At 40.3% G+C, this 100,932-nt stretch overlaps 2 protein-coding genes across 5 annotated transcripts; both read right to left on the reverse strand.

Moving 5' to 3' along the window:
* Positions 1–25,138: 25,138 nt before the first annotated feature.
* On the reverse strand, positions 25,139–72,618 carry ZC3H13 (zinc finger CCCH-type containing 13). 4 transcript variants are annotated; one of them, XM_061353066.1, is made up of 20 exons: positions 72,383–72,618; positions 66,334–66,456; positions 65,785–65,894; positions 60,333–60,444; positions 53,648–53,756; positions 51,367–51,506; positions 50,724–50,881; positions 49,664–49,861; positions 47,035–47,208; positions 44,239–44,549; positions 42,744–43,208; positions 41,285–41,467; positions 37,833–38,376; positions 36,666–36,769; positions 35,244–36,257; positions 33,890–34,405; positions 30,563–30,718; positions 29,482–29,682; positions 26,240–26,403; positions 25,139–25,636 (listed from the first exon to the last, which is right to left on the reverse strand). In XM_061353066.1, exons 2-20 carry the CDS (start codon positions 66,448–66,450, stop codon positions 25,466–25,468), a joined length of 4,947 nt encoding a protein of 1,648 aa, XP_061209050.1. In that variant the 5' UTR covers positions 66,451–66,456; positions 72,383–72,618; the 3' UTR covers positions 25,139–25,465. The 4 variants fall into 4 exon arrangements, with proteins under 4 accessions (XP_061209050.1, XP_061209053.1, XP_061209049.1 ...); XM_061353069.1 differs by having other exon boundaries at positions 25,139–25,632; positions 26,236–26,403; positions 30,569–30,718; positions 66,334–66,459; XM_061353065.1 differs by having other exon boundaries at positions 66,334–66,459.
* A 1,399-nt stretch (positions 72,619–74,017) lies between these two features.
* Positions 74,018–91,124, reverse strand: CPB2 (carboxypeptidase B2). The gene is made up of 11 exons (XM_061353072.1): positions 90,924–91,124; positions 86,886–86,961; positions 84,095–84,219; positions 83,901–84,009; positions 83,283–83,384; positions 82,623–82,727; positions 80,030–80,146; positions 78,939–79,029; positions 75,227–75,429; positions 74,343–74,427; positions 74,018–74,226 (listed from the first exon to the last, which is right to left on the reverse strand). Exons 1-11 carry the CDS (start codon positions 90,998–91,000, stop codon positions 74,042–74,044), a joined length of 1,275 nt encoding a protein of 424 aa, XP_061209056.1. The 5' UTR covers positions 91,001–91,124; the 3' UTR covers positions 74,018–74,041.
* Positions 91,125–100,932: the final 9,808 nt, after the last annotated feature.

Below are 100,932 nucleotides of genomic sequence, written 5' to 3' on the forward strand. Positions count from 1 at the left end.
TCACTGGGACATCAGGCAGTTTTCTGCATCCTCTGAGTGAAGCTTCATCTGCTCTCCTGGATCTCACAGCAGGTTTTGAGGAGATGTATTTTCACTATTAATTCTCATTTTCCTCTGTTGCAATCCAGAGCTTTTAAGCAAGAAGGAGACCAGTGGCACTACCTAGTAAGTTCTTCCAACATTTATTTGTCTTCACCACTAGCATTTTTCATCATACTTCCAGTCTGAATTATTTGTCTGCATAAGCTTCTGTCTGCAGAAAGTCATTGAGCTTCCCCTTGCTGAGATGGGGCAGCCTCTGGCACCGCAGACCTTCTCCATGCGAAGACACAGTTTTTGCCTGAAACCTCCTTCAGCAAACTCAACAGTTTCATTTGCAGAGCACTTTTATTGCTCAAGATGTCACTTTTACAGCTCCTCTACTAATTTTCTCTTCCTCTTCCTCATCTCTTCTTCAGCCTGATCTGCTCCTGACTGCTGAGGAGTGCAGAAGCAAAATCACCCATTTGGGTCACAGCATCATGATGCACTGGTTACAGCATTACACGTTCACTCCTTGGGGTCCCATTCACCCACTTCCTCTTCACTTACAGGACAGATTTAACACCACTTCAGCACAGACACATGGAAGCCAGAACTGCCTGCTGGCAGAAAGGAGAACCTGAAACCTCCCTGGAAAATGCATGGAGGTGCTCCCTCCCCTTGTCTTCTGTGGCGTCTACACAGATGAGAGGCGAGAATACCAGCAAGCCTTTTTAGTCCTTTTAAAAAATGATCTACTTTTTCATGAGCAAAGTGTTGTCAAAAGCTGTTGGCTTTACTGAAGTGCTTTATTTGTTTGTGGAAAAGTATTTTGCTAAATAGGTCTTAAAAAATCATTTTGACTCTATGCAGCACTATAAGCAACAGCTGCACTGGGATTGTATGGGTGCTTCAAGAGGAAACTGATGAACCTAACTTTCTTTAAAGGACAGCTTTTATTGGGCAAACCCCATCAAAATCAGTTTTTAAAGCAGTTAAATAACATGACAATTAAGATGTCAGTGATAAACGGCAATTGCTCCTCATCCTGTCAGTGGTACACAGTGATAGGACAAGGAGCAATGGCCATAAACTAAACCACAGGAAGTTTCACCTCAACCTGAGGAAGATCTTCTTTACATTGAGGGTGGCAGAGCACTGGAACAGAGTGCCCAGGGGGGTTGTAGGGTCTCCCCCTCTGGAGACATGTAAAACCTGCTTGTGTGACCTACTCTAGGTGGCCCTGTCTTGGCAGGGGTGTTAGATGAGATGATATCGAGATCCCTTACAACTGTAATGATTCTGTGATTCTGCAATAAATGCCACAGATAACCTTATAAAACTGGGGAGAAAACAGAATTTGCTGAACTGGAACCAACTGCATAATTCTGAGGTTCTTCCCGACATTTCCTCTGCTCTGTCTTCCTGCTCCCTCTCGCCTTCAGCTGTGCATGGCCATTGCCCTCAGGGCTACTTTGCAATGCTGCACAGCCAACACCATCACCAGAATAACAGGGAATGCACGCACCATTGTTCGCATGCTTGGGCCACGTCTCCCCCATCTGTCACAGAGCAAAAGTAATTTCTGTACCCCCTGACCTGCAGAGCATCGTCAATGCACAGCTGCTGAGCTGGGCTCTTCCTGCTAATCTCTTTCAGCAGAAGCTTACATTTCCCTCTAGTATTAAAGGACACTAATATGGCAAAAACATTTTTCTTTTATTCCTTTCAAAGCCGTCCTTCCTGCATTATTATCAGCAGCACATGAGTTTTCCAGTCGCTGGGTCAAGAGGGGAATTCTTCATTTCTCCTTTGGGGATATCTGCTGCCTAGGGAAAAAGGTTGTTTCCTCCTTAATTTTGTCCCCTCACACTGCTGCATTTGGCGTGCTCTCTGTTCCTCTGCTCGCTTATTAACAGGAGAGTTTATGGCAATATTGTGCCGCTTCTCTCTGCAAATGTTATACCTGAGAGAGCATCTCCTTTAACTCTCACCAGCAACCCAGCAGCTCAATAGACACACTTTACATTTTCATGCCATTATTACATAAAGTAACTGCCATCATTTCCTACTCATTGTGGCTGCCTGGTGCCCACATTACCATAAGGTCGTATTGCTTTCAATTGCCAGCCTAACACAGTGCCCAGAGGAGAGTCCTGCTGCCCCGGGCCATACCAGTGCAAGGGTGGATGGACTGTAGCCACCTCAGTTGCATTGAGTTGGACAGAATAAGCTCCATGAGCCATAAGGGATGGATGAAGGAGGCTCCTTTTCCTGCCAACAGCTTGGGCAGCAGCTTACTCAGAGGCAGCCTCTAATTCTGAGCAGGTTTAAGGGCTAGAGAGTTTCTCATTTGCCAGGGAGACCGCCTGAGGGGCTGTCTGTGGTCATGCTCTGTGGGCTGGCATGTCACTCCCAGAGTTGCACTCAGCTGGGGGAAGCAGCAGTCAGCAATGCAGACTGATGGCAGCACCACTGTTACCCTTTAATCTCCTTAGTGTCCTCTCCAGCGCTGGTTTGTAACGAGGATGGTGGGAGCCTGCTCAGGACCCTGCCAGAGAAAGGACGGGCTTCTTCTTCGATCCGTATGCTTTAAAACAGACACAGAGACACATGCATGGAGACATGAAAGCACAGGCAGGTAGCAGGAACGAGACAGACTTGCTGTGCCCACGTCTAAGTTTGAGCAGCTTCTGGGTGTGCAGATGAGCCCTGCTCAACAAGGTTGTGCTGCTCCTGACTCCCCTGTGGAGGAAGATGTCCTGCGCAGTGAAGAGGTGTAGGGCTGTACCAAAATGACCCAGTTAGACAGACTGAAGTTCCTGCTGTTCTGGGTCACAAGAATGATAAATAATTCAGGCTTGCTTCACAGCTTTGGATCCTATGTCCGCATTTTCCTGGTTTTGGACTTTTCTGTCTTCAAATCCTGAGGCAGATTTAGGAGGCTTCCAGCCATTGGAGGTCACACACATCTTTCTCTAGTGAATGCCTATGCCTGAGTTAGCCAGCTATGCCTCCCGAGACAGTGGGGAGGAGCAGGTCTGGGGCATCTCAGCTTAAAGAAGATATGTAAAATGAATTAGATGATGCACCACGTAAAGTACCGAATCACCTCCACTGATTGTACACGTGTGATTCTCACAGATGTAGCACCACACTCCTACGTAACCAGGTGAGATGAACCCTAAGCTCAGCAAGCTGGGTATTGACATGCAAGCAATGACTCCAGTACATGGCATCCCGCAACCCCACAGAAGCCCCTGTACATCCCACCTGCACAGGGGGTGTCATGGCAGGAGCTGCTTCAGTGAGGACCTGCTTGTCACTGGCAACACCTGGCCAGCACTAAAGGAAGGCCAGTTGTTGCCATGACCTGTGAGGAAGTAGTCTCTGCAAAGGGTTGTGCCTGCTGTAGAGGTATGTGCTCAGTGCATGCTTCCCTCCCTGTCTGAGGCATCCCCCTGGCCTGGCCAAAGTAAAGGCTTACAGCCCAGGTTACCCCAAATTAGTCTGGGTACACACCAGTGCAAAAGCATCTGTGTCCCCTCCAATCCCCACCCTGCTTTAGGCAGTGGAGCTCCCCATTGGTAGCCATACTCAGGACATGGGCTGGGGATGGTTGGATATGCGCCACCTAAGTCCAAATTTCAGACCCATTTCCTAAATTTCTAAACCCTTTCCACAAGAGTCTCTAGGACAGAGCCCAGCAGTAGCCTCCCATGCAGTGCTGGTGAGCACCAGGGGCCACCACCGCTCTCTGAAGGTCTCACCAGCTCCTGCCATGGAGAGGTTTGCAGGTCCAGCTGGTGACCACTAGCCAGGTGGGACAAGAAGCTTTTCCAAATCCATGTTTAGTCATTTGAAAAACATGCCTCCCAGTGCCAGTGTCACTGAGGTATTGCTGTGAAGCTCTATTAGCTAATGGCACAGGGATTCAGGGAGCAACATGGATGGGAGGCAGTACTCAGTGCCAAGTGCTGTTAAAATGATTACTGTGTCCCAGTGTATCACCAGAGGCATCCATCCCTCATAAGCTTCACCTGGTAACAGCTTGCCTGGACATTATCTTTTCATATCTGTACATGCACCAAAAGCATCCTGGCAGCCCGTGGCGTTTTTCCAGCCCAGAGATAACTAAGGTTGAGCCCATCTAGATCAGAGATGGTGCGGGAATTTGTCTGCCCAGAAAGCGTGCACATAAGCAGATGCTAAACAAGAAGGGCCTCACCTAATGCACCAAATCTTCTTCCCATGTTCACACACGGCACATCTATGACACTAGTGGCATTTATAAACAGGTATCTGATAGCAGAATTTTGCTCTTAGACCATTACTTCACCTTCAGGATCTTCTTGGGAGTCTAAACCAGAGATTGTCATCCCTGAAATGAATGTTTGAGCTGTCCTTCAGCTTAACAGGCCCTTGCAATTATGCTGATGTCAGCAGAGGTGAAGCAGACCAATGCCTGTCATCGCCAACTGGCCAATGCATTAAAAGCCATGCAGCTCCCTCCAGGCTATGTCCTGCAGTGACCATTTCTTTCTCAGCATCTGGTCTCACATTCTGTGAGCTAGAGACAGTCTGTGATGTCCAGGACCTGCATCACGTCTGTCTTGCCTTGATTAATGAGGCAAATACCAAGGTGAGATATACTGGGGGAGGTTGCCAAAGTATGACCTCTTTTCATCTATTCTTGCATCACAGGTGGAAAAGTGATGCTCTGCCATGCTTCAGATGTGTTTGGAGTCATGGACAAGGCAGAAGATGTTGGTAGAGCAGTGGAGAGGGACAGGGGGAGAGGGCAGGAGGTGAGAGTTAGGTGGCCAGAACATGTGCCTATAAACAGCCCACCATTCTTGTGTGGCAGGAGCTACATCTGGAGTTATTAACCTCAGTTAAAAACGCTTAATTCACTGTTTTCCTCAGAGCTCCCTTCACGCTGGTGGACATGTCTCCCCACTGGGTCCCTCTGGGCAGGTGGTTTCTCACCAGTATAGGTTTTCAGCAGCACTCGAAATACATTTAAAATATGTAGCACTGGAAATGGCAACAGCCAAATAAATACTTGCAGCTACATTGCACTCTTGGTTTCCCTGGGGAGCACACTTTCAATACCGGCAGTGTTGCCTCTGTTTCGGGGCACAGCCACAGGACAGACCTTATTGCTTTTCTTCCTGCCTTTGTAAATTTAACTAAATTAATTTGATTTATATAGCAAATAAACAGGCGCTTCTGTCCCCTGCTCTCAGACACAATTGTCAAATGGCCTGTTTCTGCAGCCACCTCTCCACCAGTAATAACAATGCCTTGTAGTCGAAAATAATCATTTAAAGGGGCAATTGCCTAATGTCTTAATTCCGGGTCTGTTTTCCAGTGAATAACTAATGTTTTTCATAATGAGATCGGTTACCATTTCTGGGGATACAGCCACCTTCTTCCTGGAATGCTTTTCATGCCAGAGGACAGGCGTTGAAGCTGAGAGCAATTTTGTCAGCAAAAATCCCAGCTGACACTACATGTTTCTGACTGTGATACAGCTGATTCCCAAGAGGTGAGTAGAGCCTGACCTCAGCATCGCCAGCAGAGATCAAGACTGCAAGCTCCCAGCCTGGGATTTAGCTCTGCTACCTTACACCAAAAGGAAAACTCCAGAGCTGCCCTCCAGGAAGGTTTTTCCAGCAAAGCGACTATTTTGAGTTAAAAGTCTCTATGTGAAAACATTCCTCTGCTGGCAGTAATAGCTGTGGGAGAGTTCCCAGTGCGATTTGTGTGTAATAGCACTGGGACTAAAACTGCATGCGTTGCTAATCATGGAACATCAAAGAGTCAGGCAGTAATTCGAGGCTTGATTTCTTTTTCCGGGGGCTCAGTGGTTCAATTTCTATTTGGTATTTCCTACCAAAAAAAGAATCTGCACCTTCAATAAAGCTGAGCATCCAGATAACACAAAGCCTAAAAGCACGTTATCAAGAACATCCTGACTGTATCTTGACCCATTATTAGAAAACTAACAGCTTCTGTGGTTCTTTTGCCAGCGAATAGCTAGCGGCCAGTAAACCTCTCCTCCCCAAGCCCTTCTACCACTGCCACTGAGCTCTTGCCCTCAATCAGGGAAAGCTCAACTGAGCAGATGAGCCTTGACCTGCAGCCTCGAGGCCATAGTGCTCTGGCTAAGGGGGTCTCAAGAGGCTTCCTTCCAGAGCATACAGTGGTTTCCATCTTAAACGGCAATTTATAAAACTGTGATGCAGGAACACTGAAAACCCAACTTGTTTGAAAGCAATCCCTGCCACACAGTGTGACAATGGCTCACAATGGAGTTTGCCTTCTTTTTTTAAATGTAAAGACATCAAATGATCAGCTGAGTCTGCCGGTGTTATTTCACCTCTCTGTATGAAGCAAGCCCATCAGAGACACTTTTCTTAATTACTCAGCAATCCCACTGAGATTCATTTATCTCCAGGGTTAAAATATGCCAGACATTTAAAGAGCAAACCAAATGAGTGTATTAAAAGTTTGCCAGAAGGACTGTCAGCATTTTAGGTGTGTAAACATCCCTGTTTGAATGATTCGGAAAGGTAGCAGTGATATATTCCATTTAATTCTTTCAATAGCTTTATAAATGTGCTCTCTACAATCTACAAGCAGTGTACATCTTGATTATATATGACATGTTTGTTTTTAACTAAAAGCAAATCAATAAAGAGACTCCACTTTTTATTTAATGTTGCTATTGGACGGCTGCTTGCAATGAAAACCCCCACAAATATTAGTTGAATCATAAAAATCCAAACAGGCTACTTAACAGAGCATAAAAAATAGATGCTAAGCCTTTGTTTTGGAATTAGATTATAAACCATGCCCCTGCATCTGAAAGGCAAAGCAGAGAACTGGAGGATAGGGTATAAAGCAGCACCTTCACCCTTTCACTTGCTTTGATTCAAAGCTCAGGAGGAGCCATCCTGCCTCCGAGAACACCTACGGCCTGCTCTGGTCCCACAGCCTGTCACAAGAAAGGAGGAGCTGTGACAAACTGCACTTCCAAACTTCAGATCAGGATGCTTTCTTCAATTTTTGATGGTATATAACTCATTCAGCCCCTGATCCAGTGTGCATCCCAGGGGCTGTCACCTCATCTGCATTGCTGCTATGCCATCATGATGTTCTGGCGCATGAGAGAAACAAAGTCATGGTGGAGGACCTGACCCCTCTGGTGCTAGTGTTAGCTCATGGGTGATATTCACTTTCCCTCCAGCAAATGAAAAAAGCACATTTTGGTTTCTTCGAAACACCACTGGAGGAGACTTGGCAACCCCATGTCTCCTGAATCTTAGACCACTGGCTGCATCTGTATGGGGCTGGAGCTCTTTGGTAGGAAGAGTTTGGGGAGGGCAGCAGTCAGAACATGAGACATGTCCCTATAGCAAGACTGCGCACAGAGAACACCTGGGTGCTGCAGGGTGAGGTTGGGGGGGGCACCTGTGGCACCCCCATCTCAACTGTAGGAGCACTCAGTCCACATGGATGTCCTCAAACCCCCTGGGGAGGCCAGCTTTTCCAGCCTATTTGTGTTCCTGATGTGGTTTTTGCTCTTGCAGCCTTGTTTCCTCCTGCTGCCAGCCTTAGAGTGGTGATTTCTTGCCTTCTGTGACACGTCTGCAAGTGACCACATCCATGGACAAGATGGACCTCAAAAGTCATGGCATGGAGAGTGGTGGAGGAGGAGAGCAGCACCCAACAGAATTCCCGTGTAGTTATCACCAATATTCCTGGTTTTCATGAGAAAGATGAGCAAAGAGAAGGATTTAAATGGCTTTTGCTTCTTGTATGTCTGATTTTTCCCCATTTGCAGACCCCTTCTATTAATTTCTCCTGGAGAAGAGAAAGCCCTTCTAGATAGTTTTCCAAGGCTTTGTAATTAATGTAAGCAGCACCCTGAGGGGTGTTTGATTTGTGTTAGAGTGTCAGTCTCATTTATGGTTAATTTGGGAAGGATCCACTCCACTTTGCTTTGCTGGACCATAGCAGGAGATCTGTTTATGAGATGCACTTTATTACCAGCAGAGGTACCCTCAGGGCACTACATCAATTTACAAGTACTTAGTCGCTGCTCTCTCTTAACCCTCTGACCGCCAGCCTATTTGCATTTTGTAAGTTAAATAAACAGTATTCGGTGGCTCACTAATAGCAATTTCTTTAGCTCGTGGATCCGAACTAACAAGATAAGAGTAAGGCAGAAACCCATATCCTAGTAATTCTGCCACTGCACTATGATATTTCAGCTGAGGATCCCTGGGATCTTTATGTGACAGAAAGGGCATGGGGGTACATCAATAGTAAACATGATAGCCTCCCTCTGTAGGTGCGCAGGGGGGTTGAGTGACCCATCGCTGGCTGCACAAGAAGTCTGGGCAGAGCCTGGAATCGAGGTTGGAAGAAACACCATGAGCCGAGAATTTCAGAGCTCTGCTCCTCTTTCTGGATCCAACCTTCTCCACTTCCAAGAGTCAGAAGTAAATGTGGAATCATTCAGGTGATTTCATCCCAACACCAGAGCACCACAAAATCCCATTGATCTCTGGGACATTTAGGCAATTCTGTGAGGCTTCTGAGGCAGGCTGAACTGGGAAGCATTGACCCTTTGACCACAGTGGCAGAGAGGGAGAAGGGAGCAAAATAAACAGAAATTCAACAGTGTAAGAAAGGAGCTCAGGCTCAGGTGTGACTTGATCTGCTACAGTGAAGAAGAAAATTATCTTTCATGTTTTCCAGTGAAAAACAGCTTTCCCACTCAATAAGCATTTCCAAGAACATGCATCTTTCAATGATTTTTCATGACCTGAAAAGTTTTCATTGCCCAGAAACACCCAAATGTTTCCATTTTTCAAACCCTGGGCTTCTCATAGACAACCTTGAATATACTTCAGGACAGATAACAGAAGTCCCTAATTCCATGGAGGAAAAAAATCCCCATTAGGACTGGCTGCAGTCTAGAAAAAAAACCTGCAGATAGGATCAAGGAACAATTTCCCACCCTATTTGCCTACTTCACTGGCAAGGAAAGCTTTTGCCTTCATTAGGGCTGCAGAGCAGTCTTGCTTCTGCAGCCTCATGAGAGTAATGGTTACAGCATGTTGCATGGGGCAGAGACAATGACATGGTTTCCTCCGTCAAGGTCAGTCTTCTTCTAAACTCTTTAACAGAAGAGAGGGGCAGTAAAACAGGGATCTGTAAAAAACAGTAACAGAGAGAGCCTATTAAAAGGGTTTAAATGGACAGCTTAGATCAGACGGAGGAGTACATGCGGTTAACACAAAGCATTTTGAAGCCAATAGTAAATGACAAGTATGTTCCTTTGCGCCTTATTATTAAATTGTGTTGGATTAATCTGGCATTAAGTGGTATTTCTGTCTCTCTCCTCTGTCACAAAGATGCATCATTGCTGTGAAGCACTGGCCCTGATACATTTCACATGAGCTTCACAACCAGCAGTGTGTGGTCAGCCTGTTTGCAGAGGTTAGAAACAGGTTCCTCTTCCTTAACACTCTCATCAACTGGTTTTCTAGATATTACACGGGAAAAAGAAGTTTACAAAACCAGCACATTGACTGCTCAGATTCAGCTCGTCTGGTTCTGTTCTACCTAATCAGAATCTGGCTATCTTGGAGAAATATTCTCCTAGTGAAAATTGCAGTATACTGTCACGAGACGAAATTGTGATGTTCCACCTTGGAGAAGACAGTAATGAAGAGGTGACCCTCCAAGGACACATTTTCTCAGGTGCTCTGGGATGTCTTGGGAAATAAGTAGTGATGGGCCTCAGCTATGCAAAGAAACAAAATGATCATTTAAGAGAATCCACTTTTATCACAGCCACACTGGAGAGTAGAAAGCCCTAAGAGACGTTTTGCTCCTGTGGAAGTGGCTCTAGCCTGTAAATGAAAAGTCAGGAGTTCTGTGCCAGATTTTCCACTGATCTCTGAGGTCATTTGGTCAATTTTACAGTTATTCTATTCTGGAACTCAAAGTGAACTGAAAAAAAAGGGAAAGTTTTTTGCTATTCTGGTATAATCCTAGTGACACATGTGGGAAAGCAGATTCAGACTGCAGAAAGCATTTGGCATTGATTGAATATATAGATTGGTGATATCTCAACTTCTGTTTTAATCTTTCCATTACCTATGATATTTTTTACAGGGAATGCCCTATTACTTAGAAAACAGTATCTATCAGCCTTCAAATAGATGAGAAGCTGCAACATCTAACTGGACAGTAAATTACTGATGCTTTCGCAGCCAGAACCTCTCCCTGGTCTGATGGAAAGATTAACCATCTAGCACCTCTTCAATCCAAGCACCATTTTCCAAATGAATGAGAATTTGGCGGAATTTGTCACCACGTTTTCAATAGTGGGACAAGCTGCTCCACGTTTGCCATGAGGGATAGTTGCTTCATGTCAAAGGAGGGTTCAGCTTTAGCAGTTGGGAATCACAGAATCACAGACTGATTTTGGTTGGGAGCAACCTCAAAGATAACCTAGTTCCATATCCCCCTGCACAGGACAGAGCCACCTTCCTCTAGCCCAGGGTGCTTCAAGCCCCATCCAGCCTGGCCTTGAACACTGCCAGCGATGGGACAGCCACAGCTTCTCTGAGAACTTCTATATGAGGACAGTATCTGTCAGAGAAGCAAGTTGCAGGGACACATGCATCAGTGGGCCACCCCATCTACCAGTGCCGATGGCCCCTGTCCTGCTGATGGCCACTCCTTAGCTGCCAGATGGGAGTTTTGGTCACTGGGGTAGCTCTGGTGATCTGTCCCCACCTCCCTCTCCTGAAGCAAATGGGCAATTTCACTTAAGTACCAAAATCGGATTCCAGCCGAGGTGTCTAGGTGAGGAAGGCAATCGCTTTAATCCATTAAGCTACTTTAGCTCCCCGTCTTTATCTGAAGCTCACAGACAGAAAGTGCCACTGGGAACTTGATGGACTTAACTACTTAGTGCAATCAGCATTCCCGGATGCAAATCAGGGTTTCTTGGTTACCTTGCTTAAAAGGGAAACAGCCAAAAAGAAAAGGTTCTATTACAACCTTGAATGCACCACCTTGGAACCAAATCCTCATCAGTCAATCTGTGCCAGCCAAAAAAGCACCTCACAAGAAGATGGGGACAGGAGTGGGGGGTTGGTTTGATCTGAAAATGGCTGAAAGCCTGTCTGTTTTTAAAAGTCAAGCAAATCCAACACAACCACTAAAAGCATGCAGCCAGTTAAATCAGTCGGGCTGCCAGCAGACACTGCTGTGACACGTTGATTTTCCTTTCTCTCCCTGTTATTTGGTAAACCACAGAGATTTCCCACACCCCCGTGCTGAATCCAGCTGTCACAGATCCACAATGTAAGGTGTGCACGGACATCACAGCATTTGGATGACTGCGAATGGTGAGATGCATAATAAAAGTCACTTTTGGCAGCAGGCTCTTAAAGCCTCCCCCTGGCTATTACTGTGCTTAGATTTTGACAAGGAGGAACTCTTTTGACAAGGGGAAATGGTAAAACCCACCTCCAGCTCTGCCTGCAGGTGGGCAGCAGATGCAAGTCTCGGATGACCCCCCTCCAACCTGTGTCCTTGTACTGCCTTAGCTCCAAATTTCCACATGAAAGTCATGGAGAGACTAGGGAGAATTTGGGAAAGGATGCAGAGCTGGCTGCAGTCACAGGGGCAGTCCACCAGGCTCTCAGGTGAAACAGCAGCAGGACCCTGTCCCCAGGGCTGAGCCTTAGGATGCCTCATCCCAACCCCAGGCCCCTTCTCAAAGGCATCTTGAAACCTTGACCAGGTGTCCCAAAGCCCCCATGTCCCACCCTCAACACACCAAACAGCATGACACAAAACCTACGATGCTTCATTACCCTTCACGAGGTTATTAAAGGCAATGTAGTGGGGGCCTCTGGGAAGTGAAGGCTACTTCAGTGTCAGTAAATCAGGGAAGGGTGTAACAGCTGACCAACATGCCCTCTTGGAAGGCTTTGAAAGTTAAAGCAAAGACACCAGGAAGATTTTGTTTTATTTGCCTTTATATTCCTTTCTGGCATTTCCTTCTGTAAGAAGTCCCCTCTATGTTTTGCTCGTGCTGGTTTGCCCCATTCATTCCCTGGATCAGGAGGTGACTGATCTTTGGTAGCTTCATCCATGCCTTTGTTTTACTGGGGAACAGTGTTCTGCCTCTATGTCCACTGAGTCCATCTCAGAACAGTGGCCACTATCTAGAGTTTCCTTTCATCCACCCCTCCTGACTTCTTTTTCCTTAAACACTCAGTCCTGCCTGTTTGTTTGTTTTTCTTACAGTGTTCTTCCCTCTCATTCTTATTGCCCTGCAAGTTGCTAATTTCTGGATTTTCTGGCTTTCCTGCCAACCTAGGGTCAGGGCTTTCTTCTTTCACTGGGCAACAGTCACCAGCCTAGGATTTAGCAGGGTACAGAAGAGACAGACCAGCAGTGGATCTCAGGGAGAGATCACAGCCACTTGTGACCTGTGTCCTCATTTATACAAGCCCTGGGTCCAGCTCCAAGACTGGAGACAGCACAGTTTTCCCTGTGTTTCTTTCATCACCATGAAGAAGGTTTCCAACAGTTTGCTGAGCCCATGGATGTTACAACTGTCCGCCCAAAACTGAGACATACTGTGATTTAGAGAGTTTTTGTTCCACAGCCAGCCTCTGTTTCCCAGAGCCGGTGCACTGCTGGCTGATGGTTAATGGCAATGGCCACGTGGATGAGAACCGGAAGAAAATTAAAGGCCCCCTTGAAAACAGGGGAAACAGATGTTTGGAAGGCTCACACTCCTCATCATTAACTTCAGAATGTAAATGCCTGCTAATTACTCACTTTATTGCCCAGCCTCATGCTCAATGTCAGAGAGAACAATCCTGCAGGGATACTCCATACATCAGCTCCGAAGGTCGTGGCAGTGGTGGAATGTACCTAAACAGGAGACGGGAAATGGTGTGAGTGCTGCTGTTGCAGCCAGTGGGCTGTGGCTGGGAACAAAAGGGTCTCCTGAGCGACTGTGAGAAAATGAAGTATCAGGATTCAACAGCAGAGGAGAAGGGGGAGCCCTGTCATGGACAAATGGGACTACTGGAGTTGAAGATTATCCTTAGCTGGATTCCTGACCAGTTTGGGTGTTCAGCTTTCTTTCAGTAAAAAGCCATGACATTTTTTTGGTTGGGAAGAACCTTCTGAAAGGCAATTCCCCAAATCCAGCATGAGCTTGTTGAGAGCTGGGTCTGTGCTGGAAAGCAAATTATTTTTCTCTGTGTAGAAGGGAGATTTTCACAACCTGATGAACAGAGATTTAACAGTATCTGTTCTGTCAGTTTCTTGCTCTCTCACTTCTTTTTTCAGACATTTATTCATACTCTTCCACTTCAGTTTTTGATTTCAACTTTCCTTCCCCCTCTTCCCAAGCACAGTCACTGTTCAGTGCCAGCTGACAGTGCTCAGAACCACAGATGTGGTGGTGAGCTGGAAGAGACAAGGTTTTGCAGTCTCTGATCTTGTCACTTAGACCTCCTCACTGAAGCTCACTCTACCTTGGGATCTAACTCCTTCTGTACAGAAAGGATCCACAAGAAGAACATATGTAAGGAGATATTACTGATGGCAACGCAGGAACAAGTTATTGGTATTGCACCTAGGAGGTTCCTGCACTTACTGAAGCAGCTCAGCTGGTCTCCACTGAAGCAAGAGGGACCTGGCCTTGATTGTGAAAGAAGGTTTAAAGTAAAGCAAGAGCCTAGAAGACACAGGATGTGCAATGGGTCCTCCAACTCACTCTGTGGAGGAGTGGTTTACTGGCCCTTGAGGCACAGCAGGGAGCACTGCTGATAATATTAAAGCTGGATTTACAATGCAAGGACTTAACTAGTATTTCCATGCAAATGGATTTCTGTGAATGCATGTATGGAAAAAACAGCAGTATGTATCAGTGGAACAGAATCAAAGCAGGCAGGTGCATCCAGCGTGAACAATTTGCTTAGTTGAGACATCAGTGGAAACTCCCCTCAAGTTCTCTTTATGTCTAGAATTTTGCTTAATAAGCACAGAAAACATGCATATTTATTTGAACCTTTAACTGTGCATATGAAGTACAGGTCAAATATATACTTGAAGACAGCATGACCACAGCAGTATACCTTGGGGATCTGAGTAATAAAAAGGCACCTAAAAGTTTTCCACTTAGCAGACCTCTGCATATCCTCATGGACACTTGTCTGTACTTGAACTGTGACATTTTAATAACTATGAAGCAACTGGAAATAATAATTGAGAAGATAGCTGACTAGAGCAATATTAATTATCTGTAACAAATACAACAAGCCAATATGCTGTTGTACACTTAAGATTAGCTTTGGCTAGTACATTAGAAGGTCAGCATGAAATGAGGGGGGGGGAAACAACATCTCTGATTTGTAGACATATGCTGTAGACTGTCAGGAATGAGGTATTCCAGCCCTCATCCCGATGTTTAAAAAGCACAGGGGTATGTTATTCTAATCAATCATTTCCTATTCACGAACTTCAACTCATACTCACCAAACACAAATCATGTGCATATGTAAAAAGACTGGTTTTGATTAGCAGCTAAGATCCGTTCTTGAGAAAACCACAGGCAAAGATGAACTCTGCAGCTGTGCCTACAACCAGGATAACATCTTGGCTGGGAACAAACCTCCATTATCCTTGAGGAATACAAAATGCACAGTAATCAGGCAAGGGAGATGTCCAAAGTACAGTTAATTTTGGTGAGGCGTATTGATCATTTTGCAGTAGTAATGAAGTGAGACAATATTTAGAGGTCTCCAAGGCTATGCTAATCAAGAAGGTTTTGCCTTGGTGCTTCAATGCGATGCATTAGAGACAACATGGACAACATAGAGAAACCAGTCAACAGGCTGTTAAGTGATGATCTGTGCTGTGACCACATCCCCTAAGTGCAAGTTCCTCATCAATATTCAAGTATGCAAGGCAAAAGACCATAAAATAAACCCATAAGATGTCAAAGGTCAGGCACAGAGGAGACATGCGAACAAGGACTTCACCTCATCTCAACACACCCAAGCTTTTGATGAGACAGGGGGTGTGCAAGATATTAAGCCTGAAGCCGTCAAGAATTCAGACAAGATAAAACCCTAACATCAAAAATATGGGTATGCATGAATGCATCCTGTCATATTGCTACTTTCATGCTATAAAGGCTTTGCCTAGTCTTTTTCATGCAAAAGAAATATAATCACACATTGAGTATAATATTCAGATCATGGGATGCAAACATACACAGACTCAACACCTCCGAGTGGGGTGTAAGGACAGAAGTGTGTCTCATGAGAGACAGGACCTGGCATGGAAGCAACTGTAGTGACTGACCAATATCCCTTCTGAGTTACTACCACCAGACATTCAAGGGTGAATAACTCCTTTCCAACCTTTCTTTTTACGGAATCTTTCTCTTCTCCCATAACATGTATGTTGAAAGGGAGTTGAAGTATGGGCACCTTGCTTCATGGCTGAGACCTGACTGCTCACTACTAAAGATGCCGTGAAGCACGATGGCAACCTGGTCACTGCCTTTTACTGTTGCATCAAAACGTATCAAGCAGAAGGTTTATTCAACTCATTAATATGACGAGATTTTTGATCTTCTTTGTCTCTAGGATGAGCAGATGACATTAGTTTGCTTCAGATTCTGCCTTCCAGATCAGGGTAACTTGCTTACTACAGATAAGTGTGACACATTCAATTTATGCCGTAATTGAAAAGTGGTAAAAAACACTGAATTTAAATGCTGAATGATACAGCTTTCTTACCAGAAGAGGAAAGAGCACAGTAATATATACATACACGTATACTCACTCAATACCCACACAGACGCTGAACCTTATGATGTTCTTAATGACAATGTTTGGATTTGTTATTTTTAATGCCCCAAATATCTTCTTTGTTGAATGGCTAACTTTAATGTCATATTGGTCTCAGAGTTCCCCCTGAGGGAACTTGCAATCTGTTTTAACAACCCAATTCAACAGAGAGGCCCATTTAACACTCTTATTAGCTCAGCACAAAGATTAATTAAGCAATAATCTCTTCCAAACAGCTCCTCATCAGTGGTTAATAACATGTTTGTTAGTTAACTTCCCAAGGCTAGATCTGTGATGGGGAATGTTCTAGTGAGCTGGTTAACTGTTTTAGCAATTGTTAAAGTTTTTATTGCCGATATAAATTGTACTTCACGATTTGTAACAGGAGCAGTGTTCATAAAGAGTTATCCACAAAGAAGCAGATTTAACCACGTAGATAGAAAGCCAGTCATTTAACCAGCAGGGGTCCAAGACTCAATTAGAAGGAAGGCTGAGCTGAAGATAACTGTATTTCTACAATGGTCTTCGTGATGTCCCTTACAACGTATTTTTAAATGCCCTTAAGACTTCTGTTGGCTTTCTGAATATTTTTTATTTACAACTGTTTCCTATTGCCATCTAACAATCCCTTTGTGATTCCTTTTCCAGCAAGCCTGCATGGAGCTGCCAGCCTGCAAACAGCAGCACATGCCAGCAGGTGAAAGACAGAGTGGGCGTGAGCCAACAACTAAGAAATAATAGGAATTAGATCATATGTTGCTCTGCCCACCACTAATCCAGGTCAAAAAGCTGCATAACATTTTCTTTTTGTACGACTGGGAAGAAACATTCCCAGCTCATAATCAGTAGGGTGTGGTGAATCACAAAGCTACCTAAGTCTTGCAGGAAGGAGGGGAAAAAACCCAACAACACAATTTAGTTTAGGGTTGCATTAAGGTCTCCTCCATTCCTTTACAGGATAGTGTCATTATTCATCAGATGAAAGTGGGTTATGATGTCTCCAGATGAAATAGAAGCACAGAACTGTTTGGGTTGGAAGGGACTTCCAAAGATCATTCAGTCCAACTCCCCTGCCATGAGCAGGGACATCTTCAACTAGATCAGGTTGCCCAGAACCACATCCAGCCTGGCCTTGAATGTCTCCAGGAATGGTGCACCCACCACCTCTCTGGGCAACCTGTGCCAGTGTTTTATCACCCTCACCGTAAAGAACTTCTTCCTCGCATCCAGCCTGAATCTCCCTTCTTTTAGTTTAAAACCATTACCCCTCAATCCAGGCCCTGCTAAAAAATCTTTCCCCATCTTTCCCATAGGCCCTTTTTAAGAACTGAAAGGCTGCATAAGGTCCTGTGGTCAGACCAGACAAATTGTCCCCTGGAAACTGTAGCAAAAACATATATATGTATTTATTTAACAACCAGGGACAAAAGCCAAGGAAACTCCTGCTCTTTACCTAATATTCCTTTTTTGATACACAAATCAATACAGCAATGATTAGGTACTTTACAGCAACACAAAATATTAAAAAAAACCCACCAAACTCACCACCTGATAAATCCTCCTCTGCTTTTCTTCACTGAAGAGCTGAAAAACAATTTCTACGGTTCAGAAGCAAGCAGGGAAGGAAAACATCTTTCCAGAGATTTGATTTATCACTTCGGTAGTATATAAATTTAATCATGTAATTCTCTTCACAGTTCACATTGGTTTATACAGGTGAAAATTAGAGTTGAATCTCCCCTACGCAAACACGATCTTTCCTTTCCACCCAGACGTGCATGGCTGAGTTGAGGCTGGAACTGATATATGCCTGTTGCCAGGAAAAAAAGTTTAGCTCTGAAATTCTCCATCCAGTTGCCTTATTTATTAACTACCCAGTATATTTTATTACAGGCTTCAGCAATTTAATGCAAAATCAGGCTGTTTTATGCTCCTATGATATTTGAGCAGTATTAAATTGCTTTTCCTAAAATGTTGCTGAAGTGGGACCTTAATTTGAGCATTCCCTTATGAATGAATCTTGTGGTTACTCAGCACCCCTGTGATGACATCTCCATGTAGATGGTGATGCCACTGGTCTGGTGCTCCAGGAAAAGGCTCCTGTGCCCATTCAATGAACAGAACCTGGTTTTCACAGGTTTTAACCCTTTAAAAGTGCTGTTTATCCAACTGGGGTTTTTAAACTTCAGATCTGAAAAGATTCCAGGCTTTCACCTGGGCCAGTGATTTACACTAAGCTGTCATCAGAAAGCACTCCCCATTTTTTATGTATAGTTATGAATGTGGCATTAACTAGATCAAACAACAAGATAGAATCATGCATCACACACCACACATGCTTTAGTGCCTGCTGATGAATAGGCAAGGCCATCTTCATAATTTGTGCACCAAGAAAGAAAGAAAAAAAAAAGTGGGTTAGATTATAGCAATAAAAATGGAAATGAAAGGGATGAATACAGCAAATAGATTATGCTATCATTCCAGAGCAGACAGCAGAGAAGTCACAGTTGCCTATTTATGTTTTGACAGTACATGCATCAGATGAGATTTGCAAAGAGGGGGTACCAGTGCTTAGGGGAAGTGCAGAACAGAATATTTGCTGCTAAGTGTGAATTTAACAGTGCATTTATTATTTGGGCAACTTGCCAGCCCAAAGGCAAGTTATCCAAAGCTTATCCAAAAGGATAAGCTGGCAAGAAAATCTTTTGCATAAAGAAAAAAAACCAAACCCAAACAACCAAACAACTCAGATTGTGCAGGAAAAATGTCAATTTATCTGCCAGTAAATCTTCCACTTACAGTGGTCCTATCCAGACACCTCAAAAGAAAACTCAGAAGCCATCAAACAGGTTCTCCTAGTTCAACCAGAGTTAAGACATACGCTGACATAGTCTTCCTGGGAGGTCTCACAGTCTCCAAGAGGTGTGCAGTTTAAGCCCATGCATATGACATCCTGAAAGACTCAAACATGCCCAGGATGGTTCCCAAGCAGAGGAACATGACTGTCTTGAGTCCGAACAGCTGTGTGACTGAACCTGGCCTGTCCCAAACTGAATTGTTGCTCATGCAAATGCCTGTGTGATTTGGCAGCTGGATCGGGGGCTTTTCCCAGTAGGCAGCCATCGTATTTCAGGAGCTGGGACAGCTTCCTCATGCAGAAACAAACTGCTGGGTACCAGGAGCTCACAATGCCTGAGAGCCTTCCCCATTGTATGTAAATTCATACTAGCTCTTACAGACGCAGCCTTGGCTTACCTCCCAGGAACATATATATATACTTGCAGCACTCTCAGTCCTTTTGGAAATCATGCTAAATTTCAGCTTCTGCAATGTCCTGCAGCTTGAACTCTCAGCCTAACTGTGAGGAGAAATAAAAATTTCAGTTTCATTATTCAATTTTGCCACTCTTTCATTTTACTGAATTACAAACTCCGTCATAAGCAGCAGGAAAAAAGTATCTTTCATCTTCCTTCTGGGCCACAGTTTCATATATTTTAATCATACCTATTATTACTCCTGTTTCATATATTTTAATCATACCTACTATTACTCCTTTCCTTTCTAAGGACATGGTCCCAAGAAGTTTAATAACTCTGATACAGTACCTTCCGTGCCTTCTGTGAGTTCTCACCTATTTTGCAATAACCTTTCTTGTATTAGGATCCTACTTGCATTAGTTTCTACCTTTGCATACATCATCTTTTCTGTATATTCTATTTTTGGCTTGACACATAGCTATACATGAGATTGAAGTTTGCCATGAACTACAGTTTCCCTTCTGGCACAGATACTACTTACTTAATTGCACCTTGGTGTTTGCAGGATGTTTCTCTTACACCACACATTCTCACGCCTCTCTCCAGCTGCAATTGCTGTTGCACAGGGTTTTTCGCCCTTCTTCAATACATTATCCCAGAGGTACTATTGCTGATGGGCTCAGCCTTGGCAAGTGGTACATCCCTCTTGGAGCCGGCTGGTATTGCCACTGTCAGATATGGGGGAAGCTTCTAGCAGATTCTCACAGAAGCCACCTCTCCAGCTCCTCACTACCAAAACCTTACCCCTTACCATGCAAACCCAATACAGTCAATTTGGACGTCTTGATGCTGACTGGCAGGGCTTTAAATGAGCTAAATGAATGGGCCACATGGTAGCAAATGCATCTCCTTGAGTGTTTCTCCTGTTTTAACTGTGATTTGCAAATTTTCTCATCTTCCTTCTCAGTCAGCTGCTTCCCAAATCACAAATGTACAGGGAGGTCACCCAGTCTGAGCTGTTTGTGATGAGACGTGATCATTTAATCCTCTGCTTTACCTTCTGTTACCCAGTTAATTTTTAATTCATGTCATTTCCTTATCCTTCACTTGCTACAGCTTAATTTTTTCTAGTAACCTTGTGTGAGATGATTCAAAATCCCCTGAAACCCCTTGCTAACACATTTTCTGTGAGCATGCAAGACACAGGCACAGTAATGATGTCTGAGATAGAGACAGCTGAAGGTTACATCCTGACACAAAGCACCTTTGCAACTCAAAGCGAAGGTAAACCTTGTGTGCACCTGTTCAGGTCCTCAGGTGGCTTTCAGTATCCATCTTCATGGTCATATTGGCAGCTTAGGCTCACTTGTTCTTTTGCTGACCTTCAGTTTTTCCTCCCCATTCCTCACTTCCCCAGTTTTTCAGGAGACAGTATTTATACTTCACTCTTCTCCTCACTTTCACAGAGCTTCCTATGCCTGCAGGTTGAATTCAATTTCTGCAAGCATAGGGGAGCAGACCAGAGAAAACTAGGTTAAGAATGTGCAGGTACTACAGCAAGTAGTAAAACCACTCCTCTCCCTGGTGGAAACATGTCTGGAGCCATGTTAGGGCTACACTGCCTGTTTCTAGAGCTGTTTCACTGTGTCTTCAGAATTCCTAGATCCGTTTCCATCACCCTAATGAGCAAGCTCCTGGCTCACAAAATCACAGAATGGTTTGGGTTGGAAGGGACATTAAGATCATCTAATTCCAACCCCCCTGCCACGGGCTGGGGCACCTTCCACCAGACCAGGTTGCTCAAGGCCCCATCCAACCTGGCCTTGAACACTGACAGGGATGAAGTGTGAGGACACATGCCCAGGCTGACAATTACAACCTGTGCTACTTAATTCTCTCCCGTTTCTACTACACCCTTCCTGAAGAGTCCTTCTGCACTGTGCTCTAAGCACTTCTCATACGCATATGTTCAAACAAATTTAGTCATGAAGTAGACGAGAAAAAGCATTGCCACCCTCCACAACTCTCTGAATTTTCTTAAAATCCCCATCCAATACCTGTCACTTCAATCATCCCTCCTTTTAGGAACTGCATGTTTGCAACCAACACAACCCCTTGAACATGAGAACATACACTTAAATCTGGCAGCATATTACTTTGTCCCACAGGAGTTCATTCCAGCACGTCTTTTGAAACTTCTGTCTTTAAAGATGATACCTGGCCTTCATTACCAGGGGAAAAAGCAAGTCTGTGGTAGGTGCATCCCTGGCAGTGAAAGCTGATACAAAAAAATCAAACATTCCCAGAATAGACTTATCTTCCTGCTTTCATCTATTGATCCCTACTGACAGGGCAGAGGCAATGATACTGGCTGTTCATTATAAAAACATTGTCTTCTTCAAAAAAACTTGTTATTTGGGTTTTGAATGCTATTGTAGCCCCTGCCTCTCCCACATGTTTGGACTCCTTTATTGATTTTGATGGGATAAATTTCAAAAGTCTTAGGATGTCAGTTTGGTTTAGGAAATCCCTTGCATCTTTATGCTTGGTCACACTCCTTTACTTCCATGTTTAGGCCTTCATTTAGAGTTGTTTATCAGCAACACTACATCTGTCGTTCTTAAGCAGTTTCCTGAAACTGCATCCAAAACCTCTTGGCCACCCACATAGCCCAGGAAACCTTACCTATTATACAATGTGTGTACCAAGAACAAGCATTTAGTACAATCTCCTTAGGCTTCCCCTTAGCATGATGGTGAAGTCCTGTACAGTAGAAACAACTTTTTGTACAAAGATTCTTTCAAAAGCACTAACTTCCAGTGTTAGTGCTAAACAAAGAAGGCTCCTGAACTCTTTAAGCTGGTAGCAACTGCTGGAATTGAACATGCATCCTGTTCCCTGCCATGTACAGGCAGAGCAGCTCCAGCCAGTCTGCTCTCTGCAGAAGGGCATTCCTACAGCAGAAACAGGAAAACACAACTGCATCAAGGCAATTCAAACAGCCTTAATTTAGTACAATTGTCTAAACCCTGTCTTACGAGTATGCTGTACAGATGGCCTGCTGTCAAAAATCAGTATCTCATTCCACTAGCTGGAGCAGCAATAGCCTTGAAGTATTATTTGTGATAATGAACACGACAATATCCCAAGATACAGGTCATAGTCCCATTTGTGTCAAGGATGCAAAAATCTGCTCCGTCTGTGAATCTGTTATGACTGCAAGAGCTGGGCATGGCGTTTCACCCGGGCGAAGGCCTGCCTCATCTTACCAGCACACGTGGCAGCTGCTTCTTCTGCAGCAATACGTTCTGGCCTGCACCTCAGGGAAGCTTAGAACTAATTTATCATCTAACTAGGCACAGCGTGAGCTTAGCAGCAGAAATGGCTGACATCTCTACTTTGGTACAGGGACTGCTTTCAAGTTGCTACCACAGCTTAAAAAGCAGAAACAGAGCAGGGATAGATGCTTCTCCGCATTTTCAGACTTGGAGCTAGAGCGCACAAGGGCATGTGAGGGACACATTCAGCTCTGTCTGCACACCCCTGCCTGAATCATTACAGGCTCTTATGTGCCATGCTGAAGCCTTGCAAAATGAGAACTAAAATTCTTTCAACTACTCTTTTCAACACAAAATCAAGCTAGGAGAGAAATGGAGAGAAAGGAAGAGAAGGAAGAGGCTAACAGGGCAGGCAGACCCTATCTGAAAAGTGATGACCAACACAGGAAAAGGGATGGAAGGTCCTACAGCAAGTTCTCTGATTCAGACAAGTTTCACATCTTTTTTCTGAAACTGCAGTAAGAGCAAATCTCATTCTTACTGTAAAATTACGTGATGACAGTATTGTAACTTACATTCCCTGCAAACTAAACACTGCTTTTTGTTAGAGACCAAAATGCTCATACACAGGAATTTCACACTTGCTGGGCTCTACCTGTGCAGTAATCCCTGCCAGCTGAGAGGTGAATTGCTTGGAAAAAAATCTTAAGCGCTTCCACAGGAACAGGCGTGTTTTCTACCAGTGCTGCAATGTACTTCTGCAAACTGAATCAAAACAAAGATGCGTAAGAGGCAATTTCAGCATCTTTTTTGTTTAATTCCAACAAATCATGGTACAGGTCAGCACTGGCTTTTACCTTCAGTGGGATGCTATCACTTCACAAGATACTCACAGTAGCACAACAAGCCTGCTTTATTTTGTATTTTCTGGAGTGGTGTGAAATATTCTTCTGCGAACTAAGTGCATATATACACCTTGACGGTTTTACAGGAAGAGTGTTTAAGGCAAGCACAGTGTAATTAAACGGCGCACAGTGAATCTATGTTGTATACTGCAGTCTTTGACAGGCTGTTTCCAGCTATCAAACATTTTTATGTCTTTTAGAGAAAGAGATTAAAATGGGCTTTAACATAATTGGAAGCAATGATCTAATACTTTCAGCTTAAAGGCAGCGTTACTGTAGCTGTAAAATAGGTAAGTGCATTTAAAGGCTGCATAGGACAGGTTTGTTAACTTTTACTCAGGTTAAAGTACTATCTTGTTTAAGACTATTTTTTTTATAAGCATATATAAAATCACCAATGACATTAAAAATAATATTAAGCCCTTTAAAATGTTCAGTAAGTGAAAAACTTAAATTTTGCCTGAATAACGTAATTTGATAAGAATGAAACAAATGGTAGAAATTTTTCATGCCATCTATATCTGATACATGCACATATAGGGCAGGGACACTTCCAAAAATATAAATGAAACCCGCACAAATTTTCCTTAACAGCACTTTTAAAAACATATTATAAGAACATTTTACTGACAGTTATGTAACTAGGTGCTACAGGAAAGAATTATAGTAAAAATGTTTGTATTTGAACTGATATTCGTATTTAGGCCTTTGCTTGAAGGCCAACACAACTGTCAGTAATCACAAGAGATATGAGACAAGCCTGCTGTTAAACTGCACCGTCAACTTCCCACCTCAGTGTGCTGGCTTCAAGCAGAGAAAAAGGGTAAGAAACTAACATAAACCAACTGCTAAAAAATTTAGTGGTTCGTAACCCAATTTCAACCTGAATGAGAACAATAAAAACAAGCTGCTTTGCAGCAGGCTGGTATCAAGATTAAATGAGTGTTTCTTTCCCACCCTCTATGACCAGAATTCAAAGCAACAGTTTTAAACCCAGGAAAAGTAGAGGGGTGTTTACAGAGACTTAGTCTGAAGTTTCAGAAGACTCAGTTTCACGTGGAGGCCTTCACAGAATATGTAAATATGTAATATATTTATGTTGCTTATTTACATACTAATATATGGATTATAACTGATTGGTATAATCCAACAATTGCACAGAACATATTAACTTCTCAGACTGAAAACAATTCTTACAAAAATGAGCCCAGGCTTGATAAACTTCTAATCAGGACCCTGAAATCTCTAACACTCAGCAAACCATCCTTGCTCACTGCCTTTATTACTAACATCCAAAACCTCCTGAAACTCATCAAACACGAAATACCCGCAAGTTGCTGCATGGGTTCGATCTGCCAGATACTTAATAGTATGTAAATGAGATGCACTAGCCTTTCTTTGTAAGCAGCAGGCATTTCCAAAATGCTGTTAATCTCGTAAGTACATTTAAAGGCACCTAAAACTGGTCATAAATCACTTCCTGGAAGTTTTTCTAATTCCCTTCATCAACAAGAAGGGGAGTCTTAAGTGACTAGACAAGACTTTTGTGTCCAGAAATTAGCAGAAATTAAACTAAAGATGGAAAAGAGCCAGAGTTTTATCAAGGTTCAGATCCACACCACAGGCTGCTGTGATAAGAAATGGATTTGGAAAGTGGAAGTAGACTCTGAGGAAGCAAGCTATTTAAGAAATTTTGTATGTGCATTGAGGAACCAGGATGGTCGTGGAAAAGCCCATTCATAATGAAGAAAGAGATATGCAAACAGTTTTCTTCAGTTTAATATTAGGCGGTGTTATAAACTGCTAAAACCAGACAGCTTCACATTATTATACTTCATGCACCACAAAACAGATTTATATTACAGCATAAGATTCAATATTATAAAATTTGCAGAGAACTTCACACAGAAGTTGTTTATTTTTTACCCCTTTTATTCACATCCAAACCCAATGATTCTTATCTGTGTACATACAGAGTATTTTCTTCCATCTTCTATATCTGCTTTCGAACCAACTGGTTCTAAACATCAGTACCAACACTGGTAGTGGGAAATCAACTAGAAAGTGCCACCATGGTCATTTGCTCAAGACACGCACACTTCTTGCTGGATAGCTGGTTGTGGAATTTTACTATCCTCTGTCTTTTCCTGCCCAGGAACTTGGCACACAGTCTTCCGTTTGAACAACCGTAGACTCAACCGTAACAAGTCACTGTCCATTGCTGCAGAATTTGTGTAAGTTTGTTTCGTTGCTCCCTGTTGAAATTAAAAATGAAAAATAAAAAAGGAAAGAACTGAAAACAATGGCTTTTAACATGCAAGCTGAGACATTAACCTCAAGTGCTCTCAATAATTAGAGGTTTAATTATACATATTCACTAGAAAAGACAGAATTAATGTTTTTTGTATTTAGCATGCAAGATCATAAAATCTACCATAGTGCAAAAATGGCTTAAGGATTTTTTTCTTTCAATTTTGACTTGGAAGAGCAGAATCCTTAATTCTCATAAAAATACATGGAATCTCAAGCAGAATTACTCAACAATTGTCTATGAAATTGTATTTTAGTATATTATTTTTAGAATGTACTCTCTAAATATAGAAAACGTATCTTCAGAATTGAAACCCCCAAATAAGAAACAGCACCCACGTCTAGTGTCAATCTTAAATTAAATTCTCATCTTAAGTAAAAAATAAACACCCTACAACCTCTTTAAATAAAAGTCTGTTTTCCGTTATTTAAAGGACCAGGCTTACTGCAGAACAACAAATACAAAAATTATGTTCCTAGAGAAATGCTTTGCATAATGGAATCTGTGTTTCCATGTTCTGATCAAGCACTGGAAATGAAGCACTTGCCTTTTCATTCTTCATTAGCTGCTTACGAATTGCAGAATCCCTTCGGAAGCACAGTGCTTTACAGCAGGGGCCCAGATTACTGAGAAGACCAGCTCTCTCTTCTTTCCGTAGAAGTGCAGCCATGTTCAAAGCCCCCAGTTCATGTTCAAAAAGGTTTTCTGCATCTAGAAAGAATTGATATTTGCAGAGATCAACATATATACAGTATCTCTGAATACCAATATCCAGTAATATGAAACTTCTTAAAGTTTTACTATTTGTACTTCTGCCTTCTAAACCATATCAAGGTTCGAGGAATAAAGGATAATGAAGTTTATTAAGTTTATTAAGTTCTAAACTTAAAAAAAAAAACAAAAACAACAAAAAAACTTCACTATGAAGTTTATTAAGTTTTAAACCTGAGTAAATCCTCAACCATTTAAAGGGAAGGACAGGTATGTTTGTATGCAGCATCAAGCATGGGAAATAAATGTTGAGAGGCCTAAAAATCTAGTGACAGCTCTGGGACAGAAGAGGGGATACCATTTACAGTCAGATATGTGTGACAAAAGGAGTTTACTACTAGCATTAATCAGAAAGTGGTCTAAGCTTCCATTCTCTGCAAGACATCAGATAACCACACTAGTGTCCACACAGGCCTTTTGTATGGCTACCCAGAAGTGAAATACTCCTATGTAGAATAATTCTTTTATAGATGCTGAATGAACCTGGAGAACAAGTCAAGAGATGCCAATGAGCTACCCCCTCCTACTGGCTCATCTAAAGCATTTGTTAACAATACTCAGTGCCAGGACTAGTCCTTTAATACATTTATCAGAAGAAGCAGCGTGCAGCTAGAAGACTTTAATTACTTTAACAAAAGATCCTGAGGTGAGTCTTGTTCTGCAACCGCTCTGTTTCTATGAAATGCAGACAAAGACAAAAAAGGGTGCACATGGCTGGGCTGCAGCTTACTGATTTATAACCCTTTCACAATAAATAAGAGGATTATAATACAATTGAAAAAAAAACCCAACCCTTAAAAATGGTAGTGTATGCAGCTGAGTCCAACACAGCCACCACTATATAGTAAAACATTGGGTGTTTATCAGAGAATCTAATACCTTACTAGAGTCAGCATCAAAACCGGGCAACATAAAGCAGCTAACAGCTAAAATTGTTTGGCAGTATGCACACAGAACAGAACAAAGATGCATTTTTAAACCACCTGGAGAATCTGGATGAAGCTGAGCAAGACTAGATTTTAGACAAGGTGAAAAGAAACAAGAAAGTTACAGGAAATCAAGGGCAGGTTAAAGAGAATTGCACTGAAGTCATCCAGACAACCTCAATGGACAATCAACATCACAAATACGTGGCAAGAAACAAAAAGGCCACTTCAGAGGTAACACTGACAGCTTGCAGAGTGCATAGTGCCAGATGCTGAGCATATCTGGAAAGTAAGCATGTCCATAACCTTAGAGGAAACAACTGCATATAACAGATGATATCAGCTACAAATCTCAATTCCATCGCATACTACAGATTTTTGTTTCCAAAGAATAATAATTAAAAAGCTATCATTTCCCTTTTTCTTCATTTCAGTCTATTACCAGAAACTTTGTATCCACGATAAGAACAATGAAGGGACCACCAAACTCAAGAATGAAACAGGGAAACAAATTATACCACCAATCCAAAATGAAAACACTGTATTTCCACTGTAACATGCACTAAATGTCTAGCTCAAATTCATTCACTTTTCAGGGCACCATATTTGTGCCTTTGTTTAGAATATACATGCTGTGGCTGTGTAATCACTCTAGAAGGAAACCTTGAACCAGCAGATTTCACAGGAAATGCCTGCACTTGAGAGCCTACTGGCAGTTTCCACACATAGCAACTTTGATGTGTGAGAGACTGCACACACCAAAGGGAAACCATTGGAGGCACTTCAATCCCCCTTTCTCCCCAAAGCAAAGTCCAGCTGAATCTGAGTCCATTTAAGAGAGCTCAGGAGGCAGTGCTGGAAAGCCTTCTATTATCACTATTCTTAAGCATAATAGCAGGGATTTTTATTTTTTTTTTTTAACTAGAAGAAAACTAATACTGCATAAAAAGAACTGCAAATATTTCAGTGGGACATTTACAGTACTTACTAATACCAAGTATGCACCTCAAACTATGCTATCTATGATGCACTGAAAATGTCTGTAGCAACAGCCCAGGACTACTAGTTAACACAATTTAAATGCTCAAGCAAGCAGTGACATTCATGGAAATTACAGGGCTGGGAGAAGCCAGGGTTGGGTTGCTTTTTTTTTTTCCTCTCTGCTTATCTGAGACTGTGAGGTGAATGAGACAACTGCATGAAGAATAATGTGGCAAAGAATTAAAAAGTACTGTTCCAAATTAAGAACTAGAATTTATACAGTTGAAAAAAAAATAATCAGAAATATGTGCTCTTCCATAAGAACAGGGGCTCTACAAATCATTTATGAAGTCATAATTTTATCATATTTTAAATCCTGGAATAATTTGCAGAGAAATCTTACTGAAAGCAAAGTTTTTACAATCCTATAGAAAGAATTCTACCATGCAAGTTGTTGCAGAAAGCCTAGCTGGTTCCTGGGATGGCAAAAGAGAAAAATCAGTATTCTCTCTCCTGCTTACACTACAGAATTGCAGTAAACAGCACTGGTAAGTTCATGCCCGCCCCATCTATAACACATGTCTTGCACCATACACTTTGCCCACATGCCAGACCTGTGCATTACTGAATTTCCCACTTCTAGAAGAAATATAATATACAAATTTCACTTAGCTCCCTCATCCTGACCCAAAAACTCCTATCTGTGTATTCTGGAGAGGATCCTCAGAAGGAAAATTAGAGGACATGCAAAGGACCTTCAGCGAAAACAGGAAATCTTGCTCTTTCTTCCAAGATAACTGGTAATTTACTGCATTTAGCTCTCAAAAAAAATGCTGACACTCTATGCTTGGAAAGCATGAATGGTCTCACAAAACTAATATTCCACTAAGACGAAAAATTGTTTAGGCTGCTATTCAAGATCTCGTCACCATTGCTGAAACTAAAACACCAATTTGATGGATATGCAGCGGTATTATGTTACTGTAATTTTCACACAATACTCATTATATGCTTTCTATGGTCTTGAAACCTAAAATAATGAATTCATGCATTCTTCAGAAAGATTTTCACAAAGTACAAAAGGCAGTTTAACCCCTACAGAAACAATTACCTTTAGGCTTTTCTAATGCTCTCTGGCAAGTTTCTTTAATTTTGGTGAAGAGTTCTGGTCCTGCCAGACGTTTGGAAATGCCAACTCTCAACATAACAGCACCTGGTGTGAATTTTAAGAGTGCAGCTCCAGGCTCACGTGGTTCTTTCAGCTGCTTTGGCATAAGGCTGGACCAATCTACATCTATAACATCCACAGGATCTGCAAAAACATAAGAGTTATCACACCATCATCCCTTACCAAAGCTGATTAATTTCACATGTGTTGCATAGCCCCCTCTCCTAAAAGCAAAGCATTGTTCTGCAGCTCTCAAAGTCAGATCCTTGGACACTTCAGGTACACGTGTCAAAATTCACTTAGGTAAAAAAAGGAGCATACAAATATAAAGCTTCTTGGATTAAAAAAAAATCCCATCCCTAATATTCTGCTTTATTTTTATTGAAAATCCTTTGTGGAAGGCTGCTCAGACCCTGCTTTGCCAGGAGATCTGAACACTTCACCTACCCGTTCACAGAAGTCACAGTAAAACTAAACATGCTATGACAGATCCAAATTAAATGCTTCAAAAGCTAATGTTTCAACTCTGGATGATGGATATTTTTTCCAAAGGAAAGTTATACTATTTATTTAATAGCCATATGACTGCTTTTCTAGTATGTTCATCATAAAAAATATAAACACCAATGATACAGCCCAGATGACCCAACTGAACTCAAGACAAGTATAAAACTATGTGCTTCCCAGTGCATTTGGGAAGCATTCAAGCACAGATAAAATCTGTTCATAAAAATATCAGTTCCTAATAATGGTCAAAACAAATGGGATAAATGGAAACATCTTTATAAAACCAAAAAGCTTACCCTTCTCACTGTATAAAACAAGCTAAATATTACTTCACAATACAGCTCCAGTACTTAATCTCTCTGCTTTGCAGGCTTACCTGCCTATTACAGAACAAAGAAATGCTGAAGAGCATACAAACTGCATTCCTAATTTAGAAATACTGTCAATATCACAACTGCATTATATGCAAATGTATCTAATACTTATATTTAAATAATAAAAAGGGGTTTTGCTATACTTTTACCAGGCATCTTCTCATCTTCCTGTTGATCTTCCCGCTTTTCAGCATCACCTGCCAGAATTTCATCCAGTTCATCATCACTGATGGGCTCGTATTCTCCAGCACCAGACCCCAGTGACTGTACATCATCAATCTTTGCTTCATCTTCTCCTCCTGCAGACAGATAGATACTGTTGCTTTAAAGCAATCGTTCTTGTTTTCTAAACATGTTTTAAGCAGCCTGAAAACAAAGAGGTTCAGCAAACTAAACTGCCAGCTATTGGGAACAAGTATATTCAGCACAGAAAGAGGTATTAACTTATGGAAACAAGTTATTTACCCCATACATAATGCGGCAGTTTGCATTTTATATATTGCAGTAATTTATTTTTTGTGTGTGCAGTATTAGTCAAACTGCACAGAGAAGGACATTCAGAAGAAGCATATGTTGGTTATCTGATATCTAATCTGTAGTTAATAATACACATCTAAGTTAACACCACAAAGTCTTTCGGATACTTCTGCACACGAATCCAAACTCAGGATTCAGTCCAAAGGCTCTAAAAAAGAAAGTAACAAACCCCCAAAATAAAAAGGTGCAAGATATCCTGAATGAAGCAATTATTTACACTTTCAGATTCTCTGTGGAAGTCGCAAGAAGAATTTTTAGAAAGCCATGTCAAACTTCTTCGTTGTTGTCACATTCCTGACATTCACATACTATATGCATATACAAGTACCTGTTCTGTACAGGTAAAAACATTCCTTAAAGCCTGTAAACACAAGACACTCAAAGTTACACAGGTTATGAAAGGAACACCTGAAGCTATTCTCTCACCTCCAAGACAGAAAAGTCTGATTCAAGCATTCAGAAACCCTACTGCCCTAAACTCAGGCTTTCTTAGGGTTCTCCACCACAGTACTTGATACGATTTGGCTATACGAGCTAGCTAGACAGACCTTACAGGGTTCCTCCCCTGTGGATGACTATTCTAGCATCTTCCAGCTCCCTCAGCCAGAAGGGAAACTGCCTCTGCTTTAACTTGCCCCTTATTCTTTTTGTTGTTGCTTGCTTTTGTAAAAGCTACAAAAGAAGAATCGAAAACCACCTCAACTCACCTAAAAATCAGCATGAAAAAAACAAGTAAAAGACATGCTAGCAGAGCTTAAATTAACTACTCAGACCACCTGGCAGCACTTTGGAGGAAGCACAGAGCATCATGGGCATTATTTAAGCCCACTGCTACAGCAAACACATTAAGGTTTAAGACATTAAAATAATTTGGTAATTACATCCTCACACATTCTGTCAGACAATAACTATAGTAATTTGTTCAAGTAAATGCCAGACACCTCCTTAACATCATCAGCTTTGTAAATTATGTTTCATTTTCTAAAATGTTTTTCCACTTTAAAAGGAAATTAAGGTGATCTGTACTGGATTTCATTTTGTGTCTTACGATTTTGAATGTTCACTGTCTATGATCCATCTTCTGTCTCCTCACTGATCTACCAGATATACTAGCTCAACATAAACATGTGTTTGGACAGCACAGATGAACCATTAAAGAATTACCCTATGAAGCAATTAAAAGAATAATCCATAGCTCTTAATACATGATCTAAAAAAAAGATTATTTTTCTCATTTTTGAATTTCAAATCAAAGTTTGCTAAATCCCACATTGTAATTCTAGTACTATATCTTTACTGCTCTTTTCCAGAAATATACTTCAATATTAATTCTGCATTAAAACCATGACACTGGTCAGCTAAAAGCAGCAGTATAAGCAGGAGTAATAAGTAGTGAAAGACAATAAAGTACATTAAATGGTAGAAAGTTACAAGCATGCTATACACTATGCCTTGTTGATAAAGTGGAATGCCATCTAGTATTTATATTATAAAGACATTTTTCTAAAAAAAGTAAATCCTAAATATACCATAACTTCCTACACATGATAATTTTCAGTGAATTTACAAGACAACCTCTGAAAAACACACCAAAGGATACACATTAAAACATAAGAAGTCTGCTGAAAGGCTGGACCTAAGAACACAATTTCCATGGCCTATTAGTTACAGGAACCACATGATATACCCAGCAACAGCCTTTCACCAACTCTTCTGAAGTTACCACATTGTACTCTCAGATTTATTGTATTATTCCTTCCTCTAGCTTAAAAACCACTGAAATCTCTCCACTGCTGTTAAGACAGAGCAGACTTTCCCATGCTCAAATACTATCTTTGATAAGTGCTTCCTCTCCACAGTCTCCTTAAACAGGATCTTCTCCACTGTACCAGTCACCCCTAATGACCACTTAGTAATCAGGTAGGAGATATAGGAAGTAATAAATATTCCTCATCATTCTCTCCAGACAACATTTAACTGCCCAAATTAACAATGAACACTACAGATAATTCTTATTAAGAATGCAAATATGATGAGACGATGTCCTGTTATCTTGTGTCAAATTACAAAGGCTTAATTAATTTGTTTCTCTTTCTAAGACTATGGACTTCAGGTCTTACCATCCCAAACATCCAAAAAATCCAAATTTGACAATGCTTTTTTTTCCCCTCTCAACAGACTTTGGAGAAGAAAACTCCTGCAATCACCAAAAATCCTCAATTTACTGAACGTAACAGTAATGGACACCAGTTACCCTGGATTTAGACTCTTTCTTTATGTTAATACAGATTGCAGATGCCAAGCTGTCTAATCCATGCAGAAAACTCTTAAGAGTTTCTCACTGTTTGCCCCTTAATTTAATTATTAATTCCAAGTATGCTTTCCTCAGTATCATTAGGGCCAGCAAACTGAAGCCGCATTTAATACCGTTACCTCAGGAAAGCCATTTTTGGACTGTTGTACGAAGCCATACATATGTTTCACCTACTAATCAGACAGTCATTTGTATGATAATTGGACTCTGCAGAAAAAAACCCTAAAGAACAGTTCCAAGTCAACACTAATTATTTTTCACTCATTACCTGTCACTTTCACACTAAGAAATGCATCTTACAATAATATAACAAGGCAATCAAATGTTGGTGTTACCCTTCAAAAACTGCCTACTTCAAAAACTGCCTATTGCGAAACATTACACCTTGATGAAATAACACCTCAGACCATTTATGTTTCTTTGCCTCAAGACTTCTTTAGAAATTAACAAATATACACAACTAACACTAAAAAAGATGCTCATCAGGTTTCTCTCTTATTCTGCCTGCTTCCACAAACCTTTCAACAAACCTTAATCTACTACAGGTCAATTCAGCACTGTGTTAAAAAGGCAAGAATAAAATATTTGTCATTCCAGGCAATTTCACAGAATATCTCACCTTCTAAACTCTCCACCTTTTCAGCCTCATTTCCATCTTCAAAACCTGGTAAAGGTCCTAAATCTTTGTCTGTTCTTTCCTTCTCTGAAGCCACTGAATCCCGACAAACACCATCAAATTCCTTTTCGTGATCTCTGTCCAGTTTCATTTCACTGTGTTTTGTTGATTCTTTTTGAGAGGAAATGTCAAGAGTTCTGTCTCTCTCTCTTTCAGCAGCATCAGGCAGCTGTCTGTCTCTCTCTCTGTCCAGCTCCCGTCGCTTCTCTCTCTCCCTTTCCCTCTCCCGTTCTCGGAGCCTCTCTCGTTCCCTGCTCCTTGGCCAGTCTTTGTCAACATCTCGGTCCCAGTCTCTCTGTCTTCCCTCTCTCCTCTCTCTCTCTCGTTCTCGATCATGTTCATGTCGATCTCGGTCCTGAAGCCTTTCCCTGCTATCAAACGACCCAGATCTGGAATGGACTTGACGATCCGATTCAGGAGAACTTCTTCTTGAACTGTGGCTTCTCGAATCTTGACGATCTGAAAAAAATATTTTAAACACATATGGTAACTGCAGCACATAAACATAATACCATTTTACTATACCAAAGCATTTTAAAGATTCAGGTATGAAAATGTACTTCTCAAAAGCATTATCTTAAAATAAATAATGCTTTCAGGTTGCCTATAGCTTTAACCTTACTTAGAAATATAAGAAATTTACCCCACTCATGCAAAAGATTTTTAGTGGCTACTTTCCACTGTAACAGAAGCCAAACCAAAGGTACATGATTTTAACTCATAAACAGATGCAAAGAAAAATGCTAAATTTTCAAAATGTATCTTCTAAAAGCTAGAAATAATTTGGCTAGCAAATGATAAATTCAGAAAAAATCATTTCAGGCATGTAACCATGAGGAGAACAGAGAGCCAAAGTGCTTTAGGAGGAAGGTATCTACCTCATTTTGCATAGATTTCAAAATTTCCATATCAAAATGTTAATGGTGAGTTTAAGAACATTTAGATGATAGAACTATCTCAGTGTTCTGTTAGCACAAGCATTTTCTCCTTCTACAAGGTTGGGGTTTTTTGTCCTATAAATTACTTTACTCCCCAGACAGCATGAACTGAATCTGACTGTTCTTGTGTAAACAAAGTGATAATCCTGCCTGCTAAGGATCAGCTTTTCAAATATGGTTAACACTTGCAGAAATCTTAATTCACTCTAGATTTACAATGAATTGCAGAGAGCATCCCCCCTCCCCCTTCACACTAACTAGAAATGGAAAGAGCATACAGCCACGAATGAATTGGGATTTTCGGTTTTGGACTTCTACATAAAACGGTAAGTCAGTCTCACTGAAATGTATCGTGGTACCTGAAGATGTGCTGCGACTAGGTTCCCCTCGTTTCAACTGATCAATTCTTGATTTCCGCTCCCCAGTGATTTCTAAGCTTTTCTTTTCCCTGTCCCTGTCCCTGTCTCTAGAGCTACTGTGCAGGATCCTCTTCCGTCCAGTCTGGTCATCTCCACTGCGATGAGCTGACTCATTGGAAGGAGATCTAAGTCTGCTTGAGGCATGGCTCCGATTGCTACCAAGGCTGCTGCTACGTTTCTGATCCACAGGTTTACGGTGTGGTCCATCCTCTATAGTAACATGAGGGGCTTCCACCTTTTCTCCTCTCGTCCTGTGACTTTTTCTATGGGAATCGTCAGTGCTTCTTTCTGGAACAACAATGTCACCACGTTCAGGAACATCTTCATCTGACCAGTCACTGAATGTTGTATCTTCTCTTTTTGGGGGGACTTCTGCCACAGCTTTCTCAGGTGGTGCTTCAACCAACTCTTCTTTTGTTACAGGGGGGGTTCGTGGGCCTTTCTTCTTTTTATGATGTGGAACAATCTCTTCATCAGAAACTTCAGAATCACCCTTTGATCTCTTCCGCTTTTTTTCTACATTTTTCTTCTTTTGACCTTTCTTGGGTGAAAAGACTTGGCTTTCCTCAGTTGTTGACTCATTAGCGTACCGTTCCACCCCACTGTCATCATCTTTCTTCTTCTTTGTGGCCTTTTTCTGTACCTTAGACTTCTTCTTGCTGTCATCATGCATTCTATCAGAAGCATCTCTTTCTTCAGAAGGACGGTGTCCAAGACTTTCCTGAACCCTGGACCGGGAGCCTTCTGAAATGTCTGGCTGCTCTCTTTGCTTATCTGTTGAAGACACCCTCTCTTTAAATTCTGGTTCTTCATAACGCCGGGAACTTTCCTTTCTGTCTGATTTTCGCTCTTCTTCTTTCCACCGACTCTGACGCTCTTCTGAAATATGAGAGGGACTCAGTGATCGGGAATCCTGGGGCCGCACAACCTGGCTCAGAAGTCTGTGCTTTTCATCTACAAAATGGGAAAAAGGATGCACTATATTGTTTAGGAAGGAGAACATGTGAACATTTAGTATCTTGTACATGAAAAAAAGTGTAAATTAAAACATACAATCCATTATTTCAGTTACATTTCTAAAGTTTCTCAACTGCTGCACTAGCAACAGGCTTCTTTCCATTTTGGTAAACATGCATCTTAAACAAATGATGTGGAAGTCACTATCACCTGGCAGATATAACACATAGTGACAAAATTAAGATGAGACAAATGTACAGATTAAGAAAAATAGTCATAAAAGTATGGGGAGGAGGACACTTACAAAAGCTTTCCCCATGCTTTGTCTATTTAAGATTTCAAGTTATTTCCCGTAAGCAGAGAGTAAACTGGATCCAGTTGCAGAGGCAGCCTGCTCCTACTTACTTTTATCATCTCCACTGTTGTAATTATCACTATCAGGAGAGTGCTCACGGCGACGTTTAGGTGACTGACGAGGACTTGGACTGCTTTCATTTCTGTGACGCTTCCTGCAGAAGAAACATGTACAGTCAAAATACTTCAGAATTCTTTAAAGAAAACATTCATTCACTGAGTAATCAATACAGTCCCTGAAGTCTAAGCAACTCATACAGAAGTCAACACAGCTAAGGATGCCAGGAGTCCTGTAGTTTTTTAAGTTATTCCAAAACTGCAAGCATGATCAGTTTTCTGACCATACTGTAAGACACCTTAAAGTAAACAAACACTTCAGACAACTATCTTTTACCCAAAGTTATCAAAGATTATTCAGCTAATTTTTCATTGTGGCAATGACCCTTGCAGTGCATTGACTCCAGCTGGCAGCTAAACCCCCACTTAGATGCTTGCTGGGGACTGGGGGAGCCCATGCTGATTTATAGGAATCCACAATTCCCTCACACAAAAGCTACTCGTAACTTCCGAGGAAAGCAACCATTCAGGGCAACACTGCTTTGACCAGTATTGACAAAGCAGTAAGATTTTTACTGTATTAAATGAAAAGGAAAAAAGGAAGAAAAAAAAAGTGCATCAGTGCTATGCACTTAAAAGAGGCACCACACATTCACTCAGGATATTGTTCATGCCTTCACTGGTAGCCTTCTGGGATTGAAAATTTAGTAGTGCAAAGGGTAATGCATGCTCCACAGAAATTTAACAAATAAAGTCATGAACCCTAACCTTGTTAGCTGCTATCTGACTTTCCAGGCTTCAAAAGGTACCACAGACTGCTATTACGTTTCCAAGAATGCCTGCATTTATTAAAGGAAAGGCCATGCAAGTACACTTAGAAAGGAAAATGACATTGTCTGACTCAATTGCTAGCTCCTGAGTAGTTTCACAACTCTGCACTAACAAAGCATTGGATTAATTTCATCACCATAGTACTGACTTTGGGGTCACCAGCGTGCGTCACACAGATGCAGGGTAGAAATGGTGCCAGACCAGGCCTCTGCATAAGCAGGCTATCTTCTCCCTTATGTACTTACTTGCTTACTAACATACTGAAATCAGCAGTAAAAGACTGCCTTTTTTTTAAATTCTGAGATGGAAGTGACATTCAGATCTACTCACTTGGATTTTCTCTCCTCATGGACATCTCTTGAGCTTCTTTCTTCTCGGATATCTTCTCTCTTATCCCTGCGGTCTTCCCTTCCTTTTTCTTTGTCATCCCAGTCTCTCTGGCGGTCTCTTTCTTTATCCCTGTCTCGACCTCTGTCCCTTTCTCGTTCTCGCTCACGATCTCTTTCTCGCTCCCGCTCCCTTTCTCGTTCCTCCCTCTCTCGCTCTCGTTCCTTCTCCCTCTCCCGCTCTCGTTCCCTTTCCCTGTCATGGTCCCTGTCTCGGTCCCGATCACGGTCCCTGTCTTTGTCCCGTTCTCTTTCCCTCTCCCGTTCCCGAGCACGATCTCGCTCCAACTCTCTTTCCTTCTCCCTTTCTCTTTCCCGATCTCTTTCCCTTTCCCTCTCCCGATCCCGCTCCCTTTCTCGCTCCCTCTCCCGGGCCCTTTCCTCTCTCCTGTCATCAGACCGATCTCCCCTTCGCTCTTCTCTTCTATCATCCCGCTCAAGGTCATCACTTCGTCCTTGATGCCGTACTGGTGAGCTTGCTCTCTGATCTGTGAAGAGAAGCGGGTTTGATTATCAAGTGATAACAGGACATAAACTGCTTCCACTACAGTAATAAAATCCCAACAGCTTTTATTTTGACAATTTAGATACTGGTTTGCCTTAAATGAAAAGTAACTCCCTGCAGAAACATGGAAATTCTTCTTGGGAGGGAAGAAGACAAAAAACAGTACTAATTTTGAAAGGGTTTTTTTTCAATATTTAAAAGGCTTTTCAATATTTAAAAGACATTCCTTATTTTAGCCAAAAAATACTACAAAATTTTTATTTTCTACTAGATTTTTCTGAATGGCTTCAAGAGGTAAGTATAGACCTCATAGCCTAGCTACTACTATTACATTGCTCAATGAATCAAAATCTGGTATAAGATCTTAAAAAGCTCTGAATGACATAGATATGCAATGCTAAGACTTCTATATGAAAATTTTACTTCCTAAGCCTGTTAAGAGCCACAGGCTTTACAAGAATTCACACTGTTTATAATACACAGTAAGTTACTGCCAACTAAGAAGTTCTGGCCTGTCTCATCACAGAAAAGATCTCTCCCCAGAAATACACAACCAAACTCACAGGAAAGGGAGAGGCGCGGATGAGGTAGGGGAAGCAGAACTGCTAGAAATTTTCATATGTGTTCACTACAGAGTCTTAAAGTTTTAGAAGCTTGATCAGTAGATTAGAGTCAGGGATAAAACTAAACTTACATAGAAAATAACTGATTGAGAAGGAGAGAAACCTGATTTATTTACTTTCCACACACTTCACTGCATTTTGTTAATTATATTTCAGATTTTTTACATATATTTCTATAAATTTTGACCACTTCATAACAATTCCTATTCTGCTGTAAATAGTATTTGAACGACAACATATCAATAAAACTATTTTTCCACAATATATATTAAAAGCATTATAAAAAAGAGCAAAAAATAATATGAATAGAAGTTGGTATTTTTCGGTCCATTACTCTGAGGCCAAGAGTGCACTTTTCTGTAAATTGAGACAACATCCACCAGGGGTAAGCAAGCAGAATTTGAACAAGACCAAATCAATAATATGTGCGTTTTCATCGGTTTAATCAATTTTCATTTCTGAGCAAATTAACAATGACTTACTGCTCTCCTGTTACCAGATAAAATTAAAAGCACACTTGAGTGACATTTCTGCCATTGATTTAACACTTATTTTTGTAACAGGTAAATCATCAATCCATGGAATTGGTTCCGTGAACACGTTTCACATTCTTTCAATGGTGCCTGTAATATTATGATTTACTGTGCATACTAAGTGTTAGATTTTATCCAAAAGTTCTGTAACTCCTATCTATTATGTCAGTTTTGGTGACAAAGCATCCACATGAAAGTCTTACATGAATCAAGACACTGGAAGTGTATTACACAATTAAATGGAGATATTGAGCACTTCTTACATGACTTCATTTTTTTTAAGTGCTGCTCCAGTGGTTGTTTGGAACATCCAACTTATTTGCTCTAGTTGAATAAAGGCAGCTCAAACGTGCAAGCTTGCATTTTAAAATCTTACTAAAACGACTCCTTACATATTACAGAATCAAATAGCAACCAAAATCTATCTCAATTCTTCTCTGAATGACAAACATTAAGACTGTGGTCTAATTATGGAAACTGTGTCGTGAATTATAACTCTGAGGAGAATTTACTACCACAAAAAATGATATAATTTTTCAAGGAAGAAAACAACAAATTTTATCTCCATTCAGCTTTTTACATTTTTCTCCTAAAAGGGAAATAGAACCCATTCAAAGCAACTTTCCTTCTATAAATTTATTTTACTCTATTTTCTTTGAAGGTATTTTTTTCTGTTGACTGGGGTTTTAATTCTGAATAATTTATGAACTCATAATGATATGAAGAGCATAAATTACATTATAATATATCTAGGATTTTCTGGGGTGGGAAGGTGAACAGATGAAAGCTACTCTGCAAAAGCCAACCCCTGGGACACATTCTGACCGCAGGATTTTTTTAGTTAACAAGAAAAAGGAAGCCTGGAGATTAGGTCTGTTGAAATCCTGCCTTGAAGACAAGAAAGAATCTAAAGCAGAACCTTCCACAAGAACAAGCAACAACAGATACATTTCAATAGGCCAAAAAGCACTCCTTGCTGTTACAAAACACCCGTTTGTAAAAATTAAGTTAAGCAACAGCTAGAACATATCTATCACTTCCAAATCAAAACTCAAGACAGAAAAAAACACTGTGTTTTCACACTTATTCTTAACGGCTCCTCTTTTCAGTTCCATACTACCTTCATTTCCCTGACTCACAGTATCACAGTATCACAGTATGTTAGAGATTGGAAGGGACCTCAAAAGATCATCTAGTCCAATCCCCCTGCCAGAGCAGGAACACCTAGATAAGGTTACAATACTCGTCCTGTTCTCTTAATTGGTGAGTAAAAGCTGGTATTAAGTTCCTTAAAGACACATTACTCTTTCAGGTGCAGAAGTAATTAAATGCAATTATGACTCTAAGCTTATATGTGTATGCATATGAAGTGGAGGTGGAGGCAAAGAAGAGGAAAAGATATTTCACACTGAAATTGTACAATGAAATCTCTTGAAGAAGTTTTGTTTGTTTAAAGACTATCTGGATGAAAAAAACCAGAAGGTGCCAACATCCAGCTATAGGCAGGGAGAAAAGCCATAGCATTCACACATACACTGCCAACGAGTGATCTTACTACATAAGTTAGTTTATGTCAAGGACAAGACCAGTGTCAGTGTGCAGTGTCAAGTGAGTTATTTATGAATTAATGGTGTGGGGGCAGAACAAGGAAGAAAAAGGAGGGAGCCAGAAACACACACATTCATACATATACATTTGATCACACATGTAAGTGTAGAAATGCACATGGAAATACCTCTTTCTCTATTGTCACGCCTGTCCCGTTCACCATGTCTTCTTTCAAAAGAGGAATCCCTTGCTTGTTCTCGACTGTCATAGCGATCCCGGTCAGGGTAGCTACTTCTTGAGTCCCAGCTGTCATGGTAGGTTCCACTACTGCTGTGACCATCAGCCTGGGATCCTCTAGTTCCACGACTTCCTAATAGATGTAGCAATAGAAGAGATCAGTTTCCAAATGTAAGAAAAAACACTGATATTTATACCAATTAAAGTAGTAACTTTTAATAAACTTGAATTAATTGTTCATGAAATAGAAATTGTAGTGCCAAACTCTATTTAACCAACAACTCCAATTTTACATGTTTTAATTGTAAAGTTATTATTTTCAAACTCCAAAAATCAAGATTTTTTTAAATCACCATGCCCTGGTCATAGCATAGTTCTCCTGGCTAGAAACAGAACAGTCTAAAAGCCAGGTCACATTTGTTCTGAGTAGCATGTAAGCTTTTGCACTGTGCAGCAGGAACAAGCAGGAAAAGTAGAGGCAATTTCTCTTGTAAAAATTATATGTCATTTCCCTGCCACAATAAGCCTGAGAAAGCCAAAATATATTTCCTATATAGTTAAAAGTGAAGCTGTTACATGAAGTGCATCAGCCTTTCAAAAATATTGCCACAGGCTAAAATCCCTTTTTTTTGTTTTTTAATTTTGGTCAATCAAGAAGGGATGGGATGGCAGGGCAGGCAAAGCTGTGAAAGGTGGTTTTCAAGTACCTATGACACGCAGTTGATTTTCAGAGAACACCAAAAACCTGCTGCCCAGTACTCCGAAACATACTGCCCCCTACAAACCTTCAACTACACACAGAATCATAGAATGGTTTGGGTTGGAAGTGACCTTAAAGAACATCTGCTTCCAACACCCCTGCCATTGGAAGGCACACTTTCCACTTGACCAGGTTGCTCAAAACTCCATCCAAGCTGGCCTTGAATACTGCCAGGAATGGGGCAGCCACAGCTTTTCTGGGCAGCCTGTGTCAGTGCCTCACCACCCTTGCAATGTAGAATTTCTTGCTTATAACTAATCTAAATCCACCCTCTTTCAGTTTAAAGCCATTCCCCATTGTCATATCCCTACATGTTCTTGTAAAAAGTCTCTCTCCAGCTTTCTTGTAGCTGCCCCTTACTTGTATTTGTAGCCCATGGAAAAACCTAGGGCTGCAGAAACATTACAGTGGTGTAAAGGTTAGGATTTGTATTAAAACTGAATAGCGGAATACCAATGTTATGCTTCTTTAAAGAATGGAGAACAAGTAAGGCCTATAAATTTAAGCGACTGTTCTAATTTAACATAGCTTTAAAAGCATGAGCTATTTGGCAGCACCTCCTTATCAAATATCAAACAAGGTAGTATGAATGTCAATATTCAATCTCCCACTATAGGGATACTTATTAGTTTTTTAAATAATGCAATACCCTTGTCAGATAATTCAGGACCTCTGCCTCGACTTCTGCCAGTTCTATCACTTCTGCTCTCATTTCTGGAGTCACTTCTGGAGTCATTCCTTGTTTCCGCCCGAGAGCTCTCCTCTCTGCCATGTGATCTTCCATAGCTGCGCAAGTCCTCCTGATACTGGTCATCCTTTTTATGGGCATCACGACTCTCTCTGTCTCTGTAGTCATGGGAATCCCGTGTGGAGCGTGAGTCTCTCTGATCACGACTATCTTTAGTATCTCTGCTATAATCCCTTGTATCTCTGGAGTCTCGAGTATCTCTGGATTCCCTTGTCTCCCTCCGATCTCTGTTGTCTCTTGTCTCCCTTCGATCTCTTCCATCACGGGACTCTCTGTCATCTCTGTGATCCCTGGAGGTACTCTGCTCCTGGTCATAATCACGATCATCTCTTGACTCTCTTTCTTTTTCCCTTTTTCCTCTAGTTTCTGTAAAATGTTTTAAAAAAAAAACAACCACACAGTTATACACCTAATCAATGCAAGCAAAAGTTTAGCACACAAAACCCACTAAAATAATACTGTCAAAATATACTTCTGACATACAGCAACTCAAATTATTATGTAAGTAGGAGAAGATCATGTTAGGTATTTACCTGTACATTCAGTAAGCTCTAAAGATCTTTCTGTGAATTTGAATCTGTACTTTACAAATATTTACCTATTCAAAAGACAGTAAGTATAATAAAAATAAACTTCAAATGTACTACAGCAAATGCACTTCAATACCTTTAAGGTAGGATCATTTTCTTCCTCCAATCATGGATTCATTTTTAATCCATACACATATATTTTCAGGAAATTTAAGCTATGTTTAGACTACTTGCTTTTAAGGCCTCAGTGCCCTGCCAAAGCCTTTTTCTTTTTTAATTATATATTTATAATGTTACTGTTACAGGATTACAACCAGTCCAACAAAAAGCTGACATATGTACTCTTTGAAAGCTGTCTCTTGAGTGAAACAGCATGTTTGCTCATCACAAATTACTCGACCAGCTTAACAGATTTCCAGAGGGAATGACTGTTTCTTTGCACACACCTCACTTAATGTCAATTAAAAGGACAACAGAGCAATCAGTGAGGACTGGATTAGCATTCGGGAACCTCACAGAAAAGAGTAGTATTCACTCGCAAGTATCCTGCTGTCATTCAGCTGATCCACTAGTACATACCTGATACAAAGAGAAACTCACTTACCTACTGACACCACCATATCACTACACAAGAAACACCTAGGCAAACGCCTACAGGATCTTTACAATCAGCTCAGCCTATATAAGCAGTCCTTTGAAGAACACAGCCCCTGAAGACAGCACCATGAGCACAGGAACTATAACACAGCCCATATTTTCTTCACCCCCTAGCCACAGGGACAGATACCACAGCTTGAAAATCAAGTTTCAAAATCCAATTTGCAAAGAAATAAAAATTATTCTGAAGTATTATTTTCTATTCATACCATCCCGCCTTTCGTGGCGCCTGTCATGAGACTGTGAAGTCCGATCACGATCATGTCTTCCCTTTTCTCTTCCAGGAGATCGATGTCTTGATGGACTTCGCTTCCTCTGAGGAGAAGAGGAAGAGTGTGCGGGATATGGGGAAGATGACCGCCTTGCAGGTGGGGAAGCTGTCCTTTGATAGGATGGAGAAGGAGTTCTTTTGCGGTGTGGGGAAGGAGAATGTCTTTGAACAGAGGAGCCTGACTGCGATGAAGAGGAGTGATGTCTGGAGGATATGGGAGAATGATGCTGACCTGATGGGGAAGCAGACCTGCAAATAAAAGAGTTAGAATAGGCACACATGTAATAACCTGATTTAAAAGGTTCTTACTATGCCTTACAAAAAAAGTGATTAAACCAATTTGTGCATTCTCTACTCTTTGTCTGCTGAAAGTGCTCTTTCTATAAAACACCAACTAGTTTTCCCTCAAGGGCACCAAGAATACCCTTTCAAAGTACGGTTTCTTTAAACGGCAATAGTTTATTTATCCAAGAACAAGCTGTTCAATCAAAACTATATTACACAACTACCTCCTGGGGAAAGGGAGAGAGGGGTCAGAAAAGAAAGTTATTTTCTCCCCCACCCCCAAACCAAGAACAATTGTTTTTTTCAATATAAAATGCTTTCTGAAATTCATGGTAAAATTAGGCAGTTAACATTTTACACAGTGTTACCTAAGGGGAATTTTTTTTCTTTTGTTTCCAACAGCATTCAATTCTTTATAAAAGAATCAGTGTCACCTTCTTGTGCATTTTTAGCTTCTTTCTTTTCTTATAAGCATTGATCTTCAAACAATTTAGGCCTTGATCCAGAAAACCCACACACGTCTACTTAAAGGCTTTAGCAAACATGAATATTTACACAAACAAGCAAAATTCATAGCTAATAGGATAAGAAAATGCAGATAAAGTGTCTCTCACTTTCAAAATCCCATCACTCAACTAAAGATCATTTAGACAACAGTAAACAAATTTCCTCACAATACATTATCCCATAGTCTAACATGGCCACACATTTCAAACCCTTGAGCTCAGCAGTAAGGGTATTTTTCCCTTATCAGCATCAAAGTGATTTGCAAGTATGTTTTTACATGAAATATGTATTACCCTTAACTCACGACTCCCTTCTACTTCACAAAATTCCAGAGATTCCAATGAGAAAAGCAGGAGTCAGAAAAAACACACATGGACAATCCATATTCAAAAATCCCACTTAAGTGGTTTAGTTCCCACTTCTGAATTTCCATACATAGTGTCAGTGACTTCAAGTAAACATCCATACAGATGAAGCTCTCAGTTTTGGGTGATTCACAAATGAGGGACTACTTTATCAACGGCAGTAGTACCTCTGCAATCTTCTGCAATATCCCAGCCTTTAAAAGGACAGTTTGTATGTGACACTGTCACATACAGATGAAACAGACGGCCTGGAATTTGTAGGAAAATTTCCAAAGCACTCGAAGTAAAATTCTGCCAAGGTCAGAAATGGCTGACAGAATACAATATAATTCCGTGACTTACCATCTCTAAATTAAGACTACATTTACTTTTCTCCATGAAACCATTATCATGGAACATGGGGTCACCAAAATTGGCTTGCATGGGAGGCTATCAATGGTTTGGAGACAAAACATTTAAAATATCCTTCCATGTTTCTAGAAGAAGGCCCATTTATCTTCCCTGCTTAATGTTCCTTTCCACACACTTGATACGTCTGCACAGAAGCCCCAGGCAGGTGCTAGTGAGCAAAATACAGACTAGATTAGAAAAAAAAAACCCAAAACCAAAAACATGGAGAAAAGGATGCTGCAAAAGTATTTTTCAGTCTCCTTACTACTGCTGGCTGCAGGCGGAACAGGCTGCTTTACTCCCTTCCCTATACACAACCTAATTTAAAGAAAATATCCATCAGTAACATGTAGATTAAAACAATACAACATTGTTCAGCTGAACTGAGTCACCACAGCAGCAAAAGAGCTTGCTTACAACTCTTAGAATTTCTGAATGGATGGGTTTATTTTGCTTGTTTTATCAGCATGCAGATATATATGACATCTGGTATCTTCCTCCCACCCTTCAACAGAAATGCTGAAAATAAGGATGCTTCCCTCTCCATTATACAAACATAGGACTGCAGTAGTATTTAGCACTGCCATTCTAAACCTGAGCTTACAGACTCCTTCAGATCAAAATAAGTCTCCTCCTTCCTTTTTAATGGGTGGTAAAAGATTTTTTTCCAAGGCCCCTAGAACTGGCAGGATGATCATTTCCCTGAAGCTTCCTGCAAGAAGGTCTCTGAAATTGTACTGTACCGTTTAGCCAACTGTGTCTGCTTTTCAGAAAAGATGTGTAGAGCCAGGATCTGTGCATCACCCTACCCATTTTGGAGCAGAGAAACTCTGTTCCTTCCTTATCTCCAAGATGGAAGACTTCTCACATTTTCTACTTTTTAAGAAGGGGGAAGGTGAGAAATAAAAAGTTCACAGGCTACGTCTCATATCAGACTTTTGAAGTTCCACCTGAAGCCAAAACGTATGAGAGGGAGTAATAAATGGAAGCCTGCACCATGACTTGTATTCTTGACCAACACAGGTATTCTCAGTGTAGTAACTCGGCAAAAAAAAAAAACACCCAAAATTCTCAGAGTTCAGGTGTTTGAGGCACACACATATTCACAACAGACACACAAACAACAGAGGAAGCTTCTAAACCACAACTATTCATGGAAAAAAAAAAACGTGCAATTGACCTCCCACCTGCGAGACGGTGAGAAGTTATGCTTGTGAGTGGCTGACTTGGCTGGAGCTCGGGAGGTTTGTCTTCGCCTTGAAGCAGGTGGGGAATACTCCCTGGAAGGGGAAGAATTACTGCCAGAATGATCTGCAGGACTAGGAGAACGCTTCTGTCTATGGGAGCTTTCAGACGCATCCCTGGGAAACATAAACAGCAGCTTGTTTAACAGGTATAATATGGCATTACTACAACTCCACTGTACTTACAAGATCAAGAACAATCTTATAGAAACATATATTCCACCCATAATTTTACATATCAGATTACCTTAATCTAGCAAAACTCAAGAATGCAAGACATGCACTGAATTTCTTGCTAATTACTAAACTTAGAATACAAAACTAGAATATGGTAAATCCAAAATTATATTCTCATAATTATACCCAGTATTTCATGTGTCCATGAAACAGAATTCCTATCCATGTAGAATTATCTTGCTACTCTACCAAAAAAATTTGTGTAATATCATAACTTTATTTAGGAAGCCTCAAGCTCACAGACATTTTCAAACACTAATCACAGTTGCAAATGAATCAAAAGCATCTGTCAGAACCCTCAACTATTTCACTTACTGTACATGATGAAGACTTGATGAATCTTTCCTAATTTTGATTATTTTGACAAAAAAATAAAAGACAAAAAACCAGCACTGAAATAAAAAGCTGCAGTCACCACAGCAATACCTGATTATAGCACAATAATTAGCCAACTACTCTCTTGATCCTTCCAGCACTATCAAGAATATTCTTTTCTACTGCTTATGAACTTCCAGTAATGGGAGTGTGCAAGCATGAGGGAAATAATATAGTCTAAACTAAATGTGATATAATTTATTTAATCAATTAAAAATACACATCTACTGATCTTCCACTCCTTTGTTATGCCACATACAAAGTAAACATGAACATGTACCCCATTTTCATCAAGGGAATACACGACTTAAAAATGCAGATTTTGTATTTTTCAACTTAAATGGACACATATGCTTCAGAAAATAAGTCATATTAGTCCACCATTATATATATATATAAAATCATAGAATAGTTAGGGTTGGAAAGGACCTTAAGATCATCAAGTTCTAACCCCCCTGCCATGGGCAGGGACACCTCACTCTAAACCATATCACCCAAGGCCTCGTCCAACCTGGCCCTGAACACTGCCAGGGATGAAGCATTCACAACCTCCTTGGGCAACCTATTCCAGTGCCTCACCACCCTAACAGGAAAGAATTTCCTCCTTATATCCAATCTAAACTTCCCCTGTTTAAGTTTTAACCCATTACCCCTTGTCCTATCACTACAGTCCCTAATGAGGAGTCCATCCCCAGCACCCCTATAGGCCCCCTTCAGATACTGGAAGGCTGCTATGAGGTCTCCACATAGCCTTCTCCAGGCTGAACAGCCCCAACTTTTTCAGCCTATCTTCATATGGGAGGTGCTCCAGTCCCCTGATCATTCTTGTGGCCCTCCTCTGGACTTGATCCAACAGATCCATGTCCTTTTTATGTTGAGGACACCAGAACTGCACACAATACTCCAAGTGAGGTCTCAGGAGAGCAGAACAAAGGGGCAGGATCACCTCCTTCGACCTGCTGGTCATGCTCCTTTTGATGCAGCTGAGGATATGGTTGGCTTTCTGGGCTGCGAGCACACACTGAAATCGGCTCATGTTCATTTTCTCATTGACCAGCACCCCCAAGTCCTTCTCCACAGGGCTGCTCTGAATCTCTTCTCTGCCCAGCCTGTAGCTGTGCCTGGGATTGCTCCGACCCAGGTGTAGGACCTTGCACTTGGCATCGTTAAACTTCATGAGGTTGTCATCAGCCCACCTCACAAGCATGTCAAGGTCCCTCTGGATTGCATTCCTTCCCTCTAGCGTTATCAACCAAACCACACAGCTTGGTGTCATCGGCAAACTTGCTGAGGGCGCACTCAATCCCACTGTCCATGTCCGCGATGAAGATGTTAAACAAGACTGATCCCAACACCGATCCCTGAGGGACACCACTCCTTACTGGTCTCCAGCCGGACATTGAGCCATTGACCACAACTCTTTGTGTGCAGCCATCCAGCCAGGTCTTTATCCACCGAGTGGTCCATTCATCAAATTGATGTCTCTCCAACACATATGTATATATGTGCAAAAGCAAAGTAATTCTAAAATCACAGTAGTCTTTGACTTCAGGAACACTTTTAACCTACTGAATATTAGGCAGAGCTTAAAACCTCCAGTGCCAAATTCGAAAGATAACAGTCCTTTAAGATTTCAGAAGAACAGGCAAGAGGACAAGTCAATATTCTGATGAAGATTTTGGCAAATTAACTGCTCCACTGGTGAAAGTCCAATTCCTTAGAAGTAATGGATCTTTCAAACGGGTATTTTACAAACTTACTACGTTATATAATTAAAACCTACCAATCTGTTAATTAGTCCATCGATACATCTATATAGCATACTTAAAATACTTAATGAGTACGAAAAACGTTGTTGGCAAAGCAAGTATAAATCCCTTAATATTTAGTGTTCTATGAATGATAACTTTAAAAGCAAGGTTATATTAATGTTAAAAGCTAATAATGCAACATAACTTACCTCTGCTTCTCTTTTTTCTCCTTATGCCTTTCAAAGTCACGGCCTCTTTCTTTCACCTCCCTTGTCTTTTCTTCTGAACGCTCTTTTGTTTTATGTTTTTCTTTGTGTTTCTTCCCCAGGGGAGTTTCCTCTTGTACTGGAGGAGGAGGACTAGGGGTACGGGGGCCTTTCTTTTTATTCTGGTTACTTTTAGAACTCCTATAGATAGATTAACAGGGGGAAGAAAAATGAAGGACTGCCAACTACTTCAAACAGTGATGTCTCAGATGCTGGCAGGAAAGTTATAATGTAAAGGGCCCTGAAGCTTTTAGGATGGGATTCACCACTCCATTAGCAAAGCAGTGCTCAATAACTCTACTTGACTGAAGGGTGAATGTGGATGGTAAAAATTCACATTGAGCTCTTCCATTTATAACCTTTATTTCTGAAGCCAGTGAACAAAAATGGGAATTGCTCCTGTTCAGATAGAACTAGTTTTCAAAGTTAAAATGCCCTTGCATGAACTGCACACATCAAAGAACGAGAATTCAATGAAGCACCTTGTCTGTTTAGACTCCCATGTCTGCAATGCAAAACCCCAATCACATACACAAAATGACCTATCCACTCATGTCTTGAATTTAACGTTAACTACCTGACATAGGATAAAGAATATTTTTGACTATGCATCCCATGATAGGAAATGGTATATATATTTTTTTTTCATATAAGCTACCACTGACATAAACCCTATGAACTAGATACCACTGCATAGTGAATGTCAGCAGCATACTACCCCATGGCTGTACATTCTCAAAGCAGAAACAACATTGTTTTGTCCCTGTTTTAAAGGGGATTTTTGCTTCGCACAATTTAGACAATTTAAATTAGGGGGATTAAATTAGACAATTTAAAAAAGGGACAATTCACAGCGCACAATTTAGACAACTTCCCCTGAAATTACAGAATCAAAAGTCCTGAAAGCAAGGATAATGAAACCCCATATTATTTATGAAAAACCCAGTAATAAAAATCAGTGTGGTTCTCTCACTTTTCTTGCAAGATACATTTACATACTGACCTCTGCTGATCCAGGAGTGGGGAAGATACAGTAGATGTTTTCTTCTCTTTCTTACTAGCTGAAGATGATTTGGGACTGGATCTTCGTTTTGGAGATTTGCTAGACTTTCTTGGTGACGGCGATGGTGATAATTTAGATCTAACCACCTCTGGAGAAATCTTGAGGAAAAGAATATATTAACTGATACTGATGCTCAAGAGCTTGACTGTATGGGTCAAATACGTAAATTCAGTAATCTACCTCAAATAAACTAACTGTATCGTTTTCAGAGAACATTATAAAAGGAAGATGACAGGAAACGGATGGGGGCAGATAAGATAATGCACTCTGTAATGTATCACAAAAACTATAACTCAAAGTTTAAAATCAATACGTGCCCAGTGAGCATTCAAGTTCGTCCTACTCATTTAATAGCAGACTTCATGAAGCAGAACACTTGGCTATGGCGATGGATGACTGACCAGATTCTCACAACTAACATCCAAGTCCCATACTAAGATACACATGCACCAGTTATTTACTACTATGTAATACAATAGTGCATTTGTAGCCCAGGAAGCTTAAGTCTTCCAGGAAACAATTAGAAGGCTATGAAGTGGCTCCTGAATTTTTATTTTTAATTTCACACTGACATAATACAAACCTCTTTTTTAATGACTATATCCTCGCGTTTCTCCATATTTTCCTGCTCCAATTTCATGAGTTCTCTCTGAATCTTTTGGCGCTTCATTTCCAAAGACAGCTCATGATCATAATCATAATTAACATCTCCATTATCAGAGTCTTTATTATAAAAAAAAGTAAAGAGATTAGTAAGCAATTACATATGAAATAACAATATTTAGCATACTGGATGCAACACATAAATATTTCAGTGACTTTTAAGCACTGCATGAATGGATCAATGAAGCTAAGCCAAATCTCTTTAATTATGTGTGTGTAAACTTGGAAAAAGCTCCAGTTAGTTCCACAGAAACTGCAGTTAAGTTTTTAAACAACTTTAACAAAAACACCTTAGCTTCTTTCAGAGACTTGCATCAATTAAGCTTAGTTAGCAAGGAAAACTCACTAAACCATTTATTTATATTTAAATAACAAAAAGGAGTACATCTTCATGAAATCCAAAAATATGTAGAGCACTACTTAACTGGGAAATCTCATATGAAACAGATCTAAGTACTGAAGCATGATACTAGAGGGCTTTGTGTAATAGAGTAACTCGCAAATCAATTGATACACTTAATTATATCTACAAATTGAATTTAAAATAAAAGGTCTGTATAACCTCTCTCACTGGATTAATGCACAAGGGTTTATTTCTGTTTTAAAACATTATTACTGTTTGATTTTCGTATCAGAAAAGGTGCTATTTCTCTCACTTTTTCATTAAGTCATGGCTAGTTAATATCATATGTTTCAAGCTTTGCAAATGAAATCTTACTGAAAATTAAAGCAATTTACTCACTCTGTTTGCATTTCTTATTAAGGCCATTTAAGTTTAATGTTCAAAAAGCACTTTAGGAAAATAACTGTCAGAGAAAAGATTACTTCATTAAGAAGTTATTAGCTTTCACTCCCCCTCCTACACACAGGAACTATAAAAAAGGTTCTGCAATAACTGAACTCAGTCTACAAATGCCTTTTATGTGCCAAGAATGCATGGGAACAGCTTATAGAGAGGTACAGCTCCTAACAGCATAGGTTCTTTCCCAATTCATCTACCTGCTTATACAGCACTCAGTAGAACTTAACAGACAGCAATTCTACTACAGTTATATAGCTACAATCAACATTATTTTGAATAAAACATAGTTTTCAAGATGAAAGCCTCAATGTGTAGAACTTCAGATATTCATACTATGTATTTATATAAGACTTGAGGGCTCTATGTTCCAAACTTTTTTAACTTAAGATTCTACATGTCATAGGCTGCTGTTTCTTGATTCATGCTGAAAAGAAAATTTAGAAAGGAGTGAAAATGTATCACAGCTTCCATTCAGGCACTGTGACATGCAAAACAGTATTTGCAACACTTACCTTACATGCTAAAGTCACCTATTTAATGAAATTTACAGAGGAACTTCATCCCCAAAACAACTTGTAGTATACTTTATTGCAAATACCTTCACTATATCCAAATTCACTTAGAATGGATCAGGATTCTCATCTTCTATTGCAATATTGTAACTACTTCTGAAGCACTGACACAAAACTACACAAACACTACAGTTCATTATAATCAGTCATAATTTCACTGTCAGGTGAGCTTGGTCTCTAACAAAAGTGAAACTCAGGAGAAAACATTCTTTTCCTCAAGCGGACAAGCATTATAAACAAGGACAACAAAATCAGCTTTTAATCACTAAACAAAAAGAAAAAGTCCACAAAACCAAAAATGAGTACAGAAGGTAATGCAAGACTCCTACCATTCCTGTTTTCAGAGTGCTGCCTTCAGCTGCTGAGCTGTTGTTATACTCATCCAATAAAGCCCTTCTAATGAGACAGTCTATACCACTACAAATTATGCAACAAAACACTGCTGACTTTTTAATTCAAATGAGTTACTCTCTCTCCTCAGACTGCTCAATTCTGAAATTACTTTGGATGTAACTTGGATTCAACTAGTGATCTAAATGTGAAAGATTCCGTTATGGAGTAGCCTAAGGCCAAGTTTCTTGGTGTCTTGAGGAGCCTTAAAAGGGAAAAAATGCATGCGTTTTTAAAATAAGTTGGTTTTAGCACTGTAGCAGTCCAACTACAAAGCACACTGCTTCTTTGCTCACCTCCAGAACTAAAAATTAATGGCTACTGCATAAAAGTATTCTGTTTAGAGACCAAATCTTCAAACATTCTACTTTACATACAGCCCAGTAATCTTGTAATTCATTGAGCTGTAGAGGGACCATTCGTTTCATTACACTTACCTTCTCTATTTGTTTCCCAATCCCCATTTTCCTCTTCACTTTCTGGTGTTCTCTCCTTTGTAATTTTGATATCCTCTTTTTCCCTGTGTCTTCCTCTTGAAGACTCTTTCTATAGGGGGAAAAATGCTGCATTAGAGTAAACATTTTTATTTTAGAAGACTGAAGAAGGCACATTTTACATGGCATTTTGGCAGCTTCTTTTTGTATAGTTCAAAAAGTATTTCTCCCTTTAGCCTGCTGAACAAATACCTTCTTAAGTAAGCAGAGATTCCACAGGCAACATGATCAAACGCAATTTCAAATAATCAGTATGCAAACAGCAGATGGGGAAACGAGAAGAAAGGTTTCATAAAGTAAGAAGGTTTAGGGGCAGGGCAAGAAACAAGCATGTATCAGAGAACAGTTTAAAACAGGAAGTGAAAGAACAGATCAGGTTCTTGAGCTGATATCTTAACAAACATTGGAAGAGTATAATTTTACCAGCTTAAGTGAGAGTTCTCAGCTGTAAATAAGAATACTTATAGCAAGGCAGGTAAGCCTCAGAAGCTGAATGATTTAACTCTCCACAGGATAAAGAATTTGGGGAAATAATAAATAATAAAAAAAAACTTGGCTGGCAGAAGGAAGGGGCGGGGGCGAGGAAAGGCTAAAGCAACACACTGGGATCAAGTTTGGTTGATACTTTTATATTTGAACCTTCACTGGCCCTGAGCTATCACACAAGTCTAACTATTGCAGCAGCACCATTGTGCATGTGGCAGATGGTCCTGTGGACTCCTAAGGAAGCCAAAGACTGTTCTTACAGGAAAGACATTTCATACGGTAACTGAACCCGTGTTGTTTTTTCTCCCCAGCTAAATTCCAGTAGTAATTGATACATAGTTAGATCACTGCCGCTGCTGAAGTGACATTCCTTAAATAATCTACCTAAGATCAAGTGGAGCACAGGACAAAGTTCTTTCACTATTAGAAAAAAAAAAAAAAAGAAAAAAGAAAAGAACATTCAAGCTTAGAAGTATCTCAGGTTAATTTACTAAGTAGGAAACCAGAAAGAGCAAATAATGAAAGTCTGTTCCATATCCCTTTTGTTCTCACCTCCCATAGTGCCTTCTTTTGCCTTTTGGGGATTCTTCAGTGTTGATATGTAGAAACCTTTGCTTTTATACCAAGAGAAGGAGATACCTGAGAATTTCACTAGCTATTTCTTACTGGGACTTTGATTTTTACTTAATTTCAATCCTTAACATCACCTTAGAAATACAGTAAGGAAGTAACCTAAGCTTGTGAATAGTCACTCCCAAGTAAGTAAAATTCAACTATTCCTTTTTACTCCCTAAATGTTAAAATCTTATCCCTAGCTTAATGATATGATGACAGAACAAGTACTGTATTTATTTTACCTAGTGAACTAAACCAGATACTTCAGCACAGTTACTCTCAAGCCCCTCATCTTGATGCATTCAGTGTACCATATTCAAAGGCTCAGACAGGCTCAAAAGCGAACAGTCGCTATGGAACACAAAGCAGTTTCACAGTAAAAAATTAATTTGTGTCATATTTAATTTAAAGCAGCTTGTAGAATAAGGAAAAAAAAGGTGGGGGGAGGGGACAGACAGCTTTCCCCATTTCATGACAGGATCTCTAAAATGATGCACAAGATGGTAACCTATCAAGTCGTGTTGGCTACTGACATCACCTAAGCCATCACCACAAGATGTACTAAAGACATTTCAGTCTAAGTCCAAGAACTGTACTATACAAAGCAAGTTACATTAAAAGAAAATTCCTCTAGTGACATTTGAAAATCCTAACTTCATCAACAAGCCTGCCCTGCAACCACTCTTTAGTTTCCTAGAATAACTTAATATTTCTAGACTGTCCTCCTTGAAAGACTACATCTGTTGTATTAAACTGTGTACTTCCACTGTATACTCCAACTCCTACAATATAAGCAAACAATAAACAATTTCTGAAATACAAACACTAGTTTCTATTAGTCCAACACTACTTCTTACTAGCAAACTGAAATACACATTTTATACTATGCAATACTACACAACCTGTGTAGTATTGCTTACATCTTGCCTACATCTCCAAGCTCACAACCAAACATAAGCATCTACAAACAACCTATATTTTCTCCTTTTAGTGGAGTGGTTCAGTAGTGGCACAATTATACTTCTACAGAAGAACTGAGAGCAAAAACATCTATGAAAGGAATTTTATTGAATTATTGAATATAGGGGAGGGGAATGGACAATTTTTATGCAAGCATGCTATTTTACAAATCTGGACAACTTGATCTGAGCCCATTAATACACTACATGACTTCAGTTTATTTGCCAGGAGAAAGATTCTGGTAACACTGCATCTTGAAAAACAAATCTCAGTTTAGAAATTGAGTATTTATTTCTGTGGTCACAAATAAAGAATTTAAATTATGATGATTAGAAGACATATTTGAATTTTCTCACTGCAAAAATCTTCAAGGTATTCCTTCCATTGTGCTTGTTCCACTTACAACACATTTAATTCCCTCATATTATGGGAAATATTTCCTTCACATAGACCTGCTTGTAATTCATAGATATTTTTTTTTGTCTCTTCCTTAATAAGCCAGGAATAAAGTAAGTCAAGCTCCAAAGGCCAGCAGAATGTCTTTGACTTGTACTTGAAGACGCTGTATCAAATTTAACCACACTTGTGAACTATTTTTCTGCAGACTCTGAAAAAATCCCATTTACTAGGCAAGAAATAATAAACTTTCACGATAATATATTTATTTAAAAAATAAAAAATAAAGAAATTGTGGATTGTCCTAAGAGTAAACAAGTTAGTAGACCTTATCTTGCTGTTCTCAGGTATGTGCTCACAGTTAAACTATTTACATGTGTTAGATGATTACAGTTTAATTATCGGTTAATTTGTCATTCAGAAGAAATGCTACTTAGGAAAAAAACCAAAACAAAAAACCCACAACATTATGTCTGAATTCTGTGAGATTTTATTTAACTTAACATCTACTTAAGTTGAAGTTCCACACCCCGTTAAGATATTACCAGCACCCTACAGCACAAGACTTGATGCCTACTTGAATGAATTTCCCACCACAGCCAGAGGAGTCTGGCCAAGCACAAAAGGACTCATTCAGTTGGCAAAACATACTTCTAGCCAAGCAGTATTATTTTACCAACACCAGCAGAGAGAGTATTTATAAGACTCTTACAACCTACAATTCTTACAAGGCAGAAACTTCAGTTTCAGCCTTATCAGCACATGCACACAAAGCAGAAATATAAACTAATTCAAAAGCACAGATTCCTTTAAATCTAAAATATGCTATCAAGTATTACAGATAGAATCTTTTAGGCAAGCACAGTACTATTTTGCTCTAGGTATAATACCTTTATAGCGTAAATTACTACCACACTACACAAATGTACAAGAAATCCTGAATCTGAAGTTTCCCTGAAATTAAAGGTACTGTTTCCATTTCAGAGATGGAAGACAATGCTGACTTCCATTTCTAGTAGACATATTCAAACGCCATACTGATAAAGAGCTGAGATACAAAACAGGTAATATACAATCCTTACAAAAAACCTTTCCTAAATGTACATTAAGTTCTTCCAACTATTTCTCCCAAATCACACACACCTCCCAGGTAACACTTTAGCTAATACTTCATATACTCCAATGTAGCCGTCTTCATAATGCAGAGAAAATTTCAACATAAAAATTTCCAACTAAATACAGTAGCAGCACGAACCTACTCTATTTGTATCATATTTGATACACTACAGACAGTGCTGAAATAATTCTGAGCACAAATCTGAGAAATAAAGAAACAACTGAGTTCAATGTAGTTGTCCACGTAACGCAGCATATTGTCTCTGAAAATAACAGTAGAAGACATGAAGATTTAAGGAAAATATTCTATAAGCTGTCCTTACAGGAAGTTTCATCCTAAATACACATAGATTGCACTAGTTATCTTACGTCTCCAAAGCACAAGAAATGTCTTCTAAGATGATTTTATACTAGTTACATTGTCTCAACTTTTTGTGGAATCTATTCGGTTTTTTAATGTATCTTCTGGCAATCAGGTAAAATTGTCATATAAAACATAAACAGCATTTCCCCTCATCATTTAAAATTTGCCACTCTTTCTACTTGGATAAAGTATGAACATGACGCATCTAATTTACATTATCTCAACCATACATTACATACATTCGCCACATGCTCTTTTTTTCTCTCCAGTCTCTCACTTCGTTGCCCACTTCAATAATACTTTGTATCTTCTTGCATGCAGGTGATCATAACCAAACAGCATTTCAAATAAAACTGGACCATGAATTTCTACAACATAATATTGATCATTTTCTATTCCATTTTTATATATGAGTGTTTGCTTCTGCAACTGTGACTGTACTTTGAACAGATAGTTTTATTGAGCTGTCCACAATAACTTCTTTTTCTACGGGATGGCTTCAGTTACTTTTCAAATATTCATTCATGATTCTTTGTTTTAAATACATTCTTAATTTTGCATTACCTTGCACTTGCCAACACCAAGTTTCACCTGCCATTGTACTGACAAAAACTATCTTTCCCCAACCTCTGTGGCGTTCCTCAGACTTTAGTAATCTTGTTTTCATATCAACTGTTTTCATATCTTCTGTAAAGTTTGACATTAGGGATATCCAACATTTTTTTCACATTCTTAAAAAGTTATAGCTCTTTAGATGAAGCACCATAACATCCTCTGTAACTTTATCATTTGAAATTAATCTAAAATTTTCCCCTTAGCTAGCTTCTAAACCTGACAATATTATACTTGCTATTCTTCGACTACCTCATATGCCTCAAAAGACTTGTTTCAAAGGAAGCTATTAAGGTTTCACCTGTATCAAACAGCTCTTTCTTAACCCCTACGCTCTGTTAAAGTTTCGTGCTAGTAGGCTGGTGAAGCACAAATTCTGCCTGCAGGAACAGTGCTGCTCTTTCAAAAAAAAAAAAAAAAATACAATTAGGAAACTTTTTATGGAACAAGCTACTTTTCATTATTTCAAAACAAAGTTAAGATTTCTTATCCAGCTCCTCTGTTATCCCAAAAGCTTTAGTAAGAGATGGAAACATCAGATATTAGATCTCCATCATAGTGGTAGCTCTAATGATGGAGCAAGATTTTTGTTAGCAGTTCAGTCAGTTCAGTCTTCTGTTCTTTTAGATATCCTGGTTCTTTGCAATGCAACTCTTGATGACTGTCCCCCTTCATCTATTGTTCCAGAAAATTTTCTTTGGATATCCCACATTTCAAAGTTGCCTCCATGTAAATAGCATAAAAGCTTAGTGGTTTCCTCAGCCTTCTGTTTTATGAGATTGAAGCAGAGTAAATTTTTTTCCTCTGCAGTGTGCTTACCCTGTAAATAATTCTTGGGTACTTCAACAGACCCACTAATTCTATGATCCTTTTTGATTCCTGCTTCAAGTTCATCTTTATTTGGGTTTTAGTTGTTTAAAAGTATTTTATTATTACATTAATAGAACACTATAAAAGCATTAATTCTTACCAAAAGTAAGAATTACATCAAAATCAGAGTTGTACAGTTGTCAGTTGGACAGAAGAAGTTATGATAAATTTTTAATAACGGTTGGACAAAAACACTTCTCCCACCAACCATGTACTCAATAACTGAACAGTTTATTCAAACTATTAGAAAAATAAAAGAAACACATTCAAGAGTAAGAAGATCAAAAGTTTACATAAATTAACAGCAACTGAAAACATGATTGAAAGGTAAGCCATTCTCTTAATTTAATGATAGCAGCTGCTGTTGATTTCTTTACACCTGACATAAAAATTCATTTTATACAGCAAGTAGGAACAGACCAAGAGGAAATAAAAACAGAATGCTGTTAATACCTGCAGAAGCAAACCTGAGTTTTCACAGATAAAAATTTTTAGTTGTTATTCATATGAAAATGGTCTTAAAAAACATGATGCAGGAATACACTGGTGCTATTGTTACACGGGTTCAGGGTCACACTACCAACTCTGCCTCTATTCATTTGTAACATCAGGAACAGATAATACGATTTAAAAATAAGTAAGTTCTGATATTTCAGGGGTATAGGGCTGCAGAAAGATAAGAAAATGAGAATGATAATGGATGAATGTTTTGCAAAATCCAAAAACTGAGCAGTTGGGATGGCTGATCAGTCTGTGAGGAGGAAGGTGAAATGAACCAGCACAACACTAACTGTGTGGTCTCATCAAAAGCGAATTTGGAAAAACTGGAATCAGAATGCATGTGAACAATGGATATGAGTAACTGCTGGGGGGAAAAACAGTGGATGATTGGAACAACAGTTAATACACTTTCCTGGTAATAACCAGAGTCTGCAACGTTATTAAATAATAAATATCAGTATCCATAATGTATTTTAGTCTGTGGGGTTTGTAAAAGTCTTTGGGCACCACAAGACCAGAAAGTGCTACAAAATTGCAATATAATACAGTTGTTAAGACACTTCATAATAAAATATGCCACATGTTATGTACAAAATGATCAGTTCATTAAAACATTTTAAATATTACAAGTCACCACGATCAGGCTTCTAGGACACATTGCCCAATTGCTACTGAGGGATTCTGGAGTTCTGCAAACTCCATTCTTACCCTAACAGGAGAGGACGATTCCTCTGTACTTCGCTTCTGTGGCTCTGCTTCAACATCTTGACGTTTGTTCTTCATCCTTTCCCGAAGATCTCCAGTGGGTCTTTCCGGTGACCTGTTTAATACAGAAAGGTAATATAACCAGTTCTGTGGGACTGTTTCTAAACAAATACAAGCTATTGGGTTTTTTTATTTAGCATATACATAAAGAAGCTAAACCTCCCACCCATAAGTGAAACAGATGAATGAAAAAAAAAAAAATACTTTGTACTAATGGGCTTAAGCATTCTAAAAAAACAACTCTTTCAGAACATCAAGGAAGACTTGATCCTAAGAAGAAAAATTACATGTACAAGTATATGACATGACTTGGTTCCTACTCTAGATCAGCTTCAGGTGATCTTATCCAGAATAAATCTTTTTCTGACCATCACTGTGTTCCACAATCACTCTTATCAAGTCTTTCAAGATAATTTTAGCCTTCTCCATATTCTAAGCTGCACCATTTTAATATATATATTTTATATATATGTGTATATATATATAAAAACACAATTAATGCAGAGTCAAATTACTTTAGACTAGCAACGATATTCACACACAAGCACAACTCTGAATACAGATGAAGCCTGCAAGTGGATATAACATGACCTAAGTGCCATTCTCCCACAGCCTTAGCAAGACTGCCACAAAAAAAACCCTCTTGCAAGACCATGCACCAGAAATTCGCTCCTGGAGGTCTCCTCTATTTTACATTTTGCAGTAATGTAATAACTTTGTTACTTCATTATAAAATATTGGATGAACCCTAGCAGTCATGTAACATTAACATGTATTTTCTGTAAAAAGGTATTACAGGAAGGGAACATCCTATCCTATCACATCTATGTAATTTTGTCACCTTAGTATGTATTCACAAGTTCTTTATCCTTTATGAGTTTAAAGATAACAACATTTGCATTCAAACAAGTTCTTAAGCAAAGGGGATGGATGTAAGAGCTGCTTCATATGATCTCTCAGTTCAAGAAAACAAATTTTCTCTTCATATAAAACTGGACTGATACTGAGTTTTTTATTTCCATGATGGCTGTCAGCTGTTAACTACAGATTCTTCCACGAAATAAGATGTATGAATGTGCTGGATCTGTACCTATCAGCTTACACTAAAGAATCATAAAGAGATAATTGATACTGCCTTAGTTGATTAGAAGTTATGTGTACTATTTGAATAAGAAAGTCTGCACTTGTTTTTCAGACTGAATTAGGGTTTCCATTTAGAAAGCGTCATTTCTCCCACTCTGCCTCTGTCACATAAGTACGTCATAAACTGTCCTTCACAGTTTATGCATACAAAAATCTAAATTAATGATTTCATTTTCAACCTGTGCATATCTGAAAAACAGTAATCGGTTTCCACTTCGTCTTTTGCAATGTTGTCAATATTTAATTCTTTAAATTGTGCCATAAGGCTAAGTGTTTCAGGATCCAAGAAGAAAAAGACCAGTGACTGCTCTCATTTTAAATACATTTAATTCTTCATGAAGTTTTAAATACAGGTCAATCTAGACTGGACGAAAGGTACAAAACGGTAGCATGCTGCTTCTTTCAGCACTAAGGATCAAATAATATCCAGCATACAAATATAAGCAAGTTATCTTCTTTGTTTAAAGCATTTGACTTTAGAAAAGGTATTAAAATAGCAAAGGTATTAAGCTTTTTTTTCTTCACCTCACCCATCTTAGAAAAATAATTCCTTTGCATTATGGAAACACTCTGAAGCATTCCAACCATCAGCTACCTCAACAAATAAACTGTTTCAAACATTATACAGGCAATACATGCCTTAATTTTTATTAATACTTAGCTATGGCAGAAAGGATTTGAGTTTGTGAAAGTGAACATTAATCTTAAAGGCAAAAAAATATAAGCTACTGTAACATTGTTCCTCAACAGGAGCAATTTCAGGTATATAAAACAGTAGCTAAAGGAGAAAGCAACAGAACTTCCACTGAATGCAGCTCATGTACTTGGTTTTTAATACCTTTTTTAAAAAAAAAAGAAAGAAAAAGGTATATACCAGAGTGAAAAAACACTGAAACCATTTCACCCTTAATTAATATCCTTTTTAGTATGTCAGGGAAGAAAAAACATATTATTCAAACCTACTTAAAGATTACAAAAGTTACCAAGAAATCACAGAAATTTAAAAAAGCTACAGCTTCAGGCTTGGGTTTGTTAGTGGGGTTTTAGTGTGGTTTTTTTTTAATTTATTTTTGGGTGGTTTTTTTTTGTTTGTTTTGTTTTTGGTTTTATGTTATGTTTTGTTTGTTTGTTTCTTTTCTTTTCTTCTTCAGCTTTAGGAGAACACTGGGACAAAGCGTCATGGTAACCATCCTAGCAGTTCTTCCCCAAAATCATCATAATCCCCAAAAAAAGTCTAATAAAGTAAGACTGAAAATTTGTCAAATTTTAAGAAACAATTATTCAGAAAAATGAACAGTTTTCAGATACGTTAACTTAATGCATAGAAAAACAAGCTGGTCTGATTTTTCTTTCAGGTATACAACTTTAATTTCGCTTTTCTACCTAACCTTCCACTTGCTCCCCCTCCAAAAAGGATCTTTGATTATTACAGGTAATGCACGCTGCTGAATTCCAACAGGTAACTACAGTTTTACCTCTACAGTTAAATGTGTGGCTGGACTGCAACTGGTAGAACCTTTCACACAAAAGGCTCCAAAGCATTATCCCTGTACACTGAAAGCAGAAAACTACTCAACAAAAAAATGACTTTATATTTTGTGATGGGCTTAGGTAGGGCCTAAAATGCAGAATTGCATCATTTCAAAATTTAAGCAGTGACATTAAGCAATTTTAAACCGCATTACTTGTGCAACAGTTCAGTTCTGCATATTCAGCAGCTTGGTTAGGAAATACACATTTGTAACAGTCCCTCCATTTGCCTCTTAACAGTGTCAGGAGTAACTACCCAGAAGCAGGCACACATTACAACATACTTTTCGAGCATACCTGTGTATGTTTGTGTGCACACGTGCAGGCATTAGCAAATGACAATTATTAGTGTGTAATGTACATATTATAACTACTCATGAAATATTGTCCCATTTTTTTCAGTTTCCCATACAACAGTATTTGAACCTCACGAAATCTGTAAGGTCTTACCCAGTATCACTACTGGTTTGGTTTTAAAAATGGTTTAATGATCCAGAATGAACATGATCACAGGCTAAGAAAGAGACATTACAATGGCATAGATACATATGTATATGGTATAAGGGAACCAGCAGGAAGCTGCCAAGCAGCTACTCAACAATTTACAAGTGGAGCAAAAGAGGAAAATTCCTTGTGGGATAGCAGGTTTACACACAGCTCTTTTCTTGTTAGCTTCTCCATACTTTGGATGCCTGGAAGACTGACAGGTCTATTAACAAATTCTTAATGCCAGGGAAGGTTTGCATGCTCAAACATGCTAGGTTCCCTTTTTCACAACAGCAAGATTAAAATTCATGCTGTGAGAAGCAGCATTAATGAAGAAACGGAGTTAAACTAAACTTAAAGAGTCTTCTTCACACTTTAGAGTCAAATTTTCCTACTGCCTGGTGAGACTGAGTTTTGGGAGGCGTTATTGTCAGATAAAAACCATTAACAGCGAGATTTATTTCAGATAGGTATGAAACTGAAAGGGCAAGACAGAAAGGCAGCAAGACTTGCTTTGTCCTACCAAACTGCTTGCAAAACAGACAAAAGCCTTCATCAGCAGCTCTGGCTGAATCACCATTATGTTGTTCCAGATACCAGAACAAGAATACTGCTTGAACTGAACTGCTGTGGAAGCAGCATGAGCTTGGCTTCCAAGAAGCCAATAAAACTGCATTCAAAATTCTGGATAACATTTGTAAAAATCTCTGTAATGTTAGACAGCATGAAATCGTCATCATTTTATCATGTACATAAATCAGTTTTTTCTGTGACTGGCCATGAGGTATTACCAGAAACTTCTGAAGATAAGCATGCTTTTTTTGTTTCTCTGTTATGGTGTGTATGTATGTGTATGTGGAAGGCAGGTAGAGGCTTCCTCACCCTTTTTAAGAACACTTAAATGTTAAATGTGTCAAGCAGATAAATAGCAAGATTTGTCCTTTGACTTTTTCATATAGTCCCAGTAAAAAAGTTAGCAATAAAAAGAAGTAAACTGATTTTATTCTTAAATGTCAGTAGTGACAGTGAAGCAGAAACACAGCTTTAATCATTAAAAGAAATGTCACTTTTCTTCAAATGACCAAGCAGAACTACGCACTGAGTGTTCCAAACACTGAAAGCAAGGAGAAAGTGACATTCTAAAAGTTTTAACATTTAATTTCTACCAGTAAATCACTCATTTTTCCCATTTGGAACATTCAGTACAGAACAGAGTAAAATTTTTTACACACTGAAAGAAACATTAAACTCAGTGATGTATTTTGTATCCCAGCTGCTACCACCTTAGAAACAATGGAAGATCAAACAAGTCAAGTCAAGATCATCCTGAGTATGCCACAAGTCTAGGAAAAAGAGACAGAAACAGAACCCTAACCTCATGCCAACCTTCCTGTTGTGGCTTTACACTTTGCTACTTTGGTGTGCCCATCTGTAATCTAGAGGCAACACTGACACTACTGTAGCATTATGAAGGGCAGTTGTTTCTAAAATGTGAAGCCTTCATACAAAGACGTACTATGGTGAAACTGTATTTTTTGTTCTTCATAGCAAGAATATTACAAAGTTACTGCCACGTTTTGTTTCAGTTAAGTAAGGTGTTACGTCACAAAAAGGACAGTTGAGACACCCAGTACTTTTAAATTACAGTAACAAATGAAGAGGCAAAGTAAAAATACTCTCATTTGAAAAATGGAGTTACTTTTTGTATCACCTCCTATGATGCAGGATATCTGTTCTGTATCTGACAGATAAAGTCATAGAACTACATCTTGAAGAGAATTGTTTTCTCACAACAGGAGAGAAAGGATAGACACCTTATTCATCAAACAATATAGCAAAGGTAAAAGGGCTGCAAGTATGCGAACGCTGCAGAAATTAGCTGCAAGACAGCATTTTAGTAAAGGACAGAAAGGCATATCAGAAGCTGCGGTGACACTATAGAAAAAAGTGTTAAACTTAAACTTCCCATTTCAAGTAACGTAAGACATTAATCTGCATTCAGTGGATTCTGTTCATTTTTTAAAGCTACATACACACACATCCTGAGAAACCCACTGCAAGTTGCCTAAATTGTCTTGAGCAGCTTCACAATGCAACTGGTTATTGATAAAACATACTGTTAGGCACACAACAGCATTTCACTTAAAAATACAAAGCAAAACAAAACAAAAGACATAGTTGCAAAAGCTATTTTTCCTACAGCATGTGAAGAATTCAAAGTGAGTTCTTGATTTACCTTCTATAACTGCTGCTATAGCCTTTACCTCGTGGTGAAGGGCCATGTACGAATCTACATGTGTTCCCATAGAGGCAGTTGCCAGTCTTCAGCCAGTTACGGCACTGTGTCTAAGAGACAGACATCACTGGGTGAATTTCACACTCATTTCTGGAAATACCATTGGTGTGAGTGTGGCAGAACAAACAAATGACTCCACATTAACTCCCATTTATCTGCAATTTCTGTCCACCAGTAATATAATTTAAAAAAAAAGACAAAACCCAACAATAAGCATCAGGTCTGGCAGAGAAAAATTTAGGTTGGTGTAAAATCCATTAATATGTACAGTATACTGATCCTCTCCAGAAGCTGGGACAACACACGTTATCTGAATATTCTAGTTATTAGTATGTTGAACATCCATGCGTTAAGGAGTTCTTTTCACCTTTACTAATATCAGTGACATCTGAGTATTTGGTACTTGTGAGCTACACTTTCCCACCACCTAAATCCTGGAAAAGAAGATGCTGGGGTGGAGAGGAGAAGAAGAACACTTTTACAACTCACCTCTGCAGTACTTCCAGTGCTGGGTCCAAGCCTTTCAAACACACTGGGTCTTCGGGAAGTGCTATCGGATATGGTCTTGGTATTTTCCACTGTGACCTTCCTTCTAATTTTTGACATTTTGTACTACTTCAACCAAAAAAAAAAAGCAAAACTGTAAAATCCTTCAGTTTGAGGCTATGGACACTGAACTCACATTAATAAAATAGTATGATACACGTTGCAAGAGTTGCTGCAGAGATGATGAAGAAAGAATAAAAGTCATAAATGGTGAAATGTATTTAATAACAAGGAATGCCTCTGATTTGAACAAGTCAGCTAAGCACCAGTAATGATAGTTCTTCATTTTATTTTATGACCTGTTTTGGACTCTTCAGCTTCCCTTTGGGAAAGATCATATGATATGTTATTCATTTTGGTACCAAACACCACATAGAACAGATGTTTTCCTTCAACATGTATTTTATGTGCAGGAGCTGAAGTGACTCAAGGTAAAAAGAACCTTTAATATTACTTCACCAACTTCTCGGAAACAGGTTCTAAGAAACTAAGTAATGGCTCCCATTTTCAGAAGCAGATACCCAGAAAATGAGAGCTCTATCCACCCCCCTCATTTTGATGTGTGAAATACCAACTTGATATCATACTGCACATCACCTTGATACCATCCAGTCTGTATTTGTTACTGACTTGTATCCTACAACTATTTGCAATCACCTGAGTTTACAAAAAAAAAGACAAAACAAAAACCAAAAACAAAAGAAACAAAAAGTTGAACCAAAAAAACCTCACCCACAAAAAACACCAACCTCAAAAGCAAACAAAACAAAAAACAAACAAAAAACCCAAACAAACCCCCCCACAAAACAGCGATATGCTTAAGAAGTAACTCCTTGCTTTAAAAAAAAAATAAAATTTGAAAGCAAATACAGCATAAGTTTGATAAATAAATCACAATTTCTCCTACCTGAGTTACTGAATACAGAAAAAAAAAACCTTTAAAAAAAAAAAAATGAGAAGATACATATTTCGAGACAGATTGTACAAAAAAGGGCAAACTGGAGTCCAAAAACCATTGTCCATTGTTTAAATTCTACTTGATCTACACTGAAATTATTTCAGTCTGGGAAAATCTGCCAGTTTCTGGATGACTTACATACAGCTCAAAAAAATCACCTCTTTGTCACAGTGCCATCACTCTAGAACTCATTACTCAGAACATTAGGCAAACTCTAACCACCTACCCTTCTGCTATCTCTTCTGCCCCTATCCATATGTCACGAAAAGCTCATCTATACAGTCAGAATAATACAAATTTAAGCTAACAGTCCTTCAGACTGGATTACTGCAAATTTTCACTGATCTGATCAGAAGTATATTCCCGTAGCATCCAGATTGTAAGGTTCCATTCCACAGAAAGAAAAAAAAAAAAAAAGAAGTATAAATGTGGACAAATGTACACAAAAAAAAAGTAACACTGCTGTACATATTTTACACTTGCTATCTGGATAATACTTGTTTTTTCTTGCTTTTCTTTTGATGGAACTTCATTATCTGAATCCTATGGTTACTTCAATGACAAGGCTTCCCTACAAGACTATCATTTGTGCACTTCCTACAAAGAAAATTGTGCTGAAGCTCTTTCTAGGCACTATAGCTCCTTTACAAGCAACAGAAGAAAGCAAGCTTAAACTATGTACTTGAGAGAGATTTCTCAGCTCAGTTCTAATGACTACTTCTCCAACTCTTCGATTATCTGAAGAATTTGATCTCTATCGTAAGTAAGTTTCAGATAACCAAGACATTAACCAAGATGCTCAGACATGGTAGAAGTTAGCCATGTATTGTATACCAGACATTAAAAACAATGCTTAACAATTAGTGGAAGCAGACAGTGAAACAGTAGAATTTGCCAGTAGTTGAAAATTACTTAGGTTAGTAAAAACTGTGGAGAACAGAGATTTCCAGAAAGATCTACCTGAGTTAGAAAATTGAGTTATACAACAGCAGATGAAATGCAAATAAATAAAATGTAATGCACACAAGGAGAAATGGTTTTATCTAAATACTTGATGAGTTTGAATTAGTCCAGTCTTCTGAGAAAAATAATTAGGAGTCATTGTGGACAGCTCAATGTGCAGCAGTAGTTACAAAGTCTGACAGAATAAACCATTAAAGGTAGAAAGCAAAACAATACCACATCTCACCCAGCTGAGCACCCTTCCATTTCAGGATTGTTTCCAACTGCATGTCAGCAAAACCCCCACTGAATTTGTAAGGTTTCATGCAGCTACACACTTTAACAGAGGATAAAAAAATTGACTCACATATGCAAAAGCATTTTTAATAAGACGATCATATATGAAATACTGATTTTGGTTTAAATATTTGCACTAAAAAGAGCTATATCTGAAATAAAAAGGGTTAGCAGAACGGCACTGGCAATGGCATAGGGAGAAGGTTCAACACATGAAGGACAGATAAAATGAGTGCATCTAATACGCAAGTACAGTACACACTAACATGATAGTAGTACATAATACATAAAATTTACCTTTATTTTGCCTCCTAATTTCAATGTTCTTCTATTTTCAAGGAAACAGAGGCAAAACACCTTATTTTAAATTTTACTTTTTATCCAGCAAATATTACTTTCTTTGAATTAACTTCTATGGGAAGTTAAGATGGTGACTAAGCTTAAGAGGCTAGTTCTAGACATGCAGAGGAAGAAGGGGGAAACAACATCATAACTGAACAGGTAACTTCATTCCAACTACCTGACTTTTCGGCCAATAATTTCCTATAAGGAAATTAAGAGAATGCCAACCAACCCTGATTTTTCTATGGTTTGTAAAAAAACCCTATGTTAAATAAATAAATAAATAAAGGTAAGAGTAACAAACATAAAAATGTACCATTTTAGGTAGCATTCTGTCAATTCTATCACAAGGGTTCTTCTGGTTGCTCCTGCAACCAAAAATGTACGAGATTTCACTTTAAGTGAATATAACTGTTATACAGGCTGAAGGTTTACAGCCCAGACATGTTATTCACAGGCAAACTGAGGAATTTTCACTATGTCAAGCATTACATTTGAGAGACTGTATCTGGAAATGTAGCCAGTTCCATTCTCATTCTTCAAAAGCCCAAGCAAGTTGGAAAAATAAAGACACTATTTAAACAATATTGCAGCTGAAAACCTCAAATGCCTAACAGTAAGTTTTATGTTACTGACAAGTTTCCTTTCTTATAAACAAGTACTATAAGTGGAAAACCAAAACTGTTTCATTTCCAGATTTTTCAGACTGCATGTTAATGGATAATCAAGAACAATTGAAATGGAACATCCCACAAAATTCCGATAACTTGCTCAATTCTCCCTCATTTTCATCTTACATTGCTTTACCCTTGAAGATCACCATTCTGCAATAAATCCCACACTAATGGCCAGTTCAACGATTTTCCTTTCCACCAAATGCCTGTGTCTCTGAACTAACATCTCCTTATCAAACAATGACATGGATTAGAAAACACTGATTATCAGTGTGGGCTGAGCCCTGAGCATTCATATTTCAACATTTCAGCTAACTACTTCCATAATTATTATTTTTTTTAAGTTCCCAAGTAGAAAATTATGTACTTCTATATTTCAAGTACATGATACTGTATTGCTCTATCTACCTAGGGGCACTGAAGCATCTGCAACTTCTGAAACAGCTTACTACTGCTAAGCAAAATTAACCTTATACTCCTAAAATAAATTCTATAGCTAAGGTTTTGACTGTAAAGTATCACTTTCCAATACATAAATAAGATCCAAAGGAATTGTTAGTAATAATTTAGGAATATTTTAACACTACAATAACCTACAGACGAATCTATGTTATTCTCTAAATGGAATAACTTTTCCTGGGTGAGAGACTAAGTGTTAATGACATTAAATATACTACCATTTGAAATAAAATGTATCTCAGAGTGTTACCTCATGAGTAAATCTAAAACGTAAGACAGACTTGAGAGAAGTGAGTATACCTAGTATACTCCAAGTAACTGAAACCAATGAAGCATGACGAATAACACAACATTCAATGAAATTCTGTATTTTTATTATCAGTACTCTTCCATTATGGGGTCAAGCATGCTTAGCATTTTTCTTTCAAAAGAAGTATGATATTACATAAGCCACGATCAATAGGAGCACACCTGAAACACCTGCTTTTCTACTAGAAAAACCTAATCCAGTCATTTGCAAAAAACAATCCTGCTTCTACAGGACATCCACAAACTGAGATGTAACAGAACAACAGCAAAGTTCAGAAAAAAATATAATGAAATATCATTTGTTCAAGAAAGTCCAAGACGTCCCTAGTAGGCATGTCAATCAATGTCTGTGCATGCATACATGCACATCACACACAGGTTAAACATTAAGAAAATCCTATCTGTGAACTGACAAATAATATGCCATTTAAAGTAACAAACAAACTTGTAGTTTTAAAATCCTACACGAGTTCAGGCACAAACTGATTGTAACACCCTATGATAAATTAATACCTGTTGACAACTAAGTAACACCTTAGGAAGAGGAATATGCCAGTGCTTCCCTCCACTTTTCCACATGAAAAGCTTTTACCTGAAAAGGTTTTGTTTCTGATTACAGTGTTAATGTTTCCATATGACGCTACTAACAAAATAGATACTGGAAGGAGCTCCAAGGGTTTACTACCTAAAAATAATGCTAAAAATAGTAAAATGCATTGTTACCCATCTTTCAGAAAACTAGCCAAATACTGGCTGCACATTTATATGATGTCAGTCTAACACTTTTAACTCCCACAAAGAAGCCTGTTTGACAAAACCCTAGAAATTATTCCAAGTTTATTTTAACAACTCTGTGCTGTCAACCCGTCACCATATTAAGTTGACCCTACCTCTCATTTAACATACGGTGTTCCTTCACTAGTAGTGATAAGCAACTGCTAGTTATGTTTTCACAAGTATAAAATCACAGTTGGCTTTCTACATGTAAATAAATTAATTAAAAAATCAGGCCCTAGCATCACAAAAGAAAGTATCCAGTATTCCATATCTTGTCTAACAAAATTCTCAAAGAAGATGATCCACCAGACTAAGGGACAGTCTATGCAGACTTGTGCAGACAGACCCCAGTTCACTATGCCTTCATGCCAAGTTTGTTAGACAATTTGTAAATTGGAGCACCACATTAGCACGTTGTCACACCATACCAAGCATGCTGAGGAGTGGAATGGATTATTTTGGGCACAGCCACATACAACCACACTTCCACAGTTTCCAGATACAGTTAGTTTATGGGCCCAGTCTGACCACTCCAGTTTGCACAGAGGCACCTTAAGTGTTTCACCACCACAGCAAGATCCCTTAAGGCTCTGATCCCTATCCCACTATCTGTCAAAACCTGTTCTTCAAACAGCCTGGCAGAAGGCTGACAAGAAACCAAAGGTGGAGGGAGAATCCAGCAGAGGAAGTCAAAGGTGAGGACCTAAGCAGACCATACGCAACGCTATCCCAACATGCCTGTCATACAAGTTCTGGAAGGAATGGAAGCTAGCTGAGACAACTGTCTAAAGAAATGGTGATGACTGAATTGGCACCAGCGAAATTAGTAGATCCTCTAAGCGCAGGAAGCAGAAACTGGTTTACTGCCAGAAAGTGGGAGAAGAGCCCCACTGAAGGGAAAAAAAAAACAAACAATCAACAGGGAAGATCCAAGTACGCGGGAGGCGGGCACCAGCATGGTCACCGACGGATGGCACCTCACCATGCGCAAACGGCTGGCCGACCGCATCGCTAGGCCCGCCCAACCGTGCTCTCTCCTCGGGGACGCCCCCGCCGAGCACCGGGCTGGGCGGGCGACACCGCGGCCCTTCCCCGCAGCTCCGGCACCGAGCCCGTCGTGGGGCGCGGGGAAAGGGATGCAGGACCCGGCCTGGCCCACCCTCTCCCGCCTCTCCTTCCCTCACGGCCCTTCCCTCTCCCTCCCTCCACGTCCCAGTGGCTACCCCGCACTCACCTGCTCCTTCCGCTGCCGCGCCGCTCCCCGCCGCCTCCTCCGCCGCCGCCCGGGGCGGAGAGGATGGGAGGGGGCGAGGGGGGAGTCCGTCCTCCCGGGCCTGAGCGCGGAGCGACACGGAGAGGAAGACGAGGAGCGCCGCCCGCTCCCACAGCCCGGCGCCACCCGCCCAGCCCCCGCGCGCCGCGGACGATGGGTAACCGCCGCCACCACCACCGCTCCCGCCGCGCGCGGCCTTCCCGGCGGCCCTCGCGCCGCCCGCCGCGCCGCTCTGCCACTGGTGATGACGTCAAGGAAGAGAGGGCAGCAGAGAGAGGACTGGGCGGAAGCGGTAGTGCCGCCATGTTGGAGGAGGGCGGGGGAGGCGGTCCGATTAGTTTGCGGGAGGAACTTGCCTGCCGTGCGCGCTTGGTCCCGCCGGGAGTCGCCGAGCGCCGGGGGGCTGCGGGCTGTCCGGCAGGCCAGGAGGGCGGCGTTCCACGGCAGCGCTGGTTGTTCCTTGCGCACTCCTTGGACTCGCCAGTCTGGTTTCTCGGCCTGTGCCGATCAGGACTATGGGGCTGATAAACACTGTGGCTGAGGTGCAAACAGAATGGTTTGGGGTGGAAAAGATCTTTAAGACCATGTAGTTCCAACCCACTGCTGTGGGCAAGGACAGCTTTCACTAGACCAGGTTGCACCAAGCCCTGTCCATCCTGGAGTTGAACACTGTTAGGGATGGGGCATCCACAGCTTCTCTGGTAAACCTGTGCCAGTGCTTCACCAACCTCACAGGGAAGAATTTCTTTCTGATACCTAGTCTAAATTTACCCCTTTTCTGTTCAAAACCGTGCCTCCTGTCCTGCCACTAGAGGCCATGGTCTAAAGTCTTGAAGCCTATGTTGTTCTGTGCTAATCCTTGGCCACAGGATAAACATAGCAGCTGACCGTAGTGGAGGAGCCTTTGAGCAGCTCCCACTGGATTTGGTCACTGGTGTGACCTTGCCTTTCTCTAAAAGATGCAGCGGGAAGTCCTCATGTGCGCACCTTTCATTTGACAATGAAAATGATGGATAGGTTGTTTGGCTTTTTTTTTTTTGTGTGTGTGAGGAAATCCTGTAACAGCTTGAATGACCAAAATGCATGAATCTTTTCTGGGTCTGCCCAGAATGACACATGTCAATCAGAGGCCTGTTTAATGATGCATCACCTGGAGCTCCCACCATCTAGAGTGACATAAGATTATCCTATTTTCCCCTTACAGTGTTCAGTATGTATTTGTGTAGTGCACTGAACTACTGTTATAGGTCTGTAAGTATGGCAGAAAAAATGTCATGTGCCTATGGTGAGGCACTGGAATAGGTTGTCCAGGGAGGTTGTGAATGCTTCATCCCTGGCAGTGTTCAAGGCCAGGCTGGATGAGGCCTTGGGTGATATGGTTTAGAGCAAGGTGTCCCTGCCCATGGCAGGGGGGTTGGAGCTTAATGATCTTGAGGTCCTTTCCAACCCTAACTATTTTATGATTCTATGATTCTATTCTAAAATGAAATACAGGGAGTGCAGTCATTCTTTTTTCTTTTGCCCATGTATAAATAATTTTAATGAAGCAGCAAGGGTTTGTTTTTTTTTTATTATTGGTTGAACTGAGAAAGGTCATGCTGGAATAAATTATATTCAACATCACAAATTTTGAAGAACATGTTGAGCTATCTCTTTGACAGCAGAAAGTGCTTCCAAGCAAGTCGGTTTAATTTCTTGAGGAGGAAGCAAAAATCCATAAGTTCCCGTGTCCCGAAGCTCAATGGTAAAAGAATATTTAATGCCAAGATCATAAGCCCAGTCATCTGACCCTCCAGGAGCTAAATCTATATAAAAAGGGAAAACAGGTAAGTTACCTAGAACCAGAACTTTAGTTTTCTGCTCAAAAGCTGTCTTCTAATGCTAGCAAGGATGTGCTTTATTGCAGTAAAGTCATACTTACAAATTGTTTGTGCACCCGCACCAGGTCTGTAAATTTTCTTTGTTGTTCTCCTTATAGCTTTAGCTGCTTTCTTTGCCACACTGTCCTGAAATTAAACAAAACATTCTTAGCTTTAGCCCATTGTGATAATAGTAAATATATATGCAGTTAGGATTTACTTACACTGTGTTCTGTGTTAATGCACATTAGTTAAATGTTCTTATTAAAGGCTCTAGAAAACCCACAGAATGTGGTTAAAATTTTCAGCATATGCCCATGCCACAGTTTGCATTTCTGCTGTAGCTAGGTAAAAAAATACATATGGGACCTTATCATCACTTCAGGCAGCAAACTGTTGTCAGACCACTTTTTCTCTCTTGTCTCAATTTTTTCCTTTTTCACCACAGTGTTTTAAGTCATTATTGATTTATGTAGTATTGACATAGATTTTCATTGAGGGAATTCTACTATTAAACCTTAAAAGTAGCAAATGTCCACAAGACTACCTCATTGCTTAGGTGTATGGAGGGCATTTTTTCATTTACACACACAAGTACTTTTAGGATGTATGTAAACTGTGCAATGTAATCAGAAATTAGCAAAATGTCTTTTCAAGGTGCCCAATAAAACAAGACACTGCTCTTTAGCTTCAGTCTATCAGGGATTGTTATGTTATCAATCTGTAATAAGTATTTTTATTTTTCTGTAGTCTTCAGAAGCAGCTTGATAACTTGCACACTGCTAGATCAGCCCAGATTTCTTTTAAGTTCTTAGGAACGTCAAGAGAAATCTAATTTGCTAATTCCTGATCTTTAGAGCACTGTGTGTTCCTCATTAGAAGCCTAATGAAGCAAGGGAGAAATTTCTGAAATAAATGTGAAATTTCAGAAGCTGGAAAGACTTACCAGTTCATCATGGTCTTTGCTTTTTTCCATAGTATAAGAGTATGGAAACAATACCAACTGGGAGTAAGAGTGCATGGTTATGTAGGCTTTAATGATGTCTTTGTGATCTCTGATAAACCGAGCCACTGCTTTCACTTCAGGCTCAGACTCAGGGTAGGGTCCACAGTATATCTCATGACATTCATAGGGAGATGCTCCTTCTCCTATAACAAAGAAGTGCACAGCGTTACTCCTCCTCTTCTGCAGTTCTGTTTAACAAAAGAGCAGAGTATGATGCTAATACAGAGGAAATGGACATGGCCATGCTGTGGAAAGAACTCTCATGCTTCTAGAAATCAGTGTGAACCTACTGGGATCTCTCACCTGCTATACACTTAAAAAAAAATAAAATGGAGAAGGTAAAGAGAAAAGAATGATTCAAAGACCGGATAAAATGTCTTAGACGAGGGGATGAATATACTCAATTTAAATTCACCTAGAACAAAATTGTGAGATCCCTTCTCAAAATCTGTAAGTCGTACAGGAAAATGACAGTTCTAAGTGATTATTTCATCTCGGGGGGGGGAGGGGGGGGGGGGAACCTGCAACTTGAAAGTAGGAGAAACACAAATCGAAGTGAAGGTTGTTAAGAATGAGAAAAACAACACACTGGAACAAGTTACCAGGAAGACGACTAGGATTCACCATTTTTGCTCTCTTCAGAATAAGACCAAATAACTTTCTGGAAGCAGCCAGGATCTTTTATGTTAAATGTCAGGTCTCCATGTTTTAATCAATTTTGTAAATTTTCCCCTTTGCTACTATCTCTAGTTTAAATGGACATTTTATGTTTCAATCTTATGCAGGAATAAAGCTCACTGAGTACTTTAACACCCACAAGACTTTCTTCATCCTTGGGCACTGGTATGTTTTAACAGATGCCCATCTTCCAGAAATCAATAATGCCAGTTACATCTGCAGAGTTGCAGCCCTGAGGAAGAAACACCAGCTATTATCTTAAGATACAGGAGAGAAAGAAACATCTTTTGGTGCCAGTGATATCTAAGGACGATCTATACCATGCCACAAAGTAGCAGGGAGCATACCTGGATCCCAAAAACACTTTAAAACTGTGATTGAAATATATATATATATATATATCAATATTATATATCTCAGTATATAAAACATATTTAATATTTATGTTTTAATTAAAAGTTCCAAGGCTCCGTAAAGGTTTATTTGCATGAAATGTAGTTGCAATAGACAAAAAGTTTAGGTGATGTGGTCGTGCGTGGTTGTTGATGTTATGAATAAACCTGTGTTTTCATGCATTGAACTGTTCCACAGATGCTGCAAGCTCCTTTATAATATCAATAGCTAAAAATAAATGCCCCTTGAAGAAGCAGAAATAATACAGTGAAGAGAGAAGGCTGTATGGGAGAAGTGGCGACAGAGAGGCTCTGGGAGGTGCAGGCTTAGAGGTCAGAAACAAGGGTACTGGAGTAGAGAGGGCTGTGGTACATTTATGTTCTGGGATATAAGTATAAACCTTAATGTTTCTGAATCAAGGGGGATTTTACAGACAGTCCATGAAAATTCATGCACATGAAAATACAAACAGTTCGTGGCGTTTGAGCAAAGTCGTGCTAAAGAGGCAAAATGAGAATGTTAAATTTTACACTGTTTTGTTTTGCAAAGAAGGGAGAACTTTCCAAGGAAAAAGGCAATGAAGAATCTGTTGGCTGGCAATCTTAGATAAATATTCTGTCTGCTTACCTAAATTCTTGATCAGATTGAGAGCAGCCAGAAAGAAACAATATGGAAAATATGGAGAACAATTTAAATGCAGGTTCCAGTCAAAATTAGTTCCACAGAGCAAATTCCAAGTTAGTGCATTGCTTTTTGTGGAATAATTTTGCTTCATACTGGTATAAAAGAAAAACATACAGTATCAGTGCGTTTAGTGTATTTTGCTCTTCATAAAAACCATGAGGGATTTGTTCATAAACTTCATAAAGTTGTTATCTAAGCAGCTGGAGAGGAAAAACAGCTTTAAATGCATACAGCTGAAATCCAGGATTTTGCGGTGCCACAAAAGTATTCACAAGCAAATCTGAAGCCAGTGGAAGTCTGAACATTTGGCACCCCTGACAAGAACTCTTCTCTGCTTAGAAAAGTTAACTTCCAGGTTCCCATGAATTTGTGGCCTTTTCCCATGAACACAATTGTGTTATTGTATTCAGTTGACGCAGCAACTAATAACTGCATCAGTATTATAAAGTGGTAAAACTCCAGTTTGGTTCTTCTGAGAATCCTGTTGAACAGCAATAATGGAGATTTTTGCAGTTAATATGTTCTGGGTTAAATCTGCTCAGCTGTTGCTACCAGACAGTAGTATATCTGAATCAGTATAAATAATATTTTTATGCTAACTAAGAAAAACAGGGGTTTGTTTTTCAGCATTTTACTTACTATATTTACATGTATATATACATAAATATAACTAAAAGAAGTAGAAACTTAGGGACAACCTTACAATCATCTGTTTAAGTTATTACAGGCATCTGACTTAGTCTTTGGATTCACCTTTTTTTTTTTCCCTCCAATGACCCTACAAAGTGCTGAGGCTTTTCTATGTTTCCAAACATATCTAAAAGAGAGGAGTGTAGCATGGCTGAAAACAGTATGAATGCTTCCCTGATTACTTAAGTAAGATGTTCTGGTTTTGCCCTATAAGAAGGTGTATATTTTGTCCAAAGATTTAGAGAGGAAATACTTTCTAATCTACCTGCTTTCTTCGGCTCTGTGAAATGGAAACATCTCTCTACTTCAGAAGTTGTTCGCCAGAAGTGCTTGACAAGTTCAGTGCGCTACACTGTATAACCTTGAAACTAGTATCTGTATCACATAGGTTTTTGCTGTTACTCCTTCAGACTTCTCCAAACTCTGTTTTTATGGCACATTTATACTGAATATCACTTTCAGACCTTTGTTTGTGGTCTCCATCTTCATAATTTTGTGCCTGAAAAAAATGTGTGGTTTTCCCCATATAATAGCCATGGATGGTAAATAAACATCTTTATACCTAGTTTAATAATGGACTAAAATGACCAAAAGTCATACAGGACATTACTGTCAGTAGTGTGTGTAGCCAGATCTGACCCGTAGGTTAACATTTTAAGGCAGCTATTCTGCATTAAAAACCTGTCAAGCACTAAACTGCCTGTAGGTAAATAAACGTGATACAGCCTCGACAACAACAAACACTGGGAGCCAAAATATCCTGGTCAGCTAGGTATTACTGAAGGATGACTGGGGTGATCAGTTAACACAGCACGGAGGAGCATCTATTCAACTGGATGGTGTAACAGCTCTTGATTGACATGGCAAGTTGAGATGGTTCTCTTCCCTCTTTCGTCCCTCCCATTAATAGCCTACACCACATATGACATCGTGTGATGTAAGGGGCAGGATCCAGGGTCCTGGTCCCCCTCTCTCTTGTCATGGTGCTGGGAAGAGGTTAACCCCCAGAGGGGCATCTGAGGAGGAAAAATCCTGAATCCCAACAAAAAGTGTCTGAAGTTGAAGTATTCACTTGTTCATAACAGATAATCAGCTGCATTTGTCTTTATATTAACTCTGTGAAATAGAATTATTTTTTTTCCAAAATAATGAATTTTAAAGTCTGAAAGTGAGGCAGGGGTACAATAGGAAGGAAGTTACATCATACCACACCAGTGCGCATCAAAATTCCTGTTCATGTCAGTACCAATGCACTTGCTGTTACCATGCAATGAGCGGCTCTTTCTCCACAGCCGATTCTGTGGAAACAGACACACAAGCCATGTTCAGGGAAAAAGCTGAGAGAAGCAATGCACCATCTCATTGGTTAATTAAATGTGACTTCCCACTTGTGCCTCTACAGGTCATGTGTCAAGGAAGATGCAAAAGACCAAGGCAGATTATAAAACCACAGTCTGCTTGCTGGCAAGGCTGGATGATAAAAGACAATACTGGGTACGATACGAAGTGGTCACATCTGGTCTGATTTCAGTGGATTTGGACTGTGGAAGGAGAGGAGGAGACATACAGTTTGGCCAGAAATACGAGTTTAGAACTCCCAAATCCAACCTTTTTGTAGGCATTGCTGACAGCACGTGGAAAGTTGGAAATTTAGTGTGCAGCTGTTGAGATATATATATGTAGTTATCCAAATGTGAGACAGGCTGGGTTAAGACTGGATGAGTAAAAGAGTGGAGGAGGATTGTTGTGGTTTCTTTTTAATGTGAGTGAATGGTCTAAAAATCAAAGAACCATATCAACAGCTTGGAATTTGCAACCAATACACAAAATCTTGGACAAAAGATACATGCTGTACCTTTATGTATATGAAGCAAAAAGTACACAGAAAATGGGGCTACCTTGTAGGAGGAAGCAGCGAGTTATTGGCTGTTCTTTGTGTGATGCAGCATGCTGTCCAGCTTGTGCTGGATTGTGCCAGTAGCTGTAACCTTGCTGCTGAGGTCTGACACAGGCATTCCCTGACCTCTATACGTATTAAAATCCCAAGGTGAGATTCTGTCATTTACAAATGCATTTCTGGCATTTTGGAAGACACCAAGGTGCTGTGGGTCAGATGCCAATTTGTTGCATAATTTGTTCATTTTGACATACGGCAAAGATGCAGAAATTCCAAGCACAGATTAAGAGTTTGGGGGATGCAGTTCCAGGATGGAAATGATGCCCTAAGCATGCTCACTGATGGTTCACATAAATAGCACATCAGTGCATTGCATAGGCTGCCAGAAAAGCTCTACGTACAGAAGGATGGCTCCATGTGTACTCGTAGCCATCTACATTGATCACAGGCATGATGTAGAAGTCAAAGTGCTCCAGAAGTGCTGTCATGGTCTGATCTCTCTCACGCACATGGATTGCCTATAAAGCACAGGAGAAACTTATTAAAAGCATTTGTAACAGTGGTTTTCTTACCTTCCTAGAAAGGCACCTGATGGCCTATGTAAAATAACCGTGCAATTATCAGACCAGTCTATCTCCTGGTAGAGATGCATCACATCACAGAAAGTGCTAAACAGCAAAGTAGCTCTCTGGTTAGAAATGCCAGGGAGAGGGTAAGAATTGAACTGATACAGTCAATCAGATATGCTGCAGTCCAATGTTAATTGGTGGTCATGAGATAGAGTTGAATCCTGTTAAGAGGAAAGTTTGGGGTTCTGCTAGTCATATAAAACATAGGAACCCTCCCTCCCACTGAAAATACCACAAAAGTAGTGGTATATAAAATAAATCAGGCCATAAAATAAAGCAGGCCCCAAAATAACAAGTAATGTTTCAAATGGCTGCTGTATATAACATTATTTCCTCTTTCTTATCTAACTGGTTGTTGGTCCATGACACAGGGATAAATTTTAGCCTAGATAAATGGGTTTTTTTACTTTTAAAATAGATTAAGTCTTCAATCATATAATATTTTTATTGTTATTATGTATGCCTTACTTAAACCACTTTATTTTTAAGACCTTCCTCATTTTACTGAGGAAATGGGCTTTCTCTGACTAAATGGGAAGTGTCAATCTTTCTACAAAATTAAATGATAGAGAGTGAACCCATTATAAAGAATGCGTAGGATTTACTAGAGAGAGCTAGTGATTTTAATGTGTGTGCGCAGATGTGGATTAATGTCAGATTTTGAAATGTTACTTTTATGAAGTGATATAAAAATAAAATTTGAATTTAAAACACATAAATGAGATCAAAAGTATTGTGAACCCAAATGTTCAGCTTGTTACTTCTGAAAAATGCTGCAGGGACATGTCACTGGCAAAGTGACAGCACAGCTGGTAATTATTTGGAGCAGCATGAAAAGGGCAAATGCATTTCTCTCCAAGGGAACCTTAGGGGTTGGGATTATAGGTGGGTCACAAGATACAGTCTGCTGTATCTACTCCTAACTCTTGCAATATCCTTTCAAATATTATAGTCACTGAGATTTTATTGCTATGACTGAGGACAGAAATAAACACGTGATTATTGTTATTATTATTATCCTTATTTAGTTCCATCATGAACTGTAATTCATGTTTGAAGGACTCATCTATGTTGTTTCTCTGGCTACAGTACTGGTGATTGTGAAGTCTGAATCTCATCTAGTGTATTTTTACAGTGAACTTTGCTTTTGTGGAGAACAGTGAATAATACCTCAGGATATTAACTGAGCAAGCTGGGCAACCTTGTCTGGGCCAGAAAGGCATCAGGAGCTTTTTTCTGGTACATACTGGGAATTGGGCCAGCAGCTTAACAGAGTTGAGCAGAGATGCCTTAAATTCCAAAAGACCAAGGCAACATATGTTAAGGTACAGGTGAAAACCATGGATGTTGAATCTTTTTATGTACCTTTGTTCACTATTCTGAGCAGTGTAGGTATCAAAAATATTAAAGATCAGATGTGACCATCGGTCTGCAACTGCACATCAAGGCTGGTTTTGGGCTAAGGGCATACTACAGCCTCATCCCATCAGTGATTTACTAGTTCCCATGAGCTGGTACTATGCGTGTGGCTGGCAGATGTGGATTGTGTTCTGGAGGTCTGAAATGAGGTTGTCTCTAGGAGGGATGGTACCTTCAGAAGAAGGTGGCTTGTATGGCCTCGTTTTCTGAATGAGGCAGACCAGAAAAAAGCAGGAGCACCAATAAATAATGCAGAGACACGAGGCAGAGGAGCAGTAGGAGCAGGCACAGCAGCAGGTGACACATCACAGCAAGTAATAAATAGAGATTGCTAGCGCTCATGCTGGTGTAGGGCTATGCCATGTCTGGAGCAAGAGGTATGTATTGCTTTAGGAAGGCATGTAGGGACAAGCCAGGGGTTGTATGACAGCTTGAGTTCACTCTGGGTCTCCTCTGATCTACTCCAGGCAGTGCCAGCTGACAGTAGTATGGGCATGAGCCACCATGTGCTGCATGATTCAGAGACAAGATCATTCCTTGGATCCATGTGGTGATATGGGCACAGCCCTAGTAGATTACCAGATACTTGCTTTTCCTGACATGCCCTCTCCATCCATGCCTGTTCATAACTGTAAACATCTATGTTGAATTTGCTGCACATTTGAAGAAACTTTGAAGTTTCTTTCATATACTTGAGAATACATCTGAACTCTTTGCATTTGATCCATATGACTTTCTGTCTGTCGCACACATCCCCCCTTCCATCTACTCACACACATATATGTGCACACACACTCACTGCTACATACGTAGCTTAGACACAAAACTCATATGATGGTGTTGTGGATTAAGACTTTATGGAGCTTAGAGTGCAATTGGGTAAAGAATCAAGATTTTTTGCTTTGCTTTGAAAATGATTATGAATCAGATGTGTTTAGCTACTCACATGGCCTATGAACCACAGGCAAAAAGCAGGAGAAATCCATTCCCTAGCATGGATACCACAGTCAATCCATATGACACTTTTGGGTTTGTCCTGCCTTTTAGAAAGCTGACAAAAGAGAACTTGTATTAAAATGGCACCGTTGCAAAGTGAACCACCTGAAAGCAGAAGTGAAAAAGGTAACCAATATGGAAGAAGAAATATTTGTCTTGTAAGGAGAGCTTAGTCTGATACTGAGCCAGGATTCTGATGTCAGTTATATTCACATGCAGTCAGAGAGCCATGTTCAGACTGCTTGCAGCAAGCTCCTAACATAGCATTAAGACTACAGCAAGACCTGAGGTCAAGTGAGTAAGTCACCAACTAAGTAGGGCAACAGACTAGATTGGATTCATAGTTAACAGGGGAGGGTATCCACCACACCAGTATTTCATGCATTTGGATGATGGACTAGATGTGATAACTTTCATGTGACCCAACAAGGAGCCTAATGTGGTCAAATGCTTTTGCAAATGCAGTACACATTATTGCAAGAATTTAGGAAAATTCTAACCCCCACCAAAATATGCATATAAGTATAGATTTAAGAAAGTGTTCTAGCCAAACCTCATCACTTGCTGACATTAATACTTGGACAGGTTTTGCAGTAAGTCACAGCTGTACCTTCAGAACATAAAGCGGTCGTTTTTCATATGATGATCCAATATATATTTTCTGGAGGAGGTCAGAATGGACTTTCACTACTTCTTCCATCCAGTAATATATCTGCAAGGATGAAGTTAGCAAATTGATCTTCTCCCAGTTGTTCTCCTTCATCCCTGAACGTGGTCTAGATTTAGATTAATTCTTCTTTCCCAAATCCTGCCTCTTTAGCTGATGAGAAAGAAAAACTAGCAATTCAGCCCACTTACCACTTGTCTCTCTGTAATTTCTCATGAAACCCCCGCTAAGATACAGTCACAACAGTGTCCAAATGTAGCCCTGAAATTCCTCTTTACTTCTACTCAGTTAAATCACTTTTAAAATATTTGTATGTTGTTTTATGGCTTCATTTTCCTTCTGTATTAACTGTATGTGAATAGCAGTTTCAGGCAAAAATGAGAGATTTTGTCTGGGGCTTCTTTCTTTATGAGGGCATTACAGTAAATACATCTCTCAGTGCCTGAGCAATACAATGGTAATCATTTACCTGATGATGATTTCTTCCCTTACCTCCATTCTCAAACACGAGACAAATTTCAGCCCTTGAATCTACAGAGGATTACAACAAAAATGTCTTACTTCTTTCATCGAGTGGTAGTTTTCATAATATGATGAAGATATGCGTGGGTTGACTGTGTCATTGATTATCTGTTTTTCAATAAGTCCTTGAACATCTCCCAGTAAGACTCTGAAAAAGAGCACAATGTCCTGTGAAATAAATGGCAAACAACTTTACAGAAACATTCAAGACAACAAATAAAAAAAATACATACTTGTGTTGGATGGTCAATTGCCTTAACTGAGCTTTTATGCTATTTATGCTGGATGCCCTGACATAGAAATGGACTTCTCTGTCCTTCTTGATGTTTTCAACCACAACAGGTTGCCAGAGAATGACCTGCAAAGTTTCCAAAAGCATTTTAATCTTTTTTTTAATTTAGGAAAGAAAAAAATATTCTTACTGACATTTAAGAAGTATTTCAAAAATAATCAAAGCATATGTTTTCAGTTTAAGAGACCACTAGTAACAAGCAGTTTAATGTTCCCTGTGTTGTGTTTCTGCATTCTGCTACGGCTGGAAATAAAACGTGTGTATTTAAGACATGTTTATAATGACTTCTGCACGTAAATTCATAAATCAGGAAAAAAGACAGGAACATAACCTTTTCTGAGATAGTATTTCTGGTATAATAGATATGCTTAGCTGGTTATTATGTTACATGCTTTAAAGTCTGCTGAGAGTTATTTTCCCTGAGGGTATTTGGAGAATTAATGAAGATCAGGCTAGTCTTTGTAGTTATTGTATTCGCTGATGACTTTGATCAGGGAGGAAATAAATGCCAGAAGGGGTTTGAATATAAGTCAAGTTGAAGCAACAATACAGAGATTAGAAATGGGAGCAAAATAAGAAAATGAGATTCTTCTTGGTAAAATTAAATCTTTTATAATAATAAAATCAGAAGCCAACATATTCAATATAAGACTGAAACTTTAAAACCAATAATACCAAAAGATCTAGGGGTGACAGTAAGCAGAAATTTAGTTATGAATTTACAATGTGAAAAAGAACATAATCCTTGGATGCATTTTTGAAAACATACCACATGGAGTTGCCAGACAAAAGGGTTTAATTTTTTTCCTTTCTGGTGTGGTTGCATTATTATATTCAACTTAAGCACCATGTTTCCAGGCATGTAGCAGTTGTCAGTTGTTTACCTCACTCATATCTCAGAGAGAATGTGTCTGCAAAATCTTACAGAAAACTCATCCATGCTTTTAATCAACACTTTGGAACAGTAAGTGGGAAAACATTTGGCCCCTGGATGTATTACTGTAATGTGCTGTACAAATGGTTGAGCTAGTCTCCGTATAATCACCTCACATGTTATTGGCAGGGTAGTAACAGCATCACGTGGCTCAGCATTGTCTGGAAAACCCATCTAAAATGCAAGATGGATGCTTAGCTGCCCAGCACTGATTTTCCTGTTTCCCTTGCTAGGCTGCTGTCTCCACTGGCATGCACCAGTTCAGGGTGAGTTTCTCTTAGGTGAAGACATTCTTTGAATGGAGAGTGAGGAAAACTGAGGAACTCCGGATTGACACAGCTGAGGTGGCAGAGGAGCAATGAATGGGGGTAAATGGGAAACTCTGATAATGCATATGTTTATTGGTCTCTTCACCTATTATTGCAATGGTCAATACTGCACATGGCAGCAAGAAAAGACTCTTGTAGGTGTTATTGCCTCTGGGTCTTCTGATGGAGGTTACGTGCGATGTGCTACAAGAACAAACCATTTCCTTTGCTTTAGTTTTTGCTGCCAACTGCAGGGGTAGCACCTATAATTAGCCTGATAATTCTTCTTGTAAAATGCTAATTTCATAAGCTTCCTCTTTGCTAGATTGCTAGATTGGAACCATTAAAATTTGTTAGGAGGTACTATTTATGACTTCCCTTTCCCTTTCCTTCTCCCATTCCCTTTCTCTTCTTATAACTTGCTCAATTTGTAGCCATGGAGAAAAAGAGGTCAGTTTACAACCCTTGAAAAATGTTTGGCTTGCGTATTCACACAAGTGACTTGATAGAAATCAGCACATGCTCTCTCTGCACTGAATGTAGTGCAGTTGTTCTTAATGACTTCTTGGGGCTCCTGCATACAAAGAAGTGAAGAATGATGATGAGGAGGAAGAAATGGAGGAGGGAAGATTTATTTGGTACAGGAAAGGAGATGGATGTGTGAATTGACTTGTGGAGGTGCAGAAGAGGAAGGAAGGTTATCAAGGTTTGTGAGAACTAAAGGGAAGGATCAAAAGATGCTAATAGGGACAGCAGAAGACTGGTAGGATTTTGGGGTGGACATAAAACAAATAGTAGCCAAGAAAGACAGAGAAAGACTGGGCATAAGCACCACTGAAAGCTCTCATCCATCTGTAACACATTCTCAATCATACTGTAAATTATGTTGGTTGATGGAACATTTACACCTTTGTTACAGAGTGTTGGCTTCAAACTGGGAGGGTGCAGTTGGGCAAATGCTTTTGAAGAGGAAGAGAGGGCTCATTTTAATTAAATACTCTAGTCTTTAATGAAAGGTTAAAATGCTTTTTGAGTTTTGGTTATTTTCTTTTAAAAAACTATTTTAAGATTTTTTATCTTTTAAATGCTGCTTTAAGAAAACTACCATAAAAATCCAGTACTGATCTTCAAAGCTGTGCAAGTCATATAGGTCAAGATTGCATTGGTCTAAAATGCTGAGGTTCCCTAGCAAGCATGTTTCTATTTACTGTGTGTTGGTGATTTGCCAGTTTTTCAGTGTCTTACTACACAAAATCAATTGCAGAAATCTGAGCTCTAATATAATGCATTACTTCAACTTTATCAAGGAAGGATCTCCTCATGTAAATCAGAAGATAGTGGAGAAATGAAAATCAGGCATTTGTTGAGTTGCTGTATTGGAGCAAGTGAATAAAGTGGGCTAAATCTTCCTCTGGTAAGAAAGGCAGTATTAGTTCATCTGGGGGAAAGAACCTGGCTTAGAGACAAAAAAGGCAGAGGGATCTGTTTACCTCAGTGGTGTTCAATAAATCCTGAAGTGCTTCAACCTGTTTGTCTGTTTGTGGAAGAGCCCACAAAACTTCATCTCTGAAAAAGAAGGGTATTTAAGTAAAGCACAGGTACTCATAACTCCAGGTCATGTGAAAGTAGAGAAGCAGGCTTGGCCTTTCTCATCTTCCATGGCTTGGCTGCCATGAACTCAAAGATTCAATAATGAAGATGCTGAGCTCCATTCCAGCCTTTGCTTCTGCCAGACAGTAAAATCTGTGAAGGAAGTGGTGCAGGGCTTTGGTAGCCAATATTTACTGATGGACTATGAGAACCATCCTGGGGACCTGGTACCAGCCCAACAGCAACCAGCTCCAGCTGCACCTGTGTGCAGCAGCACTGGTGGAAAACCAGCCTAGACCAGGAAGACAGCTCTCCTGTTGTCCCCTGAGTTCTGTGGTCTCAGCCACTGTTCAGCAGAGACATGAACCCTCTGATCCTGGAAAAAGCCCTCCCAGGTGGGCGAAAGCAAAACATGATGTTTTATAGATGAGCAGAAGCTACCACCATCATCATTTCTACTAAAGTCCAGCTGTCCCAGTCTCCTAATTGCTGTCCCTCTGCCAGGTACTGTTTCAGTTGGTCTCTACTGCTGTCCTCCCCCTCTTTGCCTGGTAACTTATATTCCCCTTCTACTTGAAACCCATGGTCTGGATATGCAGTACATGAGATGGTGCTACCCAGCTACTCCATGCCTCACCCCACTATTGGTGATAGAAGTGAAATTCACTTTCTGGAAAGAAAACCCACTATTTTTGCATTGTAAATCCAGTCCTGATTTCCAGTTCCCTGCAAGCTCTGTAGTTCAAAATTGCACTGGATAGGTAATTAAAATAATTTGTCTGTGTAGAAGGAGCAGACTCAGGGGAATGTCAAACACTTATTTCCATTGTCTGGGCTGGGCTGGCTCCCAGCCTTCTAATCATGTGGAGTTGGCAGCAGTGTATAAACCTGACACTGTGGAAGCCCCTGCCAGCCGTGTCTGCAAAGACTGTTCTGAAAAGAAAACCGGCAGAGCTATCAGAACTAGTGTTTTCAAGCTGCATAACACGATTGTCACAACTCAGTGTTGTGATTGATTTCAAGTAGAGATGTGACAGCATCTGGCAACCAGGTAATTTATCTTTTCTACTTTTAGCCAGGCTCAAAGCAATCACTGTTGTTTCTCATGTAGAACCAGCAATATGCCAGCCCTATTTTTGCCTCCACCATCATTTGACAGAGCATCAAAAAGTAATCAGGGATAGGCAGAGTTGGCATTTTGCCTATTTCTTTAGGCAAGTGCAGTCCACAGTGTGTGTTTGGGGCTACTTTAAAAGTGAGTTTGTCTTCTTGTCTCTGTGGGAGTCTTTTCAGAGGGGAGGCCAGAAAATGGGTGCTGAATCTGGCTTCGTCCTGTGATTCACATAGCCTGAGAGTGCTATAATGAGGAAGCTGGTATGTACTTGCACCCCAACATTTGCTGCACAAATATTTCAACTGAGTGTGATAAGTACTGGATAGGTCGTAGCCAGCAGCAATTCCTCTACAGCTCTCATTGGTAGGACCTGAATACACTGAACAAGCTGATCTGAGTTCTGCCCTTGCGCTTGTAGGCCGTGTTTGACATGGGGAGTAGTAACAGCTGAAATTGTAGTTGTTCAGCTTCTCAGTTCCTTTGCTTTGAGGAAAAGCTCTAATTGTTGCCTTTATACAAATCTCAGAAACAACCTCCCATGCCCAGCTTCCTTTTCCTGCCTACTGCTCTGGTTGGACATGTTCATCTTGAACACACTTCCACTTTTTGTCCTCATGCCCTGCTTCCCTAGTTGCTCTTTAAGTTTGTCCTTAAGAGGTTCCTTCATATTCCACTCCTCTAACTTTCTGCCAGGGTCCCACTGGACTCTGTCATTGTTCCCCATCTACTTTGTCTCTACTTTTTCTTTGGGTGACAAAAGTAAGTCCAGCTGCCATCTCCACACCACAATGCTCAGGCCTTGCCTTGTAGTTGTGGCAGAGTGCGTGGGATGCATTACAGTTCATTTTAGATGGTTTTGGTATCTTAATCTGAGCTTGTCACTCCTAATAAAGAAACAGGCATTTTCAGGGTCTGGTTATCCTGAGTGAATTTAGGTGTATGTGCTAAACCGGAATGAGTTATAACCTAAATACACATACTTTTCTCCACTAGCTGTACAGTAGATGAAGGGGTCTTGCTCCCATGCAGAACTCTATAGAAATCCCATATAGTCAGCTGAATCCCACCCAGGAGCCCTGGCCACCATCTCACAGATAGCTGCAAATCAGTGCTGGCCCTCTGCAGGCATGTCAGTCTCTTCATCCCTCCTCTCCACTGCATTTCTCAGTCGCTGGGAATGCCATTGGCATCACATGCCACAAAACCAAGGCAACAGGAGGGATGTGTCTCTCTGTCCTCATAGCCTGGCTTCATTTGAATCTTGAGTATTGTGACTATCATCTCCAGAAAAGAGACCGCCCTACCTGTCTTCAGCTGAATGTCTTACCTGCCTCTGGCAGGTAGTGTCACTAGAGGAGTGCTGCCAGCATCATCTCCTGTTCTACTGGACCATGTAGGCTGTTCATCTGCCTCGACCACAGATGTCTGCCTGTGGGCTCTCTTTTCTCCCACCTTGCTGTCTCTCAATCAGCCACCACACTTGCCGTTTCCCTACAAGTGAACTGTGTGTCTTTCCACTGTTCCCAACTCTTTCACAAGTCTCACAATGCAGTAATCACTCTATAACCTTGCAAAGGCAAGCTTTAATACATGACCATTAAATCCTTCCACACTAGCACCCAAATAAAAGTAAAAGGTCAGATATATCACCTTTAAAATCTCATTGTTTTAGACATTTTCATAAACAAGGCTAGGAGGGTTAGACTCAGACTTTTCAGTGGGAAATGTTGCATTCTTCCGTAAGGGTCAGATATTCAGCATTTAATTAAAGTATGAAATAGATGAACCTTCAAGTAGCACAGAGCAATATTGCCCAACTGAATTAACTTAAGAACATGTTTAATTGTCCCCCTATTAACCTAAAACCGTGTTTAACTGTTCCCCCCGCTGTAGCCCTCCTCACTCCTCTGTAGCAATCTACAACAAAACATGATTGTAACACAAATGGGGATGAAATACCCTCTTCTGAGACATGAACTCAGTGGTGTTCATCTCTCACAGGTCTGCCACTGGCATGTGGTGTGGAGTTAGAGGGGCTGTGAGACATAATTCACTATTATTTGTGTGGGTGTTTCAGTCCTGTGAGCAGGTTGTGTTTAATTGTGATTCCTGTAGGTTGTTCAGCTTGCTTAATATCACCAGGAGGGGCTTACCCTCTTAGTTCTACCTATTAAAATATTTCAGTTTTTTAAATCACCTGTACATGTAGAAAATGAAAGCACTTTGCCCGTCTTCATCTCTGACATATGTCCTTGTGTTTTAAGAAAGAGTTTGGTTGCCGGGCATTTCTGAAATTTATCGATAGGTAACAATAAAGCTGCTTCTAGAACATTGTACAAATACCAAATGGTTATTCAAAAATGATTTATGACTGGAAAAACAATCATAAAAGCTCCTTTAGAAAGAAAACAGATTGTTAGCACTTTCTGAAATGGTTTATCTTTCTACCTCAAGAAGTAATTAACTTAAGATCTTGTTTTAAGGCAAATGAAACGAATTATTTTAACCCATTAAGTTTCAGAATGCCCTTTATTGGCATTCAAAAGCACTGAATGAACAGAATTGATTGGCACTTATACCAAAAAGAGTAGTTTTTATATGATTAAAAACATAGGATTTATGGATGCAAAGAAGACTTAGAATAATTTCATTTCCTCCACCATCTATATGTTAAATTGAACCACATATCCAATTACAAGACCAATAAATAAATGTCAGCCTTTGCCAAATGTTTTCTTATGCGACTTGTAGTTATTCTGCCTCAGTACACTCCCTGTCCCACTCACCACACTCTAAAAGCCCAGTAGCACCAGTGGATATTTACCTTGGAAGAGTGAAGACATGCTTCTCTTGAATGCAGATAAGTAGGGTAAAAAAGAGCAGGCAAAACTTCATCTTCATGGCATACACAATGAAACTGAATGCAATTGGAAAGACAAGGGTTCAGGACCCACATTATTGATTTAAAAAACGTTATTTAAAGAGTGGTTAAAATTTACTACTGTCTCTCATCTCAAGCCCAAGTTCCCAAGCTCCTGGTGGCTAAGTCAATATGACAGACCTTCCTGGGGAGGTCCTGCTCATATTGATGTTGTCCACCTCCAAAAGGATAAAGTACATTTTGGGCATTTTCATATTGACAAGTCACTTTGTCATCTCAGCCTTCGAGTCATTTCACTCTGGCTACGAACCACAGACATAAGAATGAATACACAGCACAAAGGTTTTGTGATCCTGTAATGTTTACAGAGGTCTGGCAGCGTGCTCTGCATTCAGAACTCCTATAACACATCACAGCCAAGCATGAAGCTGGAGTGGGAGTGAGGTTAACCACACTCCCACTGTGTAGTCCGAATGGAAAAATCCTGAGCAGGAAAGCTTCTTTTGCTGGCATTTGCTAGCAGAGAAAACAAGGAGCAAGTGTGATGTGATACCTACTTGTTACTGAGGGATGTTCCTCTTGTTTAGGATAGAACACACCAATTTGGTCTGCATCTTCTGCAGCTGGTCACTATCTCTTTGGTTAACACCTGGTCTATCCAAGGATTTCAGGTTGCTTGTTCTGCTCTGTGTCCTCTTTTCTTGATGTTCAGATGCCCCTGTATTTTCCATATGCCATATGGGGTTAGCTTTTCAACAAATGTATCAGTGACTCTTCATCTCATTATTAATTTTTGCATGCCCCAAGATTTTCCTCCTATATTTCTATCCACAGTTGTCCAGACAGGACATGCCAAAAAGCTGAATCAATTTGACATGTTAGCTTTTGACTGAGTGTGTCATGTGTGTGCAGAATGAGGGAACCAAACCCTCTGACACAAAAGATTCTTCAGGTAAGTGGTCCCCAGAAACACAACATGGTTTTCTTCCAGAGGGAATTCATTCCAGAAGAGGACCAAGAAATGAATCAATATACATACAAAGGGGACACCATGGAGCCAACACCTGGGAATGAATGTGGAAACTAAATTATTCGATGGTGCAGGTGTAGCCTAGGGTCATTGCTATACAACTACATGAAAAATGCCTGGAAGCAAGCTCTGAAGCTAAGGTTAGGTAACAAGGACTAGACTGCATCCACCAGCCTCCTCTAAAACAGCTCTGGAGTGGTCTGGATAAGACCCAGTGCTCCAGTTAGGCAGGCAGTCAAGGCTTTCAAGATAAAATTCAGTCCTGGTGTTTTTTACTTAGGAGGGTACATCTGTCCTAAGAAGCCAGACAGCTAAGTTTTAGATGGCTGAAGTCAGCAGAGATGAATGATGCCACCCAGTGAGTACCCTGGGGTTATAACGTCTGTGAATGTACACCAAAACTGGAACTCCCCAAACTGGACACCAAAAGGGAAAAAAAAACCCACTGACACCTTACCTAGATTTTGTAGCTCCTATTTTATCTTTTCTAGATGTTGTTCAAACAAATAGGAAGTTCTGGTAAGGTACAGAGGCCATTCCCGGCAAGGGAAGTGCTGTGCCACAGGGGTTGATTTTTAAACCGGGGGTTCAGAAGCTCTTCCCTCATGTAGGCAAAAGGAAGCTGCCAACAGATGATAAAATACGGGAGGTGAAGCTTGGCTATCCAGGCACCCTTTTGTCTGGAAATGTCTGATGCACAGACACAAATTCAAAGAAAAATCGAACCTATTGAGATAGGTGTAACAGAGGAAATGGAAAAGCTGATGGAGTGGGGTTGCTGGTAACAAAGGAAATAAAAGATCATATTTCTTTATGTCTTAAAGCGTTAATTAAGTAGGAAAAGGGAACACTTTCTACTAATGACCTGAGAAGAAAGTATGGGAAAATGTTAGGTGTGAGACATTTTTTTACGTTGATTGCTTTTACTGTGGGTTCTTCAGCTTTCCACAAAGAGGTGGTTCACACTCTGTTTGAAAGCTGCTGTTTTCCTACTTGGTTTGGGGTTTCTGGTATGCATTGAAAGTGTTTCACACCCCCCAAAAAAAGCAAAATGGGTGCTTGAGGAAACTAAAGACACTAAATGAAATTCTGAGGAGGCACAAACCAGAGTCTTATGGTGGTTAAGGCACTGCACAGGTTAAAACAAAATAAACAGAAAAGTAAATGTAGGATGAAAGGCAAAAAAAAAAAAAAAGAAGAGAAACTTAAGCATTAACTTCTCTACTTCCACCCAGCTGTTAGGGGTCATCATTTGTCCTTATGTTGACATTCCCCCTACCCACTTTTCTTGTCCTCTTAGGTACACCATCTCCTCCAACTTCATCCTTTCCCAGTGCAGAGCACTATACCTGCGTGAGCCATCTCATGCTGCTTCATTGGTGATGCAGAGAAGTGGCCTCTTTCCAGGATTAGTCCAGCTGTGATCTCTATAGACATCTCAGAGTGTAAGGAAACACCTGCTCCTATTCATGGCCATTGGAGCTGGGGGGACTGGCTTAGAGGTAGGAGGCTGTGTTTGTTCCAGTGAACACCATGGATTCCGGATATCTCCCTCCCTCATCTTGGACAGTCAGGTCTTTGCTATGGTCAGAAGCAATAAGAGTTATTATGGGCTACAAAAGTCATAAATTAACATGTATTTGCTCTACCACAACAGTAAATTGTTTATTAACCTTCAAGAATTTCTGTGAACCTGAGAAATATTTCCCAGATAAGCTGGGAAGAATAATGCAGTCTTAAAAACCACTCTGAAGGGCAACTATACAAGCAATTGAGTTAATAAAAATATGTAATTTTCATAATTTCAACCAGTGTTTGATTTTTACTCAATTTCAAGGCTTTTTCATAATTTTATTGAAAGCTAACTTGCATTTCTATGTTTTTTGGTTTTGTTTTTTTTTTTTTACCTGGAGGAAATAAAATTGAATTTAGGAACTGTTGCAGGGGGAGATTTCAACTGTTCAAAAGCTCCCTTCCCTGAATAAATGTATTTTTCTCTAATTAGGAAATTCATCAAAACTGATCCTTTTTTGCTTCTGATGAATCAGCATTCCCTGAGGAAGAGCTGCTCGGTTGAAAGTTCAAAGGTTTTGCTGCACCTGGATTAATTATTCCTTCTACCACGGGCGGACCACAGGCTACGATGAGCTGGTGCCTGTAAGTGTTACCATAGCAGATGTGATCAGAAGCCTTGCAGTAATGAGGGACAGTTGGTTTCTGTTAGCTTTTAGAGTAGCTCTGGGACATGCACAGACTTTTATTTAATAAGGGACAATCGGGTCCTACTTTTCAGAGCAGATAATTAATGAAGTACTCTGTTGATTTCTTTGTTGAAAACTACACTTGTGAGATTTAGGACTGGCAGTATATAAGCTTCCTGGTGCCATTAGTATATTGCTTTTTTAAGTATAATGACACCTCAAAGGCAATTTTGAAGAGAGATATCCACTCTTTAGGCCAAATCTGCTTTCTCTCACCTCCCTCTCCACATTCATGTATAGTAACACTAATGTCCTCTGGATGCTGCATAGATGTTGTACCTCATCCAGACCAGGCTTTGGCACATCTTTGTGTGGAGGCTTAAGATGTCTGTGACCAAAAAGGTACCCACGTCCCAGCTAAGTCAGGGTATCCATCACTGCTCAAGCACCTACTGCACCAGCATACAGCTTCATGCTTGGCTGTGATATGTTATAGGAGTTCTGAATGCTTGGCTTTCAGCAACCAAGTGTCACGAAATTTCCTCTAAGCTCGACCAGGACACAGGTGTGCCTGTCTCTTTGATCCCGGGCTTTCACAGTGTCCAGCAGCAAGACTTTAAATAACAAGCCTCTTCCTGCATCGAGATTCTCAGATCTGAGTCTGTATTTCAGCATGTGCCAGAGCCCATGCTAGGTTGATACTGTCTGTTTTTAACAGTGAACCTGTTAGCAAGCACACAGAAGGGGCAGGAGAACGAGAGGTCAGCTGTTACCAGCAGCCTCATCCCTCAGATCCTTTTTCCTGTTTGGGATTAGCATATTTTGCTATTGTTTTGACCCTTAAGAATCCTCTTGTTTCCAGTTAATCAACAATGAGCCCCTCTAGGGATGGGTAATCACGATGGATCCAAGTAACTGAAGCAGAACACAAAAGCCAAAAGAGTCTGTGCTGTCCTTCTTGGTTCTTTAAATTCATACTCAAATACAAAATTAATCTGAAAAATAATTATGGCACTTGCCCTTTTTTTTGTGCATTAAAACTACTGATGAAGCCAAAAGTAACTGGTTAGCATCCTTCCTAGATGAGGCAAAGGACGACTGAAATCTGACTAAACTCTGATCTCTGTTGCTTGCTCTGCAATGCAGCTGAGTGCCATTGCTCATGAACCACACAAGGATGCAATTAGTTTAACAGCTCTTTATTATGAATACAGGAGAACAGAATTAGAACTCAATTTACAAGTCTCCCTTTCAAACCCATTCAGCCGTTAAGGCCGCATCATCTTTCAGTTTTCCAAGGCATATAATTGATAAATGATTTCTCCTCGCACACCTCAGCTCCTCATCTTTATTCATGAACCAATTAATCTCTGTAGGACACTGTGATCATTTACATACGTGGGCAATGTCACCAACCTCTGTCATTTCGTTCTGGAAGCAATTTTGCAGCCCATGAAACCACCAGGAAGGGACAATCTGAACTATGTCTAAATTTTTGTGGTTACAGCATTTCTCCCTCATATACATGTTCCCTTTGGTTTTCTGAGTATTCATTTACACCAACCTATCCTATTAATTTTTTATTCTACTCTCCTTACTGTTTAGCTTTCCATGGTCAGCAGGGAGAAAGATGCTGCAATGTATGTGCCGTTTTGTGAAGGTAAGGAGGTGTCAGCACTGGTTAAACATGTTCATCGTGAGCTCTATTTCCTGAAGGTCTGTTATCAACTCCCACCCAAACAAGTGACTCATCTTTTCTTAATGCCAGTAGATACTGATTTGTGTGCCAGTATCTTAACAAGAAGTACTTGCAAAGCAAGCTTAACTTTGTTTAAAAAAAGATATCAAAGGGAACTGCAGGAGTATTCCAGGAAAAGCTACTGAGTGTTGGAGAAAGTTTCTCCAAGTACCACCTACAGAGAGCACCTAAGGTGCAAGTGAATGTATGCACATCTGTCCCCATCTCTATGTACTTAGATGCATGTATGTACATATGAGGAACGCAGTTAGCTCTGGACTAGTAATGTGTTCTGCCTGTCTCTGAGTGCATCAACAGTAATTGCTAGTCTTCTCTGCACTGCTTGCACTTGTTCACATTGCTTACATGGCATCTGGTAGACGTTAGAAGAGGGGAACCTGCCTTTGGATTCTGAGGATGCTGTCACCTGTTTGGAGGATGTCTAGACCTGCTTGAGGATGCTGGTGAAGAGAAGCTTCATGGAACAACGCTCCTGCCCCCTTTCATTCACACCTTTCGTTGGTAGGGCCCCCACCTCAGACTGGCACATCTCACTCTCAGCCCATGCTGACCATCAGTCTGCACAAGCAGAGCCACACTGCAGTGAGACTCATCACTGTCTCACTGGAAAAGCTCTTGTACAAATGTATCCAAATACGCACTTGACTTGTCTTCTATCCATCCATCCATCCATCCATCCATCCATCCATCCATCCATCCAGGGATAGGGAAGGTGAGCTTTCTTACAGTGCACTCTCAGCATTGCAGTTGCAGACCCCCAACAAAGCAGTGGCGCTTCTATGTGACTGCTCCATGGTGCGACTGCTCTGGCACCTAAGGGCATCTGTGCTTAAAGTTCCCGCAATTTGCATCAAAGGACCATTCTCTAAAAGCACCATGATTCCTGTTTGGGATGTCATTTTCAAACCTTTAGGAGATCACTGTAGGCTAGAGAGGGTGCTGTATAGTATACATGTTCTGCATTCCTCTGCCCAGAGCTTGTATGAGAAGCACATAGTGAAAGTACTTTATGAGAATTTGTTCCTCTATGAGGCTCAAAGCCCCTGGGTAGCTCCCAGATGGGTTCCACCAGGTCAGCAGAAGCTGAACCCGCATTAGCAGGTTGGTCCCACATGTTGTGAAGCTTGGCAAGCCAAGGAGGTTTCCAACCTTGGTCGCATTCACAGTTCACAACTTCTAAAATTAGCAGAACCTATAATCCTAGAACTTGGCTTCAATGGTGAATTTGGGATGTTTCTAGAGTCATTTGGCTGTTCTGTAAGGTTTATCACCACATGGGCAGCATCGCTTCAGCAGTGGAGGTGGGGCTGGTAGTGGAGCCCTGCATTCCTCCTCATAGAGCTCTATTACTTTTCACTGATGTGGCTGATTGAGCCTTTCATTGGCATGTTCACAGGTCTGTTACACTAGCACCCAAGCAGATGCAGGTTATGAGGAAAAGGCATGGACAGGTTGATGCACCTAAGGCTTATCCACCACCTCTCAGATGTTCAGGGTGTTCTGCCAGGGCTGCAAAATCAAGGGAGGGTATGTTACTGAGGGGCTGGTCAGAAGACATCTCCCCACCTCAGTGACAAACCAAAATGTGCTCCATGGTGTCCAGTTTGCTTAACTGCAGTGAAGAGCCAGGACAACATCATAGGCTGCTGGAGTTGCCAGGCAATGTGGCATTGCTTTTCTGCTTGTGTCAGTCAAAGCAGCACTGTGCATGTCAGTTACCTGCTATGACATTTCCCGAGTGGATATGTGGGGTTCCTCTCCATGTTTTGTGTGTTTACATCTATCCTTTGCTGTATTCCTTGAGATCCTCAAGACCACACACTAAATGAATGCATGCCCTGAGGGAGTTCAGTGCTTCTATGCATGATTGATTATGTAGTTTTCTGCTCTTTTCACAGATTTCAGACATGTCATTACCTGTGAGCACATGGCCTGTGTGAATTGTGACCTTCTTGGCTTTGGACAATTTATCATGGACCTGTAATAGCTTGCACCCTGGGACTAAATCAGGTTTTCTGTAAGACACGCCTTTAAAAAGTGATCAGGGCACAAGAATTAAATAAGTGCAGTGAAAAACAGTGCTCTCACTAATGCTGAGAACTAAACCCATGCTCAGTTCTCAGACTAATTAGAATTAATGCTTAGTCTGAGAACTGAGACTTAGAGCTGTGTGTTACTTTGAGAGCAGCAAAGGAACCATCAGGGCAACAAATCAGTGGCAGAAGAGAACCACCACCGAGCACTGATTGATATAAAGAATATGAACAAAATGAGAGTATTATCAAGTGATGTTGGTCCTAATTCAGAATTTTCCCACACTAAGCTGTATAGAGTCCACAGATATCACCTTACCAGTACACAGAGCTCCTCTATTTCCTGTCATACTTAGTGAACAGCTTCTTAGGTTTGTGGATCAATTTTGACTCTGACATTGCTCACCACACAGCAGGCAGTAAGGCTGGTGCTCAGGCATTCAGTGTGCTACTTGCTGCTGCTCACATTCTCTGCTTGCCTGGAAAGTGCTGAATGTAAAGTGACTGAGCAGCCTTGAGGAAAACACTCCCAAACTCCCAAAGGCTGGATTCCATTTTCCAGGCACTGGAGGAGGCTGCCAGGAGCAACAGACAATGAACATCTGGACAGTCACAGTAGCAACTCAACACACGGGTTTGCAAGATCAGAAGCACCAGGAACCATTTCTGAGTCAAGCTGAAAGCAGCAGTAGCCAGGTGCTTGCTTTAGAACCAATGCTGCTCATGTGCTTTTTGCAGCCATCTGCTAGTATTATCACAGTATCACAGTATGTTAGAGATTGGAAGGGACCTCAAAAGATCATCTACTCCAATCCCCCTGCCAGAGCAGGAACACCTAGATAAGGTTACACAGGAATGTGTCCAGGCGGGTTTTGAATGTCTCCAGAGAAGGAGGCTCCACAACCTCCCTGGGCAGCCTGTTCCAGTGTTCCGTCACCCTCACTGAGAAGAAGTTTCTTCTCAAGTTTAAGTGGAACCTCTTGTGTTCCAGTTTGTACCCATTGCCCCTTGCCCTATCATTGTTTGCCACTGAGAAGAGCCTGGCTCCATCCTCGTGACACTCCCCCTTTATATATTTATATACACTAATAAGGTCACCCCTCAGTCTCCTCTTCTCCAAACTATAGAGACCCAGCTCCCTCAGTCTTTCCTCATAAGGGAGATGCTCCACTCCCTTAATCATCTTAGTTGCCCTGCGCTGGACTCTCTCCAGCAGGTCCCTGTCCTTCTTGAACTGAGGGGCCCAGAACTGGACACAATATTCCAGATGAGGTCTCACCAGGGCAGAGTAGAGGGGAAGGAGGACCTCTCTCGACCTACTAACCACCCCCCTTCTAATACACCCCAGGATGCCATTGGCCTTCTTGGCCACAAGGGCACAGTGTTGGCTCATGGTCACCCTGTCGTCCACCAGGACCCCCAGGTCCCTCTCCCCTACACTGCTCTCTAACAGGTCGTTCCCCAACCTATACTGGAACCTGGGGTTGTTCCTGCTCAGATGCAGGACTCTACACTTTCCCTTGTTATATTTCATCAAGTTATTCCCCGCCCAACTCTCCAGCCTGTCCAGGTCTCGCTGGATGGCAGCACAGCCTTCTGGCGTGTCGGCCACTCCTCCCAGCTTAGTGTCATCCCATTTTCCAAGCAGGAGACAGATGGAAGCTGCTTCTCAGTTAGGCAGCAATGGACACCAAGTCCTGAAGTTTTTGATGAGGCTCACAGCAGAATTAAGCTGCACTTGGAAAGAGGAGTGATTTCAGCTTGGGGTTTTGGTTCATTTCCACCCCTGGGGGAAGCAGAAACATGACTTTATCTGTACAGGAACACAGCAGCCAGCCATACTGCTTGTTATCCTCTTTTTAAGGCCAGAATAGATGGTTTCTAGCCAGGATAGATGATATACAAGAAAGTGTAAAATCCTCATCATGCACCTAATTATGCTTTACTACACTGTGGGGGGATATTTCCTTCTGAGTCCATCTGCTGATCAGGCTGTACCCTGAAGCACGTGGATTGATTGCCCTCATGTTTTTTTCTCCTACTTAAAGTAACTGCTGACTCTTTATCTTTTATTCGTATGAATGTTTAAGCCTTTCTGAAGCATTGAAAATTATGATTAATTGTTCAATGAAAATCAATAATGAAAGGGCTTACAAAGCCAGCTTGATTTGGGAGTGAATCCCAGACAGCTGCTTTTTCTAAGAGTGATGGAAGAAGTTGGAGAAAAGCAACAGCAAAAAATTCCAGATCCTGCTTTTCTGTGATGTTTGCCATAGGTTTAACCCCATCAGTATCTGCTGGGAACCTTATTATAGGCTTCTGTTACCAGTTCATGAAAGCAAAACCTCAAGTGCCTCAAATAAACAAGAATACTCAATTAAACAGAGGTGCATTGAAAAGTGAGAATGCTTTTACTCCTGTAACAGAATGCAGCTATTCCCACACCTCCAGGCCCACGACATTTTTCAAGGGAGATTATAGAGATAAAAATGAAGATCTGGTAAGGCATTTGCTATAGTGCCCCTGACAACAACACTTATTCCCTTTTGCACACTGGCAGCTGCTAGCGTTTTGCCTAGGGTTAAATATCCCTATTTTAGTCGATTTCCCAGAGGAGAGCATTTTCAGAACTCGAGCGAGGCACTCTCTGAACCTCCAGGCAGAGTGAGTGCCATCTCGCGGTTGATTTTACGTGCTGCACTGGTCCAGAGCTGGTGCAGAGGCTGGCTGCAGGTTGAAGCTCAGAGTGTTCCAAAACGCAACCTGGGGCACAAGGGGCTAGCAAAGGGGAGGGCTGTATGACAGGGTGCCTGGCTCCAGTGCTGAGGAGGAGGAAAAGAAGCCCTCTTCACAAAATATGCTTCGAGTAACAGTGTACATCACCAGAGCCTGAGCTACAGGCAGGTTTTGTTCTCCACAGACACCTCAC

The sequence above is a fragment of the Neopsephotus bourkii genome, unplaced genomic scaffold, assembly GCF_033783945.1.
Source record: "Neopsephotus bourkii isolate Nb327-2 ecotype Australia unplaced genomic scaffold, CSIRO-AGI_Nbou_v1 NB_663, whole genome shotgun sequence".
NCBI classification, from domain to species: Eukaryota; Metazoa; Chordata; class Aves; order Psittaciformes; family Psittacidae; genus Neopsephotus; species Neopsephotus bourkii.

What these genes read in the sequence shown, in the direction of transcription:
- ZC3H13 (XM_061353066.1), bottom strand. Translation starts at nt 66,450, where the DNA reads ATGTCAAAAATTAGAAGGAAGGTCACAGTGGAAAATACCAAGACCATA. An exon ending in AAAGGTGGAGAGTTTAGAAG is followed by an intron (nt 30,719 to 33,889) that starts GTGAGATATTCT and finishes ATCTGTCTGCAG; the next exon opens with GAGGAGAAGATGAAGCAAAG. An exon ending in TGAGAAGATGCCTGGTAAAA is followed by an intron (nt 29,683 to 30,562) that starts GTATAGCAAAAC and finishes ATGTTTTTGCAG; the next exon opens with ATCCTGTGGATGTTATAGAT.
- CPB2 (XM_061353072.1), bottom strand. Translation starts at nt 91,000, where the DNA reads ATGAAGATGAAGTTTTGCCTGCTCTTTTTTACCCTACTTATCTGCATT. An exon ending in GCCTGTGGTTCATAGGCCAT is followed by an intron (nt 80,147 to 82,622) that starts GTGAGTAGCTAA and finishes TGTGCTTTATAG; the next exon opens with GCAATCCATGTGCGTGAGAG. An exon ending in TTTTGATGCGCACTGGTGTG is followed by an intron (nt 75,430 to 78,938) that starts GTATGATGTAAC and finishes TCTTTGTTATAG; the next exon opens with GAGAAGGAGCATCTCCCTAT.